This window comes from Parasteatoda tepidariorum, chromosome 3, assembly GCF_982258835.1.
Source record: "Parasteatoda tepidariorum strain Cologne lab strain chromosome 3, Ptep-v5.0, whole genome shotgun sequence".
Classification (NCBI taxonomy): Eukaryota; Metazoa; Arthropoda; class Arachnida; order Araneae; family Theridiidae; genus Parasteatoda; species Parasteatoda tepidariorum.
The window spans coordinates 76,980,553-77,124,731 of NC_141757.1; the positions used below are offsets into that span (position 1 = coordinate 76,980,553).

The window sequence follows — 144,179 nt, forward strand, 5'->3', positions numbered from 1 at the left end:
CACTTTTATAAAGATTGTTGTTTTATAAGACACAAAAAAATATGATGCTACATTTGTTTTACTATAAGTTTTCAAACATGAAGGCTTATTTCCGCAATTTTCGTTGTCGAGATGTGCCTTGTGCATTTAATAAAGATTTCTTAGCAGCCTTTTCTTCAATTCTCTTGGTTCTTTTTTTGTAGTTCAATATTCCTTTCCTTTTCTTCCATTTCTAATTCACTTTTATTTTTAATTCACTCCATTGATGTCGTAACAATCCAGAAATATTCTTTAATAATCAAGAATTTAAATTTTTCAGTTACAAAGGGAAGAATTCATTTTAGAATTGAATTAGATTGAATTGAGCAATCCAGAAAATTAAGAGGTTTATATATAAAAAAGCTCAAGTCTTCATCAGAGAAATACATCACAATTAGTTCTAAAGAAAGATGTGAAATCCTGGAGTCGAAAATAAAATGCTTAATAATGAACGTTAATAAACAAATTTTGCATTACTATATAAGGAGATTAAATTTTTCAAAAATATATATAGCTAATATAAATAAGCTGTTCAAAAAGCCTAGGCCTACATTAATATATGGCTATTTTAAAAGGTAATAATCCAACAAATAAATAGGTGGCTAAAACGGGACATAAAAAACTCTATCCCGTTTTATCCAACTCATAAGTGTCCCGTTTTGTCCGACTCCGACACTTTTTGAAACAAACATGGCTGCTGCCTAAATGTGCAAAGAAAATTAGATAGACTGCACATAAAAATATTGGTAAATAAATGGTTAATCAAATTTAATACACACCGGAATTTTATTCCCATATATAGAGGCAGTACAATGTAAAAAACAACGTACGTAAATGTAGAAAATGGTAAGAAAATAGAATAAAAAAGTTCTGAGACTTACAACTTTCTATCGAATAGTGATCTCGAGACGGGACGCACCGAGAATAATATAATCACGGTCGAATAACACGTTTCTGTCGTTGTCCACTAGGTAGCTGCAATAGTCTGGTCCCTAGCCGACGTAGCCCGTTTTGTCCGACTATCCCGTTTTATCCAACTCTCCTCTACTTGCTAACTGTGATAAAATGGGACAATTTTATCGTGAAACCTTAGAGCATGGCATAAAAGCTATTTATTCGGTTAAATTGACTTTTCAGTTTTTGTATTTTGGTACTAAATGTGAGGTAATAAGAACTATGATTTTGAAAAACTAGAATTTCCAGTAAACCGTTACCCTATGAACGGAAAAATTATTAAATGAATAGTTTAAGTACCGTATGCTTTGGTCTGATTGACCAGAATTGTGATTATTTTACAAGAAACGTCATTACCATACAGTCATTACCATTTTAATTCTTGTCATTAATACAAACTCAATTTTACTTCGGTATCAATAGATTTTCAGAGATGTAAATTCAAATATTTAAATAATGTTAACGGAATGGTGGATATATTGACATATTTGAAAGAGAACACAGATTTTTTTTGCAATTCTTACTATTCCATGTAAGGTAATAAAAGTACAAAAAGAAGAAAGTCGTTTTTTGGACGCAAAACAAAACATTGTTAGCCCTATACCTAAGGAAATACTATACCTATAAAGAAAACAAATATCTTCAGTCACATTCAAAAATTGCACCAATAAAAATATCTATATATACTCCAACAATAGTAAGGGAAAAAAATTAAGTTTGAAATACACAATCTGTTTGAAAACAAAACTAGTATGACGTGATTTACGTCACAAAAGGGAGTTTCTAACACAACGAATCGGATGCTTTGAGATCGTGACAACATTCGCGGTTTCTATAGTAACAACATCATCTTTTCCAAAATCATCGAAGAAGATGCGCGGGCTCTCAGTTTGCTCTGTAACTCTTATGAATTTCAAAGTGAAAGCTGTTTCCGTTTAGGACAGAAGTTCTTGATGCATCACCTATTTTATTTCTTTTAAAACCTTACGCTCCATTGTTTCTGAATAAGTTAAAATATAAACTAATTTTTTATTATTATTTCATATTCTATGTTAATATTTATTTTACATAGAATTTTATTAAAAATAAGCGTAAAAATATTAAAAAAAATATCCCATTATTCCAGATGTTGTGCATAGTTTAAAATCACCTTTTCAATAAAATTGCTGCTAAATATTTCTGCTATATATTTTGGAGTTGAAAGTAACAAAAAAAATAATTAAATTGACACTAATTAATAATCAGCTACTAACAAAAGTGATTATAGAGCAAGTTTTTTTTCTTCTTCTAGAACTGATCGTGATAGTTGATAATTTAATAAATAAGACAAAATAAACTGTCAAAATGAAATAAACTTTTTTTTTAAAATCAAAATGCATATTATTTATAAAATTACCAATTATCTTCGAAAGACAATTCGTTATAGAGTAAATAGATAATTTTTATAAATTATAAAATATTTCTTTTTAACTTTTAGAGAGAATAGTAATTAGAAATAAACATTTATAAATTAAATAAGAAAGATTATTTATAATTTTTACTGATTTATTTTATAAGTAAAGAATATGTCTTAGTTCATCATTAAGCAATTTTTTTTAAAATAAATTTTTCTTGAAATAAATTTTTTTCATAAGATATATGGTATATAGAAAGTGAGAATTTGATTGCCCTAGCATATATTGGAAGTATGGATAGCTTTTTTGACGAATCTTTCGAAAATATTTTGGAAAATTTGACCGGACTTTATAACTTTTCGTCATTCAATGATACGTTTTATGATGATGGAATTCAGTTCTATTATTTTTACCAGGTAAGAATATTTCCTTATTTAATTTATTATTACCACAATTAAACTTCAATATATTAAAAACTTTATAATGTTATTAAATTTTAAATAAATTTTATAATTTTATAAATTTTAATTTTTATGTGTCAATTACTGTATTTGTGTAATGCTTTCTATTTATTGCAATTATCTTTCACGTTATAAAGTCAGATAAAAGAGAACCGAAATTGGATTATTAAATTTATATATTTTTTAATACTTCTGATTGCTTCAGCAATCAAATTTATTTATCATTTGCTTCATTTGAAAACTTTTATTTACTATAAATAATTTTTTAAATAACCGATTTTTTATGTTTTAAGCTGCTGTACTTGTAATTTGAAGACTAAGCATAATTTATTCAAATTAGGAATTTCAATTATTATTAAAATTGCGCAAACAGACCCAGAAACGTACTTTCTGAAGGTTAAAAAAATTTATCTGAATTATTTTATCTGAAGGTTAAAAAAATTTTAATTTTTTAACCCTTCATGATTTTAATGATTTATTTTATTTGTTTTTTTGTTTTTCTTGTTTTCTGAAATGAAAACCTGTTAAAATGCTTATTCATAGATGATACTTGATCATGCAAAAATTCAATTCACTTCAAAAATTACTGAGGTGTAAAGAATGGGAAGCTTTTGAGTACTCAAATATAGGTGCCCATTCTCAAGACTGGCCAGACAGGAATGCTGGATGTATTCATGACACATCTGTAAAACTGAACTGCACAATTTAAAGCGACGGAACATTAAAATCAAGTTACAAAAATTTTTAAACTATTATTTCTCAAAAATAGTTCAATTGATATTATTTTTTTAAAATTTATTAAGTTTTAGCGTTAAAGGTTTCGTAATTACAATTAGCTTCCTACCTCATAAACTTTTTTTAAATTATTAATTATGCGATCAAATGTATAAAAAAAACTTATTTGCTGTTAGTAATCTTTTAGTTGTATAAGCAAAAATATTTTTGCTAGATCAAAATGTACTGCGAATCACAAAACAAAAAAAATTAAGAGTCAGAAGTCTGTTGTTATTCTTTTAATTGAACTGTGCTATTCAATACATATGTTTTATTTTAAGAAAGCATACACTATTGTTTATATTGCAGATTGTAACTTATCATTCCATATATTTCCAATAGCAATTGTTAAAATATATGAATGATGTTAAATTAAAAACAATATATTTTACTTATAAGATAATATTTTTAATTATTTGCTAAAATGCTCGTGACGTTGTTTCGTTTTCTACTTTTTGCCTAATTATTAATATTCAATATTTTATTTAAGTATAATTATAAGTAAATACATATAACTTATATTTTTTGAAATTTGTTTTTCACACCAATATAAATTGTTACTAAATATTTTGTGAAATTACTGTTTTTAATTAAATCTCTTTCGGTCAATTACGTTAAAAAGTTTGTCATTGAGAAAAAAAAATAACTTTTTGATTTCATTTAAGTTTTGTCATGTAATGCTTCAATTTTATCTGTATCTGTGCTCATATATTTCTTTTGATAAGAGAAGTATTTCAATTCAATTGATACTATGTTTCGCATCCCCCACCCCTATATACGAAGATTATCGTACCTAATAAAAAAAGGGTACTGGCTTTTGCTCAAGTGAATGTAATGAAGTGAATGATCCATTAAAGATGCTTGTTTCATTGATCTGTTGTTTAACGCTACCGTTGAAATGATGTTAAAAATCTATACAATACCTCTTCAGAAATAAACATTTAGAAAAGAGACTGTTCAATCTGAAATACTCTTATTTTGTCAAAATAATTTTAAATGTATTTTTATTGTAATATCTTTCACAATACCTCTAGACCCTGCATCCAGAAGACTCTGCGACTTTTAAATAAAACTTTATGCCATTTGAATTTAAATCTGCATAACCGGCTCTTAATAAAGACAACATATTAATCTTTATCAAAGGCCATATTCATCAAATAAAACACTTATAACTTTTTTCAAGCGAAAAACAGTTAACTTCTTCGAATAACATCCTCCCCCCCCCCCGTCTGTTCCTTAAATTCAAACTAAGGGATATATTGTTCACCGACAGCTAGTAGTCTTCATTGAGGCATCTTGAATTGTTAAAAGAAACACAATACACGTCTTCCGTCAAGGAAAAGAATTAACTCTGATTAGAATCCCCCTTCCATCCCATTAGTATACTTTGTTACTACCAAACTCGCGAACATATTATGCACCGACAGCTAGTAGTCTTCATTGAGGAATCTTGAATTGTTAAAAGAAGCACAAATCACGTCTTCTGTCAAGAAAAAGAATAAACTCTGATTAGAATCCTCCTTCCATTCCATTAGTATACTTTGTTGCTACCTAACTCGATTAGAAACTCGATCTGATTAGAATCATCCTTCCATTCCATTAGTATACTTTGTTGCTACCAAACTCGCGAACATATTATGCACCCACAGCTAGTAGTCTTCATTGAGGAATCTTAAATTGTTAAAAGAAACACAATGCACGTCTTCTGTCAAGGAAAGGAATAAACTCTGATTAGGATCCTCCTTCCATTCCATTAGTATACTTTGTTATAACCAAAATCGCGGACATATTATGCACCGACAGCTAGTAGTCTTCATTGAGGCATCTTGAATTGTTAAAAGAAACACAAAACACGTCTTCTGTCAAGGAAAAGAATAAACTCTGATTAGAATCCTTCTTCCATTCCATTAGTATACTTTGTTACAACCAAACTCGCGGACATATAATGTACCGACAGCTTGTAACCTTCATTGAGCCATGTTAAAGCACAATACACATCTTCCGCCAAGAAAAAAAAAAAACTCTGATTACAATCCTCCTTCCATTTTGTTTGTAAACTTTGTTATGATCAAACATGCGAACATATTATGCATCGACCGCGCCATCTTGAGTTGATATTAATGGGTTGATGTCTCGATAATGGTAATCATATCGAGGCTTATATCTTGCAATCTTTTTAAGTTATACATTAAAATACCGTTGAATTTGTTTTATGGAAGACATATAAGGGTTAGTTGAATATATAACTAGACAATGATTCAATTTATTCATTCTGGATTGATACTGTACGCCATAATTTGCCTTTAAGTACTTTATGTGGTGCGTGGATTTTTTAATTAGCATTTTGAATTTAGGAATCATGCTAATGATAATTATAAATATTTTACTACGTAAATAACTACTGACTCCTTTATAGAAGTTCTCTGGTTCAGTGAAAGCGACAAGTTTCTTATATTTAGGGAATTGCACATATTTTTAAATTTTCAATATTCATTTAACATTTCATAATTGTAACTATGTATGCGTGATACAGAAATTAATACATATATTTACAGATAGAAAACTATAAAATTGTCAAATTTTAATGTTTTTAAAAAATATTTTGAAGTGGCTCATTGTTAATAACTTTTTACCAAATAGTAATTAATTAAAAGAACTTAATTACTACATCTTGTATTACTTTATAAGGATAAGTAATCATTTAAAAATATAATATAACGTAATATTTTTGTACGACAGCACAGGTTTGAAATTCGAACTTTTGTATCCTTTATGGACTGGAACGGAATGATGCTTTTCTACGTTTCCTAAATTATAAGTTTTTCTTAGTATGCAAGGCATGTTATGTTTCTAACACACCTTCCATTACTGCGAAGAATTAATTTGAAGTATAATCAAAGTGAGAATCACCAAGAATTTTAAATTAACTTCTTAAGAGATTCCACTGATTGTTTCTATTACAATGCCAAAATATTTGATGATGCTGGTATTATGTTTGCTTTAGAAGATAGATCCCTAAAAAGATGGGGGAAAAATAATGAATTATATTTTTTTATGACATAATTTTTTAGTTTTGTATAATTTTTCTAAATTTAGTAGTTTTTCTGATATAACTAGTTTTATATTTAGAGTTTATTAACTTTTATACTATTATTGTAAGCAATCTCCAAATATAGTGTTATAAGACTACAAAAATTGAATAGACAAGAGAATTATTTTACAAAATTCCCTTATAAACTTTAAAAATAAATAAGCAAAAGAGTTTAGAAACCTGCTCTTAAATAAGCAGCAGTAAGCAAAACAATATTTATGTACTTAAATTTTAATTGATAATTGATTAAATTGATTAATTGATTTATTGATAATTGAATTTTTAATTGATTAAACATTTAATTGATATTTTCTAAGTCAATAAAATATAAATTCTTTCAAGTAAAGTTTTTTCTTTCAGTTTATTATATTAGCAGGAAAGTTCAATGCCCAAGAAAGATTTTAACAGCTCGAAAATTACGCAATTTGAAGATAAAGACCTCGTTCTAAACCCCAATTTAGTGGAATAAAAGCTTACGCTTTATTCTAATTGCCTACTCTTGCTAAATAAAGAAAAGTTTCTTATATAAAGCGTAATTAGTTCAAAATATGTTGGAGTTAAAACTCTTGAAGATGACTGAAACAGTGTAGCTCAACATAGTCTATTTAATTTGAAGCAAAGTTCTTCCAGATTCTATATGCATTATGAGAAACGATTTTTTGGAAGAAATTTAATCTAATAACGATATAAAAATCAAATAAAATCGCCAACTAAGATGTATATTACCTACATTAAACAAAAGGGAGTGTTTGTTCGTCTCTCTCTCTTACAATAACAGAACAAGGTCCTTAAATATGTACAAGTAAAAGGAGAATTTCAGCTATGTGAGAAATGGGAAAAAAATGAATTTTTCACACTGGTTCAGCATTATTCGTTGCTTTAAATTAAACTATAGACTAATCAGTTTTTGTTAAATATTTTAAAGATAACATGAATGATATTTGTTGGCTCTGTTTAATAAAAAAAGGAGTTTATTACACGTTCTCTAATATATAATTATTTTTTAATTCGTTATGTCAAATAAGCTCAATTATCAACGTAAACGTGATTCCATACATCGGACTCGTAGTTAAATTATTATTTTCTTAAAGTTATCTTAAATCATACTTACGGTAAGGCTGAACTTGATATTAACTGTCTGTATACAGGCTTGTTTATTACCACAGAGAAATATATAAAGAGTTTCCATTCTAATGTTAGCGCAAATAAAAAAGGTTTTCTTTCTCGAGTGGTTTTAGCACCACGCTATGGTAGAAAGCTTAATTACTAGTTCAGTTACGGTAGAAAGCTTAATTACTACAATTTCTTATTATTGTTAATTATTTTATTACTTCAATTCAAATTATTAATTTCTTTGTAATTGGTTAGTATTGCACATCAAGAATCGCATTTTATTACAACTGACAATTTAAGCCTTCTTAATTATTTTTGCTACTGACATGATTATGATTAGGGCAGCAAATCAATGGTGGTGTGCGATTTTAACTTCTAATTATTTACCATCTACTCAGTCTCCGTTATCAACGTCATTACAAGTCATCGTAATTCGAATTCAAACTAATGTTTTACTGACTGTATGTCCTATTTACTTACCTCCACCTATTTACTTTTATTTACCTTACTGTCCTATTTACTTTTGGGGCAGTCCAGTTTCCAATGATCGAGGGTGAAAAATTGAAAACCTCATTCAGGACAATAATTTCTACTTGCCTAATCATGATTAAGAAACGTTTCATACGCCTACACGAAGCTTTTACTCTATTATTTAGCATTATGCTCACCAGTTCTCTTACACTTCCTAAACTTCATTGTAAGTGATAATCTCTATAAGAGACAACATCCCATTTATAATTTCATATTCAGTTAATATTGCCATGAACCCAAGACCGTCAACATTCATATATCATCGCGCAAACTGGCATAAATGCATTCAATTAGCTCAGATCACTGATACAATAGTAGCACAAGACAAAATACTGCCGTTGATACTGTAACTTCCGTGATTATCCAATCAGCACAAGATAGAGTTTCAAAGACCTCGATTTCTCTCTTCCTCGTTATCGTAAGCTTTGGAGGAAATTTGAGAGTTCAACTGCTTACAAGAACCAGAAATGGTTTTGAAATATCTTACGTCGCTCCCCCTCAACTTCAAACATTTTGACTTTTAAGCGAATCAAAGCGTTTATTCGCAAAATCTGATGCATTAGTCAGAGATAGTTTTGAAAAAAGTGTCAGCAGTAACTTCGACGACATCTCTCAGACAAGTCTGGTCGACAGTCAAAAGAGCAATTAGTATGTACCGCAAAGGCCATTACCATGTATTTGTAAAGAACGGTACCACATACTCGAATCCTGTTGATATTTTCAATATACTTGGGGAGACATTGGCTGCAGTTTCAAGTCCTGATAGTTGCAGTCAAGTTTTCAAGCACGTTTTGCCTCCTGTCGTATTTGGTTCACTTTTTAAAGATAATCTAAATTTGTCATGTACAAGATCTGATATGCGCGTCATTGTGCTGCAATTTCAGATAACTTTCAATAAGATTTTAGAATGGTGTGATCGAAACGGTAATACCTTCTCACCCACTAAAAGGTCTTGTATCCACTTTTGTCGGTTGCGTAATATGTATCTTCATCTCGTAATCTCTATTAATAGCATTGTCATACCAGTTGTTTCAGATACAAAATTTCTAGGCGTCATTTTTGATGAAAAACTTAATTTCCTTACCTCATATCCTATATTTGAGAAAAGAATGTGAGAAAGCGTTGAAAATGTGAATACTTACAAATACCTTCTGGGATGCGGATTCGTATCGTTGCAAGCATTGCCTCCGTTTGCAAGCATTTTTACTTTCACGCTTTGATTACGCTGGCACAGTCTATGGTACGGTTACTGCATCTAATTTAAAACGCCTAGACACAGTTCATCATACGGCGTTACGTATAGGTAGTGGTGCATTTTGCGCTTCCTTGTTAAGAGTTATTGAAAGTATATCGTTTGTCATCAGCCCTTTCTCGATTTGGACGCATACAGCTCTGACATTTTACTTTCATGTCATGTCACCTTTCTCGCACCCTATTTGACGCAAGATTATTCCACTAAGTTTACGACGATTTTATGATACACAACCCTCATATATACCACCTTTTAACACTCGTATGCGAGAAAACATTAGGAAATTCGATTCTTGTGATTTACCATCGCAATCTGTAAATTATTTTCTCAGTCAACCATGGACTATTTCATGATGTCATCTCGATGGTTCATTTGTATCATACAGTAAATCTAACGTTCCACCTAGCATTTTTCATTAGCTATTCTCTTCCCATGGTTATTAGTATACACAATATATAGCTGTTTTATAGATGAATCTGGGTCCCCTGGACATGTTGAGTTTGGGATTGCAATAGATGATCTTACCTATAGCTACGGCATTCCTGCACTTTGCTTTTTTTTAACCACGGTAACATTTTCTAGCCTTTAGCTTTACAACTCATTTCTACGTATTCCGCGCGAAAATTTCACATTTATTCAGATAGTTTGAGCTTTGTACGACAGCTAGGCCATGTGAGAAATGAAGCTCATTCAATTTAAACTTTTAACTAACATATATTGACTTCTCTATACACGAAAATTTTATTCTGATTGATTCTCAATCTTGTTGGTATTAAAGGAAATGACAAGGCAGATTCAGCATGAGCTGCTTATACTCCACTAACCTTATCTGTACCATTTCTTGACTTTACAATAAAACGTACGCAAACTTGCTCGCTGTTTATGGCAACAACATTGTGACCTGTAAAGCAAAATTAAATTACATCTTGCTGGACCTACCTTGGAACCTTGGCGTGTTTTATGCTTACGCAGGGCAATTGTCAAGCTCCTCCGCTTGCGAGTAGGACATACTCGACTTACTTATTTTCATACGCTGTTTGGAGAAACTCAACAAGCCTTTCAAATGGAACAATTGCGATGCTTTACTCACGATACATCACACTTTAATAGTTTGCCTATGTTTTAACCATCTTTGATTCATCATTTTTAACAGCTCCATTTTATGCATGAAAGACTTGTTAGATGAAACCCATCATTGTAACAGCTTTGCGTTTCTAAACGTTATTGGTATTTTAAACTTCTTATAACTGATTTATTGTGCCAACTATTTTTTATCAAGTTGTATTCACATATGAATGCAATTGCATTTACTTTTGCAATGTTTTAGAGATTTCACCAATTTTACCTGATTTTATATACGTGCTTTACCGTATCTTTTAATCTGTTTTTAAGACCGTGTGTTTGGTGCAGCATGTCTTCTCTAGACCTTGTGCCATTACACCCTACATTCAATTTATTTATTTATTTAATTGTTTAGTTATTTGCTTCATTTTAGCTCTGTAAAATACTTAGATTTTAATTTTTTAAAGATGTCATTTGTTAATAAAAACATAAATATAAGTTAAGTAAATTACAATTAATTTTAATAACTTTAATTTCTCACCATTTCTCTCGTATTAAAACATTTTTCAGTTCGTAAAATGATTATTGATATGGAAGACATGCACCATTACTCCTTTTAAACTAACTATTGTATTCTAAATAGCGCTATAATTGTAAATTTCTTCTGCTCTCTGTCTGTAGTAGAATTTATTACGCGAAAGAATAAAATAAGCAAGAGTAAAGAAAAACAAGAAAGCACTTTTTACTCGTAATAAAACTAAAATCTAAGACAAAAGATTTGGAATTTTCATATTTCTACGTAAATGCACAATATGAAAAAAAGCTCGAAAGCAAGAAAAACGCAATTTGAAAACTAACCACTCAAATAAATCCTTTTTCTCATGCTATAAACATGATTGTTGTTCATGATATAATAGTACAGAAATAAACAAAAATATGGCAGTGACACTAAATTATAATAGTGCAGTGTCAACTATTTAAATCGATTGTATCAACTAACAATTTTCTTTAAGTGTTACTAAAGGGAGCGGGTGTCCGTTGGGTTAGGAGAAACTTTTAGAAACGAGTGATGATGAGGTCAGAGTGGATTGTCCTTAAGAATTGCTCATTAATTTTAATCTGATATAACATCTCAACTCCAAGGATCCAGGAATAGCACTACTAACAAAAAAATTATCTAATAGGGTAAATCAACCAGTGAAGGAACACTGCTCAGTGAAGGAACATTTCATATATATTGATTAAAAAAAGATTATTTGAACGTTTTTCTTTAGATTGATTGGTAAGAATAGCGTACTGCCAAACAATAGGAAGTCATCTAGAAATGTTTTGGATTACCTGGTCAAATAGACTTCTCTGGAAAAATGTTTGAATTTGTTATTATCTCTGTAACACCTTGTTTCTTTGAAAAAATTATAAGGTGAGTGTTTTGTATTTATATGTTTGAAGTGGAATTAATTGCATGCAATAGTTTTATTTTTCTCACTGTGAAAAAGAGAATTCAAAATATAGTTATTGAAGTTACGTTTTATTTTTTAAGCATCATAGCATAATAAAGTACTGAGATAAGGGGGTGTTTATTCACTGGATCACCAAACGATGAAAAACCAGTGAAGGAACAAGTGTTCCTTTACTGGTTTTTTTTCTAAGTTAATGAAAATAAATTATAAATTTTAATTTTCTTGTGCCTTTAGTGATGTTCCGCATCAAAAGTATGTTAAAAATACGAAAAACAACTTCTAACCAGTGAGGGAACAGGCACGTTCCTTTACTGGGCGTAGATTTCCCAGGGAATGAACAGTATGTGTTAATATGTTGACACTTTAATTTTCAATTCATGATTACAAAAAAAGTAACATTTTCCAAGTATTTATACGTTATGATTTCAAGAATAGGCTTGTTTTTAAATATTTGCATGGTTTATAAATTCATAAAGAGCATTAAAAAATAACCAAAATTAAGTGTTCCTTTACTGGGAGTTCATTCACTGGTAAGGGCTGTTCCTTCACTTGGTCTTCTTACTACTCGCTATTTGAACCTCCAAAACTTTAAAACAATATTATGTAAGTTCTCTACAATTTTGTTTTACATAATTTGCAATTAGTAACAAATATGTTGACACTGTCATTTAACTAAAATTACGAATTTTGAAATTAATATGATTTTTTAAAAGGCAAGCGAAGCTTAAGTGTTCATTCACTGGCTAGTTTACCCTAGTAACTAATCGTTCACGTTGCATAACGTATTAAATTTTGACATTGAAAAGCATGCTTCTGTTAAATTGGCCATAATACTGGAATTTCATATTTAGGAATTAAAGTTAATTAATATTTTAATGGGGTGAAAGGAACGTTGTTTTTACTGAATTATTGGGGTTTCTCTTTTGGAAGAAAAAAAATGATCCGTTATTTGTTTCGTGCTGACGAATATTAAAATTAGATATAAAAAAATATTACTGGCCTTTGAATGTCAAATTGACTTTTAATTTTGTAAACAACGGTGCAGTGTCTTTGAAATTAAAATACAATGATCTTAGTCTTTGAAATTAATATAATACAATAAATGAAATTAGTAGAATAACTATTTTCAAATACACTACAATTACTACTTTTACAAACTCTTTTCTTTACTTCAAATATTTTCTATTGAATTTATTATTATAAGCACGTAGTAAAGATTTATAAGTAATTACTAAGAACATAATTATTAGGAACCGTAACTATTAATATTTAAGTAAGATAGTGATCTTACAGAAATATCAATAGTTAAGGTTTTTAAATTTTTCTGGAAATTTCTTCAAGCTAAATACAAAGACTCTAATATTTTTTAAATATGATAAAACATATTCTGTTTTTTAAAGTAAGTATCTGTTTTCAGAAAATTGCCTCTTTCAGATATGAGAAGAAGTATTGACTAAGAGTAACAAAAGATTGATTCTGTAACATTATCTAATGTTTATATAGAGGGCGTTGTATTCTAACAAAAGCAACTTTGCTTTTCTAAACTGTACATTTTAAATAATGAGACAATCTGTTGTGCAATCTGTTTAAGTTAGTAATACAGTTCAGTCCAGGTTTATTATTACTCTTCTGAAACATGTTTCATAATTAAATTATGTACTTTAAAATTAAAGGTAATTTAATTAAATATAAAAAACAAGTCATATACTACAAAGAAACAAAATTAATGGAGAAAGCACTTATTCGTTTCGGGGAACCACGAAAAATAGCCAAACTATTATTGACGTCAATGGACCCAATTAATTTGGTAATAGATCCAAATAGTACTATGATAATGGGTTCTATTTTCATAGGTACCAAATGTATCTAAAGTTATTAAAATTTATAAAATTTGCCTATAAAGTTATTAAATTTTAGTAATTAGGGACCTAACATATGTACCGGAATCGGAAGTATTCGAGACACGTGTGATCCAAACCAAATGATATAGAAAATCTACGCACTAATGTTGCATCAAATAAACATTAAAAATAAAAAATAATATTAAATACTCTGTAAAAATTTTTATTCCAAAATTACACCGAAATAATCGGTATTGATTTGTCTATCCATTTAACCGTAAAGCTTAGGGTTAGGAACTGTTCGCTACTTTTACGGTTTTTAAACCATTTACATCTAATATGGTTAAAAAAACCGTGATTACAAAACTACAGGGTTTTGTAACCTTTTACAACTAGCATTGTTTTAAAATAACAAAAATAAAAATTTAACTGGACACTGGAGTCAGTTTATGTTTGGCTCCCTGTTAAATAACGGACATTGGAGTTGGGTTGTTGTTGAATTGTATTTTGCCAAATGAACAGTGGAAAGTTATTTATCAGGTAGTGCCATCTATTGTAAGAGATGGGGAATTCTAGATTTCTTTGTTTTAACCAATGCTGTAGTGCTGTCGTAGTATAGTGTGCATACGAGAATGAGAGTTTTGTATTCTAATGTTCTAAGATTGAGAAGTGCAGAACATTTGAAAATCTTAATGCGTTGAAGGAATTGAAGAAATATTCTAGTGTCTATGTTGGGATTCGAGATCTCGTTCAGCCGGTCAAGAGTGAGAAATTAGCTACCTCGGCTAAAGTATATACCAGGCTGAAAGGAGTTAAGTGATGACTTAATAAGGTTGGCTTAGTTTACACTGATAAAATTTTGGTTGCTTAAGAGCAAATAAAATTTTTCTCTCACAGTTAACAGTTTGAATACCTTCTTTTTCATGGTTATTTCAATTGCTTAGTTGAATATGGTGAAATTAGATTTAAATAATTAATTATTTATGGATTATATATTTAAATATTTTTCTGAATTTATTTGTTATATATTTAAATATTTTTTTCTGAATTTATTTGTCATATATTTGAATATTTTTTCTGAAACATTTTAAAACAGTGTAAACCATCCGTTACACAAATACATTAGAAATGAATAAATGTGTACACATAAATACAGTGCATTATTGGACAAAGAATAAGGAAATCAAACTAATACATAATGTCTTATTCTCAGAAATGTATATGAAGAAAATAAAAAAAAAATTGTATGAAAAAAGTATTGCTAAAATTTTATTTGGTAGAAAGTTGGAGAGAAAATTATAGGATTTTTCTTAACTTATTGAGGCTTCTACATGAAAAAAACCCGCCAATATTGTTCATGTTATTAATAAATATACATAAACCATGTGTAAAAGCTGAATATGTATTTTAACTCAGCAAATAAATGGGCAGAATTTAATCACACTCAATATTACACAAAAAATTTTACAAAGAAAATGCGTAATTTACTATAATTCATTTGGTCTTTTTTTTATGTTCACCGCTTCTAAATTAGTGTCAATTTTATTTAGATGTAAAAAAAGCCAAATACGAAAAAATGCATTGCAACGAAGAAACTGTAATTAAGCGAAAGGACATTATTTTTTATTTGGTACATGATGATTCTAGAATTTTTTCTGTCTTAAATTTAAATATTTGCCTCCAATTCCATTTTTTCATTCTTTTATTTAAAATTAAAATCTAAACAAAATTGCAATCATTTTGGGAATTATTTTTAATCTATGTAATAATTTCTTTCGCTATCAATAGATCATGTTGTGAATTTTGTTTTGAGCAAATTAAAATTTTTTATTTTTGACATCAAACCAATCATTTCGTTGACAATGTCTTGAATAAACTAATTAAGGAAATGAATGTTTTTCACATTTCAGTTGTTTAGTGTAAAAAATAAATTTTAATTTGAAACGAATGTATTAATTCTATTACTTCAATATATTTTTATAAATGGAAATGATTTGGAAATTTTATAAGTGTAATAGGTTGAAAAAAGGAAAACAAATAATTTAACTAAATAACTAAACAGATATCAATGATAAAACTAAGTTATAAATATTTAATTAAAAGTAGATATTTATGATTTTTTTATCAAAAAATATTGTCAATTACATTTTTTCACTATTGTCTTTGCATTATTTCTGACCATTACAAATGTGAAAGTAATCTAACGAGTATAAAGTTACAATAAATATCTTAATTATGCAGATATGATGAAACGCAATAAAAAATCAGTATTTTTAATTGGTAATTTAAGAAAATATTGTAAGAAAATGCTCAATGTTATTTTACTGGAATTGTGAGAGTAACGAATACCAGATAAAATGTATAGGTAAAATTCTAAATTAAAACATTGAGGCGAATTAAAATAATATATTGTTTGTTAAGGAACAAAATGGAAGAAAATGTTTCCTGATTTTATAGGATTTGTGAAATAAAAGAAAGAGAAAGAGGGGGAAAATTTAGGTAATGCATTAAATAAGTTAAAATTTAGATTTTTTTTTCTTTTTCGCTTTTCGATCTTTTTGAAAAACTTTATTTTGTTAATTTTGTTTACGCTATTTTTTTAAAATAGAATCTTGAAGAGTGTAGTTTTCTTTGGACTAGAATTCTGGGAATCTTTTCATGTTCTAAATAATGCTAATAAATTTAGTTTTTTTTTCTAACATTCATTACTTTTCAACTGTTAAGAAATCTTTTTTCTTAAATTTTTATTTCCAGTTTATTGCATCTTCATTTTCAAACTACTACTCTTCTTTTTCGTAACTCTCTATTAGGAATGACACTACTTGTTCACTTATCCTCATTGGTCAAATTTTATCCTAACAAATTCTTTTTGTGATTTAATTGGTTTTGAAGTATATTTAAATCCTTTTTTAGATACTATTAATGGTATTTTTAATAGCACCTAAATCATTCTTCAGCTTTTAAAAACTTTAGAGCAGGGGGGACACTGGTGTCCTTTACACAAATTTTTTCTGACACTCTAATTACTAATAAAAAGATCTATTTCTATTTTTTAATTATAAGAAATAGACTTATAGTTATATTAAACAAATCTGCTAGATTCTCATAAATTAATTTATTCTAAAATATAAAATCTAAAAAAAATATTAGTTGTAATTTTTTCAGTCATATTCAAAACTGCATCATTAATTGGTGTTGTAAATGAAAGGAATTTCAATGAAAAATTACTGTTTCGCTTGGATCTAAATAATTGCAAACAAGCGCAATTTTGAAAAATTATTTTTAGAAATGAGCCGTGTTTGGAAGATTTTGCAGTTAACGCTGAAAAAGACATCAGTTTTCATGCTGTATTTTATAACCTTAAAATATTAAAATGCTAAATATAATATTTTTAAACTTAATTTGACCTAAACTAATACAAAATAATGTTAAAAAAACATGAAAAATATGTTCAATGACAATTCTGCTTCAAATAGTTAAACTAAACTTTTTTTGTTTTTAGTTACCGCTTCCTATTTAAAGTAACTATAGCAGATGCTTGTTCTAGCTAAATTGGCATCCGTACACATTATTATATTTCTACACTATTAAAATTTTCATTCTAAAATTATGGTGAAATAAGCATCTGTCTGTCCATCCGTTTTAACCGTAAAGTTTACGGTAAAGAACATTTTTTTCCTTTATGGTATTGAAATCATTTACGAAAAGTATGGTTATTAAAACCATGAATACAAAACTAAATGGCTTTTTAACCATTTACAACAAGAATTTTTCGAAAGCGTAAAAAAAATAAATAATTATTTAACTAGACATAGGAACTCAGCTTTTCGTGAGGTAATGGACATTGGAGAGTGCGGACACTGAAAATTCTTCATGTTTTGAAGAGAATGGAGGAAATATTCTTGTGTCAACACTAGGACTCGAACTCCAGTTCTGCCGGTCATGAGAATGACAGATAAGCTTACTCAGCTATGGTATCTAAGCAGTTGGAAAGAACTAAGTAGCTTCATTAGGTGGTCTTAGTTGGTGCGATAAAATTCTGGTTGTTTAACCGTATTAGATGAAAGCAGTTAATAAACAGTTTTTCTCACACTTAACAGTTTGATTACCATTTTAATTATGGTTATTTGACTGTTTTGATTAAATTCGGTAAAATAATCATTCAATAAATTGTTATTTAACCATTTTTTCCGAGGAATTTCTAACTGTGTACCTTTAAACTTGTAAAAATCATTCACAGCTATTTTTGTCACTATATACTTTTAATTTTGGTTGCTCGCCTTTTTATTTTATGGATCAGAAAACTATTCGTAATAAAATCTTTATACTTGCTTTCTACTAAGCTCGAAGGATTTTTTATTTGATTAATATCCAATAAGACCAAAAATATTTCTTTAAAATTGTTCAGAAAAATACGTTATGCCCCCAGGCCCCATGAACTTACTCTATCTTATCTGGAAATCCATTTTTCACCACACCGTTTCCGAAAAGTAGCCACTTTGACTTAAACTCGGTTTTAGAAGAAATGGAGAAAAAATTTCTACTTACAATTGAGTATATAACATTCGTATAAAAAATGAAAAATGTGGTTGAATTGAACGTTATTTACTTATTTACTCTTTACAAAGTGAAGTTTTCACAGTGATTTTCTTAAAGGTAATGCTTCAAGAGTTTGAAATCATTCATTTAAAGATGACGTCAGTTATTTGCTACATTGGTTTTTTGAAAATAGTTACAGTTAAATTTAATTTTGTTATTTTTTCTCTTTCAAATATATATCGATAAACGTTTCTTGATATTGCAAAGTTTGAAATATCTAGACTTGTGATGTGTATAAATGTTTTATTAAATAAAATGTAATCAAATTATTTAGAAAGAAACCCATATATCGTAAACTATTTATTTATGCTTCGTTAAATAATTATTTGAGATATATACTATAATAATAAACTTTAATAATAAAAATCAAGGAACTCACTTGCTTAAACATAAAGACTCGTTTTGTATAAAATAAAAATAATGTATTTCTTAATACTTTGATTAATGTTTCTAAATGTTACATTTGATTAAACAAATTATGGTATTAGTATTAAATGTTTATTAAACATATTTCAATTTTTTTAAAACTTTTAATTGTATTCAATCAGTTTATATACTTATCAAGCAGTTTAAAACAGTGACAGAAAGAATATAATAGCTGCTATTTTGCTTCGTTTAGTGATTTCCATTACCTGTAATATACTACATTATCACTTTCAGCTTCTTCAAATTATTTTTAAAAAATTTGGACTCTAAGTATTTCTATTAGTTTCATAAAAACTAGTGTGGAACTTTCAGATGGGTATTTTCTAAAAAAAAAAAAAAAAAACAAGATTTTGTAGTATCTTCATCGCATCTTAAAAACTATAGGGTATATATTAAACAGATTAATCTCAATAGACTGAAGCGGAAAGATATTCTCAATAAGATTAAAGTTTCACCTGCCGCACATTTCAAAATTCTTCCCTGTCACATCAGTTCATTTTTAAGCCCTGGAATCTTGTTTCATTGATATGAATACCGATTCCCTTGTTAATGATAAGAGTTCCTCAACATCACTCCATAAAGCGTAGAATTGTACCATGCACTTATCTGCCTCGCTCGGCCACTGTGGTTTTTCTAACCTTATTTTTTTCCTATTTCGTGTTCTACTTCATGTTTTCTGCTTTTCTCTAGAATACCGTAATTTTTTTAGTTTCGAATTTCCCTTTTATTTATTTCCTATTTTTTATGCATTAATATAACCGGCTTTGAACATTTAACCCAATTTTGAATTTACGACTATCAATGTTCATTTCCACATTTTTGTTACTTTGAATCTAACCCAGAATACAAAGGAATTCTCCTGGATCAAGCATCGGGGCAAACTAGTCTTCGTGGAGAACTTATTGATAGAACAAACCCCCATTTGCGTGACATGGCAGGATAACCACGAAAACCTTTCTCGGTTAGCCGATAGGCAATATAATTCTAACCCATGCCATGATCCGTCAGCCATTGAGGATATTTTACGTCATCCCTGTGGTTAGTGAGAGCCGGAAGCAGAATTCATGTTTTTCAGCTACCGCTTGGATTCGAACTTGGGTACCTCATTGAGAGGCAAATGCTGTTCCATTGTGTCTTTGGCAACCTAATGTCTTTTATTTCAAATTCAGTATTTACGCTTTTATTTTTAACATATTTTAGCTCTTTTTTCCATTTTCATTGCACGCTTAAAAAACGACTGATTTTTTCTAGCATGGTATGCTCCTAAACAAGATAATTCTTCCGATTTCTATTTATCCCTATTAGCCAATTTATAAACTTATTTTTGAAATGCTGTAGTCCTAGAAAATGCAGTAATATGTCGAGAGTATATAGATTAGTAGCAAAATATATAAATAAAATAATATATTTAGTTTATATAAAATATGTCACGTAAATTGTGACTTCGGGTTCCTAGTGCAAAGTAAACTCTCAACTATTATTCAACTATCATTCTTTCTGTTGGATGAAACCTTTTTCTGGTAACTTAATGATCTCTCGCTTTTTGAATTTCTGGTTCTTTCAGCAAAAAAGTCAACCAGAAACAATTTGCGGTCATTAAATATTTGTAAACTTCGAAATAAATTATAATTCGATAGTTCAAGATCAGGGCTATATGAGAGATTGCAAATCCTGAAGACATCGTGTTCCACCTCGACAATGTGAGGCCTTACTCATCTATAAAAACTCGTACGAAATTATTGGAGTTAGGTTGAAAAATGATGTAGTATCCCCCGTGTAGCCAGAAATTAGCGTGTAGCTAGAAATTATCAGATTAACATTCATTTTAAAGTTAACAAAACATTTTAAGTGGCAAAACTTTCAATCATAATGATGTACTCAAATCGCACTTGGTTGAATGTTTTCGTAATATGGACCGTAAATTAAATAGATGTAGGATAATAAAGTTACCAGAAATATGACAAAACGGTCATCAAATAGAATGGAATATATTTGACTAATTAAAGTTCAATTTTCGTACAGAAAAAAAAATGTTTTATTTCCCACTTAAAAACCGAAATTTCTTATTTGCCAGAGCAATATTTATATTTTATCGATAAGTTGTAAAATACATATAATTATGTAGTAACATATCACTTTTAAAGTATTCGTAATTATGAATGCGTAAGCAGAAGAAATTCTTTGTTTTTGGCATTTTATGAAGAGAACGTTGAACACGTAGAAAATATTTAATTAACTGCATTGTAAATAGTTGAAATATATTAGAATATTGATAACTAAAGCGAAATTCTATTTTGAATGAAACTCCAGATTTACGTTATCTACAATCATTTTCTTGTCGCTTTGAAGTACAAGAATCTCTATAAAAAAAGTAATTGGAGAGTAGAAAACGAAAGTAAATAAAAGAAAAGACAGTTTCGGTTCCAGTTTCTTTTCATTCTATTCTTTCAGATGTATTTAACCACAGTGTGTCTGCGAAAATTATCTAGTTTCAGTTCTGGAACCTTTTAATGGTACTTTAAAACGTCGCAACCAGACACGTATCAGCATTTGTCTCGAAGAATGCAATTGATAGAGGGTCTTCTAAAGAGCAAGGATTTTTTTTTGTTCCAAGGAACTAACAGGAGTTTCGAATTCCTTCTAATTTTCGGAATTGAGATCAAGCTTTTTTTCCTAGCTAAGCGATAAAAAGCTAGAAGAGCTAGAGAACTAAAACATTTAGTGATTTTGCAGGTTTGTATTTTTGTACCAGTGCTGGTCTTTATTTATTATTTTTTTTGCATTGTTTTCTTTTTTCTTAATTTTTTAAATGTAATTTTTACTTATCCGAAAGAGTGCTGCTCGAGATGCTCATAGTTTTATTTTTACAACTAATTTTTCTTAAAATTTTCATTTACTTTTAAACTAAAATAATTAGATGTTTATAGCAATTTAAAGCAGAATATAGATGATTTCAATTAAATTAAAAGGTTGAGCACTAATTTAACATCACTTGATATACTATAAATATAATCACATTTTTAATTATAAACACGAATGTTTAAATGTTAACTTTTGTTGATAGAGTACTGAATACTTAATTGTTTATTGGATCACACTTAACCAACGTCCATTAAAAGAATTTTGCATTCCAAAAGAGGGCACATATTTGCCTTCTAGACAGAGCGCTAATGACAAAATATAAATTTTTTAACCAGTTGATTAACATAGGAAGTAAATGTTGCATAATCAGTGATTATAGCATAAAACAGCATTGTACGGATTAAAATATCAGCCTTTGTTGGAACACGGAAGTGGGGTAATTTTGCCATTGCTAAAACTGATACTGTTTAAACAAATAACGTTAATAATGTCATATTATTTCTCCAAAAACAAGTTTAGTGATTTTAAAAATCTTTGTATTGTTCATCGTTCCTCATTCTTTAAATCTTTGGTTTTCAGGCTTTTACAGCAATGATAATAGTTTTATTAAATATACTAACAAGTACGTCCTTTATCTATACGTCTAACTTCATTTTAAACCATTTCAATCTTCCTACATTCATCTAACTTTCTATAGACTTATTTCTAACTTTCTTCAAGCTTCTTGTCCATACTATACTGTTTGTAAATAAAATAGGCATCCCGATTTCCCCTTTCTCCCCTTACCCTGTTACCCTTTTTGAAGATACGCTGTTACCATGGTGTATTCAAATCTTACTTTTCTCACATTGTATTCTCACTTTTTACTGAAACATACTGCTGTAGGGAAATGCAAGATTTACGTATTCCATGGTTACAAAGAGACGGAAAGTGCAGAGAGTGGAGAAATCACGTAGCTCGTAACACTTATTCTATTTGCAAAAAATATATATTAGAGAGAAAAAAAGTATAAACGAACTTATATATATTATTGTTCTTTGTATACTGAGATTTAAAAAGAAACTGAATCCACGAGAAGGATGAATTGTAGTAGTCAGTATCATCCACTGATTGATTCTTCTATTCATTAATACGTTGATGCATTAATTTGTTTATGAATTAACTTGTTGTCTTTCTTCATGCCTCTATTTCATTTTTATCCTTATTCACTAATTCATCCATTTATTTACTAAATTTTTCCCTCACCATCTATGTCAAAAATATACTAAAATACCGAATAAAATATAAGCTAACATGGTTACAGTTGGTACTTAATGAAATGCTATTCCTTGTTTAAGAAATTCTAAATAATATTCGTTGAAGTCCATGCCTCCTTTTCTTAGACAGAAACAGGATTTTTAAACCTACAATAAAGTGAGTGGAAATCAAAAAGTCCGTTGATAATGCTTTTGTAACCGTAGATAAAAGTTAAAAGATGCAGTTTATTTTTAAAATTGGGCTATGTTATCGGATACCTGCTTCATTTTTTATTCTTTTATCAGAAGAACAACCATTACATATAAATATATATATATGCACAATTGGGAGTAATATATCTCCAATCTCTAAAAAAAAAGTTTAAAAAAATTCAATGGCGAAATTTGAGATTCTTTTTATCCAGTAAAGACTTCAAAGTAAGATGATAAGAAGCGTAAAATTGAGTAAAAATGAAATCGAGCAAGTTTGTTCTTTGTACTTTGATTCTTTTAAAACTGCGTAGTATCTGGAATATTTTATTACATTCTCAGTTAAAATTCAATACTCCTAAAATATATTGTTCTGAAATGCTTCAAAAGAAATAGACTTCTAGTAATCGTATTATAAGTGATATTGAAATAAACACCTAAATCGCAATTTTATAATATATTAAAATTTGAAGAGGACATTTTTTAAAGTAATTGAACAGAATTTTTCGTCTTTGCTAAAATGCATCGAAGGTTTCAAAATGCACTTTAAATGTATTTCAGAACATTACAACAGAATAAAACATTGAAGCATTTCTGAAGTAAAAGACGCATAAAATTCATATCATGGGTATTTAAATTCGTCGTGTAATAATTTTTTTTTTTGCTGTTTGCGTATTCAACAACTTACTTTTTATTAAAATCTATTAATACCCGTATGCTAAATCAGGAATGTGTTAAGAAATTAAAAGAACCTCGTAAAGAAAATACTATATAATACAACCGAAAGAAGTTTTAGTATGCCATGATTTTGAAAAAGCAATTTCCATGAAGCAGAAATGCTGGGATATTCTGTATCAAACATGATTTATTCTAAGATGTGTCTGGGTAAGTCGCTGGGAATGTAAGAATCATAGCACAATCATAAAATTTACAAATTTTTCAACTGTCAGCGGGAAACAGATCTTTTGACACATAAATTTTCGAAACTTTATAGCAAAATACTGTTCATTACAGTTTCACTACTGCGATATTTTCCAAATGCTACATCGAAAAATAAGTCTGGAATGGTCTAAGATGCAACAAGTTGTGATTAAAGGAAAACATTTTCAATCCCGATGAAATATTCAGATTATTTTGGTGGTCTCGTTGGCTATAAACCCTATCGTCAAGCTAAGGGGGCACCATTAAATAAGATATCACTCAAGAAATGGATTTTTTTTAAGTAATATGGTTTGAGGAACCTTTATTTATGATGAACTGTGACACCAGAAACAAATTATTTGGGGTCGTGTGAAAACATCTAATTGCACTGCTTCTTATGCCATTTCAGCTTTTATCAGGTGGTAATAGTTTAATATTGCAAAAATGTTAGTCTGAATAGTATCGAACAAAAATCACTCATTACATGATTAAAAGAACTGAAAGTTAATAAAAGGCTTTGATAAAATCAAATACTAAGATGAAAAACAAGGAACACAATTGAAAAAAAAATGGTTCAGACCAATTTTAGGCACAACGTGTATGATAGAAAAGGCCTGTTTACGACAATTATTAAACAAAAATAATCCACGCTAAAAGAAAATCCCAGCATTACTAAAATTGAGCCTAACCTGGATAGTTAAACCGTCGATCCTTTCAATGAGAAACAGAGTGTTTGAGTTTATCAAACAATATTGAGGATTTTCTAAATGATCATTCTATGTATAAATTATAATTTCTGTAGTATTGCTAACACTTTTTTTTCTGAGTATGGATTTAGGTTTTTCGTGATAGATGATATTTTATGATCAAAAGATCTGAAGATTATGCAAGCATGTGAATTATTTTACTGTTGAAGTTTAATAAAATCATATTACTTATAATTATAGATTTGGATAAAATAGTTTTGCGCAACTCTGCTTTAAATTAAATTTTAAAGATACTGTATATTTTCAGATATGTATAATAAATTTTAAAATACACGTTTAATCAATTTTTTTTAAAAAAAAATAATGCTTCTTCGTAATATATGTTACAATGATTGCATATTGAGTATAATTAATTTGCATTTCATGAATATTTTAAGATGAGAGCATAAAGAAAAATTTACTTGCCATAAATTAATGACTTCAAATTAACATTGTTTATTTTAAGAAAAACTACTTAAACAATCAAATTTTAAGCTCACATCTCGTATCTATAGTAAATGTTGAACAAAGTATTACTTTTAAAACATTTTTATAATTAATTTTAAAACAGCCACTAATTTAATGAGTGCCAAACATTCATTTATACTAATTTATTAACAAAGTTTAACTTCAAGATATTTTAGCTAAATAGATTTTTATTTTAGATTAAAGACTTTAAAATTGCTTTCTTCCACTTCTCAATGCATTCCTTTCTTTTTTCTATGATAATTATTTTGTTGACAAATTTACGATTGGTTGACGGCGTATCACATTATTCTTGGTGCTAAGAATTCACAACACAAATGCAAAATTAATACACAATTAAAACAAAAATATTTCTGAAAATTAACATCATGAAATATTTAACAATAACATTCCATGCTCATCAAGAGATATTTTTAATGATAATAATTTTCAGTAAACAATGGGATATCTAATTTACTGAAGATACTTTTTAATTTTGCTGTCATGGAAATACCAATTTAAAATACTTCTAAAAATATATTTGATCAGTAATTTTTTAAATTTTGTAGAATAAATTATTTAATGCTATAAAATGAATGTTTGCCTTTGCTTTTTACCATTGGAGATATTTAATAGGTGGTGTGAGACACTTCAATTACTCTAAAAATAACCAAAGAAATGAAGTAAAACTGGGTGCTTAACAATTGATACAGTCAAAGGCATATCTGACATTGTTTCTGACATGCAAAGGCATATCTGACATTGTATTTGACATCATTTTGGTGTATTGAAACTACATTACTTGAATTAGAAATATTTATGGGTGACCTCGGTACAGCATATCATCTTTGGGAATTCATTGTTTTTAATTTGTTCAGCAAATGATTTTTTATGATAAAAGTCCAACCACAAAGAGCGTCTTATTTTTGTCCTACAAGTTTATCCTTCAAGCTATAAAATCAAAGAGCAACACATTTATTAAATTTAATATTTATTTACGGAAATTTCATGTGTAGGAATGATAAAGTTGAGTAAAATAAGTATTATTACTTTCAAGGCCAATTAATAGAAATAGTTTGATAATAAAAGGAAATAAATAACTTGGCACCACAAAACTTTTTTTCAGACACAATATGATTCAAGTAAGTGTTCGTGACATATAAAGTAATTTACAACAACTGCCTGCTATAATGAAACACTATTGCAGAACAAGGTGTACCAGAATAGGTTTCCCTACTTTCTGTATTGCTTTATACTCATGCTTTTTTACACAAAAAAACTTTAAGTGCACTTCAGACTATAAAATTCCTTGTGACTCTATTTGGAGTTCTGTCATGTACTGTCGAAATGGATGCCGTTTGAAAGCTTACTCTAAATTCGCGTAAATAAGAGTTTGCCTGGACGATTTTTTTTTTTTTTTTTTTACTTTAAAAAGAATAAGAGGCAATGGTGAGTGTTCAATTCATCATTGAGGTGAAACCAAAAGAACGGTTAGGGCAGCGAAAATAATCAAAACCATTAGAGAACGGATTAAGCCCAGTCTATGCCAATCTGTCCGAGATATTTCAAAAAAATAAAATATCATCATCAATGTTGAACAGAATATTCGAAGAAGATTATCAAATTGTTCGAAATTTCTATGGTTATATAAAAATTTGTTTAATTGTTATTTTACTATACACAAACAAAGTACTTAAATATTCATAAATAGGATAGTATTCAGACTGTTAACGGTAAGAAAACCGTTTATTAACTGCTTTCACCCAAAACGGTAAAAAAAAAAGAAACAGAATTTTATCGCACCAACTAGACCACCCACCCAATGAAACCGTAAGTTCTTTATACATATTTTAGCCGAGTTCCTTATGTACATATTTAAGCCGAGAGGGCTAATCTGTCAATCTCATGACTGACAGAGTGGGGGTTTGAGTCGCAGCGTTGACTCCAGAATATTTTCTCCATTCCTTACAACACATGGAGAGTTTCCAGGGTCCCGCATTCTCCAATTTGTGACCCGGGGTTATTAGAATATGATTATCTCATTCACGCATAGATGACAGCTCCATAAAACTGTTAAACTATCTCCAGAGTCCTGATAAATTTCTTTTCGTATGGTTTTGAAACCATGGTGATTGTAAATGGTTAAAAAAATTGGTATAGTTTTGTATTCATGGGTTTTTAACCATACGAGTTGTAAACGGTTTCAAAACCCGTAAAGGTAAAAAACCATCTTTACCTTAAATTTTACGGTGAATTGGATGGACAGACTGATGCTGGTTATTTTATTATAATTTCAACATGGAAATTCTGACAGTTCAGCTAAAACCATGCAAAAAATATAAATAAATGAAAAAATAATTCGTCGTCTTACAAACACACAAAATCAAGCTGGAGTTAAGAGAAAGACGTCTGTACGCAATATGCAGTTCTTTTTTCTACTGAGAATTTTTTTATGATACAAGAGATTCTCAAAGAGCCAAGCAATTGTGAATATGCGGCAAGTCTTGTCAACATTCCCAAAGATAAGTTGGAAGTAGGATAATACCAAAATACTTCAAAGGGGAAATTATGGAATGTGATTTCCTAAAAAGAAAAGCTTCCATATGTATTTATCCAGGTGTTAAAAACAATACTGAGTACTCCTTGGAACAAGTCTTGAGAAGCATTTGATTGATTCTGCTTTTGATTTATTGGGAGGGCAATCTTATTGCTCTTAACGAGGTTCAGTGCTCGTCTCCAAATCTAAAATATTCCAGATTTGGTGCAGAAGCCAACTTATCCGGTTTCATCAGTATAGAATAGCGGCCTGCTTCTTCGTCAGATTTAATTCCTTTTGATTATTTTTTGTGCTGGTTCTCGGTTCTCTCAAAAGCTCTAAAAAATTGAGAATGCCAAAGAACTAGGACGCAAAAGGATTCAAAGAACGTTTGAAACGGATTTGGAATTAAATTCCAGAGGGAGCAGTTTGAGTCAGTTGTATTGAGTTTTCCAATCTTTTGATTTAGGTTATACATGACAGTGGGAAATGATTTCATTTTTTATTTAATGAATAAGTCTTCTATCGCGTAGAAATGTACAAAGTAATAAAAATATTTAGGAATATTTTTCTTTTTATTACTTAGACTTTGCTTCAGAGACACTGAAAGTTGCACACCCGGAAAATATCGGAACAAAATATCCTGTTTTTCTCATTGTTTGTCTTCTTACTTCTTTCTGATCCTGGTTAAAAAGATATTTAATCTTGTTTGAATTAATTTTAACGTTATTATGTATGTTTATAATAAAGTCAATCAAAATAACTATCTGTCAGACACAATATTGTAGTCTTATAACAAATTTACTCTTATCTCATCTTATCTCTTTTTCCACAACTTTCAAAATCTTATTTGATTTCACGTCTACATACATTTTAAACAAATCAATCAGGACAACTGTCTACTAGAAAGAAACACTATAACAGAAAAACACTATTACACTTGACACAAAATGTACCAGTTTACCCTTATCTTTATAATTTACGTATTCAACCTGATTAATTGTTTTCAACTGATTTAATTTTCTGTTTACTTATATAGCATTTAGAATGAAATCAATCGAAACAACTGCTCATTAGACAACAGAAATATCATAATTTTATAGAAGATTCAAGGCCATTCAAGGCAGTTCTATTGTTCTTCCTCTAAAGAGTCAATTTTTTAAACCTCCTTTTGCTTAACGTTTACGTAAATTACATTTGTAGAAAAATCAATTGAAACAAATGCTCCCTAGAGTGTAAATCATATCAAAGTAGATTAAAAACATTCCACATTTATTCCACAAATCATGGTAAAAATCTTTTTAAGCTTTATTCGAAGCATTATTTATTTACTTTAAAACAAAAACCTCGTATAATTTTACGTTCACAAAAATTACCTTTATTGAAAAGTCAAACCCACTGCAACTGCGATTACATTTCGAAATACCATTAACAAGAAATTTGAAGATCGCATTCATTCCCTCCCTTAAGGCTTTTAACCTTGGAGGCACGGCTTCTTTATTTTGTACACCCCAACATTTATATCTAAATGTTGTCCTACATCGTATGGAAATAAAACATTAATTTTTTTCCTGAGCTCTTTACTTATTTGATCTTAAAACTGTTTATTGTCGTCGAGTATTTTAAAAAACCTTTCGAAGCTTTGAAATGTCGTTTATTTGAAATTGCCCTATGTAGAATTAGGTGAGCGATTTACATTCACGTATTACACTCATGAGAATAACTATGAAAGGAAAAGGGAAAAAATACTCCCATGAGCCATCCGTTTCCATGTTCTTTTATTGTTTCGATAAACGTATATATGTCTTCCCTTTTAACCTATGGCCTTCTTTGAATCTGTCATGATGTCATTTTCGAAGATACCATTCTTCGATAAATGCTACACTGTAACATCTCAACGGACTTGGTTTTGTTAAGAATTCGTTTTATGTTGAATAAATGAATTTTGAGTGCAGCACTTAGGAAAATGCATCAAAAATGTCCAATTTTGATTTGAATTTCAAGAAATTTTATTTTAATTCTTTTATTTGAAGTCTTCGCGGCTATATTGGAAAAATTATTATTATTTGAAAAATTGCTATATTTTTTATATTTAGTGAATGTAGTAGTTTCATTCCAGACCATATTTTATCGTTTGACTATTATACTATAATAACATAGTACATTTTCAAACAAAACAAATTTTCAAGCAATGTTTTGGAATATAATAATGTTTCAAGCAATGCTTTGGAATGTAATAATACAACTGATATTTCTTGGCTAAAATATTCATAGTTAAGAGAAAATATAAATATTGGAAAAATCATTATAATTTTCCATGTCTATAGAGTAAAATTGTTTTATGAAATATTTTATTGTTTGACTTTAAATCTATTTTAAAATAAATAATAATACGGATTGTTTCGAACACAAACCTGCAAGTAAATTCTAAAGAAACGATTGATTGATCGAATAAGACAATCAAAAATGTTTCATTTCCGCAATTATAGTCTTTCAGTTAGAGAATATCCTGTATTAAAATGAATTAGATATTTATAAGCAATATCATATCCGACAAAGACTCAGAAATTCAGTTCCATTTAAGTACCATATGAAAAAAATGCCTATGAAAGAAACACTAATATATTATATATTATAATGCATTAATATAATAATAAATCATCAGTCTATTCCTTTGTTCGTATAATTTTTATTATAACTGACAAATAAATGCTATGATGAATGTTTTAAACTTACTTAAATAGACAAATACACAACATGGACAGTTTGTAACTCAAACATAAAGTGTCTATGTTTATGTTTATAAATTGTTTATGGGGACAAATGTTTAACAAATAAATGCAAAAGCTATTTAAAAATCTAATTTACACATTAAGAAAAGTCAAATGCTATTTATTTATCAGTATTAACTTTAGAGATTTCATTATTCTGTAATGTAATTGTACGAAAATTTCTAAAAATTAAACTCTACAACAAATGAGGCTTTCGGCTTTTATTCTTCTTTGTTTTAATGGGAATACCACATTATTTGCTGTAATTTAAAATTTATTATGTTACAATTTTGAGTTATTTATTTTTCTGACAAAATAATAAAATTTACATTGTTCCTATCGGCTTACTTTACATCAGAAGCTATAAATTATCGTCTCGACTTCCAAATTAGGCTACATTATTTATTATAATTAGAATTAAATATCTAATACTTATTTTCATTTTATATCTGATTCTTGAATTCATGTCATAGGTTTTAACCCGTATATGATATAAGTAAATTTATACTCTTATTTACAATTTAATTCATCCGTATTAAAATTTACATAATTAAATATATATTTGTATAATTCTATGTAAATATATAATAATTTCCAAATTTAATTGCATGTAATTCTTGAGTTTTTGACATAGGTTTCAAATGCAATAACTAAAACTAATCTGTTATGGGATAAAAGGATGATAAATAAATGATCTGAGTTCCACCTGTAGTTTTGAATCTTCTTACTTTTGAATCTTAGTTTAGTTCATTCATTTTTTGGACTATTTTCGTTAGTTTTAAATTTCGCCTAGTTTTGAGTTTCGTGTAGTTTTAATTTTTCTAGTATTTTGCGTCACTTTAATAAGTTAGAAACGCTGTTTAGTAAATAATTCTGAGCTTAATTATTAGTATATAATTCCGATTTTTTAACAAAGTATTTTAAATTATTATTATCTGTTTTATTATTATTACCTGTTATTTTTAATTATTTGTTTGGATTTTACCTTTAAAATTTTGTAAACCGTAATAATGTTAAAAATTACATAATAGAATATGCACTGATTAAAAAAAACATAATTTTAAGAGAAAATATTTAAATACTTTAAGAAACATTGACATTGGCTAACGTTCTTTTTTTCATTATATTATCTAGAACAGTTTACGCAAAATCCCTATTTAAAACAATTTGAAGACTAAAATGTATTTTTGTATAAGGAAACCTATTTGATTTTATCAACCTCAAACTTCTATCTTTCGAAACTTTGAAATTCGTAACTTTCTTTATTTATGTACCAATAATGTTTTATTGATATTATTATTACATGTGCAATGGAGCAATCGTAAAACGCAATGTTTTATTCCTTAAGATTTGGTGATCTGGAATAATTTTATAATTTCTATGAAAGGAAACGTCAAAAGTCATTGATATAAAAAAAGTCATACGTTCTGCTAAATAGAAGAAAATAACAGAAAAGGACACGAAGTATAAGTCTCATAGATAAGTTTAGATCCTAAAAACATTATGGTTACAGGAGATACATTTTTAGCGATAAAACTAATTATAGATAAACAAAATTTGAAGATAAGAATTGAATTCGCAATCAGAATCCTGTATCGGACTAAGTTTAGACAATTGTAGTAGCGAACACCTCTTCCGACTTAATTTCTTATTAACATAAAAAATTACAAAAAGCTCTCACATTTGCAGCAAATCTTATTACATATTTTAGTTATATTAACTTTTCCATAAGAAGAATAACACTTTTGTGGTAAATTATTTATGATATATCATATCAAACTTCAGAATGCTATATTACTGTACTTAATCCTACTACACAGTTAAATATCGAAAGATTTTGACATTTTTTTGTCAAATACTTTTATTAAAGACCTGTTATGAATAACGCATATTACAAAAGAAACAATTGTAAAAATAAAAAACAAAAATAGCCGTAAACATTACGGCAAACATATTTTTATTTTCGTTTTGCTTTCATAGGAAGGTTGACTAATTAATCCTTTTTTAAACTAAGAAAAAATATTAGTATTCCAAGCTGGTTTCCTGAAAAACTAAATTGTATTTTTTTAATATCGTATTTTTAGCTTTTTTGTAAACCTTGTTTTAGTTCCTTTCTCATTCTGGCTTTGTACAGACTCTCAAAAACAAAATTTTGTTTATGTCGAAAACATAATAACAGGCTAACCTTTACTTTTTAAGTGTTAAAGAAAGTATAAAAAAAACTGCGGAAATAATCCTAGTTTAAGTGATGGTCATAGAATCTAGAATAAACCAAACCAAGAGAAGGTGAATAATTTTTGGTTTGACATTCTCTACTCTTCTAATCTTGATTTGCGAATGATTATTCATACTCGATTTCGAAAGGTTTTTCTAACCATGTTTTGTAAAAATAAATTCAATCTCAATATAAAAGTAAGCTTAATGTGAACCTCATAGCGCATAAACTAACTTAGGTAAATTTAAAATTTTTTCAGGTGGTTATGGTTTACATGCTAATAATTTATAAACATTGTTTGGCTTTGTGCTAAAAGTTGTTGCTGACATTAAAATCAACCTTACCCTTCTATCTGGGAAGGATTTAAAATTTATTCACTTAAGATTTAACTGGTTTATTTAGATATAATTTCAGAAATTAAATTTTCATGGTTTGAGAATCCTTGAGCTTTGTTTGTTATTTTTTGCAGTCATTTTATCAAGAAATCACGCGATTTTTTCCTTTGATAAAAAGAAATTCTCAATAATTTTTCATGCATGTGCTACCATAGAGCATTCTGAAATTTCTGCAACTTTTTTTTATCCTATTTTTCTTCAACTATCACTGTATGACATTGTTGCACAGTGCTTGGAGCACTTTCTTGTCAAGTAGGCTCTCACAGTGGTAATTTCCAGCAATTATGTTATTGATTTGTATTCTTGATTTGACTTGAATTGATTTGTATTCCTCTTAGCATTTCTACTAGTTTCTTTATATTTTATCTCCTAGCATTTTATGTTAATCAATATGTCTTGTCAAATAAAATTCTCACTTTAGACGATTCAGCAATCTTTATAATTTTAAGAATCATTTCGCCACGAAATCATGTGATTTGTGACAAAGCGCGTTCTCACAAATCTGTAAAGAAAATATTTCCTCAACTCAAAACTTCATCGTAGTGCATTGTGGGACATTAATTAGAATAACGAAATTAGAATGAAGACTAGACGACTAAAAATAAAGTGAAGAAGCAAGCCGACTGGTCCGATCTTAGTCAAGGGCTTGACCTCGTACCGATCCCGCGATTGAATCGCGCGCATGGGGGAAATTTATCTCTCTGTTCTATTTTATTTCATTATGTAACCGCCGTTGAACAGTCAACCCAATTTTTGGGTTTGCGACTGCTAATAACTAGCTTAACCCCGCCCCCGTAAGGGGGCCTCCGGGGACACTCCGAAAGTTCGAAGTGCGCTCAACAGTTCAACCACATAAGCAAACATATTCAAATTAGAGTTTTAACAAATAAGTAGAATATTAAATATGAAATCCAGAAAACAGCGTTACTTAGAAATGAACTAAATACAAACAAACATTACAAAGAAAATAAACAGTAACAATCAGAAGAGATTTTAATGTCGCGTCTTCAGTAGGGGTGCAAAGTTAATAAAAGAAAACAATTTCACATGGTTAAATATAAGATATTTGTAACTCAGAATATAATTACAGCTGGCACAACAGTACTTAAGGTATTAAATTACTACTACTAATTTAATATATATACAGCGGCCTAGGCCAATAGGCCCATACGCCAAATACAATGAATCATTTAAAAGGTCAACAGACCCTTATATAAATAAAATACAAAAATTATATGTATATATACAATACAAAACTTATTAACCCTCATATAAATAGAATACAAAAATTATATATATATATAATACAAAAATTGTGAACCCTGAGACAACCAGTAAAAACTGAGTGAGCTGTGAGCCAGAGCTGGTGGAACCCTTAATACAAGACAAAAAATCTAACAATTCACCAAAAACCGCCGTAAATACAGCTCATAAATTCGCCAAAAGGTGAAAGGATAAAATGACATAAATGAATATAGTGCTAAAATTGAAAAGTTAAAACTAAGACAAAATCACAGATGTATACACTTGCCAATAGGGCATTGAAAGGATCCAGCCAATCAAGCCAGCTTGAATCCTGCTGGTGGAACCAAAATAGTGAGGGTGAAGTAGTAACAGGTAGTTAAAATGAAGAACAACAAGTAAAGCAGAGTAAATTCAATTAAAGTACAAAAAAACAGAGGACAAAATACCAATAGATACTAAAAGGTAAGAGTTAAAAGGGGTGTATAACAATCTAAAAACCATGTATAAAATACAATCGCAATGTAAAATACCAAATGTATTAAAATCCAAAGGTTGTAAACAAACCTAAAGCATGTATAAAATGCAAAGTCAAGTTAAAAGTCAAATTAAAACACTAAAATGGCAATGTGGTCCAAAAAAAAGTTTTGGCAAGGTGGTTAGATTAAGCAGGTTAAAATTTTAGTTATTGTCAATTTTGTTTATTAATTCCATTTGTTCCTCAAGAGTAGTTTTAATGATAATCTTGATAATTTCTCTACAAACCTTGTCTGCAAAAATTTGTTGGTCTGTTTTTTGGAAGAAATAATTTTTTCGGAGTGTTCGATACCGATCACAATAATATAAAAGATGCTCTATGGTTTGTCTTTGGTTACAGTTAGAGCAAGTATCTGATTTATTAAAAAATTTGTTTTGGTGTACTCCGAACACTCCGTGCCCCGTTAGAAATTGGTTAAAATAGAAATTAGTTTGCAACCTTGTAGTTGACGGGGTCTTAATGAATTTAAATGTATGCCTGCCTTTCTCAGAATTTTCCCAATTGGTTTTCCACCTTGCCATTAAATATTGTTTGATTTCGGTTTTAGCTTGTTTGGGGGTCTTCAGAACCTGGAGATCCACACTGTCAGAACCAATGGCTTCCTTTGCTGCCCTGTCTGCCTCCTCATTGCCCTGGATCCCCACATGTGCTTTTACCCAGTTCAAAATAGTGTTCTTATTCCAAATTTTTTTGATCTCTTCTATGAGTTTGGAACTGGGTTCTGGGTCAGCCAGGGCCTGGAGGGATGATAGTGAGTCTGAAAAAATCGTTGCATGTGTAATATCATGTTGACGTAGCCATATCAGGGCAGACTTGATTGCCAAAAGCTCTGCAATAAATATGTTGGTGTTATCAGTGACTCTGGTGGAGGCTTTGAAAATCGTGATACCGTTGTTCTTAACTATCATTGCGTGTGAAGTCCTGAATTTATTCGGATAATCTGCCTCCATCTGAGAGCCATCAGTGTAGATCTCCACTCCCTGATCTTTAGGGCTGCTATATCCCCAGGGCAAAGCAATGTAATCTGAAGGATGCCCTAGGGCTGGTTTCTCGAAATCTATGTTATGATCAAGATCAATTGGTAGAGTATAATTTATGTCCTCGAGTCTCCAGCCCCACTTCACCCTTTTGCAAAAGATGTCCTCCACGATTTTCAAACCAATTGGCAAAAACTCCGCAGCTTTGTAATTTTGAACCTAATCCAGAAGACAAGGGAACTCCTGGATCAAGTATTGGGAGAAATTTGCCTTCGTGAAGGATTTTTTGATGCAACTAACCAGCATTTGCGTTACTTGGATAGGAAGACCACGAAAACCTCCTACTCTTAGCCTGACGGCAAAGGGACTCAAACCCATGGTCCGTCTACCATTGACAACATTTCACGGCAGTACTGTGGTTGGTGCAAGCCGGATGCGGATTCATATCGACCAGCCCTCTCTGGGATTTGAACCCAATTCACCTCATTGGAAGGCGAATGCTCTATCCCCTGAATCTTCGTGGTTCTCTCAGTACTATTTGTCTTTCTTGTGCTGCTAGGGTGACATTGATTCACCTATATAGTGACAACGTTAAAGTGATCATTAGAAAAGTTAAATACTTTTGGCACAATAAGATTTTTTTTTTGGTAAAAAATTCTAATGATGAAATATTTCTTTAATTTTGATGAAATTCATTTCCTCGAAGAAGTGACGATAATAATTTCGTTACTTTGAAGCAAACTTTTCACGAGGCATATACCAGTAAACGAAGAAAGACGAAGAAGACTTCCTCAAAAATAAAGAAAGTTTCGTGATAATTGAGTATCTATTTTTTATAATGAAATAACGAAGAAAATGTTTGAATTCTCCGTATCCATTTCTGTAGAATAATAATTAAAAATAAAATAATCTAAATTTAAATTTTTCAGTAATTTTTTTTGTATAAAGAATCCCATACATTATTTTTTCTGATTGTTAAAGTTTTAAGATTAAAAGTAAGCACAATCGCCTGAATGTATTTCCCAAAGCCAAATTTTAGCTTCAAATTGAAATTTATTTAAGTGCTTATATTTTCAAACGAAATCTAGTTTCATTAAAAAAAAGTAACAATGTTTCCTCGTCATGTAGATATTACGCTTTTTACAGTATATTTCAATTTTGTCAAAAAAAGAAAGAAAAAACTGTTTTCCAGGCGTAAAAATTGAACCAACATAGACATTCATACGTCAAAATTTGCTGTTTAAAAAAACAATCTTTGAGGAACTTTGAAAAAATAAAATAAAAATAAATCGCAATCCATGTCAAAGAAGATTAGCTAGTCAAGTGACAATGAAAAGTCATGTGTGTTCGTGACATGAATTTGGGCAGTGACAAAGTCATGAACTGAGATGGGGGCATTCCTTCTGCGTTAGGAATGCAGTCGGGGGGCCTTCGTCTGTAAGTGACATTGCACTTGAAGTGGAAATGATGGAGAGACTTGGGAGAATATGAAATCTCATAAATCATGCACTTTTCTCCAACTCGGAAGAAATTTAAGTTCGAGGAAAAAAGCTTTTCGCGAATATTATTGGAAGGAATGAAGCTTTATTATGCAAAATAAGACTCTGTCTTGGTATGTACGTTTTGTAGTCGCTTCGAAATAAAATAACTTAATGCTTTAAAAAAAAAGCATAACTGTGTTTACATACAATTTTTGTTTGAAAATTTGTAACATTGCTTTATAAAGACCGTATATTTCAGTGCTCACAGAAAAAGCAATTTATGTTCAAAAATATTGTCGTAATATTTCTAAGAATTAAGTATGGAATTTAAAATTTATTTTGAAATTTTCCAAACATAAAATAACTTAGGAGTGCTCTAAGGAAGTTTTTCCTATGTATTTACAAAAATATATATATTCAACTGATTATAAATGCCGTAGAAAGAGAAAAGAGAAACGAAAATCCAAATTTTATACATTTGGATTTTCGTTTCTCTTTTTATGTTCTAGAATGGTTGCATGATCAGAACAATGATCTTTCTTTGTATTCTTGAAACATTTGATTGTACATGTATTTTCAAAAATATATAGATTCAACTGATTATAAATGTGTAGAATTTGGATTTTCGTTTCTCTTTTTATGTTCTAGAATGGTTGCATGATCAGAACAATGATCTTTCTTTGTATTCTTGAAACATTTGATTGTACATGTATTTTCAAAAATATATAGATTCAACTGATTATAAATGTGTAGAATTTGGATTTTCGTTTCTCTTTTTATGTTCTAGAATGGTTGCATGATCAGAGCAATGATCTTTCTTTATATTCTTGAAACATTTGATTGTACATGTATTTTCAAAAATATATAGATTCAAATGATTATAAATGTATAAAATTTGGATTTTAATTTCTCTTTTTATGTTCTAGAATGGTTGAATGATCAGAGCAATGATCTTTCTTTATATTCTTGAAACATTTGATTGCACATGCATCAATTTCGGGTTATTTTGTGTTTCACACTAGTTAATTCGTCAGAACAACGACCGCTTTCAGAAAGGTTCTTCTCATGTTCTTGAAAGTTTCCCCCATTGGCTGTAAACAATTTTGAATTGTTTTATTCTTTAGAAATGGTTAAATGGTCAGAATAAAAAGGTGCTTTCAGAATGATTTTCTTTATACACTCTTAGACTTATAACAATATGATAGTAAATATGCAAATTTTTGTTTTATGTTGCTTGAGAAATGAATTAATCATTTTTTAATAAATCTTGAGGGTTCCGAGATAGTATGGTTGGTAGGGCATGGGGCCCACGCCCAAGAGGCTATGAGTTCAATTCCCGCCGGTCGAAGACTCTCCATGTAGTAAATGGTGACTGGTGCACGTTAAATTTGTTGGGTCGCAAAATCTCCCATGTTTCCGTAACAAATTATACCTGTGGCGATATTACATTGGAGATTGATCGTTCTCCAGTTCAGGTTAAAATTATGATCTGTGAATGGATGCATGAAAGGGTCCGCCCTATAAACGGGTTGTGACGTATGTGTGTGATACAAGTCGAATTCCTGGTAATAGATGGCGCTACCTAAAAACAGGAAGAAAAGCATCCCCTTTACCTTAAGCACTTACGACAACAGCAATGAATCTTGATATGCCTGTTGCAATGTGAGGTCTTCCGCACCATTCGTAGCATTTTTATGGAAAATGGAAATTTTGAAAGAAAAAAATCATTTAAATCGGAGTTAGCATTCTGATAGAAATTATATTGTACGGAGTATTGTATAAAGATGTTCTAACAGATACATGAAATGAGCTTTGTTAAGTGGGACAAAAATAAATAATTACGTTATTTTGGTAAAATGCAATTATTCAATTATTACATTATTATTATCCTTTCTGTTAGAAAAAAAAATATTTTTAATAGATATAGATAATTAAAATAATTTCTTAAATCTATGGAAGAAAAATACTTTTATGCCATTAGCTTTAAGAACTTTTTATAATAATTTAGAATTTAATTTTTTGGAAGTCTTTACAAAATAAAAAGAACTTAATGATATAAAAGAACCTAAGCATTTTAGCATTTCTGGAAGCAAATAAAAAATTCTTGAAATTGCAAATACTTTTGTTTAGCAAAATATGACCAAAGATGTGTTTTTACTAAAATAACATAAGAAATACAAAGGACTCACTCGTTTCTCATTGTTGTTTTTGCATTATCATTGGTTGAAAGACAAAAAAAAAAACTTTACAATGCCTTAAAAAGATCTGAGGTTCTTTCTTTGATGGCATCAATTTGCAGTCAATACGAATTTACCAGTAAAATATTTTCCCCTTATTTTATGGTATTTACCCGTAACATTTATTTATCATTCCTGTTCAGTATTAGTCTCTAATATTATTACGTTTTTGATTTTGATTATTATTTAATGCTAAAACATTAAAATATAAAGAGATGTTCCTTAATATCACGATGGGCAGGAGTAAATCTATGACGTTACCATATTATGCAACAATTTATGATAAACTTATCTATTACTTTTTGTAGTTTATTAACTTTTTTACAATTATTAAACAGTAATTAAGCTATGCTTCTTTTCATAATCAACTTTATATAAAACTGCTCCTTCTCATCATATGCAATTAAAATAGGACCAAGAAATTTTAATGGCGTTGTTAGGAATTATCATTCGGATGATTTCTAAGTAATATATCTTAAACGAAAAGTAGTAAACTATTTTTTAATCACTGCCCTTCACACTTCAGAATATACTGTTTTCTGTGTCTATTTTTAACAAAGAAACACAGAAACAACAAATTTAGATCACAGTTCTTAATTGATAGCCGAATAGAATTTAAACAATAAAAAGCAAACTCAGTAGAAAAGTTCCATTTCAGACAGAAAAGTAAATCACAGTTTTGTGGGGAAAATTATCCTTGAGAAATTAAAGAAGTCGGTTCAAGACAGGAATCTGCAACCCCTTAACTGAATTGTATTGTTGGGTTTGATATTTTTTGTTGTAAATTAAGCTGTGGTAAGGAGTAAAGTTTAGATAATAGGGAATGAAGTCAATGCGTGGGTTAACACTTGTTCCAGCTTTTGCAATGACAGTGGATGACTTAAAAACTAGCTTGTTTGACAAGGGTGTCCCAAATGTACTCTATCACACAGTTTCCAAGCTCCTAACTTTGGTGTACCTTTTCTAAATTTTTCGCAATGCTGAGAACCACTAATAAAAAATGAATGTATTTTTTACTATAAAAATTTCCACAAAAGTTAAAAACCACAACTGGCTGTTGATACCACTAATTATTAAATGTTAATTTTGGAAAAAATAGCCAATGGAAAATTACGCAAACCTAAACTTTCATGGCTAGCTTTGTTTTTAAATAAAATTTTTTGAAATGTTTGTTTGTTGTAAGATATTTCAACGCGTATTCCCGTTAAACTGTTCCCGAAACCCTGGGGGTACGCGCACCACAATTTGGGAAACACTGCTCTATCAGATTCAGGTCTGAGGAACTGGATGGCCGATAAAACCAGCGATGTTCTTATTACAAAAAATCTTCAAAATTATATATATATATATATATATATATATATATATATATATATATATATATATATATATATATATATATATATATATATATATATATATATATATATATATATATATATATATATATATATATATATATATATATCATAACTGTTCATTAAAAGGAAATCAGAAATAAATAAATTCATTAAATAGCAAACATGAGACTTTTGACCTAGAAAAGAAACAGTGCCTCTTTTAAAGACTTGTGGGGGTATCATATGGCAATTAGACATGATACCTACTCACACCATTAAAATTTTGCTTCCATAACCGTCGATTTCTCTTGAACATAATCCAATAAAAATGAAACAGAAGACTGGATGTCTCGGAAGTATTCGTATGACATATGCACAAATGGTCATTTGTTATCTGTTTGAAGATAATCAGTGAGCACACATGGAGAGAGGTGCACTTGCATCCTACAATATGATGCTCTATACTTGTGCTCTTGAATAAAATTTTGATAATGTTTTAATAAAATAACATTTCAAACTTATGTACTTTTGAATTTAATGATTTTTTTCATACAATGGAAAACAGAATTTATTCTCTGAGAGTTAAATTACAAATAACTTGTCTTCCAGACATCCAAACTACTAATAGTACATAACAAATTGAATTTCTACCTAATAAAAAACATAATCTTAAGCCGCTTACCATTTATATTTAGTTTCAACTCATACATTAAATTTGACACAATTTTGTTACATCTGCTTAAGAGAAAACAACTAGACTTAAAATTGTTTTAAAAAGAGATTGTAAAGTAAATTTCTTGAAAGTAAATTAAGCTTTTGTTACCTTCGCTTTGAATTATATTTTCATATTTTTCACCTCGAATTCTTCAGAAAACCAGTTTAAAATTTCTCGAAACGCGAGTAACAAAATCCATTAAGTTCTTCGCACCTTTTCGATTTTGAGCATTAATGATTTTCTTGGTTGTTTTCAAATAGAAAATGCACATATTCTTTATTTCTTTATATGTTTGTTATTTTAAGAACATGAATTTCTATTTTATTTAAAAATTGCATTTCAGTTTCAAATAAGTCACGCTTTAGTGTTACATAAGACTGTAAAGTTCTTCTTCTACTTAATAAAGTAATTGGACATTTTATAATATGTGTTTTTAAAATATGTGTTTAGATAAAAATTAAATTTCGCTAACAAGATATATGACTTCCTTACAACATAAAATTTGTGGTGTAATATCTCTTCGAGTAAGATGCTGAACAATCCAAAAACATTGTTTGTGTGATTGAACACTTTATTTCAATTTAACACTAAATCGAACATTTTTTTCGCAATTTAAAGGGTTAGGATGAACTAACCAGTGAAGGAGCCTTTAAAAAAATCATAAAAATTTCAAAATTTGTAATTTTAGCTAAATGCAGTGATAACACATTTGTTATTAAATGCCGAATTATGTAAAAAAAAATTAGAGAACTTACATAATACTGTTTTAAGATTTTGGTGGTTCAAATAATAAGTTGTAAGATGACCAAGTGAAGGAGCAGTTCTTAGCAGTGAATGAACACTTATATTTGAGAATTTTTGATGCTCTTTAGGAATTCATAGATCATACAAATGTCTAAAAACAAGGATTTTTTCTTGGAATTATAACAGCTAACCACATTTAACGCAGAAAATTTCGCTTTTTTTAAGTCATGAAATGGAAAATAAAATGGGGTTGAATACAAAAAAAATTTTTTTTTTCATTTTCTTTCTCACACTTTAATAGTTGAGTCTAAATCATGAAAGTTTATCATTGTGCAATCCGATGATATTTTATTGCGTTTTGCTTAATCTTTTTCCCCATATTTTTGAAGCTTTTTTTTTTTATTTTTATAAGTATTTTTTTTTCCCTTCATCATACTTTTTTGTTTTAACTTTTTTTGCAGCTCTTTCATTCTCTTTAAATTTTTGTCCTTTTTCTGAAGTTAATGCAAAAGGTAATTTATTTCTTTTTATTTTGATTTGATCTTCCTCTTTTATCCTTATATTTGGCCAATATAAATGTAGATTCAAAATTTCTTCTAATTTTTCAGTACTATTTCAAAAATCTCACGTACGTACCATTTTCTGATTGATTACTAATGGAACGAATTGTTTTTGAAACTAACTATGCCTCAAGAGGACTTATCTCAAAATCAGTTTTCAAGATACATTCATTTTCAGAGTTAGTTGTTTAAGTTTCAGTGCATCAGGGTATCATCGGGGTTCAGGGTATCATCGTTCGTAGTTCTTTGAGTGACCATTTTCCAGGAAGATGGATTGGGTGGAGGAGGTCTAATTCCTTGGACACCCAGATCTCTTGATATAACGCTGCTGGACTTTTTTCCTTGGGGATTTATAAAGGACAATGTTTAAAGGTGGATCGTGTCGAACATTGACGACCTAATATCCAGAATTACAACCGCAATAGCCTCTGTGAATGCCGACATGCTTGCCGCTACCTGACGTGAAATTGACTATCGACTTGATATTCTCCGTGCGACGAAAGGGGCACACGTGGAAGTTCATTGACAAGGGTCATGAAACTTTTTGAGTTTTTCTAACCATTTATGTTATTAATTTTAATCTATCTTTATTATTTTATGAGTTATTAAGCATAAAAATGGGTCCGGGACTTTATTAACATCCGGTATACTATGATCAAAACTACCAGAATATGGTAAAACTTAGATGCTGGCACTATGGGATCACCAAAATTTCTACCCTGTATATGATTATAAGCTCTCTGACCTAAAACCATTTTTGTGTCTTACAAGCGAATGTACATCTGTTGTAAAAATTTCAATATTAGTTGTTATTAACTTAGATCACTTAATTACTATACATATATCTTTAAAATAAAACAAAATATCGTTTTCTGTATAGAAATATGCATTCGAGTAAAAATTATTGTATTAATCCTTTTTTTGTTGCAAACAGAGGGTAATTTTAACTATTGATTATTTTCTATAAATTAAGTAAACCTTCCTGGAAAGTATACAAGCTTCATTGTGATACGTTAATACTCAGAAAATACATTAATATTTATAAAATGACTGTGTGGTCGTATTACATACTAATGTCATATTATTTACATATGGCATAGCATAAAGCAACTATAGTTTCGTCATGAATTATATTTCATCACATAAATCTCGTACAGCATTTGTTAAATAGGCTTTTCGTATCATAATTTATTCGTTCGATTAGCCGAGCACCTTAATTATGCAAGTGCATCTATGGTATGCGAGCTACGTGTAACTTTGTGTTGAAATTCAAAACACGTGACTCTCCATGCACCGGATAAACAAGCATTTTATTTGTAAATTTTTTCGCTCTCGAATCATTTGCTATACATATAATTTTTATTGTTATACTTTAGAGTGTAATACGATTCATTCTAATACATGCAATTTATATGAAATTCATATTTATCTAAGCGAAGGCTTTTGACGAGAAGCTCACATTGTATTGAATTATTGCAAATTGTTAGAATTATTTACTTTAACAAAAAAAATATGTTTTGAAAAGAATGATTTTAAGTATGGACTTTAAATTAATGTATTCTGTTAAGTCTGCGCACATTCACAGCACTAATAGCAATAAGAGTAAAATATTAAATTTGATTTAAATTTAGCATATTGTTCCAATTCTATAATTTAACGAATGAAAATATTTCTTTGAATGAATGATTTATGTAAGATATTAGTAAGTATAATATATTAAATTTGAAATATTTGGAAAGTTATGTTCAGAACAATGAAATTTGAGGGTAAATACTCATAAAATAGTTAAAAACTAAAAAAGAGTGTAACTAATGTGAGAAAATATTGTAACAAAAGTATAAAACAACAAAAGAAAGAAGTTTTGCTTCAGGCTTTTACTGATAAAAATTTTAAATTTTGAAAATAGGATATTTTAATTTCCCGTGCTTAGTGAAATTTTTAATTTGTAGTATTAGTATTTTAAATATAACGAGCCTTCGTTTCAACATGAATTATTTCGAATTTTAAAACTCTTCTTCACCCTTTAAACATTCTATACAATATTTTATGTTTAAAAGATTTTCAAATAGTCATTTCTGCGATTTGTAATGAAGCGCATGGAATTTTAGCAATGATTTTCGATTTTTATTTTTGCTTTTATGAATCTTTCTGACATATATATATATATATATATATATATATATATATATATATATATATATATATATATATATATATATATATATATATATATATATATATATATATATATATATATATATATATATATATATATATATATATATATATATATATATATATATATATATATATATATATATATATATATATATATATATATATATATATGTATATATATATATATATGTAGAGAGAGAGATAGTTATAGATATTAACTTAGTCTTATTATGAATCGCATTTTTCATGAGAAAAAAATAATACGACTTAATGAGTATATAAATTCCTTTATTAAGCAAAAATTCTTAGAAAAATGTAATAATTTATTTATATCAACTCATGAAGAGACAAAATAGTCTCTTAATCTTTATTTTTTAACAATAGAAACAATAGAATTGTTATTTAAGTACTATGCAAATTGTAATATATTTTATATTATTTTGAAAAAAACACTTTTTATTTTTTTTGATTAAAAAAAAGGTTTTTTTATTTTAAAAAAAAACTTTAATTACAGATTTAAAACTTTTTCCTCACTTTTAAAATTCGCTAAATATAGAAAGCTTTAATCTGTAAAAATCACTATGTCAATAAAATTCTAAAATGTTTCTTTTCCTCAAATAAATAACTAAAAAAAGAGATAGACTAAACAAAAAATTTAAAATGCCATAAAATTTAAAACTGACATAAAAAGCAAACAATTTAAAAAGTATTGCATTTCTGAGAGCTCAAATAGCCTTTGGCAAAAAAAAAAGTTTGAAATTTGAAAAAGTCATTCTTCGAATTTTGTTATATTTAAAGGAGTGAAAATATCTCGTAAAAATATCGCGAGTAAAAATATCTCGTAAGGTACAGTTATTTTTGCGTAAAATTTAAATTTACACTTTATACAATAAAACAGTTTTATGATTCAGAAAAATGCATTCAAAAATAATATCGTGCACTTTACTTTTTATTTATTTTAACATTAAAATAAGTGAACGAGAGTAGCTTGAAACGTAGAAGGAAGTACAATAAAAAATAGAACTTTAGTGATTCTTAATATGTTTCATAGCGCGAATGTAAGCCTGTTGTTCGTCTAAAACACCTGTTAACTATTAATAATTCGATTATATGCCTACACTAATAAAAAATTATTGTCAAAACTACCAGAATATAGTAAAATTTACCGTGCTCCTGACTCTAAAGGAACAACAAAATGCTCGGTAATTTTTACCGATGGGCTTTAGGATTTTGGTAAAATTGACTATAAAATATTGTATTTTTTAAAAAATATGATAAAATTTTAGCAAATGTTGCAAAATTTGTTAAGTTCATTTCAATACCCTAGATCATGGCATGAAACTCATTTTTTCGGTTAAATTTATGTTTTAGTTTTGCATTTGTTACTGAATGTGTGGTTATAAGAACTATTTGATTTTGGAATTTCCTATAAGTAATTACCATATGAGCGAGAAAACTGTTACTTAACGATTAGCTTCAATACAGAATCTTTAGATTTACTACCAGAATAATGATATTTTAATGTCATTACTATACAGTACGTAATTTTACTAGAATTTCTTTCTCCGTGAAATGACATAGTGGGTGGCATTAGATATATTGTTCTAAACCAGAATACTGTTCAAATTCAAGAGTATAAATAAAGCATTCAATCTTTGACAAACACCAGACAAAATTCACTTTAGAATTTTGGCATTTTCTAATTTCAGTAGCAGATTTAAGTGTTGAAAAGTAGGTTAAGTAAAACAGAATACTTTTAGTTGGGATACATTCCATTTTTCCCCGATTTGATTAACTTACGTTTATGACAGTAGGAAACTATTAAACAATGTGTAATCTTATACACATTGTTTAATAGTTATAAATATATTCAGAATAGAAGCTCTGAGAAAACGGAATAGAAGTTCAGAATTATATTTAGAAAAAATATACAAAGTTTAGAGAATCACCTAACACGGAGAAAAAAATTCCAATAAAATTACCGTACTGTAGGGTAATACTGATTAAGAAAAACGCAATTGTAAAATACAAACAAACATAAAACCACAATTAATAACACTTTGTTTAAGCCATTCACTTGTTAATTTTTCCGTTCATATAGTCACGGTTTACCGAAAATTCTGATTTTAACTAAAAAGTAAATTTAACCGAATAAATTATTTGTATGCATGCTCTTTTATGTCAGTTTTAAATTTTATGACATGATAAAATTACCAAATTTGATCATATTTACCGAATTTAATCAAAAACAATATTTTATTGTTAATTTTATCAAAATCATTACCAAAGCTCTTCGGTATAAATTACCGAGCTTTTTTGGTGTTCCCATAGAGCCAGAAACGCGATACATACACACGCGAGTCATATAATTTTTTTTCTCAGTGCTTGAATTTATTCAGAATAAATATGAAAGGCTAAGAATTTCAACTTAGACACGCATTCATATTAAACACATAAAGCTATTGAGTTCTCTTTGAAGCATATTAATTACGCACCTTAAAATACCCAAGCATGCCATGAATATGTTTTAAATTTGATCTTACATCGACATGAATCAAACCATCGCCAAAAGTCAGTTGTTGGTCAGGGAGAACATTTTTCAATTTTGGACCCAAGTGCATTTATAATAGTCAGAAATGCGTGTTAGCTATCTATACTTTCTAACTAAATTGGTATACCTATTGGCATGAATCTGAAATATAAGAAAAACTAAATATTATTTTTTAAGAAAAAATGCTGCGATATATAACAATTATTATTAATAAATTTTAGATGTGTTGACATTAATATTCCGTTTCATCAATAAACTAATTTAAGAGTCTACATTAAGTACACTAATAAGTAAATACACCGTCAAAATGAGAGATTGTGATTTGAAATAATAATGATGGAACACATGTATAGTACTTTTGTCCTGAATCCATTTTCTTTTGTCAGAAGTGTGTTTTCTACAATAAAAAGCAATCACTGGTATCTGACAGGTACACAAATAATTTTCTCTTAGAGCTCTTTATTTACTTCCTGGAGGATAATATTTAACTCTCTGGGAAATGAACAAAGCGTGACAATGGAAATCTTAAGTAAGATATAATCTGTAGACATGGAAATATTTTCTGAAACAATGTTTACTTCTCTCGCTCTTCTCTTCTTTCTCTTATTTAATAAAGAGTTTGTAAGAGAAAAATTGTATTTTTTGTTTATGTTTTTGCATAGTTTTAGTTTTTTAGGTTACATTTGTTTTGATTAGACAGGAATCAAGTCAAACTAAACAAAGGACTAGCAAAAATGCTTGTTTTTATATCCTTATTGTGTACATGCAATCTAAAAACCCTCTATTCAATTTCCAGTATTTTATTTTCGTTATCAGTGTATTAATGGAGCAACGTTAAGTAATAATGGAACAATGTTTTTTTTGTTTTTGTTAAATACGTACGGACTTTTGGTGTGTTTTAGTAATGTATTTCTCTAGCAGTCATTATTGAAAATAACAAATACATGGTCATTTTTAAAATGAATGTTGGCCTTAGTCATAACTATATGGTTACAACAATTTATTACAGATTTTATACAGCACACAAAGATGACAGATATAAGTGATCAAGAATTCATATAATATTATTTTGTAAGAAAATATATGTTTTGTCTTTCTATGTTTGGAGTACTAAAATTTCTAAATTAGTACATTGAATGCCCCACTTACTTGGAAAGAAATTGTATTCATTTCAAGTTCAAAGGAATTCGTCATAAAAATATCATTGCATAGGAAAAAAATTAAAAGAAAATAAAACTGTAAAAACCAAAGATCACAATATCAGAAGAATCACTGCTAAATACACTACAGCAGTTACAGACCTTCTTTGCATTACATGTCGCCACTGTTTTTGAAATGAAATCTATTTCTGTTCATTTAAAAAATTTATTGTCTTGTGGAAAATAATTGTTAGATATTTACTATATATTATATACTATATATATTTTAAAACTATATATTATTCACTATACATTATTCAATATATATACTAATGCTATATATTTGTTACTATTCATGCATCATAAGGAGCTCAAAATAGTTAAAAATGATATTTATAAAACCAAAGATAAAATATAAAAAAAGTAAAACTATATTGAAAAAAAACCTCACTCATAATTCGTAGAAGTAAACAGCAGTGCTATACGCTTGGAATAAAATAAAAGTATTTAACGATGTGCACGGTTATTAATTTTGTTTGATTATTTAATGTAACAACTTTCATAGAGTTAGTAATACATGTTTTCTCGAATTCCAGTATACTTCATTTCTATATATTTCGTGCTTTATTTTTTCATAAAGGTATATATTTTTTAACGATTTGTTTTTTTTTCCTTCTCAATAGAGCATAAAAGTCGATAGTAAATTACATGAATTCAAACGGTTAATTATTTCCCTTAAAATCCTAAATACTTTCACAAAGAATGAAGCACTTATAAACATATTACGTATTGGCCATACATAAACGCATTTTGTGACGTATAGTTCGTAGCACACCAGATGGCGCTATCCCCTCTAGCCGCAACGGAAAAAACAATAACAATAAAGTTTCTGTACTGACTTGCATGTGTGAGGGTGTTACAGGGCTAAAGAGAATACAAGGGCTAGTTCACTCCGCTCTTAGAGTTGAAGCTACGATTTCCCTCCTCATGACGTCACTGTGTCTACAGATCTCGGAGATCGCAAGCAAAGATATGATAACTTTGCATCTTTCTCTTGTAAAAATAAGTTAGACTTTTTCTGGTTATTAGTCATCAAACTTTACGTAATTAACACATTATTTCCGTTCATAAACATAGTTCAAAAAAAAAACTTTCTTGGTTATTATATTAAAAAAATACCATTTTAAACTTATAAAAATGTTTTGCTAGTTGGTGAAAATGACACGATAAATACTTTATTTTAAAAAGTTCAGTTTTAACTTCAACTATTAAGAAAAATGAAGGCATATATCGACACTTTTTTTATCTACATATTCTTTTATAAGGATAAGTTAAGTTAAATTTAGAATCCCTGATTTTAAAATATGTCGTTCATAGCAATTTGTTCATACTTAATCATTAGGAAACATCAACCTTAAACGCTAATTACTGAAACAAAATAATAATTTAGGTTCATAATGACATCAGAAATTTTACAATTGCTTATGGACATTTAAATTTACGATGATATAATATATAGATATTTAAATTGAAGAGAATATAATTTTTAAAAAAAATCATAAATATTTAGAATAACTACATTAAAAAATATGTTATGAAATTAGGAGAATTTCAACTGTATACTATATATTTTATTTATACTTTTTACTTACATTTTAATTTTCTTTGAATTTATCTATTTTTTAATTCTTTTCACCTGCCTTTCTTTATGAAGTAGCGAGGCGGTTTCTATTTAGATAATGAATTTTTATAAAAGTTCTTTACGACAGAATAAACGTATTGCGGTTTTATATTAACTGTGTCATTTCGGAATCCATTCTTTACATAGTTGTTCATTTACTTTAGGGAACACGCGAAAAATTATACTTTTTCCTTTTGTTTTTATATCAGAATTTTTGCAAGTTGCAATCGCGCAAACTGACATTTCGATAATAGTTTTAAATTCTTGTAAATTCACTGCAAAAACTGAGGAAAGTCATTATAGAAAATAACAAATGTCTTAGAATATCTCGCAAAAAGAAATGCTCCAATATTAGTTAGAGCTAGTAAGGCCAAACGCTCCGTTCTTGAAGTAAAAGTGCGAGCTTTGCGCCAAAGTGACGTCACTAGAGTGACGTTGGAGGATCGGCGCGGCAAGAGATACTTCAAAGGAGTGAACCAGCCCTTCTATTCTCTTTAGCCCTGAGGGTGTTACCCTTCATCCTCTTGTATCCTTCAAAATGTTGTATAAAATTTAATGCCACGAAATATAAATATGATATGTGTAATATGTTTTACATGCTACATATAAATTGTTATGTTTTAATAATAAGTGTGATGATGGTTTCATCCCTTTGTGTCCTTACAATTTTACTAAACGAAACAGCGACTGTTTTCTTTAGTTGCAGAGAATCTACAGCCATAAAAAACATCATGATCTGGAGTTTGAAAGTAAAGATTAAGCAAAGTCCTTGCTTTTTTAGACTTTTGGAGTTGCTTTCTATTATGTCAAGAAAAATTGTTTTGTTTTTTACAAATTTTGACAGTCGTTTTAACAAATAATTGCACGCAAAATTTCCGGGGAAATTTTGTTTTTGCTTTTTAATAAAATGCAATATCATTTGCTTTTTAATAATTAGCAACGTCAATATTCCAAAGAAAATAAAAATATTTGAATACTTTTATTATTTATTATGCGTATACATGTTTAAATCAAAAGAAAAAAAAATGTGTAATTTGGTTAAAAGATTCTCCGAATTTAGGTCTTGGAGTTTTAGGTACTTAAGTTTGTTTACTCCAAAATAGTATTTTGCATGAACTAAGTATTGTGACTTTTAAATCAGTTAACATAACATATACTTTGTTCATCATGAATAATTGCTTCTACTTTATAGAATAAGCACTGCTTAAGTTTATTCTTTACAAAATGAACTTTCACGAAAACATTTACATCACAAAGAGCAGAAAAAGAAAACACGTAATATGTATTCATAATATGGTGCATAATTCCATTTTCATTTAAATAGAAGCAAATGCAAGTTTCTTTTTATCGTCTTAACTTTAAAAATATATGAATTAAAAAAATTCGGGTTTTTTAGTAAACAAGTAAGTTATATCAACTTTAATGCTTATAGAATGGTTTATTTGCCTTTCTGGTTCAGTTGGATTACGGATTTTGTATTTTAATTTCTTGAGAAGTTTTAAAGATGAAAAGTACGTAAGATGAATCAGAACAAAATAAAAATGTAAGTATTTTAGTTAATTTTCTAATTCTTAAGAAAAATTTAAATTGTATGCTTCAATTGCCAAATATTACTGGATTTTTAAAATATTTTGAATTTTGACACATTTTGTTGAATAATAAAAAGCACCATCTTGTATTATTTAAAAGATTAATTTTACACTTTGAAAAACTATCCAGAGCGAGTTCTAATACTCTGTTCATAAATAAATTGTTGCATAAAATGAGACACAAACAAAATGCTTTCACTTTAATTAGAGCAGAAACAAATGGGTTATTTTTAATTTTTATTAGAATAAATACAATTTAAAATATTGAGATAGAATTAACTATGAAAATAAAATAAATTTTTTTTTCACTTTAATTTTAACCCAGTTTTAATCTTGTAAATTTCTACTATCCCACACAATGCTTTGAATTTTTAATTATTTAGATTATTAATTTAAAATACTAATGTTCAAGTAACAAAAAAATTATTGATGAAAATTATTTTGACATGATTATGAGGTCATTTCTTAGAAACTTGGAAACACATTTTTTTGTGAATATTTCGCTTAAATTGTAATGAAGAGCAATACTTTGCAATATATATTTGCAAAGCTCTTTTTTCAATGGGGCAAGTGAACCTTTATTCAAAAAGATAATGTTAATTTATAAAAAAGTCACCACCTACGTTGGAGGATCTTTGGTATGTCTAATTTATTGCCTTAAAATAGATTGAAACACAAAGGCCGCAAGGAGTAAGCCTTTTCAATAACGAATACAAAAAATTTTTTTTTTTAAATTTTTAATATTTTTTTAAAAAATTATTTAGGAGGAAAATAATAAAAAATCAAGTAAAAGATTTAGACTAGTTTTTAGTTTTGAGTGCTTCTACTATTATTATTAATTCTACTATTATTGTTAATTTTGCTATTATTATTATTCGCTTCACCAGTATTATGAATTTTATTTTTACTGTTATTATTAGTATTAATAATTATATTGCCATTATTTTAAATGAAACTTTCAAATCAGTATCAAACAAATTGCTAGAAACTTTAATTGGAGGTTGGATCATATCTTATTTGACTTTTGTATTCAACAAAATCAGATAGTTCGATGATACTCAATAATTTATCCTCTCTTGGCTTTAGCATAGATTAGTATCTCTCTTCCCTCATTGATTTTTAGCTTACAGTTATCCTCCTCCTCCTAACATCCACCTAGCTTACAGTTATCTGAAATTCTGTACAGCAATATAGTACAACATTATGCATTACTTCTTCGTGATTTATCAACAGATTAGGCTGTTCTATTTATCTAAACCTCATCCTCTGGTATTGTGACATCCGAACAAACATTGTCTTCATCAGTTTGTCTACAGTCATGATTACTACCTTAATTGATTAGCATATTTAACTTAATTGATATCCAAGACATAGCACAAAGTCATGATCCAAAGTGCAATACAATTGTATTGTAGAGCAGAAACAAATACTACTAATAGGTATAAAGATTTTAATTCATAAGTAAAACACGTTCATTACTCTAGATTGATTATGAATGTTAAATTAGATTATCGATAGGAATCTGTAACTAACATAAAATGAGAATGATTATGAAATATGGTTTGGACGAAATTCATCGCTAATATTTAAAGAAAAAAAGGAAACGATATTTTTTTAGATCAGTAAGTTATCACAGATAATGCAACTGTTTAACAACCTAATACTGCCCTTGAGTGTGACAAGAAAACCTGAAAAAATTACATCTATTAATAGATATAGTTATTTTTACAGTGCAATAGCAAAAAAAATTTTGATATTGCACTGTGAAAAAAATAGGTATTCAAATTTTATGAAATTTTCTTTGTTTTTGACGAAATCGTTTCCTGGTATATGGTTCGATCAAAGATTCTGTCAAAGTGACGAAATAACTATTGTCACTGTTTCAAAGAAACGAAATTCATCAAAATTAAAAAAAAAATATTTCGCGATTCCATATTTTAAAAAAAAAATGAAAATGAAAATAAAATCTCTTAGCGCCTAAGTTTTTTTCTAATAATCATTTTAAATTTGGGCACAATATAGGTGAATGAAAGTTACCCAAACAACACAAGAAGAACAAATAGTAGCACGAACATAAGAAGGCCGGTCAGCTTGTTTCGTTTTTTTTTTTTTTCGATTGTCTACTCTTCATTCTAGTTTCGTCATTCTAGTTAACAATCTCCCACGGTGCACTATGTTTCGAATTGATAAAACATTTTCGTCGATATTTGAGAGTTCAAGTTTCGTCACAAATCAATCACGTGATTCAGTGATGAAATGGTTCCCAAAACCATCAAAATACATCTCAAGAATCACTGAATCGTCAATATTGAGAGTATTATTCCTGAGAGTGTGCTAAAAGTCATTTAACTTCAGAAATACTAGTGTCTCAGTGTATTATTACTTATCACAAGCTAACCCCAGTGTACGATAGCATTTTTGATCCTTTCTATAAGAAATAATTATCAGTTTTTTCCTTAAAAATACTTATTCATAAAAGATTGAATTTAAATAAACAATTCTACTGCTGTAGATTAATATAAAATATTTTCAATTAAAATATGTATTAAAATGTCAGGTAAACTTTTAACTAGATAAGATTAAAAATAACAATAAAGTAAAAGATCATTTTAAATTATTTAGTTATCAAAAGTTTACAGTAAAAAACTTCATCTATTTAAAGCTTTATCAAACATCAGAACATAAAATTGCCGCTATTTGTTTTGGATTGTTGTTCTTAACTTCTCATTTTATATTCCAGTTTAGTTGGACTCGTGTTATTGTCTAAATCATAAAGCAGAGATTTTATGATCTTCCAAAACGTGATTATGGTATAGTTTCGCTGTTTCTTTAATGACATTGAAATAAAGAAAAATAGAAAACTTATGTATCCCATTCTAAAAATTTTTTTGCTCGAGTGCAGAAACTTTTTATATTATGTGTAAGATAATGAAGTTAAATAGTTAGTGAGTCAAGTAAAAATGGAAGTATGTGAAATTATTGATGACAGATTGATAAAAATGGATTTTTATATGATTGATAAAGACATTGTATGATATTTATTAAGTAAAATTTAAGCATTTTCTTCAAAATATAGATTTATGAGTACTATTAATAATTTAATTCAATTGTATTAAAGAAAACTTAACTTTTTGCTAAATTTTGCATTATTTGTTGTTTTGATCAAAGATAAATTCCATAATTACAAATAATAATAACTTAATAACTAGAAGAAATCATTGCGAACTTTTTGCAACAAGTACTTAATAGTTTCATTTAACAGTTAACTAAACTAAACTCAGCGGCGTGACAGCCCATAGAGGGCCAAGGCCTCAGTTTTCTTGACCTTGGGCTCTGGGGTGCAGGAGCAGATGTTCTAGTCAGGTGGTCAGCCGAACGCGGAACCCCCAGTGTTTAGTTCCCAAGCATGCTTGTACTCATTTATCGACCCACTGAAGGGATGAAAGGCTGAGTCAACCTTGCCCGGTCCGAGGATCGAACAAGGGACCTGTGGCACGACAGCGAGAAGTGATTTTGCATACTACTGAGATATTTTGCAACTGCAGTAGGTCCTACTTAAAGCGAAATCGAATTTAACAAGATTTAGAATTTTGCGAGGAAAATTGACCATTTCGTTTGGCGCAATGCTATTAATGTATTAGAATGTGCCTTTTAAATGATGATTTTTTCTCCTTTTTCAAATCTAACGAGAATAAATATAATGAAAGTATGAAATGATAATCCAAATAATGAAAAACAAGACATGCAAATGAATACAGTCATTTTAAAGAGAAACTGTATTAAAAAAATCGTTGTGTTCTGGTGTGGAAATGGAACTAATGAAATTGTACGAAGTATAAATGATGAAAAATTTAGTGCATTAGGTGTTTAAAAAGTGTAATTAAAAGAAAGAAAATAAATAAAAGTTAAAGAATCAGCGTTAGAAAATATATTTTCACTTTCCAGTGAATATTTTTAAAAGTAATTCATTTGTAAAAGTTGTTTTTAATTTTTGGAATTAATTTTAAACTTGGATTTAATGAGGGAGCAGATTTAACGAGCTTTTAGCATGTTCCCGAGCTTGTTATTTGCCCGTCCTACTGCATTGCGTATTGAGACAAAAATAGAATATACCATGAATATACTGAATTGATCTTTATGAATTCAAAAATTATCGTACATACACCATTATCAACAACGATGAATATCACGTAGGATAATGTCATGATCATAATCTGTAACAGTAATGCCGCCATCTTGCTCAACAAGGTTAACATTACAAACCGAATTTAGAACGAAAATATCAAATCCGATAAATCCGTCAGTGTTAACTTTTTTGAGTGTAACGAAGATATTTAATAATGTAAAGGAAAATTTGATAAATATATACCCTTTGACGATGCATGCTGTTAGAACTTTCTCGGAAAAAAATAGTGAAGGAAAATTTATTTAGATGTTATTTAAGATATTCAATAAAAGCAGTCAAATAATCCTAAAAAAGAATCCATTTAAACTGTTAACTGTAATGTAACAAACTGTTAACCGCATTTTGATTTTTTTCATCAAATACGGTTAAACAACCAGAATTTTATTCGTACAAGCTAGGCCCACCTTATATTGCCACTTAGTCCCAGCATAACAGATTGCTTCAATACATGGATAGTTTCCGGTGTCCTTCAACTCACATTCACTCACAGGTGAAACTCACATTCAGATACAGGTAGCAGTACCAAAGAGCTGCTTAACGCAAAAAATAATGGTATTTTTATTTATCACGATAGATAGCTCCATCAAATAAAATAATTAAGTCACTATTTGGGGCCTCGTATCGCAGTCAGTTTTTGGTTGAACCACTGACTACAGAAAGGCCCTAGCATGTTAGCAGGGCGGTGTGTCCTCTGAAGAAGTACTATTTTTGGTGACATGCTTATTTTCGAAATTTCCTTTGATTTTATTTAAGTTATTTAAAGACAATTTTTGTTTCATGCTCCTCTTAGCACTTTTCTATTTTGACTTAATGCATTTAAATTTCGGTTTTGTTGAATTCCCTTTTTTATATTTTTATTTGCTAACGAAAAGCCTAACATAACCTAACTCCAATGTCCAATTAAATTTCATTTTTACGATTTCAAAACCATGAATAATAATATTTGTAAATATTTACAAAACCGTAAATTTCTGTATCCTTGGTTATTTAACAGTATCAGTTGTAACCGGGTAACAATTAACAACAATTAACCAATTTTAACAGGTGAACAATTTTCTTAACCGAAAACTTTATCGTTAATTATCTGTACGAACTGCTGCCGGTTACTTTTCCGTAATTTTAAAATGAAAATTATAGCAGTGAAGCGTTTTACTGAATTTCTGATTCCTCTAACATATGTAAAGTGTGTTTATGAAGCTTAAGATGCTTCAAAAGGCCGCCAAATCTGAAATTTATCACCAGAAAATGCAGTTTAGTTGGCCTATGGGGTCTCATGAGACTGGAGAAGCTCGCAATTTGCAATCTTTGATAGGTAAGTAGGTACTTTATTTACGTCACACTAGAGATGCACTATGAGCTTTTGGCGACGGTCTGGACAACATCCCTAAGGATGATCTGAAGACGTGCCATCACAATTATGATCCTCTGCAGAGGGGACGGCTCCCCTGCTTCGGTAGCTAGACGACCTGCACGCGAAGTCTAGCATTTTACGGTAGAGCAGTTTAACGCGAACCGATATCGTGCACCCTCAGTCCCTACGCAGGCTGATAAAAGTGGTTACTGACCGCGGCCAGTTATGCTTGACTTCGGTGTTCTACTGGGAACCACGTCCTTATGATCAGTCCACTGCGGCACTGCAAACTCGGAATCGGAGGAAACCTAAGGGACAATAAGTTTAGACACACTCATTCGCAAACACATTCTATTCGAATCTGATGCAAAAAAATATGAGATGAAAATATAATCAATACTTTTTTCAAACCAAAATACTTTTTAAGTGTACTTATGATATACTCCTTGGCCAATGGATACCGTGTTGTTTGTTCGCCAAGATATACTCTTTAGTTTTTAATTTTATAAAAATGCATCTTTAATTGTATTAAGAAAGATCTAATCTGTAACTTTGAGAAATGTATTTTCTGCTTTTGAGAAAGAACAAAGGAACAATATATCCATGAAAAAATATAGATATTTGTATAATTGTTCTGTTTCCGTGACATTAGTTTCATTGATTTTTATTTTCAAGTTAAATAATTTGTAACTCTTGCATGTCATTATTGCTCACATGAATATATGGATTAGACTTGTCAAACTTATCTTACATTCAAGTCTCGAACTCGATTTTCGATATAGTGGGGTAATATTTAATTGGACGCTGAAAGCATCGAGTTTAATATTGAATATCTATTATTCAAAGTTCTATTTATTGATTTTTTAGATACACCAGTTCGGTTTCCCAAACATCTAATTTTATCCATACGTCATAATTTTTTCAATTTTAAATTACAACTTGATTAATTTTTTCAATACCATCAAATGATGTATAAGTAAGACTGCTGAAATAAAAAAGAAACTAAAAAATAGAGAGTTTTAAAAATTTTATAAATTGATTACCCAATTTTTCTATTTTTATTACTGTCCTCATGACACTGTCGGAACGTGCAAATCCTCATCAAATATCAAAATTGAAATGTGAAAAATATTTCTTCATCCATTGATCTAGAACATTCTTTATTTAAAATAAAATGTTCAGTGCTTTTTTTTCTTGAAATGACATAGAAGGAAAGTTTTTTAAACTTATAAGACAAGGAGCTATGATTTCATAAACGATATAAAATGTAAATTGCCATTTTTTATTCCAAGAAGTTAACTGCTAAAAAAAGATGAAATCGGGATATTTTTCTCTTTTTTTGTTGAAAATAATAGGCAACACTTATGCAATCCACAAAAAATTCAAAAATGTTCACTTTTTTCCTATTTTCATAAAAAAAAATTATAAATAATTGATAAACATGAATTATGCAATTTTTTATGAGTCGATATAGTTCCCATACTAGCTATAATTTTCGAATAATGCCCATTTATTTTACTACGTTTTACATTAATATAATGTCCAAATGTATAACAATATAACTTAAATGTATAACAATATAATTCAGTAGCGATGAAGTAGCTTGGTAAACAAAAAATCTTCAGTAATTGAATCTAAGATACAATATAATTTCACAAAAGCTATTGCGCGTGGAATTTTTTAACACGGTGGACCGTAATTTCTGTCCTACAATTCATCTTCATAATGTTTACAGTTCAGCAGAAACAATAATAGACATTCAGAACATTCATAATTCAGACTTCAAAAATGAACGTTTCTCTTATAGGGGTCAAAAGGGCCCTTTTTGCTGTTTAAGGTATTTTTATAATTATTTATTTTACTAAGCAAGCGAAAGACATGAAATTTTGATACACAATATTTATAAAAATTTAGGGAAAAAAAAGAGTTTCTAAGATCACGTGTATCTTCGGAAATAACTTAAGGAATCGTAAAAAAAAACGATCAAAATGACCAGGGCGGTTCTTCTAGTGTTAATCTAATTTTGATTTTTGCACCCAAAGCTAATGAAGCTATTCAGAAAAATATTTGCCCATGACTAGTGCAAAAACATGATTTTAGGCAATATTTTCGAATTTAGTTTATTGTAATCTTAAAATACCTGTACTCTTAGCTTTCTAAAAATAGTTTACTTTTATTTGTACTCCAATTTTATTTTCGAAGTTGTAACAGTTTTTGTGATAGGTGATAATAGTGAATAGACTAATGATTTCAATTGCGTTTATTTCAAAATCAGATTTCTTTTTCACATTTTGCACAATCTTAAACATGATAACTCATTTTGTTTATAAAATAATTGTCTGCAATTTTTCATGAGCGTTTATGGTTATAGCACACATGTTTTGAGCTACAGACTAAGAGAAAAAGTAGAATTTCATTTTTATGTATTTGTCTTTGCATGTTTTATCGCAGAGGCAAATGCGGATATTTTTAAAAAACTTACTTTTTTAACTACGTTGATCCTTAACTAGGTAGTATATCCACTTGCTTTGAAGATAATAGTTCAAAACATAGTTGTTAGCCTTCTGAATAAAGCCCTCAAAGGATTTTTTCGCTTTAGGCGATAGAACTAATGCCTTATTTTTACCAAAAAATAACCATTTATAAAATAAAATAATAATTTTGTTCTAATATTATAAATTTTTACACATAATAAAAGAAATAAATTAGTTTTTTTTAAATTTTATATTAGTATTTTAAAAAAAATGTTGAAACTAGTCGGGAACCTTAAATAAATGTCATTTTATGTGCCAAAATTTTCTCACGGACAATTTAACTGATTCCCTTTAGTATTGCAAAGACTTTTTTGAAATAGCGGAAGACGCAAAATGGCAAATTAATTTTATTTAGGCAGAACTTGTGACCTGTCTTCTGCCAAAACTGTTCTCATATTTTCAAATATCGCAAAAATGCAAAACAACCGAGTGTAGACCAAGTGCTCGGCAAGTAAAGCTTTCTTCAGATGTTGCTCAAAAGGACAAAAACCAACTAACTAGAGAGAAGGAAATGAATCTGATTAAGAACGAATCTGCTGAGAATGAAACAGTTAAATTACACTTTTGGCCCTAAACTTGCAGCTTAAAATATCCTCAGCGAGAAATCATTAGTGTATTTAAGGTTAAATCTGAGAAGCATTAATGTTAAATTCTGTTGCGTTTTCTTGTATGATTTCGAAGCATAAAATATTGTCCTCATTTATTAATTAGATTATTTAAGGTCACTCCCTAGAAGATTGAGTTCTAGAACGTGAAGATCCGATCATTAGATCAAAATCATTCAGAGTGGTCCGTATTTTATTTTCGGTACATGAAAATTGAATCATTAAATCAAAAATAAACTAGTTTTCTTTTTGGAAATGCGAAGTGGATATAATATACAATGCAAAGCTTTTTATTCTCAACTACTACATAAAAAAAAGAAAGAAAAAAAAACGGAAAATCGAAATGACCATATGCAATTAAATTTTTAATCAACGCTAGTCATTATTCGTTTGAGTTTTTCACAATGTAAATTCTTATGTAACTATTTGCCTTATAAAAATGTTATTTTCATGCATTATTCTTAAAATAATAGATGCCCAACCATTCTTTTATCTGTAAAAATTGAAGAACAAAAGTAATTTTATTCTTTAAGAAAAGTATAAATGAGTCCCGTTTCTAAAATAGTTTTAACGGAATTGACGTTCATTCTTTATAACACATTCTTAAAACACTTTTTGAAGAAGATTATTCCAAAGGACGGATTCACTTTTATTTGTTTCCCATGAATAATTAAATTATGGCCAAGCCGATGACACTTAATCAGAAAGAAAAAGGTAACAAAAGAATATTTTTGGCTTGAAAATGACATTCTTTGTCATAATCTGGACAGATATGACAGCAAGAACTATTTCTTTTATACTTTCTCTGGCTAAAGGAAACGCCCATTGGGCTTAAACATTGTTTATCGTAGACAAGAAATTGAATTTTTTGGAATTATGATATGCCAATCAGGATTTAAAAATATCTGAAAAGTTTTGTTAAAGTATTCTTTTCAAAACAATAAATGAAACCATTGTTATTTTTTCTCATTAAATTTATACTATAATATTTTCGGTAAAATATTTTTTTCAAGCAAAAGTTATTTGATCAATGAAACATTCAATTTTCATCCGTTCATATTTATATCAACATAAAATTGACAATTATGTTTCGTTTAAATCAATATTAAAAATTTGGCAAGGAACTACAATATATTTGAACAGTTAAATACATATTAGAAAATTTATTCAAAGGAAAATAATTTATCAGCATGACTGACACTGTAAAAAAGTCCTGAAATATTACTGTAAATAGTACCGTTTTTCAGGATGCCAGTACTTTTTACTATAAAATCCATTTTTTCCATAAAGTTTTACTCTGTATTTTTCACATTAATGTTTACTGAATTACAGTGATTCAGTAAATATTACTATAAAAATGATAGCATATCAGACTTTGTTTCTTCCGTAAAACTCCATAACATTAATATTTGGATTGTTAATATTTCCGTAAAATTTTCGCAATATTTTTAATATTTCCGTAAACGTTAAAAATGGATATTACGGTAAAACGTACTGACACCCTGAATGCCGGTACTTCCGTCCCTAATTTTTCTGTAACTGTTTTCAGAAAAATAATTACAAAGAAAAATCTATAATTAGTTCTGTAATTAGTGTACATATTACAGTATACATTTTTAAGCAATTTATTTACGTAAGTTGAATATGAAAATAATTTTTAAAAGTTTTAAAAAGACTTAAAACAAATTATAAAAGTTAAAATAAATAGATAAATTAAACAAGCCATCTTTGTTTTCTTCTTCAGTTAAATTTTTAGAAAACGATTTAATAAACTTAAAAAAAACTATGAGAAATGTGAAATTAATAGTTAAGTATGTAACTATTAATAGTTAAGTATGTAACTATTTATAGTTAAGTATGTTATTTGAAATTATGCTTAAATAACTTAAAATTTTACTTATATAGTCTAGAAATACTTATATAGTTCGATAAAATCTTTAAGTTCTGATTTGAATTAAAATAATTTTTTTAAATCAATGCTTTATGACACCATACTATTTTTAAACTTACTAAGTGTTCTAAAAAGCAGTTATTTTTAATCTTTATTTTGAGGGTAAACTTTTTTCTTATATTATAAACTAGTAGACAAACACATTCAAAGATTTATTTTTATTGACCACCTAGTGCTAAAAATCATTTCTTTCAGTTTTTTTCACACATAAGAAAAAGGTCTTTGACCTCTTTCACTTGTGTAGTTGTATAACAATAGGAGGTAGTGGCCTATATTCCCTTTACTTTAACGTGAAAAATAATAAAACGAAAGAAAAGGGTTACGATAAATTTTGTTTTTCAACCATATTCTCACATCGGTTTCAAGATACATTTTTTACAGATCATAAATGTCCAAATCTATTCAAATACTTTATAAGCAGTTTAATATATTATAAAGCCTAACATATATCTTTACTTTTAAAGAAAAATAGGTTAACACACTTAACACACCCCAAGGTAATAAAGATTAAACTCAAATTAATTTGGAAGGAGTTAATTAAAAAAACTAATAATAACTGGCTATATCGTTACTAAAATCAATATATATTTTTTAAAATTAGTGTAAAATGGACTTTGATATTTTAGTATGTATATTATTTACTAAATTCAGAAATCTCATTTTATTTATATATATCCCATTTTAGTTTCATATATACGATGAGTTTGGATAGTTTATTAATTTCATTAGATATGACCTAATTTTGAATTGTTATTTAACGTAATTCATTTATTAAATGTTGAAAAGATTTTCAATTAATTTCCCTACCAAATTGTGTTGTAAACTGTTAAAAAAACATGCGTTATGCTTTCATATATTCAAGGATTGTAATTCAATAAATGTATATATCACAATATTTAAATAAGCACATAATTCATATTGATAATTATTTTAACTAGAAAAATAAAATAATATGCATATAACATGCCGCGAATTTACCATTGAACGTTCTTCTTTACTTAAATACATAAAGCAAAAGTAACGAGAAAACGCATGTTATCTTTTAAAAGTTGTAAAAGTTAAAAAAGTTCGTAACTATACGTATATGTATTTTTGCAGAGCAACCATATACAAAACTCTACAATATAAATATTTAGAATATACTACTTTAAACTCGCATGACCCAAATTCAATTTCATTTGACTGAAAACCCTCTTACGCCATCCTAAGATTTAGCCCCGCTAGATTCCTAGAGTTTATATAAAAGCAGTTGTGTAAATAAAATGTTTTCGATAGGAAGTTCTGCAAACATTGGCTATTTTTTTGTTTTCAAGTATATTTTTTCCTCATGTTTATTATTTGCAAAAACGCAAATTGATACTCTATGAATAAATAAGAACTTGCTAAACCTACTAAACTAAAATAAACATAAAAACAATGTTGATTATTTATTGATAGGGATTTTGTACTTCTTAAGCGAAAGTTAAATTTTTACAGAGAAAATAATATAACACTAGTCTAGTTTTCTGGTAATGAAATAATAATACGATTCTGATTGTATATCTATCGAAATTGAATTTTTTCAATCCAGAATCACAACTGAAAATAACACTAATTGAATGAAGACAAGGAGTTGTAGAAAAAGAATAATGATGTTTTGCACGTAAATGTGATTTTCATTTAGAATTTTTCTCGTTTTTGAAGAATCAATAGACTGGTCGATTCGAATATTTAAATTTTGATGTCTGACGTGGAAGAAGTGACGCAATAATGCATTTCTAAAGTGTGTGTGGAAAATGCTCAGTGTGAATAATTTCGATGTAATCATTTGCTGCGTACATACTGTAAAAATTCCGAATGAAATTACGATAAAAAGTTTCGACAATCAAAGTGCTGGTCATTTTTGCAGTAAAATCCCTTCATACCAGAACACGTTACGGAACAAAAAATCTAATATACTATAATTTTCAGAGTAATAATTACCACGAAATTGCTGCATTATTCTAATTATATAAAAATTACGGTAACTTATTTGTGGTAAAATGCATTTTGCAGCAAAATGGATTTTACGGCATAATGGATTTTACAGTTAAAAGACGGTACTTTACACCATAATTTGATCCGGAATTTTTTACAGTGCAAATAAGACCGAAATGTTGTTATTCTTGTTTTTAACTCTGAAAAGATAAAAAAAAGTATAATAATTATAAATTAATAAGGATTAAAAACTAATTAATGTGTATATTTTAGCATGTTTTGAAACCACCCTAGTGAAACTGCATGATTTAGACATAAATTGGAGGCGAAGTGTCTAAGAACATAATGCATGTTCCCACATCTCAAATGTCGTAATGCATTACTCACCATGGTGAGAGGCAATCAAACAACCTCTTTACAGTCCTGATCTTTCTCCATACGATTTTGGTGTTTTGTGTTTGTTTTTTTTAAAATATCCTTGTAAATTTGAAAAAAAGTATATAGCAGCCTTAATAAGTTAATGGACGATTTTAAGAACTTATGCATGCATATACAAATTCCTCTTCACGTCCGATTTACTCGGAATTGGAGAATAAGGCTTCGATCATACCTTTCTATATCACCCTATTTGTGGATAGATATTTTGAGTCTCTCCATGCTTTTCCTATTTTCATTTCAATTACATTCGTCCGATGCCAAGAGTTTTTAGGTCTTCCTCTTTTTCTATTGCCCTGAGGGTTCCGATCGAAAACTTGTTGTACTTTAAATTTTTTCAGGTTCATGTAGAACGTGACCAATTCCATTTACGTTTTTTTAATTTCCAGAACAATCAGCTGACATCCATTTTGTTTTGCTTTTCTAAGGATTTCTGCATCTTAAATTTTATAGAACCACTTGATACACAAAATGTTTCTTCAACAATTGTTAATAAACACTTGAAGTTCCTTCCTATTGTTTTTATTGCAATTATTTAAAACCTTATCTCTCCCATTTTATTTCTACGGTGCAAACTTTTTTTTGTATGGTATTGTAAATTTCCAAAAACATGGTTGCAACTATTTTACATGAAAGTTGAGTAGATTAACAGCACTTCACTACACCAAGAACCAATTTATAGTTCCTAGTGTAGTTTTAACACCGAGAATGTTTCATAACTCTTTTTGGTGTAAAGTAGCTGATATCATTTTTTAGTATTCAGTAGCATTGGAATTTATAATTACTTTAGACTAAGGTACACGTAAGAGTTAGCAAAGATATTTTTGCAATACAATAACAGGCAAGAATCACTTATTCACGACGCATGGCTACACTAGATTTGGAAATAAAATTAGTTTGTAAATCAAATATTTACTCTGCTCCGCGAAAATTTAAGGCGAATTCCTATTAGGATTGGAAGAACAAAAGCGGATTTGAATTTTAAAATTAACATTCAAAAAATTATACTATATAAAATTATACTTTACGGTTCCCAAGAGATTTAAAAATTGATCTATAAATAACCTTATTATGCAACTGAAATCATTAGTACGTATTAAATGCCGAACTTTTATTTTGTAGATGTATAGCTGCTTGGAGGACGATAACAAACTTAATCCAACTCCTCAACAATCAACTGACGATACCCAAAGTGTGCCAACATTAGGGATATCGGAAGCAAAAATAATTTACGTCTGGTGTGAATGCGCGTGAGCTTTGTGTAAGCTTTTCCTATCTACCTCAGTGGTAGATAGAAAATGTGCATTAAAACAGCTAGAAAGTTCCACACTTGGAGTAAAGTAACCGTCATCATGTTTTTTATTCAGTTTTGCTAAACTTTATAATTACAGTACGATATAATACACGTAATTCCAACTAATTATGAATGAACACTCGATTTGGAGTTAACTTGAAATACGCTTTACGCAATTTTTTGGGTTGGTCAATATAATTTTTAAAAAAAATATTATACCACATTTTTTACAGGATACTCTAAAAACTGCTTTAACTACTTCCTACCAACCACTTCACTTCTTTACATGTTATCAGGTAAACTTGAAAAAAAGGAATATATATATTGCACAACACTATTAATTTATGTTTTTTAAGCCATTTCACAGCCTAAGAATTCCTTTATTTTCATCAAACGTCCAATTGTTTGATAAAAAATAAAAGCATAATTAATTAACTATTATTTTTCTTTTCAGACAGAACAACTGACATTTCTGTGGGTTCTATTCATCATGATTGTTGCTGGAAATAGCGCGGTGTTAATAGCATTGTCACTGTCAAAGAACAGGAAATCAAGAATGAACTTTTTTATTATGCATTTGGCTATTGCAGGTAAACAAATTACCATTTTTAAATACGTAATGATATTTTGAGTTAAACTCATGGGTAACGTAAGTCTAAAAATTACAATAATTTTTGTCATAGTACCATTCTATGTTCACTGTAAAAAAAATTCAGTATACCTGAAAACCAAAAATGGCAGCAACTACTTAACACGAAAGTCTACTACATCAAACAACAAGGATAGTTCCTGGCGCAGTGAAACATTTAAAATATTCTTTTACACTACTCAGACTGAAGTAGTCGCCACTATGTTTGTTATTCTGCTATGTAAAAATTTGTAATTACAGTTTGATGATACACACCACACACGAATCAGTTAAGTTATTTTTATGAGACAGTATAAAGTAATACTCAATAATTTAACTTGAATACATACTCTAATTCGTAAAATAAAGTTACTTTGTTTATAAAGCTTAAGCATCGCACAGAGAGAATATTAAGACGAATTTGAATTAGGCTTAATAGAGCAAAAATATATAGAAAGAATACATTATAAAATTATTTAATACAATTTACAGAGACTTTCAGGTGTTTAGAGCTTTAATACACTACTTAAATTATATAAGCTAGATTGGGTGTTAAGTTGAAAAAAAATCTTTTTTCACAAAATTTTAAAATTGTTCAATACAAAATTGAGTTGGAAATTACATCACAGATTTCAATAAATTCTTACATATTCTATGCTTAAATTAAAAAATATCGATTAAAAATTTAAATTAAGAATTTTTAAGTTGAAAATATTCTATGCTTAAGTGTCATAGCATTATTATTTATGCCATGAAAATCTTTGGTTATTTTATTGGGCAAGCAAACGATGGCCGTCGGCATTGGATTGGTAGTCGTTATTCCAAATTTGATGTTGGTAGTAGTAAATCCAAAATTTGGTCGGCTGTTCAAAAATTATAAAATAAAGTAAAATTAATGTGGGACTCTTAAGATTATTTTATAATATAATAAAAATTTCTTTTTTTTCACCCTCATTTTTTAAAAATTTTCTTCGTATTTTTGAAATGAACTTTAAAATGTTATTTAAGGCTTATTCCTTAACAGCCCTTTAGGAAAACCAAACAACTTAAAGGAAATCTAAATCTTTTGAGAAATGTTTCAAGACAAAAAAGCATTGCATAATTAACGTCGTACATTATTTGATCACTTAGATTTGTTTTATTTTTGAAAAGTGGCCATAGTTTTTTTAAAAAAAAACTGTCAAAGTTAAAAATGCTGCAACTAGCCACTGGGCGGTAGTAAAATATCCTAATTTCACCCTAAAGGTTATAGGAATGGATCAATTTCTGCAAATTATAATAATTCAATTTCTGCAATTTATAAAAAAAATAAAAGCGCTGAAAAATTGAAAAACAGCTTCAAAGAAACTGAAATTTTAATTGCTTTTACATTATAGCTCATTTTCTTCTTGGCGGACTTTTTGGTGGAACTAACCCACATTTGCGTAACATGGACAGAAAAACCACGAGAACCTCCCACAGTTAGCCTGACGGTAAGGGAACTCTAACCCATGTTTCGTCTTCCCCTGAGGATATTTTACGTCAGCGCTGTGACGCTGATACGATACGATACAGCGCTGATACGAATTCCGAGTCGTGTTCGGAATTCGTATCAACCAGCCATCGCTGGGATTCTGCCCAGTTCACCCTTTGAGAATGCGAGCGCTCTATTCCCTGAGCCACCACGGTTCCAATGTATACTTTTCATTATTAGTGTTAATTAATTTATTCAGATAAATATAAGTGGAAAAGAAGTACCCCCATTAAAACAATATAGTTTTAACATCCTTACAAAAGAATAAGGTGATTTTAAGGTATATATGAGGTACAAATGAAGTTGAAATTGAGGTATACTGATGATGTTATTTTTGTTGCAAAATATGACCTCATTTTCAATCTCAGGTGTATTTTTTACACCTGTCAGACGTTTATAAATATCAACCTCTGGTCCATTTTTTTACAATCGAAAGCTGTAAATAAACAGTTTTATAGGTATAATGATGAAGTTATCTTTGGTGCAAAATAGGACCTCATTTTCAAATTCAGGCGCATTTTTCCTCCTGTCAGACGTTTATGAATTGTGTATTTTTTTACTGTGGTGTATTTTTTATTCTAGGGTGCATTTCTTTTCACAATAAAGCAACGTTTTTAAGTATGTGCTGTAACACTTCTGGTTATTAAAAAATAACTAGTTGCAGAAAACGTATGAGATCACTTAATTAGAATCTTAAGTGTGTTATAAAGCACTTCAAGTTATGGAAAAACAATACGTTTGCGAAGAAAAGATGCAAGGTTGTTAAATACCTCTTACAATATAATGTGGGGAAAGATATATGGAACCCACATAGATTTAATATCTGAGTTCGCAAAGTTATCGCAAATTGAACTAATTTGCAAGAATATTGATGAGTTCGCTTATCTAAACCTTAAAATTCCATCGTTGTTCTTGAAAATCCAATCATTAAAGTAAAATCAGTTAGATTTTTTCTGATTATCTGTACTAAAATGTTTTCAAGAACGAAATTCATTTTTTTTATTTTGCCTTAACCATTAACTTTATTGTTTTTTTTTTATTTATAGTTTAAAATCTCTTTTTAAAATATTGCAATTTCAATATTTTTGGGAGGTATAGTATTTTATAAATAATATTAAATATGAATTGAAACATAAATATATATTTCAATTCATGTGAATTGAAATCTCAAGTTATTTCTCCCGTTCGATAAGACTTGAAAAATATGATTTAAAATACAGCAGACTCCCAGTAGAGAACGCGTGCTTTGTACTGAACAGAAACAGAAATAAGTGTGTATTTTCTTTAATCTGAGGCAGTTTTTGAAAGGTCTTAAAAAGAATTGAGCTTAAAGAAAGTTTTCATTTAAGTAAAGCTTTTACATTTTTCTTTCTTATGCTTTTTAAGTTATTTTAGTTGTGGAAATGATTCAAAGTTTGTTCGAAGTTATTTTCAAATACTCATTTTCTTCATCGCTCCATTCTAAACCTTGCATTAAAGTATCGGATTTGATTTTTGATCAGAATATTGCTACAGTAGTTCATGTTTCCTTGCGAAAGACAAGAAAAATGTATAAATTTAAAAACTTATTTTTAAATATTTTAGAGAGCAGAGTAAATCTGATAAAATATTTCTGATTTAAAATCAATACAATTAAAATTGAAAATAACACGAAATTTATTCAAGTAATTTGGAAATATCTGCATAGTCACTTAAGTCAGTCATGGCATTGTTTGTACAGATCCATCATTCATAATTTTATTAATAATAAAAGCACAAACAATTATATGAATTATTATCTTAAATATATATTCTTAAATAAGTGTTCCTTAAATTTTAAAATGCGTAGATAACTTGTAATTTTATGAACATTACTACATATGATATACATTTTTATACAAAAGGAACTTATTATACAATTTTTTAGTCATAAAAGTAAATACAAATATTTTGAAAAATTATATTTAATTTTATTACTATATCTTTAAAAAATTATTTATGCCAGTTCTTTGAATCACAAATCGTCTCTTAGAATTAGCAACGAACGGTAAAATGCAATGAATGTCTTTTGCTAGTTAGCATTAGCAGTGGACTTCATAAATTAGTTCATTGGATTTCCATACTTTTTAATGTGCTTTTTTCCGCCTAATTTTGATGTATATATCCCAATTTGTAAGCATTTCATAGTACAAAATAAAAAGTTTTTTTTAAAATTTAAGTTTCATAAACATGTCACGCTTATATAATTTATTTCATCTCAATTTACACGTATGAGCAAATTTTCCCTAATTTACACGTTTAGTAAAAATGTAGTGGGCAATAAACGGGACTGATATCAGAAATAAGTACAGGGTGACATAAGATGTGTATTCCTTGTTTGTCATAAAATGTATAGATATATAATGAATTAATCCGACAATTTATTTAAATGATTAAGATAAACTATTAATTAAAATTGCGAATTTATGAACATATTTAATTTCGTTATTATCCGTCAAAATTGCGAGCTCTTATCTTATTAAAAAAGCATATTATTTCAGGATTAGCAAAACCATTTCTACGATTAAGCAAAATATTTCGTTCGGAATTAAAGTATATTTTTTTCTTGTAATCCCTTAGTATTAGTTGTACTTTGACAAATGACGGCACAAGTATTTATTATAAAGATAAAACCAGTTAATTTATATTTTTGAGTTATTAAATTTTTAATTTTATTTCTACTTATTCCCTCGTGATATTTTTGTACAGAAAATGTATCCTATTAAATAAGCTGTTTTAAGCTTTCTGAAAGCTAGGGATTAATTCTGTAATTTATCTTTCTAATTTTTTGTTATTTTTGAAATGATTATTTGATTATTATCCCGGAAAGGATGATGAATTTAATATTAAACGGAAAATTAAAAAAAAAAAACATTTTGCATTAAAAATTAACTCATTCTTATTCTACTTTATAAAAATGAGTACATTTTACTCGTTTTTAATTACGAACGTTAACAATGTTCTTTTATCTGTAAAATTATTCCTCTCATTTGTTCACCATGATTAGAAAATGTTTCAATTGAGTGCAACTAATTTATCAGTGATGAATTTTCCATTTTTGAAATTTATTAATGAAAAACAATTTAAATGTAAAAACCGAGTAAATTAAAGAAAGTAATTAAAATGAAGTAAATTGAATATTGATTGAAATGTATTAGACTGAAAATAAATATAAGTTTAATGAAAAATATTAGAAGCAAAAAAAGGATGTGTAATGAAAAAAAGAATAACTCATAAAGCAATGAAGTGTATTTATTCTAAAAAATACTAAAAGTGGAATTTCGCTTATTTTCACTTATAAAAGGCTACAACTATTACTTTTTCTCTAAAATTTTCGTTGAATAATGTCAAAGTTTTAAATAAAATTAGTGAAAATTCATTTGATACATTTTTGTTTATTTGGAATTAAATGATTTTCTGTTATTCAAGTTCCTATGATACTTTATTCGATTAAAAAATATAATTTTTAGCACTAAAAATAGAAGAATAAAATAATAGTTTTTTCGTTTCAATAACAGGTAGGTAGGTACTTTATTTAAGTCGCACTAGAGTTGCTCAATGGACTATCTTTTTATAATTTTTATTTTATGACCGCCGTTGAACAGCCGATCCAAATTTGGGTATACGACTACAAATGTTCAACTCCATAGCGTTGTAATTTTTAACCCAATCCAGAAGACAAGGGAACCCCTGGATCAAGTTTAGGGAGAAATTTGCCTTCGTGGAGGACTTTTTGAGGGAACTCACCCACATTTGCGTTACATGGCGAGAAAGACCACGCGAACTTCCCGTGGTTAGCCTAACAGCAAGCGGACTCTAAATCATGATTCGTCAACCACTGAGTATATTTTATGTCAGAGCTGTGGTCGGTGCGAGCTGGATGTGGAATTCATATCAACCAGCCATCGCTGGGATTCGTACCCGGTTCACCCCATGGGAAAGTGAAAGCTCTATCCTCTGAGCCACTCCGGCTCTCATGGACTATCCGTGAGGCTCTGGAAAACATCTCTGAGGATGAACCGACTGCATGCCATCACAATTTTGATCCTCTGCAGAGGATCAATAATCCTTCTCTTTGGCAGCCTGACGACCTGCTCACAAAGTCAAGCAATATACGGTAAATCAATATAATGAGGGCTGATCAAAGTGGTCACCCACCCGCTTACTAACAGAAGGCCAGTGATGCTGGATCAGTCCACTGCGGGACTCATTTCAAAGATAGATTTTTATTTTTTTCAATGTAACCGTAATTTACATTTACCATGCAAATGTTGAGTATTCTGTGAAGTTTATCAAGATATATTTTAACAATATCATATATTCGAACTTTTTTTCTTATATCAGATGGAATTTAAATTTTGAATACGATAAAATCTAAGAAAAATATTTTTAACTCTGCAATGACCTAATTCTCAAATAAGGAATTCTTCTGAAGAACAGAATGAAAAATTTAGGTTAGAGAAGAACGTTCTCTCTAATTATTTTAAATAAGTATCTAATATGGTACGATACAAAAGCCAACGTAAGATAAAAAAACTACATTATCAATAGTTTTCTTTTCTGATTTGATCTAATCTAATTTAAAAAGCTAGCATATTTGATATTTTAAATCTACTGAAAATTCTTGTATTATATGAATTGTTTAAAACAAGCAAAATTAATCAACCCGTAAAAAGTAATCTGATGAAATCATCTTAGTTAACAGCTTTAAATGGTTAGTTCTGTATTTAAAAAAATATATTTATATTTGATAAGAAAAATTTAAAGTCCACTGATTTTTATTTACTTTACAGATTTAACAGTTGGTGTCATTAACGTTTTGACAGATATTATTTGGAGGACAACTGTAGCGTTTTATGCTAATAATGTTGCGTGCAAAGTCATTAAATATTTACAGGTTTGTAAACTTTTTATTTTATTTTACGAGAGAAATGTTCTTCTTGTTCAATATCCTATGATAGATTCTAAGAAGAAAAAAAGCAATTATATGTTTTATTTTTAAATATATTTTTTTTAAAAATTATTTTCATTATATTTAATTGTAAAAAAGGGTATATATATATATATATATATATATATATATATATATATATATATATATATATATATATATATATATATATATATATATATATATATATATATATATATATATATATATATATATATATATATATATATATATATATATAAGTTCAAAATGAAGAATAAAACAAAGAAAAATAAAAGACATATAAAAAAAAGGGGGGGAAAATAAGTAAAAAAAATAACAAACAACAGTTTAAAGAGAAAAAGAAAAAAAGAAAGGATGAAATTTTATTTAAAAAACCGGAAAAGGAAAGATATAATCATTTCTTCAGCTCACACGATTATATCCGCAAAACAGAGTGCTTTCTGATATTGTATCAATAAAGCCAAAGCAAAATATATTAATACAATAGTGTGAGGAGCACTCAAATTTTTTTTTTATATAAAAATAACAACAAATAAAATAGATCACAAAAAGTAAAAATAAGTAAAAATAACATGCAAAAAAAGAAAATAAAATAAAAGAAAAAGAAAAAACATTAAAAAGGGGCTATAAAGCGAGTAGCAAAACCAGATCAACTTACATGGACAGAAAATGTTTCAAGAATGATTTAAAAATGTTTTCGCAGAATCACAAATCACTTCAGCAGTACAGTAAGAACGACACTTTAAAACCCTCTTGTTGCACTCAATTTGCTCTTTTGCTTTCATCATTTGTTTCCATATTTTGTAATCTGGCAATTTTCTGCGAAAACACTTTTAAATAATTCTTGAAAACTTTTCTGTCCATGTAAGTTGATCTGATTTTGCTACTCGCTTTATAGTCCCTTTTTAATGGTTTTTCTTTTTCTTTTATTTTATTTTCTGCTTTTACATGTTATTTTTACTTATTTTTACTTTTTGTGATCTATTTTATTTGTTGTTATTTTTATATAAAAAACATTTTTGAGTGCTCCTCACACTATTGTATTAATATATTTTGCTTTTGCTTTATTGATACAATATCAGAAAGCACTCTGTTTTGCGGATATAATCGTGTGGGCTGAAGAAAAGATTATATCTTTCTTTTTCCGGTTTTTTAAATAAAATTTCATCCTTTTTTTTTCTTTTTTTTTTTTAAACTGTTGTTTTTTTTTCTTACTTATTTCCCCCCCCCTTTTTTTTCATATGTCTTTTATTTTTCTTTGTTTTATTCTTCATTTTGAACTTATCTAATGAGTTCTGTTTACTAGCAGCTTAAGAGCAATAAATGAAACTTATTGTTTTTCTTAACTTACTTCGTGTTTTCTTGTTTATATATATATATATGTCATGTTACGTCTTTAAGGGCCAGATAATTGAAGAGACTTTTTATGGCTCTTTGTGAGAGACCGACTTCTACATCTTAAACTTGATAAGAAACATATGTTTTAAGCTTACCAGTTATTATAGAAAGACTCGCATGAGAAATTCTATATTACATATATATATATATATATATATATATATATATATATATATATATATATATATATATATATATATATATATATATATATATATATATATATATATATATATATACACTACCGGTCAAAAGTTTGCGAAAATTTTTAAATCTACAAAAAAAACATCTAAGTTCAAATGTTCATAGAACTGCGAAAAATCATTCAAATTGCATGACAATTTGGTATGTTCTAAAGTGAACCCTCTACAGTTAGTTACATATGATCAAATTGCAATACTTTGTTTTTTGCGAACTGAATCCAGCTTTTCATCATGGGTTGTTTTTATGGTGAAAAAAGTTGTTAAGTTTAAACACTTGCCAAACTTGCAAAAAGAAATTTTTGTACTTTCTGTTAATAGAAAATAGTTATTTGAACCGTTCTATGTAAGCCCTCAAAATTTCAGATCGATTTGATTTTTTTTGACGAAGTTATAGAATTTTGAAAATCATGTGTACTTTTCTCGATTTTTGAGCATTCCACATATGCGGTCTTTTGATCTATACATCTTCTACCAAAGATTTTTTTAATTTTAATGCTTTCTATATTTTCAAATAATTAATATTGATTATAAAACAAATATTCTTATTCATTATTGTAATTATTGTTATTACAAAGAATTTATTATGAATATAATTAAAACAATATCTCATGGATGTCACATTTCATCGAAAATTTGTTTGTTCTTGCAAGCGATGCTCTGATATTTCGAATCGAAATCAGTTATGGAACATTTTACAACAGAAATGGAACTCTATATCACTTGAAGTGATTAATGGTTTGTTAGAACGAAAGCTACGCATATGTAAGGCTATAATAAAAGCAAAAGGTGGATGGTTCGAGGAATCTAAGATTTAAATGTTAATTTATTTAATTACAAGATACGAATAAGAATATGTTAAATATTTGACCTGTTGTAAATAAAATAGTTTAGTAAAAATGAAAATTTTTTATACTATTGCTATTATTTTTTTAGAATTATTTATGTAATTATTTTTATAACTTTTTATTTTAATTTAATGTATAGTAAAAATATCACAACAAAACTAATATATAAAAGCAATAAATATAAACAATAAATATAAACAATAATAATTACAAAACTGAATAAGAGTATTTGTTTTATAATAAATATTAATTATTTGAAAATATAGAAAACATTAAAATTAAAAAGATCTTTGGTAGAAGATGTATAGACCAAAAGACCGCATATGTGGAATGCTCAAAAATCGAGAAAAGTACACATGTTTTTCAAACTTCTATAACTTCGTCAAAAAGAATCGAATCGATCTGAAATTTTGAGGGCTTACATATAACGGTTCAAATAACTATTTCCTATTAGCAGAAAGTTCGGAAATTTTTTTTTGCAAGTTTGGCAAGTGTTCAAACTTTACAAGTTTTTTCACGATAAAAACAATTCGTGATGAAAAGCTGGATTCAGTTCGCAAAAAACAAAGTATTGCAATTTGATCATATGTAACTAACTGTAGAGGGTTCACTTTAGAACATATCAAATTTTCATGCAATTTGAATGATTTTTCGCAGTTCTATGAACATTTGAATTTGGATCTTTTTTTCGTTGATTTCAAAATTTTCGCAAACTTTTGACCGGTAGTGTATATATATATATATATATTAATAAATAAAATATTTTTTAGAATACAAATCCATATTTTAATTACTGTGATTCATTTTTATATAGAAATTTCTCGCATGTTCGATGATCTGAGATTTAAATAGTCTAATTATATCAAAAAAATTTTATCGATTATTTAATTCTAATTTATATTGTAAAATATAAACCAACTAATTTATTTTATCATAATAAAATTAAGTTAATTTAATTTAAATCAATTCAAAATTCGCAATTTCAAGATTTATTATATTCAAAGTTTAGTACTGATGTGTAGTTTTTTACATACATCATTTGAAATTTAAAATTATGTGAAACAAAATTGTAGATTCAACATTTTTACTGAACTAGCATTATCTAGCGTTATGTTTGACGTTACGTTACTATACAATAGCATAAGTATTATCTAGCGTTCTTATTTACGATTTGAAAGTCAACTAAAAGATTTGTCTTCAATCATAATGATGAAGCACTAAACATGGATTTTTAAGATGTTTGTATGTAGATGTGTATTAAAAGGATCGTGATGTAGGTATGAATGGACCCATTAAGTGCATTATTTCGATGCAGTCGCCTGCTGCAGAAAGTTTAGAAATGTGCCTTATGCACTGTATTACCAAATGGTCAAATGGTTTTATCGCATGAAAATCAAAAAAAATTTGTTGATAAAAGAAAAATCAGAGTCTCACCCTTGGAAAATAAAAATTATTTTTGATTCGTGTGTTATATAATATAAAAACACTTTTTTTTCCCTTTATACCTTATACCTTTAATTTATACCTTATACCTTTAATTTAAGTTGAAAACATTTAAAGCTGAAATAAATTTTAATATTTTTAGGCTTTTGTAACGTACTCGTCGACTTATGTCCTGGTAGCTCTAAGTGTAGATCGTTATGATGCCATTGCTCATCCAATGAACTTCTCCAACAGCTGTAAGTATGTCATAAATAAATGCATTTTGATATTATACACTAATTGGCCAATCACTTTAGTATCGCTCAATACCGTTTGGTCACATTTTTCTGGTAATGCAACTTTGATAATTCTTGGCATGACCTCTACGAGATGTCAATGTACATGGGCATGTAAAACAGCAAATTCTTAGCTTTAGTAATAATCCGAGACTGTTTCATATGAATTTAGATGACGGGTAGTTCTTACAATTTTATCAGAGAAATGCTAGAGAAATGCATATATTGGAATTACGAGCAACAAAATGAAATTTCCATTATCTTTCCCAAAACGCAAACATCATATTTTAAAAATACATGTAGTATGGCAGGACGCATTATCCACTTGAAAATACGTCTTGTCACAATATAAACCATCAGTATTGCAGAATGCCTTTGGTTAGAAACAGCGATGTTTGGGTTTAATATCACAAGACAACTATCTTATTATTGTCTTATATACTGGGTAATATCATTAGATATTATAGCCATTATATAAGGCAGTTACACATCATGTACATGGCAATTTATATGAAATAACGTCCATTGCATGAAATAAAGATCCTAACGCATGACAGATACAGGTGGTGATACGTTTGGTGATACAGTGACGCAATATTTTATTTCCTTAAAACTATGAGGTTTTCACTGGTCATTAAAAATGTTGATGATCAGTGAATGAATAACATGAAAATGTAGATTAAAAAATACATTTGATTTTACACAAATCTGAAGAATTAAAAACACTGTAATTGAAAAATATTAAAGAATAAATGACGCATTTCTGACACACTCTGCATTCTCACATTGCCCAAATAATAGCTTTAAGTTGTCAGATAGAAAAAAGAAACCTCTGGCAACTTACGGCCAATTTTATTTACGTGTAACATAGAGGGCTATAAAAAATTCCCGCATACTTTTGTTTTGTGATCTTGATATTTCTAGTTTTGTATTTTTTCTGTTTGCCTTTAGGGAGGAAAGCAAGATTATTAGTTGCTTCGGCGTGGGGTCTATCAGCCATCTTCTCCATCCCATCTATTTTCCTGAGCTCCAAAGAAGAAGTGAAGGGTATGCCACAATGCTGGATAGATCTCCAGCAATGGCAATGGCAATTATACATCAGTCTTGTAGCTATCAGTCTCTTTTTTATACCAGCACTGATAATAGCTGCGTGTTATACTGTCATTGTACACACCATTTGGACAAAAAGTAGATTGATGAGTTATCCTAAGCTGTCAAAATCTTCATCCATTGTAGCTGATAGCAAGAAAAGTACGTATGACATTGAATATCCCTTTCTACTGATGGAATTAACTTTCTTTTGTTTAGGTATTAGCTTAATTTACAATGGTATAATTGAAAAATTAATTGTATCAAATGAAAAGTTGCAGCATGGTAGCAGTATAGCTATTTGAAACCCTTACAGGAAAGGAAATAACGTGTAATGGTGGTTGTTTAAAGTTTTATAGACGTAAAAAAATACACTTGAAGTAGAAAATGAGGTTATGTTTCGTACCAAAAATAACTTCATTTATGAACCTCAATTTAAGCCTCATTTTCACCTCACAAAACCAACCTCATAAATAAATCAGCAATACTTTTAGTTGAAAATCGGGTAAAATTATTCGCACCTCAGATATAATTTGCTTGGAGGCTAGATAAAATAACCCACACCTCTAAAACAACTTCTCTAAGCTGGTTGCTCTGAAGTAGATTTCAATCAACCTCAAATGCGAATAATTGTAAGGTCTGTAAGGTGTTATTAAAATATGCACCTTGATTTAGCATCTTGTTAGGTTGATCTTTTGAGTTTCGTTTTGAATTCAACTTCAAATAAACCTCAAATGAACCTTGACACAGTGAAATAACCTCAAATAAATCTCAAAACAACTTAAGTATTTGAAAGGGAATTAAAAAATGAATGAATATTGTTTGTAAAAAAAACATTATAACTTTTAAAATGTAGATTACAGATTAAAATTACTTAGAACTACTATTTGATCGATTTTCTTACTTTGGCGGGACTCTGCGAGTTAGTGTGTTCAATATACACTTATTCTGCAATTTATAAATGCTTAAAAAATGCTGGTTACTCGATAAAAACTTTAGATTTTATAAAAAGTATCAACTTCCCTTATAGCTATCAATAAAATATGTGCTTAATTATACTTATCTAACTGTGCTCTTGGAATTAATTTTAATTTTCCTTATTTAAAAGCTAAATTTGCAAAAGTGTACTTAAATAAATTAATGGAAATATCGTATACATGATACAATGATTGGAATACTGAATTTTGGTACCAATAATGCATAATGCAAAATAATCTCTAGAACTTTTGAAATAATAATATTTTTTAAAATGTTTTAACTGTATATCATAATAAAAATGTACTGCGAAATACTATTACAATTATTTTTCTTTATTAAAGAACATGTATTCCTGCAAAATGTCGGTCGTTGTAGTGCAGCAATCATTTCACGTATTAACTGCAATAATTTTTGTTTTTAAGTTCAATTAAGTTCATAGCATATACACTATCCTACAATATGCACTTTCAGGTTTCGATATTTCTTTTTCAAATTTCTCAACAAATACTGAAATGATAAAATAATTCTGTAACTTTGGAGATGTTTAGTTCATGCGATTTTTCATCAAAGATTTCAAAGGTTTGATCAATAGAAAATAAATTGCGAAAGAGAACAAGTAATTTTGAACACCCTATGCCAGAACATTCAGCAGTAAACTTAAATATTTACTTAAATATTTCTGGAAATATGGACATAAATAATTAATTTGTATGAATCGTAAATTTGTTGTGAATCGCATTTGACAACTAATGGAAAGAGTTTAAAGTTACATTATCTTATAATAACTGGATAGCAAAAAAAATTTTATTGTGGAAAGCCCCTGTGGCGTAACTACCACAACAAATATTAAATACCAAATCACTAGTATATAAGACATGTTAACTCAATTCTATCTTGAGGTACCTATTGATAGATGGTTGATTGATGATATAGGTTGAGATAGCCTATAAATAAATTCCCACACCCCTTATCATTTTAAGATTTCTTTTAAAAGTACAAAAACTACTTAGGAAAGGAATTGGAATTTTTTAAATTTTTAAGGTATTTAAACCAGATTTTTTCATTAGTTGCCAATACTATTCACTACAAAATTAAGAAAAAAAATTACTATATTTCACGCATGCGCAGTTTGAAAGAACCACTTTAAATACTTATATCTTGCGCAGTTTTAAATTTTTTTTTTTCAAATTTCAAAATAATAATGTTGTAATTAATTTTAAATTGCTCAAAAAATTATTTAATTTGAGTAATTTTAAAGTTATATAACATAAGAAAAGAAAATTTGTTTGTTTTTTTAATAAGAAAGTTCATATCTCCGTAAATATTTAAATGAAGTTTACAAAATTTAATGCAGTTATTGAAGATAAAAATGAAAGTAATCGATGTAAGTTACAAGCTTATTGCTTGATTTTATAGCATAGGCTGTTGAAAAGTACTTTTTCTAATTCGTCATTTATTGTCGTTTTCTTAAACCTTTGAAAGCTTAGAACCTTACAGCTAAATATGAGAAATCTCTAAGCTAAAGACCTTTAAAGTTACAAAATAACATTCAAGGTATTTTTTGAGATATTCAGAAAAACATCAAAAACTGAAAGTTCCTCTTTCATTATTGTATTGTATTCCATATTATTGCATAACTTTTCAATTTGGAAAAGGAAAAAAAAATAGTTCACAATCATTTTAGTATTTTTTCAATTAATAAAATTCAATTTAATATTATGTTTCTCTGATAAAAAAAATCTCATTGCTTCCAGTGATTTTTAAATCAAAATAATCTAATTTTCTTGCGTATGCAATTTTTGGAAATAATATCTTAAAAACGCGAAACGAAACTCTTAATTATATTATTAATTCTCAAACTAGTTCTCAATAGTTGAATAAATAAATTTAATTTCGTGTGTTCATCATTCCCGAGGCAACAATAAATTTATATCGAAAGAATCGAAAACTTATAATTACATGTTTAAAATACATATTTGAAAGCGAAGCCATTGATTTTTCTCTTTTATTAGATTCACTTGTTATGAATTTGAAGACTTTATTGCCTTATTATTGAGCAATTTAAAGTAAAGAATGGGGAGATTCAAGCCATTAATATTTATCTCCAGCAAATTTGCATGTAAATATAAACATCAGGAATTTTTATGATTGCTTTCAACAAAATGCAGACGCTATTCTTATCACAAAAGGGGCGAACTCTAGTCTTGCTAATTTCGCATGACTACCTATTTAAACGAGAAATATTTGAAATTTTCAAAATTGTAAAAGAGATTATTTATGAAAATTGTTTTATTTGAACATAATTAAACGAATTAAAAGCAATGATTAAAATGAACTGTATTTTTTTTCATAATAATCTGATATTTTAATAGGTATAAGTTGGGATAGTAAAATATTCTTTGCATAGTTTTAGCCACTTTTTAATATAATATGTTATTGTCTTCATACTATAAAACACAGTCTCTAAAATTGTGTTCTTTTCTGTTTATTCCTTCTGTTTATATGCAGTTGCTATAAAATGACATAACTTACTATAACAACGTTTATGCCTGCTCTTTATACCCTTTCAAATATTTTCGTGAACTGATGCAAACATATTTTATTATAATATATATATATTCACTTGCATAACAAACATTGAACTTTTACTGTGATCATTCTCTTAAGTGCAGCGACGATAGCGAAGTTTTTTAAATTTATTTTACATGTTGCTACTGTAAAATAACAAATATATTACGAAGAACTATTTACACTAGAATTTACCTTTCTATAATATTTTTCAAACATTGATAAAAGGCACGCAGTATGTACTCATTCAATTTAAACTTATCATTTATTACAATGCTGTTTTCAGCACTTATAAGCTTACTTCAAATACCAAAACTCTGCTTAGTAATATGATCATTCAAGAGAATTTAAAAGACACATTAAAATACTATTCCAGAAGTACACTGTAAACAAATTTGGTGCATATTTGACAAATTTTTTTTGTGTCGAGGTAAACTAAATACTTTTTTAAGGGTATCTAGTGCAATAACATGATTTTGGATAAAATTTTCGAAATTGGGGTTCTTATAAATTTAGTATCCCTGCAGTTGTAGCGTTCTAAAAATATTTTATTTTTGCTTGCACTTTAATTCTTTACTAAGTTATAGCAGTTTTTGCACAAAGTGGCATCAGTGGATGGACTAGTGATTTTAAATCTTTAAATACGTTCGCTTCAAAATTAATTTTTCTTTTGCATTTTACACTACCTTAAACACGATATCTAAGTATAGTTTCATTTTTATGCATGTTTTTTTGTTATAGACTTTTTACACAGTGTTCAGTGTGTATGCAAAACAATGCCTAATTCTTACCTAAAAATGGGTATTAAGAAATAAATTGAAAAATAATAATTTCTTGCTAGTCTTATAGGTGTTTAAACATAATAAAACATATAAACTACTTTTTTAATTTTGTATTAGTATTTTAAAAAAAGTTGTCGAAACTAGTCGGATACCTTAATTCTAGAACTGCAGATATCGTGCATAAAAGATACTCAAAATTAGCAAAATAGCAATTGTTTGAAATAATTTGTGCGAATATTCTAATAAAATTGTGCTTGTTTCTTAACCGAAAAGTTTTCGAAATGAAGCTATTCAATTGATTTTAATGCTCGCGAAAATATGTGTTGTCAGGAAACAAAAAGTGAATAGATAAATAAATAAAGTTAAAGCAGTGAAAAATTGATTTTAATTGATTTTAATGCTCGTGAAAATATGTGTTGTCAGGAAACAAAAAATGAATACATAAATAAACAAAGTTATAGCAGTGAAAAAAATAATAAAAATGCCACTACATGCACTGTAAAAAAATTAGTTTACCTCAGCAACAAAAATGATAACAACTATTCACCAAATTTTTTCACAGTGCATGAAACATAAACATTTGCACTTAACATCTAACATTGGAGAAATGTGAGATGTATTCATTAAAAAATATCACGTTTCCAGTAATCCGCTGATTTACTTGTTAACTGCAAAATACAAAGGGAAAAAGGGATCGTGTTATCTCTTGTAAAAGGGTTTCTACACGTTAAAGGTTATTCAATAATATATTAAACAATGCAAATGTATTAAGTACTCAAAATGTATTTTTTGTCAACAAAATGTATTACTCAGTATACCAAGACCTCTTATAGAATTTCTAAAGATATCCGGAAAAGTATGAACATTTCAATATTTCGCACATTGTTTAGTTACTCTATAGAAGACTTAATAACAAACCAACAGAAAACATTTAGACAATACGATATTTCTTAAAATCTTCGCATTTAATATACTGCTGGTAATATAGATAACAAATCTTCTTTATGGGAGAGTATTCATTACTTTTCCAGAATGTTATTTACATTTACGGGGGAATCAAGGCCTTCAACTAATAGCCATACCGTGACCTTTTTTTATATCATTCTTAAAAATCACCTGTAATTAAACAAAATGCAATACCTAAAGAGCATAATTAGTGTCCTAATTAATAACTTGTCTAAAAATGCCCATCGTTCTATTAGACGCTTAGGTATTTTATTAAACATAAGTGTTTAAGAAACTGTTGGTAACACGTAAAATTTCTTATACTTGATTCATAAATTGTGTTATATTTTCAAGGAATGATGCTTCTATGTAAATGCAATTTATTCTAATATAAAATATAAATATGTGATTGTCGAATTTTGCTTTAACCTTTTGCTTACGGCGCTTAGCATGATGAAATCATTCTGGTCCACTTACTGTACCAGCCGTACGCAAAGGGTTAACAAGCTTGACATTTTTTTCTCCTCTATATTATGTAGGTTGTGTGAGTAAAAGTAAGAGTACTTGCAGCACGGATAATGAAGCAGACAGGAAGAGATCCAGCTCAAGGGGAATAATACCCAGGGCAAAGATCAAAACAGTGAAAATGACTTTGGTTATTGTTTTTGGTATGATACGTTAAGAATTTTTTTTATTTGTTTGTGCGTTAAGTTTGAGCAGAACACCTTGTTATTCTCAACAAACTTATTGCTTGCAAATTATTTATTTAGACTAACGAATGCATTAAGAGTAGTGAAAGAAGCTCGAATTATAATTTGAATCTCTGTTATTTAATTAAAATAATTAGTTATTATTTGTTCGAAATTCTAGCTAAAAGTTATTCTTTTAAATTTTTTAAAATCTTTTCTAAAACGCTCAATACTGCTGTTGACTGAACAGCGTTTGATTTTTGAACTAGGAAAGTAATGATGTAATCTGTTTATGTATTTGTGGAATGTATAAAAGTTACATTGGACAGATTATTTAAGTCATTATTCTGAAATTAAAGGACAATATAACATTGTACTTTATAATCAGAATATTGGCTCAAGTAAGATAATATAAAATGAGATAATGCAAGATGAGATAATGTAAAGTAAACAATCTTCAATAAAGATAATGTAACATTGCATTCTACTAAATGTTTTACAGCATCATATTCCAGTTTGTCACTAAGGTAGGTAGGGTAATCTGTCCTTAAAACTAGTGTAAAATTACAGTGATTATGCAAGTGTCAAATCAGTAAGTTGAACTCTTATTATAAATTATAGCTTTAAAATTTGAAACTAAAAATAAAATAAAATATTAAGTCTGAAATTGTATTTTTTTACCGGAAAAAACTGAAAAAAAATATGGTGAAGCATTTGGATTTATATTATATTAATATATATATATATATATATATATTTTAAAGCACTTAATAATTGAAGATCAAAGGGAAGAACAATGTATGTCCATTTTTCCAAATATGAAGATTGGATTGCCATTTGTAGCATTTTGTGGATCTCTAAGTTTTGATGCATAAATAACGTGGAAAATTCGTTATCCCTGACAGTTATTATAAAGTAAAGACACTGTAAAAGCAAACAGCTGTCCACGCGTAGACAAGAGAAGATAAGATTACAGTGAAGAAGACTGTGGGATTACTGATGCGGAAGCATGGATTGAGGAGGAGTTTCTATAGAAAAAAGGTTCTCGCTAATCCCAATTTCCAAATTTTATGTTTTTTCCTAACATTAACAATCATAAATTTTGTTTTTATATGTTTGGGTGAATAAATACTATGTGCAAAAATTTAATAACTACTTGTAGCATTCTTGACATTTTTACGTTTACGCTTTCATTCGAATCTGAAACATTATAAACTCCGCAATTCGTATTTCCTCAGAATCAATTTTCATGGACGCAAACCATTTTTACACCTTGATTTTCATTCAATGAATCCCTAATAGCCACTAAATATATATATATATATATATATATATATATATATATATATATATATATATATATATATATATATATATATATATATATATATATATATATATATATATATATATATATATATATATATATATATATATATATATATATATATATATATAAAGTAATCTGTGTAAAATTGTCTTACATACCTATTTTACCTATTTTATTCACAATCGGTATCTCTTGTAAATTTTATATTTTATAAGAATTAATGAACTATACAGATAACATTTGAATTAGTAAGTTTCCAATATATGAGCTTAAAGTTTCATTTCAACTGTTTTATTTTTAGTGTTTATTTTATGTTGGAGTCCATACTTTGTGTATGATCTCCTTCAAGTCTATGGGCAGATTTCCGATAGTCAGACATCAATAGCTGTATCTACATTCATACAGAGCTTGGCCCCTTTAAACAGTGCAGCCAATCCGATGATCTACTGTCTCTTTTCCACCCATATCTGCAGAAATTTCAGGCAAGTATCGATAACTATCAACAATTTCATTCATATACGATATTATTTTTAAATTTTAAACCAGGGGTAGTACACTTGGTCCGTATCGTTTACTTGTGAGCATTCCAGTTTTTTTCAGTATCTAATATCTTTTTTAAGAAATTAATTGGAAATTTAAAAAGCATTGTTCACAATATTTTCTTGCCATTATTAAAAACATTGCTTTACAATTTTGGAGGTATATATCCATCATCATGAAGCTGCTCTGCATGAAGGAATCGCTACTAAGCAGCTGGGGGATTACCAGTCAACTAACCATTTATCAATCAAAGAGGTCAGACAGCTGTCAGATCTCAAACTGATCAGACCAACCTTGGTCAACGCGAGACCAAAAGATAAGGACCTAAGGAATGATGGATTGGTAGTGTGTATCGGAGACTTCGTAAAATTACAGAAATGTTTCATATGTTTAAAAGTTATCTATAGTTTTTTTAAAGCTGAAATTAATATCCTAAATTACACGACAGTTAAAGTTTCTGAAAATACTCGGATTTAAACTCAACCAATATTATTCAGTTCCCGAGTGTCAATTAACATAGTTTAAATTGAATTTATCAGAGAACGCAAGGCATTAATTAATGGTAAGGGGATTTTACTATTAACAAAAATACAAGAGCAGTGGTGATCCAAGGGAGGAAACTTTCGTCTTCCAATAAGGACACCCAGGTTCGAATCTCAGCTGTTGCTGGTTGATACGAGTTCTGCTCCCGGATCACAGTAACCACTATACTGAGGTAAAATATTCTAAATGGCTGATGTATCAAGGTTGATGATCCCCTTGGCTATGGAAATGGTTACAAGACTATGGAAATGAGCGATTGACGGAATGAATGATTGATGGTAGTAAACTCAGAATTAGATCGGCTGTTCAACGATATCATATAAATTTATATAAATTCAATTATATCATATTATATAAATTCATCTATAAATTTATAGATAAGAGTTTTAATAAGCCGATATAGAATACATTTTACCAATTAAGTAATAGTTTATTGGAATAATAATGTGCTAGTTAGTACCATGTATAATTATTTCTTCAACTATATATTTTTTATTATTTAATTCACACAACAGTTTCAATACATCTGAAAACTTAACATGATGCATGCGGGTACCATTATACGTATGTTCGTATGTGCTAATAATTTTATTTATAGTTCGTGATTCAAAAAAGTCATTTATTTGTACTTTCTACATGTCTAAGTAAATAACACCTTCAATAGTCACGTCACAAATGTACTTTTTTTTGCTCTCAGAAAATCAAATTTTAATTACTTTATTTCATAGCTTTTCCAGACATAAAGAGCTTCAACATTAAGATGATAGGCAAATCTTACAAATTATCAGAGGAATGTTTTTTGTGAAAAATTGAAAGTTTTTTCATGTAAGAGAAAAGATTTTTCCGTGTATTGATTACTATTAGAAGTCTATTATCTTTCTGAAAACATCACAAAGAAGCAGTTAGGTGTAAATTTGCTAATTTTGGAAAATACTTTGTTTTATCATTATATTTCTATAACCTCTTCTATATTCAATTTTCATTCACCATTCTATTTAAGAAGATTTCATCGTGAACCTTTACATTTGTGAACGTTACGAAACATTTGCGAACGTTCGCGCAATATTAATGATATGATTTACATAAATTTGCCAGAGTAGAGCATTTCAAACCATGAAACTGCACCATAAAACGTGGTCTTTATGTAAAACAACACCGATATGTAAAAAGGGGAGATACATATGTGTTTATACTAAGTGGATAATTCTGTAAGCTATCACTTTAGCTTTAAAAAAGCACTACACTTTGACTTTAGACTAAAACACAAAAATGTATGTTTTTTTTTGTAGATAAAACTAACTTGTTGCCACGAAATACGTCTTAATAATGAAACAATTGCGCTATAATTTCTACTTCGTTTAGGAAAAAAAGAGCTTTCATTTTAAAAAGACGATAGGTACAAATGGATAAGACGCAATAATTCGACTAATTTTTATTGAATTGTTACATGGGCTTGATTTATATTAGATTTATTTCGAGTTTTAGGTACATTAATCTCAGCGAAAGTAATAAAAAATTTGCGAGATAATCAATGAATTTAAAGACGTGTCTTATGTAGGAAAAATCTTTTTAAATGTAAAAGTGCAAGTCACAAAATGTTTTTAGAAACCGAAATAAATTGTCTTTAAATCTCTCTTAGCATGTAAAAAAGCATTTGAATAACTTAAAATAAGGTCTTTTTTTTCAAATTATCCTACTTTTTGGTGACTGGTGTGCATAAATGCATTAGGTACAACTTTTTGCTAAATTAATATTTAATGGGCCTTGAGTTACATTAGGTTTGTTGCGAGTTCTAGTCACAAGATTTTCACTGCAGCTAATAGTACTTTAATGGAGGAAGCCATTTTGTTAGAGTTGAGGTCGAAAAATCAAGTTATTATACCTTTTTTTTTATTTTTTATTTAAGCGACTTAAAACTCCTCATGCACCACAAAGTATAGCATGAGGCTTACAGTTGTAAGTAGGAAACAAGAGGAGAAAAATTTACAAATTTTCATTAAAAACAAATTTCCGCAAGGCCGCAAGACTTTCAATACTTTTGACCAGTTCTGATAAGACAGGTGGCCAACAAATTGAAAGACGTCTCAAATCAGTCTTTAAATTCATTCGGGCACTCGTATACAGACTACAGTGATGAAGAATATGTTCAGCATCTTCATCAGCATCACCGCAAGCACAAATTCCACTGGTCTGCAGATGGAAACGAAATAATTATCTCTTAAAATTCCCATGGTTTGTTAAAATTTGGGTCAATTTAAAATCAGTTGCAAAGAATTTACATTGCAAACGGTGAAAAATGGATGGAAAGAACCTTTTCGTCTAGAGCGACCGAGGCGAAGCAAGAAATTCAGCATTCCAGTCCGCAATGATTTTATCTCTAGCTATGCGCTTCCAGTGAGAAGCTGGAACAGACACCCTTAAGTCTATTTCACCACACGTAGCTTCCCTAGCCAATTGGTCTGCTCTTTCATTGCCCAAAATACCGCTATGGCCACGAACGTAAGAAAAATGAATAGTTACGTTTTCAAGAGCGTTCAAAATCGAGTGAATTTCCACCACAAGCTTCTCAGTAGAAGTTGTGTCACGCAAAAGAAAAAGTGAAGAAAGAGAATCTGTACAAATGAGATATTTAAAAATTTGGTTTTCACTAAAAGAATTTTGTATCCACTTAACAACCAGGTTTATACGCAAAAGTTCAGCCTGGAAAACAGTACATTCATTATGTAGTCGGTGCTTGGCAGTAACCTTCTCTGTTCCATTTTCATAAATTACAAAAGCAAGACCAACCCTTCCATCAAGCTTACTACCATCCTTAAAGCAGATAGTTTTATATTCCTGAAAAACATCAATTGTTTACATAAGGAATAATTATAACAGGTTTCCTGCATGCTCGGTGGGGCAAACATGAAATAGGAAGCTTCCCGTCCAGGGTTAGACAATCGTTGTCTTTTATCTTCTCCTTTAATTCAAGATTATTTAAGATAATTAAATCAATAGGCAGAAGACCAGCGATAACAAAGACCACATCATAACTAACAGTTCTATATCCCCGAATAATACGTAGAAGAATTCTTCTTTGAGTTCTTCTAAGGATTCTAATATTTATCTTCTTTCTCAAAGAGTTTCCCCAAGGTCCTGAAGCATATGAAATAAGTGGTACAATACCTTGATTATATATTAATTTAAGAACATCTGTTTTAACCCCATAAGTATTTTTTGAAATTCGCAATAAAGCAATAAGAAGTTTTTCACTTTTACTGGATACATAAGATATGTGCTGCTTAAACTGCAGTTTATTATCAACAATAACTCCCAAATACTTTATCTGCTTTACTTCTTCAATAGGTTCATTCCCAAGAGTCAACTGAATAACCCCATCCGGTATCGACTTTTTATGTATCATCATAACTTTAGATTTCAAAGGATTGAATTCCAGCTTATAAAGTTTCGACCATTCAAAAACGTAATCCAAGATATTCTGAGAAAGAAGTTCTTGCACTGAACAATAATAAGTAGATCATCAGCAAATGCAATTTTATAACTATTTTGAAATTCTGATAAACCACAGAGCAAGTCATTCATAATAAGGTTCCAAATAAAAGGTCCCTTATTATACCTTTGACGCAGAATTTTCCGTGAACATATTTCCCATACTTTTTTTAAAAAAATCATTTTGCTCTAATTTAGGTTTAAAATATTATATTTAGTTTTTTAATATTTATGGATATGAAATACGATATGAAACACGGGAGTCCTCTTTTGCGTTAAAAGTAAAATCTTCCAAACTGGGCTCACTTCCAAACAATAATTTTACAAATTACAACTTATTTGCAGTTTTTTAGATCTAAAAAAACAGTTATTCATCACTGAAATTTCTTTCCACAATTTTTAATACATTTTTGAATATGAATGAAAAAAAATTAGATCACTTTTTTTACTATATATATTACTACAAATAGAATTCCAATAATCTAACAATTTTTTTAAGAAAACATTAGTCTGTTTTTTAAGAAAAAAAATACCAAAATATATTTTTACTTGTATTTAGAGTATCAGGAAAAATCTGTAAGACACTGGTGCCCATATGGGTAAAAGGATAAACCTATCTCTGCGTACAAAAATATTTAATTAAATTATTATAATTTATTTAATTATTATTAAGTTTGGTTACCGAATTAAACACATTAATATTTCGACTTATTATTAGATGAACTTGTTACATGAGCTTGATTGGCTTTTAGTTAGATCTACAAGATAATCAGTGAAAATAATAATTAGTCTTTAGTCATGAAAGTCATTTCTTTCAATGGTCAAGATATGAAGTCCAAATACTGTTAGATTTCAAAATAATCAAGTTTCATAATTTCTTGTCCTATACAAAAGTATTTAAAAGAATTAAATCTTTTTTGATAGTTTTTTTTTAAAGTTTGGTGACTACTTAAGAATTTAAGATGGTAATCCACATTTAAAAGGGGAGTTTTTTTTCATCTTTAGTTGCTTTTTATACTTCCCTTCCTCATATCTTAGTTTTATTAGTTACTTATCATATTAAACAATGCAAAAACAGCTCGCCCTGCTTTAATAACTTAGAAATCAATAATTTTTCCGCAAAAGAATCTTGATTTTGTGTATGAAAATACAATAAGTTGTGTAAAAAATAATTTTACGGAAAAAAATTTTATATCACAGTGATGCACAATCTTTCGGGAGAAGTTTTTTTTTAAATTAAAATTTTAACAAAAAATTGCAGCTTTTATAAAGGTTTACCATTACCACGACTTTTTTTAGGAATTATTAAAATGGAAGTTTTGAAAATAATTTTCTTAATCAAGCTTGGCTGAATTTTAACAAGATATAAATATTACTTGAAGAAGTTGTTTGAATAAATAAATTTTTCTTTAAGTTCTTTTAATTAATTAAATCTTGCATAATGAAAGAATTATTTTGTTTCTAAATAACAACAGTTTAGAAAATTATTTTTTAATATACTTTCTAATTTTAAGAAGCAGTTTTTCATTTTTAATCCTAATCTCAAAAAATTGCGAAACAAGGAAAAAAAGATTAAAATATAGAAGACGAGTTAAAATTGCAAACAAAAAATAACAAATTTAATCTTATTTAATTATGTTCTGTTAATTTTTTTAAGCATTTTAAGTTTTTATTTCAATTTAAAAAAATTAAATTAGAAAAAAAACAGTTAGCTGAATTAAAAAAATATATATAAATAAACGAGAAAGGAAAATGAAAGGTTCGAAATTCATTAATTTCGAATAGCTATCTTTTTACCCTTTGATGCAGAATTTCTAATAAACAGATTTTTTATACTCTTTTCATTATTTAGTAATTATTCAGATCAAAGGTCAGCATGAAAAACAGATGCTTTTTTCTATGTTAAAGGTAATCTTTCAAACACGGCTCACTTACAAACAATAGTTTTCTCACATTTGCACTTATTTGCAGTTATTTAGATCTACGAAGAACAGTTATTCATCATTAAGGTTTCTTAAATTTGCAAAATCAATTGTTGACTATATTTTGAATGGGAATAAAAAAGTTTATTTTTCAAACTACTGTTTTTGGAATTTATATTTCAGTACAAATATAATTCCCATAATTTAACAGATCTTTTACAGTAACTAATAGATTTCTTTTTATAGATTAAAAAAATACCAAAATATTTTTTTGTTTGTATTTAGAGCACCAGGAAAAAATATATACCAGGTTAAGAGAAATCTTTTTAATTGACAGAAGAAGTATGGAGATAATCAGAAATAAAATTTTTCTGTTAAACATCTAAATATCTCTTTTGAATCTTTGCAAATAATGTTGCAAGAAAATTCTTATGGATTGAACTTTAGTGTTACAATAATCAAACAAAAGAATTTTTAATTTAAATTGTCTCATGATTTAGAAGACTTTCTACTTACCTTTAAAGTGGATAAAAATGTGTATTAAAATGAATGCCGTACTGTGTAATATTATATAATAACAACTTCAAAAGTTTATCAGATTTACAATTTTAAAAATCACCTAAGTTTAAATTAATAGTTATGAAGATTAGACGAATAGTTTAAAAATGAAAATGACAAAGGAGATTTAATTCAGTTAGTTTATAAAATTTGATTTTTAGTTTATAAAATTTTTAAAGATAATATATTATTCTTTAAATAATGTCCTTAGTTTCATATTTTTAATATTTTTAGTGAAGGTAGTACTAATATTTTTAGCAGCTATCAATTTATAACAATCAGTATTTGGCACAAATCTTCTAAGTGACTAATGAATATATTCGTGGGAATTTTCTCAAAGAAAAAAAAGAGACAAAAGTTGAATTTGAATTATTACTGTGATTGTTTAATTTTTTAATTTTATGATGCCTAGCTATGATTCCTTTAAATAACATGCCTTTTTTTTACAATAATATGCAATGTATTAGTGAGGTGAATAATATTTCTAGTACTATATTTGTTTTTTACAAGTTAGGGATCATGGATTGGTATTAAAAAAGTGCTGTTCCTTGCTATTTAAAATTTCTGATCCTCTAATTTTCTGATGTTCTTCTGATTCGTTCTTCACATCATGCCTTTGTATATCAAGAACTGTTTATTTTAAATATTTTGACTAAAAGTTTGATAAGCTCAGTTGAACTTGTGAATGACATTACAAGCACTTTATACTAAATTATTAGCAAATTCAAAACGTGTCTGATTTTGTGAAATATCGCTAGGTATTCCGAAATTTAAAATTTCCTTTCTTCATAACTTCCTCAAAAACAGGCCAGAAAAAAAGGCTAAAATTGATTGTTTCATAAAAAATCTGCATAATAAAATTTATGGTAATATTCCTTACTTCTTGGTGGTTTTTCAAAGCTGCTAGAGTCTCAGTTTTAATATTTACTATAGAGTTATGACAATATAAAGAAAAGTATCTTTATAGTAGCTCGAGGATGTTGATTTTATTTTAGTTTGCATTTGTTATGAGTTTTTAACTTTCCACAAAACATAATAACTTCATTTCTTTTCCTTTTGCAATCAATTTAAACTTTGATCGGCTTATTTGTGTTTGTAAGGCACAAAAGATTGGAACTAGGATTGTGTTAAAATACATAATAGAGACAAATCCTTGGTCCCTTATCTTGATCTTTCGTAAAGTCTGTTTTACAGCAATTTATGAATATCAAAAGAATCATAGAGTTATAGTTTTAATTGTAAACCCACTTTTATGTTGTTTAATAGTATTTCCTTAGATTAAGTAAAATTCTGTGTTATTTTCTGACAGCCTTGCTTTGCATGAATATTGTTTTTCGGTCAAATCTCATTTTGTTTTACTCCTAATTTTTCTTGCTCTAAGGTAGTTTTTCAATTCATAATCAATAATAAAATCAACGTAAAGAATTATGTATTAAGAATTTTCTGAAAAACACTATGAAAAACCAAATGGTCACCATTAAGTTTAGATTAGATTTAGATTTTTTAAATATATTTAAGCTTGATTCTGAATTTAAAACAACTCTATTATTGCACATTGTTTTTAGCAATAGTATGCAAATACCTTTACAATTGTAAGAGAGTTTAAATTCCACAATTTTTTTGTGCAATCATCTCATTATAAAGACTCAGGACGTAAACTTGCACTATAAAAAATTTTCATTACACAATTACGGTAAAATAACCGACCGCAGTCTGTCAGTCCAATGACCAAACAGATTGCTGTTGGAAAAGCTTTTTTTTTTACCTTTAAGGCTGTGAAACTGTATGGTTAAAAATTTGTGAGATCGAAATATACGGTTTTGCAACCGTTTACAATAATCATTGTTTCTACACCGTAAAAAGGAAAAGTAACTGAGCATTGGAGTTAGGTTATGTTTGGTTTTTAATTAGATACAGGGCATTGTGATTAGGCTATGGTTGAGATGTGTTTTGTCAAATAAACCATAGAATTAGTTTATCTAGTAGCGTCATCTATCATTAGAAATTGGAAATACCAGAATTTTGTGTTAATCAGGTCAGTGGTACTGCCATCTACATGTGAATGAGAGTTTCATATTTCGAAAGTCAGGGGTTGCCACATGTAGAATGCAGGACACAGGAAACTATTTGTGTGTTGAAGGAATTTAAAAGACATTGTTATGGTAATCCAGGGATTCGATCTCTAGTTCAGCCGGACATGAGACAGACAGCTAAATAAGCCCTTCCTGCTACAGCATGTACACAGCTGCAAGGAATTAAGTGGCTTTATAAGGTAGGCCTAGTTGACGCGGATAAAAATCTGGTTGTTTAATCGTTTTAGGTGTAAACAGACAATAAGCGATTTTTCTCAGAGTAAACAGTTTGAATATCACTTTTTTATGATTATTTGACTGTTTTGGCTTGAATATGATAAAATAACAATTAAATTAATTGCTATTTAACCGTATTTTTTGAGAAATTTCTAACAGTGTAGGCCTGTACGTAATCGTTTCGTTCAATGGAAATTTCATAAATGTTTGTTAAGTCTCTAACTTGTTAAAGACATAGCGTTTAAATTTATATCGCAAAGGAATTAACAAAATGTTTTATTATAGAATGATCCCTTAAATCGAGTTCATTCTCTCGAGTTACCTGGTGATTGCTTTGATGACATATGTTTTGATCTTTCTTCCCAGAAGGCTGCCTATCTGTAACTGGCTCGCCGAAAAGTTGTGCATCTGTTTCCCTTCCTTCAAGAGTGGTGGACATTCTAGAACAACAGAATATACCCTGTCCGAGACTTTAACGACTCATCACAGAAATTCCACTTTCCACCCAATGACCAATATAAGACAACCCTTTTTCAAACAATCATCGGCTAACTCTGAAGAACATCGGAGGGCAGTAATGTTTGATGATGTCCCAGAAAGTTACACTACCAAAAACTCAAAACTGTAAATCTGCCGTTTTTGGAATATTTCAACTTCTGGCATGGCATTTATTTGTTATAAATTTTCATAATTTTATTCAAAGACGGGAACAAAACAACAATTTTACATTTTCCAAACAGTTTATTTAATAATTTTTTTAATCGTTGTCAGCCTGAAATAATAAAAGAAAATAACAACCAGGCAGAAAAAAAATTCTTCGAAAATTATCATTCTGTATGGAAGTGAAATTTATGTTAAAGAAAACCGTAATTCTGGTTAATAAGTTCGAAACCCATTTATTTGGCTTTATTATTTATTTATCGTCTTTAAACCATTCTTTTTGGTTATAATTCCGTTCATATGGAAGCGTTTTACCGGAAATTCTGGATTTCAAAATTGCAGTTCTTATTACACACTTTTAGTTAAAAATACAAAACTGAAAAGTAAACTTAACCAAATAAATTTTTTTCATGTCATGGTCTAAGATATATTGATAAAATTATGAAAATATTACAAAACTTATTAAATTTTTTCCCTTATAACAAAACAATATTTTATTGTCAATTACACCAAAATCATTAGTAACACAGTTCGGTAAAAATTACTGAGCTTTTTCACATTCCCATGGAGCTAAGAACTTGCAAAATTTGACCATATTCTGATAATTGTGTCCATACTTTTTTCTCAGAGCATAAATATGTACTTGTACAATACGAATGCTTCTTGTGCCATATTTGTCAGTTCAATTGAGAAATAATCTTCAATTATTCTAATTAAGAGCTGTAATTGTAAGAAAAAATTAATTGGTTGAAAATTTTCAAGATAAATTTAAAACTTAAATAGAGTAATCACACTAAGTAAGAATTAACTTTGTAAGGAAGAAATGAGTTATAATTTGACATTCTTAAGCACAATTAGATTTTGTTTTACTGTTTTTGAACATATCAGTAGGTGCTAACTGTTAATTGTATACAATCGTATGTTCCAGTTAGTTGTCACATCCCCAAGATATTGTAAAATTTAAAAATGTTTTATTCTACTAAAAAATAATTTATTATTATAGTGACTGTTTTATTATTGATATTTGCAAGAACCATGGGCGTCGTTGGTGGGTATATGTCCCCCTCAATAATTAGAAATCTCTAAAAGTCCTCAAGATTTCAATCTTCAATCTTTCTCAATATCCAGTAACCTTTTCGTAGTTTTTCAATAGATGTAAAGCATTTTTCTTATGTGTAACAAATAGAGAATTATTGTGACTAAGCATTATGCTTCCATTCTCTTCAAAAATTAAAATCCTAGGACGCCCATGGCAAAAACCCTGAATCTTTTTTTTCTTAACGTAGTTTTGGATAAGCTGAATATGATTAGATTTCAATCAATTAAAAGCAATAGGTAAATTTGTTTGAGCCGCTTTTAAAAATAAAAAATACAAAATATTTACAATGATTAATAATTAATAATAACTTCTCTTAAAAAATTCTATACAAAATCTAGATCAGTTTTTAAATCTTAATCATTGGCTTTTAAAATATAAATTGTTATATTGTAATGAAAACATAAAGCATGTACAACAGTAACATAACAATTTAAGCTAAATTTAAAAGATATATTTTTTAGTTTTGTGCTTCTTCAACAGATCATTAAATGTTTCTTTAAAAATTAAATTCACCTTAAATACAATTTTTCCTTCAAGAAAAATTAAATACAAACAGGGTAATGTTTATTTGAAAAATATATGTTGTTATTTTTTGCTTTTTTATTTAAGTAAACTTATTGTGGTTTGAGATAGATAGCCATTTCATTGTATGTATGTAATATGTGTAATCTATGTCAATTGTAAATGTTTCAATACTTGTTATTCCATATATATTATTTATCAACTCTATGTAATATGTATTTTCTATTTGCTATTAAGACGTATTGCTATTAACTATATTTGTTAACACGTAACATTACTGCTTTTTTAAGTTTTTGCTTATATTGTGTTTATTTTTCATCAACTGAAGTATTTATATGTCCCTTAAAAAACTTTATAAATATCGATTATCTTTTATCATTAGATTAATATGTACTATACGTATTTAAATTAAAGCATATTTCATATGGTTCACGAGACCAAATAATTTAATTTAATTGTGAAACAAAACAATTCTTGCATCTTGAAATAACTAGTATTTCTAGATTTTTTAGCAAATTTTGTTTCTCCTTGTTGATAACAGATAATATCGTTTGCATCACAAAGAATGGATGAGAATTATCTAGTAATGTAACTAAAATTTGAAGCATTTTTAAAAGAACGCTGCAAATATGCTGACAAATAAATATACATAATAATGTTAAACACTATGTAAAATATATTACACCCAAATTATTTAACGTTTTAAGTAAACATTTATGTGCTTCAAAGGTCTCTTTTAATGCATACAAATTAATTAGTGCAGGTGAAAACTCAAGTTTAGAAAGAAACAAAAATATATTGTCTCCGAATAAACTGCTTGGTAATGGATTTGGAGTTATGGTACTCCTAGATGAATAAGACACTTCTTTGTGAATAAAAATGGCGTTTATTTGAAGCGCTTACAATGATTAAATTCTTGAAGGGTTGGCGTGCAATATAATAAGCCACATTTTCATATTTGTTCAAGCGAACTTTTTTGATAAAAGACATGACTTTTCTGTAAACATGATGTCCATGTTTACAATGAGATCTTTTCAGGCATTGTGCTTCCATCTAGGAGAGTCGAAGAAAAATTGTTAAGAACTTATCTGGAAACAATAATAAGACACAGTTTGATGTTAGAATGCTTTCATTGGTCAAAATGGGGCTTATCACTTTATTGATTTAAGCTCGTTATTTGAAAAACTCGCTTACCATTAAAAGACTTCATGCGATCTTCATACAATTTTGGATTGTGTGTGAAATCAGTTTGTTTATTTCGAAATATGAAAATTAACTAAATGCTTGCCGCGCAAATGAGTCATTTATCATCTAAAATTATTTAACTTACATTCATAAATTAGATAATTTTAGAATGTTATCATTACGATGCAATACGTTACTAAATATCTAATTATTATTAATTATCACTAATTAATTGATGCAATGATTTTTCAATTCTATTCTTTTGATAGCGTGAAACTTTTAATTCCAACTAACTACATGGTTTAGTAATTTAGTAATGTAGGGCGTTTTTCTAGATTGATTGTATTAATTTCTTTGAAAGCTCGGATGTGTCGACATTGCATGAAAAATTGATACTTTTTTTTAATATTTTTTATTTGTTATTGTACGTTCATGCTGAACTGATAATTCTCATTGAGTTTTCTTTAATCTATTGCATAGCTTATTTTAAATGGATATACTTTTTGCAATTCCTATTAAAAAAAACTATTTGTTATGTGATTAACATTATTTTTGTATCTCTTTTGGATCATATGTTTTAATGAAGAGAAAAAAATTATCTTTATCCTGCTTGTAAATATTATGCAAATTTTTGTATCTTTATTCATTGTCACTCGTCCAGTTTGAACCATATCTCAATAAATATGAATTTTTCTTAAAAGTTGTTTATTTTATGACGCACATTATATATAATCAAATATAAATGCAATGAAAATGAAAAAAAAATTACCTCGCGAAAAAAAAGTGTATACGTTATTTAACTCAATTTAATGCTTATTTCATAAAGCTATTCTACGAGCTTTTATTTCAAATAAAAATGAAACTTGTTTGAACATTGGAAAACTTCAATATGAATTTGTTTATAATATGATAATATAAGATATATAAACTAATATAGGAAATATAAACATTGCGCTTGCTCATGTAAAAGTTTAAATAAACTTTTACGAAAATTAGAAATTTTCTTAAAGAAAAACTTTTTAAATATTTTCCTTACGAATTATATGATTCTAATTAAGTCAGATATTGCGTAAAATAAATTAAAGAAATGTATTATTAAATTGCATATGAGATTTAATTAGAATGAGAAACACTTAATCAGATTTCTTTTAATTTAAAATAAACTTAAGCTTTTAAATAATGTTAATAAAATATTCAGATATATTATTTAAGCAAACATCGCTTCAGTAATAATGAATAAAAATATTTTTATTTTATTATTGTTCGAATATTTTAATCAGAACATAAATTTATGATATATTACGACGCTGTTTTAAGTTTGAATTTTTTTAACAAATCTTTTAAAGTATTATAACGAACACGACAATATAATTTTAAAAAGAATATTTCATTGTTTTTTATTATAGCATAATAGCCAGTTAAACAAGTAGATTTGTAAATCTGAAATTAAGAAATATAAATTGAGCGGCACAATAACAAGGTAAGCACACGGAGAAAAATATCTTGGTTAAATTATCGTAATGCGTAGCAATAGCATCGCTGGAAAGAAAAAGTTAAATAAAAACAATAAGAAAAAATTGTGATTCGCTTTATTACGATCACTGGTTACCCATTGGTCAAACGCTTTTTTTTTCTGGATTGACTCCGATAAACGTCACAATATTTCAACTCATGGGTTGCAAAAACTGTCTCAATTGATGTTTATCCTCTTGCCGTCGGATTGGTTTCCAAATCCTGCCTATATACGTGTTTCAAGTCGTTTTGAAATACTTTTCCGTCTTCTTCCTCTTCTTCTTCTTGGGCACTACAGCCTATGACAGGCCAAGGCCGACCCAATAAGTTTTTGCCATCTTGATGTATTCTGTGCCATGGCCTTCCAGTTAGTTATTCCAATTATCGTTAGGTCCCTCTCAACTGCGTCCAGCCATCTAGTCGGTGGACGACCCCTGTTTCTTGTACCTTCTGGTTTAAAAAAAGTTACTTTTTTTGCGGGTTTTGGTCATCAGATCTATAAAGGTGTCTCAGCCATCAAATTTTCAATCTTCAGTATTCATATTTATATTAAAATCACCGTCGAGACAGTTATTATAGGATAATGATGAATGATGAAAAGAATATAAAAATGCTTTAAATTATTATTATGTAGAACATTAAAGATGTCAGCTGGTGAAAAAAAAAACTTGTCAGAAAAAAATGAACTAAAGAAGTCTCAAAGTTATCGTCTGCTTTTTTTAATTTGATCTAGTTGTGCTGCTTTTTTTATTATTACTTATGTTAGCCTGATTTTTGACGATTACAAATATTAAAATCACCGTCAAGACAGTAATTATAAGTTAATAATAAAAAGAATTTAAAAAAAAATTATTAAACAGCAGCGGACGCCATCGCAACGCATGCAATGGCGACTCATTCGCACTGTTTACTATTACTCTTGAACACAGTTGAAAAGTGTGATGACGTCCAAAGAAGGTGCGCAAGCCATTAAACCCAAAACAACGCCCATTTTGCCAAAGGGTGAAAACATAATTTTGCTTAATAAAACCGGTCGATAAAAATTACAAAGATTTTTGGTGAGAGCCGGGATACCCTGGTTGGTAGGGCACTGAGTTCATGTCCAATAGGTCGTAGGTTCGATCTCCACCAGCCGAAGACTCCCCGAGTAGTAAATGGTGACTGATGCATCTTAAAACTGTCGAGTCACAAAGTTCTTCATGTTCCCGTAACAAATCATACCTCTGGGGGTACTGATTCAGGGGTTTCCTTGTCTTCTGGATTGGTTCAAAATTACAAGGCTATGTAGTTGAACATTAGAAGTCGTAAACCCAAAATTGGGTCGTCTGTTGAGCGACCGTAATAATAAGAAAAAAAGTATTTTGGTATTCCCATAGAGCTAAAAACACGGTATTCTTGTAGTTTTGACCATAATTTTTTTCAGTGTACAAATATTTTTTATATTGCATTTTTGATTGTTTGTAGTATATCGGTTTCGGCTTAGTGCAGAAAACAAACACGAATGTAATCCCTCTTCTGTGTGATAAATATTTAAAAAAAAATGTATTGTCTTTTTTCCTTTTACTTAGGTCTCGCTAACAAATGGAGAATATTGCACCGAACCTTGCAATTCATATTGATTTCATGTTTAAAATCTTTATTTTGTAGTATTTTAATAAAAGTTTTCCAATATTTATGATTAGTTAAAGCACCGTGTACATAAACATTTACGGGTTGCATTAACGTATGTTTGGCTTTTGTGCTTATATCTTTATATCGGGATTCGTGAATCAAAAATGTCATGGTAACATCTGAGGCTCTTTATTATTTTCATGTATTAAGACTTTCTCTGAATATTTTAAACAGAATTTCAAAAAGGGAATACCGTCTCTCTCACAATTACAAATGTAAATAATTTCATCAATTTTTATGGTATACTATTAAAGAAACTGTTGAAAAATACTTTGGCTGCGATTACCAATACGTATATGAATGTCAAAAATTAAAAATTAATACCATAAATTTTTTTTAAAGTAAAATAAACGCCTGTTTAAATATTTTTTAGTGTTTCACTGTTGATAATAAATTTGCAATCCGACTTGCTGTCGATTGCAAATATAGTCTACTCTCTTTAGTACGACCTTCCAATAGTGCGATCTTTCCATTATAATGACCGTTACATTAAGTCCCGTTAGCTGTTTCATAGATGCAATGTTTTTGTAACGCCCATTAGAAAGCCCGAATTGAAATGTTCCTTCCACAACAGCGATCGAAGCTTTGTAGTATAATATTTTTTAATTCCTTGAAAATAACTCCAAAAACAGGTATTAGACCTTTTAGCCCTTTTAAAACTAACAATTTTCCATTGACAATGTTTCAATCGATAACACAAATCCCTAAAACATTATTTAAACCACTATTTCTTTCGAGGTTGCCACTCAATAAATATGATACATTTGGTACATACATACATTTAATACATAAATACATACATGCATAAATGCATACATTGATAACTCTCAATGAGTGGTAGGACGACCTATTCTCAATCCAGGAGGTCCTGGGAGTAATCTTCGAAATGAATTGTGAAATGGGAATTACTTACCATTATTGAGAATTTGAAGTGTATATTGCACCTTCATTAAGAAATCCAAACTTTCTGTATTATCATAAACTTTCAAAATTTCTTTTCAAACAATTCAAAATATTCTTCAAGCATATTTTAGTTATTTGAAAACTGTATTTACTTTTTTTGTAAAGTGTGGTAAGCGGTTTTTTGTTTTGGAATTAAAGCACTCGGTATTATACGCATTCTTTTGGAATTTAGTTTTGATCTGATCTCTCGAAGCGATCTCACTATTTAGCGAAAATGACTCCTCTTAACCAGTGTAACACGAAATGCTTAGAGTGGAAATTAAGAATTTTAAGAGAAGTGGATAGAATAACATCAAAATCACTAACTTCTGAATTATTTAACATTCTCAAGATCCCGAAAATCACTTTGTTGAATGAGCAAAAATTGTAATGTAATTCTGAAGGTAGCAGAACAAAGTGTTCTAGTTACTCACGTGAAGCGAAACTTCAAAATCTAGAAATAGCACTAAATGACTGGCGAAATATTCTGTGCAATATTAACGATGTTACTTGAAAAAAAAATTAACCTTCAAGGTATCATATTAAATAATACTTATACTGAATTGAAATAACAAGAGCAGCGTATTTATCAGTTTTATAATTCTATTTAAAATTTTGCATGTTTTTGCAAAAATTATCCCAGTATTTATGAAATACAAGAAAATATTTGCAGTAATTTTATGCTGTCACGGCTTCACGTTATAACGTCCGTTTTCATTTTGACCACAGGGATCGTTATATCGAGCGTTGACAGTAGGTATATTTGAAAGACTAAATACCAAATAAGTATACGTACTGTTTAAATGCCATACAGTTTAGACCTATATAAGAGCATATTACACAAATGGAAATACTAGACTACTCTGTATTAGGTTCAAGAAAAAGAAATCGAAAGGAGCTGCGAAATATGTTCCGGAGAATTATTGGTAAATGTCAGCAAGCAGGGGTAAGAACAGGAAAGTAGAAGCAGAAGTAAGCCCCTAGTATCAATTCACATTTTTTTTTTATTTCTAAAATTTTTTAACTTTTTTAGTTTTTCGATACTCGAATTTTATAAAATATTTTTTCTTTTAAAGAAACTAAAACGGTTAAATTGCTAAAAAAAGCAATAATTATATAATAAACTATATTAAAGCACTTATTCGGATTAAAGTCACTTTTAGCCCATAAAGTGAGAACTTAACTTAAAAATAGGTCAAATAAATTCGTTTTAAAACTTTTCTCATCTCGTCCTAGTTCGTCCATCCGACAATTTTTTTTAAAAACTTAAAGTGTAAAAATTACTTGCGATATTTGCTGCAAGTTTTTTAAGAACTTTAACGTAGATGTGCTCATCTTAATTTTACACATTTTTAGTTTTAGATTAGATTAATTTTTTCTTAAAACTTGTATACCTTTTAAAAATCATTTAGTTAAATGCACATAATATGACAAAAAATATAAGGATTTCGAAACGTAATAAACAATTAAAAAATTTTTCTTTAACAATACATCAATATCAGAATTTAATATAAAAAAATACCTTTATAAACCACAATTCTGTAAAAAAGAGATCATAAAAAGAAGGTGGCAAATTAAATTGAATTGTGAAAAAAACGGATAGAGAATCTCACTTTTTACGATATGAAATGCTAAGGAGCAAAGTGTCTTTAGATTGTGTTTTTCACCATAAGCGCTAAGAAATGAGATTTTCAATTGCAGGCAACTGAAAAAGAAATTGTAAGAATTCAGAACGCACTTCAAAGAAAAATATCTTATGTGAAAGGATATTTTCTACCTTTCAATAGTCAATTTCTGAGTCACATCTCTTCAGAAAAGAATTTATTATTATATTTTTAATTGTTAGTCAGGTTAAAAATATACTACTTAATTTATGAATGCTATTTTCTAATTTTAATTAGAGGGAACGCAAAAATGGTAGTATGTTTAACCAGCTTGGTATTTTTTCATGAGCGGTTTATAATCATAGCAGTTGCTGTTTTATGATTTTATTTTAGTCAAATCTAATTAGATAAAAATTCGTTTTTCTACAAATTTTTATTAGATTATATATTTTTAACTTGGTACAAATTGACAGCTTAGAATAAAAACTGCTTGGCGTAAGTTGATATCCTACAATTTAATTTCTGAAAACATTATTCCAGGTTTATTATTGTGTTTGCTCTATACGAAGGTTGTAAATAACTTAAGTGGTCGCAGTACTTTGCGCATGCGTGAACAGGATATTGGAGCGATTAGGTGGCCGTGCAGTTGATAAATTTGATAAATAAAATACATAAAACCCTCCATTTAGTAAAATGTGTTAAAAATCTAAAAGCAGTTGTTGAGTGTGGCGTTGAAGTAGACAATGTCATTTCTATCGCTATAAATCATGCATTAAAATCGATAAAAATCATTAAATGTTTCCCGTGGCAAAAATGTATCGCAATGTTGGCAAGGTTCATTACGATACTATGACGAGCGATTAAATTTCAATGTGGCCGGATCACGCTACTGGTCACTATTTGACGGAATGGTATGCATTTACTGGCGTTGACGCGATTTTGGAAACTCGCTGAAAATTTAGCCTCTAAACAAGCAATCTTTTGATTTTCTTTATTTCTATTCATAACCTTATTATTGATTTCATTAAAGACTCAAGATGCATAACTACATTAATTTTCAAATGCGTTTTTTAGCCAATTGCTTTTTTATTATTTAAAAAAATTATTTTAAAAGAAATGACTGTTTTATAGAAAACAGTAATGCTATTTACTGTATTCTAAAAAGGCACTAATAGAAAGACAAATAGTAACTACTGAGGTTAAGTTTTTATAAAACCAGATAGGTTGTTACTATGACTCTAGACAGTATTCATTTTTGTTACAAATGCTTAGAATGTATAAGGCATGTGACAAAATAAATATTTCTTTCAATTATTATAATTGAGCAAAAGAAATACTAGTTACATTTTGTACAATTTTATAATAATTTTTCTTTCAGTCAAGAGTTAGGGAAATAAGACTTAACACTGATTTTGTATATACAACAGTGAAATTAGTCTAGAGCAAATGTGAAAAGGAAATCTGTAGCCGAAGTTATAAACGCCAGCCAAAATATACCTTCCTCCTTCCCACACGTAGTCATGTCATTTTCGACCAATAGCGTAATCCGACTACTTTGAAATTGAATAGTTCGTGGTTAATTTGAAGCTCGTTAAGTGAATGCATCACAGTATAAGGCGATTTCAAGATGGGTCAAAGTGTTTAGTTCTTGGTGGACTGAAACTGCAGATTTGCAATACGCAGGTCGGTAATTCTTTTATCCATCATGTTGACATCTTGGATGGTCTTCATCTCATTGACCGTTGATGGACTATCCGAGAATTTACTGTTGAAGTCCCGAGAATTTACTGAAGGAAAGTATTAATGGAATGTGATACCAGCCTGAAAAATAGCTTTTTGTAAAGTTACATTTCGACAAAAATGTCTTCGTCTAGTTCTGGCTAGTTACAAATCCACCTCCGCAGAAGCCGCATTGACGATCTTTTTACTATTGTGTATGGAAAAATCAGATTCCTAGAAAGGGATTCTTTCAGATTATGAAATGAAGATGGAAAAATTCCGTTCGAGGAATCAGATATTTTCTTACACAATAATTCACCGCTCATAATATTAAAAAAAAAAAAAAAAAGAAAAGAAAAAGGAATTCGCGTCATCACAAGCTAAAAATGAAAAGAAACTTTAACCAATCATTTTTGTAGCTTGAAAACTGCCGCAAGTTTGTTAAAAACCATATCAATTTTCATTTTTTTGTTTCAAAATTGAGATCACCAGTATCAAACTCAAAACATAAAAACATATTTTTCTTTATTTATTAACTAAAGAATTAATAAATACTTGTACTTCGAGAAGAAGAAGATCACTGATACCCACACATATGACCTATGACACCAGTGCTAGTTATAAACAAAATGGCGTGTTAGAGTTGAGCCTAGTTTCTTCACACAAATTAGAATGTTTGTCAATGAAAAGTGAATTAAGTACAGTGGCATATCACACATCGAATTTGTTGAAATATAATTCTTTCTCGTCTGCGTCTTTTACTTAACTTAGAATTAGAATTTGTTTCTGTATTTTATTTTAACCATGATTTATTTTTGTTTTGTGTGCCTGGCAACTTCGATACATTAGTTCCTTTATATTCTACATGGCTTTGTGCCTGTCTTTGTGCTAAGTTTGAAATACATAGTGAAGGAATTGAAATCCTTGTGAAAGAATCTTTGTGAAAGTATACAGAATGTGCCATTTAAAGGAATAAATACTTGACGGGCTTGGCTTACTCGAAATAGAATGTATGGTAAAGTTGCTAAAGTAAACAAATGCCATGTTTCAACAACCAATCAGGATAGAGATACTCCCGCTACGTCACTTGCAGGCATCCCATTGTAAAGGTAATCGGGTTTAGAATTTTAGTAAATAGTTAAATTTCTTTGAGTTGTAAAATAACATTTTGAAAGATTTTATGGCGTGATCTTTTTTAGTTTTTAAAATGAAATAGTAATTTTGTGTTTTTAAGCATTATCTTCTCAAAATTAGTTACAGCATCTAATTATTTAAAAACAGAAAAAAATGTGCATTTTTTCAAATAATTTTGTACATTACAAGATTGATTTATAATGGCATAATAAAAAAAAGTAAGGCCATAATTATTTTCGAAAATAGTCTACAAAATAACAACTAAGAATCATTTGTTTCATTGACTCATTATGCACTCTCTTTTTTTGAATGAAAGTCTTTTTTTTTAAAGAAAATTAAACCTTAATAAAATTTTTGAAATTAGTTATAATTTTATAACTTTCGTTCGAGTCCCAATAGATTGCTCATAATTAAAGCATTAATAGCAATTCAATGATAGAAAAAGTTAACATTATTGTACAAGCTAAAATTTTGAATAGCATCGATTCAGTTAAAACTACTTTCATTATCTTTGCATTCTATAGATTTGTTTGCAGCAAATTCTGATACACAACAGTGCTACGTATTTTTTGTTGTTTTGAGATTCAGTATGTATTGTATGAGATCGAATGAAGCAATTTAACCGTTAAAATTTGATTGTGAATAAACGAAACGTACTGATTACTGTAAAATGCCGTCGATTTATTTCTTAAAAAGGAACAAAATTACATTGAGTGTGAAGCTGTTAACGCAACAAAGCTCTTAGTGAGATAATTGGAAATTCTTTCCACTCCTTTTCTTTCGAAATATTTCAAGAACAAAAGTTGGTTGTTAGCTTACAGCTACGCCTCAATTACTTCTGGAAAAATTGGAGATTTATTTTACCTTTAAATGTTCTTTCTCGTCATCTTGTTGTTTAAGTCCACAATTCAAATTTTCATTCAAATTTAGTCTGTTACAAATGGGAATAAATGAAATCGAATGTGGTTGAGTATACAAAGTCAAAATTATAAATATTTACAAACTAGTTCGCTTGTTTTCAAAGCAGAGTTTTTTAGGTTTCTTCAACTATTTTTTAGAAAAGCTGGAGAATCTAATTCGGTTGGTTATTTTTGTAAAGAAGGAGTCCGAATAAATGGTTTTTATGCCATGCTCTAAGTTTATCATTATAAATTTACAAAAATTTTACCACATTTAGAAAATTTTATCACATTTTATAAAGCCATATTTTATTGTTAATTTTGCCAAAATTATTACCAACGCACTTCGGTAAAAATTACCAAACTCTTTCATGTTCCTATAGAGCATGAAGTACGGTAAATTGTATCATGCGTTTTTCCTCAATGTTGTAATGAGGACTCTATTTCTTCAGAGCGCTGAAAAATCTATTATATGTCGAACATTATAATAATGTTCGATATGTTAGGTTCGAATGTATGTTCAAATGTTATAATATGTCGAACATTTTAATAAGGAATCAAAATTAAATGACTGTGATCAAATCAACACATAATAATATCTGTACAAATCTACATCAATTTTTCTTTGCAGAAAAGAAGGTTACAAGTTTCCAGGATTCTAACACATTTGTTTCCTTTGAGACCGTATACAAATATATATCGATCGAACTTGATGATGTTTCCACCGATAAAAATAAATATTTGTTGAAGTTTCAAAGAAAAAACTAGGTCCTTTATAAAGTAATATACATGTTTCCCAAACACCAAAGGAGAAGTATTCGATAAATTCTAAAAATAACACCCAAATACCCAGAAATGGGATATGATGTTTTGCGTACTCAGAAAAAAGAATTTTTAGCTCAAAGCATTTTTCAAAAGTCGTATTGGCATAAAATTCAATGTATAAAACCGTTATAAATTCATAATTTTGTGACCTTGTTTTTCAAAGTATAGGTTAAGAAAATGTTTCCTTATATGAGAATAAATTATAAGATTGTAAATTTCGAAAACAGAAATTTTCAATAACGTGAAAATGAATTATCTGGTCAGCTTTTTTAAATGCTTCCTTATTGAAAAAATTATTTTAATATACTTTCAAATCTGAAAATTTTTAGTAGGATAATTAAGAAAAAAATCATGTTCTTAAACCATTTTTTTTACATATATCATGATAAAAGCAAGTAATCAACCTTCCTTAACAGGAATAAAAACAAAAGTACATTTATTTCAGATGGCACACAAACGAATTTAACTAATGGATTAAAAAAAAACTAACCATATAAAAGAACTTTTGACATTCAGCAATGTGCCCATCTTCACTGTATGGGGAAAATATGTATGATGTGTTAGTTGTAAATTATTTGTCTACCATTCATGGAAGAAAGTCAAATTCATGCTTTTTTAAATAGATATAATGTTTCAATTCAAATTAGTCATAATTCTTGTAGTCAAAATAATAACGTTACAGAAGAGAAAATATAATTATTTTTAATAGTATTTTAATTTCTATAACATATGCTCATTAAAATGACTGAAGGTAGAATGCACTCTGTGCATCCTACTTTCATTCTTAAGTGCATCCTGCCTTCATCCTACCACATTTTTACCTCTGTATGTATATGCACAGAGTACATATACATACAGAGTTTAGAGAGGTACAATACAGAGTACGAAGAGATATATTCGAACAAAGCAAAAACATCATGTACAAAGCATAAATAAAGGCACAAAAATAAAAGTACTTTCCATAGCTTTTGTTCGAAAAACAAAATCTTCCTCAGTTTCAAAACATAAATTAGACTGCAGCAATTTGAATAAACATAATTGGTTTCAGACTACAAATTATACATACAACTGACAAACAAAAACTGCAAAAAAACAACGAATATTTTCTCGATTTTGTTTATGTGATATAGTATAGTGAATTTCTTTATTATCGTGTTGTTATTTCTTCTAAGAAACGATTTCTTATAATGAGAAAATATAAATTTAAAAAAAATGGGCGACCTATTTCATATTTTTCTATTTAATTTTCTTCATAATAAATGTGAACGGAACTTCGATTAAATATATAAAATGGAATAACAGTGAAGAAAAATTCGATCACTATCTATGATATTTTATAGACTAGCTTAACAGTTATATCTTCGCTTAAGACTACTTTTTCCGAAAGAAAAAGAGTGAATAGCATACAATTTTGTAAAACTTGATAAACCTTATACCCATTGCTAGATTTCTGAATTCTAGAGCAGATAATTTTTTGCTGATTAAATTTAAGCTATTTCTTTTAGAGGAAAAATATATTTTAGCACGATTCTGCAGTTAAGTTATATTTTATAAGAAGTTTTCCTTCTCATCTGATTCTTATTTTAAAACGAAAGTTCTCTTACTGCTGAAAATAATCATCCTGTGAATTCTATATTTATGATTGTTTGTTGTTATAGAACATTAAGATATAACTTTGGTAAATATATTTGCATTTTAAAAATTGGTAATTACATTTGTATTTATAAAATTGGATCCGTTGAAGATAAAATGAAGCACACTAAATAATGGAAATAGTTTAAAACACGTTAAAATTGCTAATTTTTAAAATAATAAAATGGAGTATGTTCTAATTTCGTAAGAAAATTGAACTATACTATTGAATTGTTCGGAAAAAAATTTCGTTTTTTTCCGAACAGAAGACTTGACAGCTTATAAGGCTTGCTTGTAAAAAAGTTTGATTGATTTTACGCAATAGTTTTTGATTAATTTCCTTTTAATTATGGATAGTGAAAAGCAGTATTTCCTGGATATTTTAATTTCTTATAATCAAAAAGGTAAAATTTCTGCTCAAGCAAGAAAAAAAATCAGATGTGTTTGGAGATGATGTATTGACAGTACGCCGAACTTGTGTGCAAAATTTCCATGAGCAAAGACACAATAAAGGCATTAATTGATACAAACTCTTGAGATCGCTGAAACATTAAATTTACAGAAGTCTATCGTTCATGATAATTTAAAAAGCCTAAGGTTTAACCTCAAAACCTGATATATGGGTTCATATTGTTACGGAAATAAATTTGTGCTGACGTATGTGATTAACAAATCTTAAATAAATTATCATTTTTGAAATGTTTCATCACTGTGAATAAGAAATGGGTTTTCGACAACAAAGTTCCGGTCTCCCCAAAAATTTTTAGATGGTGAAACCTTCACTTCAAATTAAGAGTTTAAATTTCACCTGGATCAGTTTTTTTCCAGCAAAGAATAGACATTTAATACGCGTGGAATCATGCTAGTGTAAGAAAAATGGCAAGAAGTATTGGGACAGACAATATATGATTTAGTAAAATATGTTTATTCACAGTAAGAAAAACCTTGATATCTGTAAAACAATATCTTCTGTTCGCAAAACCCAGGTTTTAATTAATAGACTGCGCATCGGTCATTTCCAGTTTACCCATAAAAATTTACTGAAAGCCGAACCTGCACCCAGTTGTTCTTTGTGTCGTATCGACTATACTATTAAACATATTTCAACTGACTGTAAACGATTCAATAATTTGAGGAACAAACTTTTTGGGTGCTTTTATACTTACTTGGTGACCCTATACATCACAATTTTATCCAGTTTATTAAAATAATAAGACTATATCAGTTACTTTAAAAAAATCATAAATAAAACAATAACCCTTAAACCTAGTATCTGGCGTAGCATAGCCATTTCTGGCTCTTGTGTCAATAAACTCCAACCAACCAATCACAATAAGAAAATCGCTTTTTATCTTCGTAAAAAAACGAAATTACTTTCTTAGCAACCCAATATTAATACCTTTCATAAGTCTTCGTAATTTTGAACTTTCTAGGGTGATGCAATAAAAAAATGTCTCGTTTGCTTCAAACAATCCAAATCCCTAAAATGATTATAGTTACACCTCTTAAACAAGATGGTTTTTGATAAATCACTTAAAATTTAAAAGAACAAAAAACATGTCAAGATCATGCTGCCCAGCAAGGAGTAGAAATATAAAAAGTTAACATTAAATGGCCTTAGTTTTTTATTGAATTGTTTTTGTTTCATTTTTAAGTATTTTTCTTGCAACACTTAGAGCCCTTTTCTCTCACTATCTAGTATTTTAAGTTAAATTTTTTCTTTACATTTTCTTGACGCTTTTTGTTCTTAGCAAACTTTAATGATAGATTTTTTTTCAAAGCTACTTTTTCCCAATTTTTCGGGAAGTTGTTTGTTTTGTTTTGTTTCGTCTGTGACCCAATACTTTCTACGTGAGGAAACAAATTTGGTAAAATTATCGTACTGTAGCGTAATGAAATTTCTGGTAAACGAACAACATAGTTCTGAGTAGTAAAAAAATACGTTATTTAAACCATTCATTTGATAATTTTTCTCTTGTATGTTAACCGTTTACTGGAAATACTGGTTTTTAAAATTATAGCTCTTATTACCGCACAACTTAAAACAAATAAAAAGCTGAAAAGTAAATTTAATTGAATAAATGTTTTTTATATCATGCTCCAAAATCGTACTCTAACATTACAAAGTTTTACCACATTTACCAAATTTTATCACATGTTATAAAACCATATTTTATTGTTAATTTTATCAAAATCATTACCAAAGCTCTTTTTCAGTGTTCCCATTGAGTGAGAAATTCTGTTATTTTTTACTATACTGTTATTTTTTACATATATTTAGATATATTATCTAATATATATATTATATATATATTATCTAATTATATATTTAGATATTAGATATATTAGATGTTTTTTATATTATTTTTTACTGTTTCTGTTATTTTTTACTATGCTTTCTTTCTCAGTGTACATCATATCTGTTAAATATTGTCACGCATGCAAAACTATGTTTATGCAACATATAATTTTTTAAATATTTCTGATTTTTTTTTGTTTGCCATATAAATATTTATTTACAAAAAAAATAGGGCAACTATTTATCATCTTAAGTTTAAATAATGCTTTGCAGAGAAGAGTGTAAAGTAATTAGTTAATGACATTTACTTAGAAATCATTATGATTATCGTAAACTTTAGCAATGAAAAAGTGATCTCCTTATAACTTTTTGTTGTCAATTATAAATGCGATGTAAAACAAGAGGCAAATGCTGATTTTTACAATTTTATATACATTTATAATAAGGTCAAAACAAGTTTTTCTGTAATTATTAAATTTTTTTTAGATCCAATAGCCGATAATAAAATTATTAATTTTTATTATTATCATTACTTTTTACATCAATAAAACTATTGTTTTTATTGTATTGAACAATTAATTTTTATTGCAATCAACCTAAACAAAAAATTAAATTTTTTTTCACCTCTTTTTTAAGACTGTTTCACTCATATTTTTTCTTCTAAATTGTTTATTTGATTTATATTATAGAGCCACACGAAATAAATATATGATTTTTGATATTGTCTAACACTTTTCGAGAATACGAAATCTATTTAAGCCAAAAAAATCTATTAGAAAATAGTAATAGCAATGTGAATTTAACAGAAATACTTTATTAAAAAATACAACTCTTTTCAACAGAATACTAACACTTGAGTGATTCTTTTTTAAGTGATAGTTGCATTATTTTTATCGTCTTTTTCCCTTTACTAAATCCAAAATCAATTGAATAAGTTACGAACTTTCTCAAAGAGATGGTATTGATTGATTGTTATAAAAGTAACTTAAATTATGGAGAGGAAACATAATCAGGAATTTGAAAAATAAATTACTTTTTTGCTATGTTTTTTTATAGTAATGGGAATTTAATATTTAGGCATGCTCTTAAATCCAATAACTTATTTTTTAACATTCCTTAGCGTTTAAAATGAACAATTCTCTACATTTTATTAGAACTGTAACGAGGTATTGTTCATTGTCTATAATGTACGTGTTTTTTGAGTTACAGCATATGTAATGATATAATCGTTATTATTTATAATTTATATCGTTAATAGTATATATATATATATATATATATATATATATATATATATATATATATATATATATATATATATATATATATATATATATATATATATATATATATATATATATATATATATATATATATATATATATATATATATATATATATATATATATATATATATATATATATATATATTAATTTATACAATTTTCCATGTGCAAATCCATTTCGGGCAAATCCGTGGTTAAAATTATCTGCTAAAATTTTTTCTTTGTTAATTTTTCCATGTGCAAATCCGTGTTAAAATTATCTATTAAAATTTTTCTTTGATAATTTAAATAATTTTTCTGTGTGCTAATCCATATCGTGCAAATCCGCGGCTAAAATTGTTTGCAAAGCAGGCAATTTATGTTTCTCTTTTCTATTTTATATTTTTTCTTAAATAAATATCTATCTTCTAAAACTATTTATGATCAATTTTTAAAATTATCCAGTATAATATTACCTTGCGCAAATCCATTTCGGGCCCATCCTTGGTAACTAACAAATCAAAACACAGAATAACAAATCACTTCAGCAGTGCAGTAAGAACGACACTTTAAAACCCTCTTGTTACACTCAATTTGCGCTTTTGTTTTCATCTTTTGTTTTCATATTTTGTAATCTGGCAATCTTTCTGCAAAAACATTTTTAAATCATTCTTGAAAAATATCCGTCCATGTAAGTTGTTATGATTTTGCTACTCGCTTTATAGTCCCCCCTTTTTAATGTTTTTTCTTTTTCTTTTATTTTATTATCTGTTTTTACATGTTATTTTTACTTTTTATGATCTATTTTTTTGTAGTTATTTTATAAAAAAAATTTTTGAGTGCTCCTCACACTATTGTATTAATATATTTTGCTTTGGCTTTAATGATACAATATCAGAAAGCACTCTGTTTCGCGGATATAATCGTGTGGGCTGAAGAAAAGATTATATCTTTTTTTTCCGGCTTTTTTTCCGGTAACATTTTTTTTTTTTTTTAATAAAATGTTGTTTGTTATTTTCTTTACTTATTATTTCCCACCCCCTTTTTTTCATATGTCTATAATTTTTCTTTGTTTTATTCTTCATTTTGAACTTATAGAATATATATATATATATATATATATATATATATATATATATATATATATATATATATATATATATATATATATATATATATATATATATATATATATATATATATATATATATATATATATATATATATATATATATATATATATATATATATATATATATATATATATATATATATGTAATAACAGGGCTCCAACCCTGTTATTAGTGTTGTATTTAGCTTGAAATAATTGCAGTCATAAGCCATCAGACGTTCTAAACAGGTTTATTAAAGGTAGGCTGGTATTGCTAGCAGTTGACGTCCACGCTCCCTACGTGAGGGGGAGTGGACAAGACTCCGGACAATTCCGGCACAGCTTATTTGGATCACATCATTATGAAAAGGACACGCAAAACTATGCGCTCTTACGTTTTATACCAACATAGATTTGAAGTAAAAAGGCACATTCGTACATTCCTTGTAACCTTACGCATTAAGGAAAATCATTTCTGCTTCCTTATATGGTATTGAAAAAGGGAACGATTCTAAAAATAACTCTTCCCTTGAAATATAAATCTATTTATATTTCAATGGTATGTTTTCAGCCTTGATTTCCCAAAATAGAATCTCTCTACGCTTATTCTTTAACAAAGACATTTTATGAAACCGAAAGAGTTTTAATTCTTTTATTAATATAAAAGTATTTACTTTTTGTATTACATATATATATATATATATATATATATATATATATATATATATATATATATATATATATATATATATATATACATATATATATTATAGCCTGTATATAATAACTTTAAATTTTAGTTGTCCAGTGTAATAAACATTTTTTCTCATAAGTCTGAATGGGGCTTTGAATGGGGATTTTCCATTATTGACTTCGTACGAGATGATAATCTTTCAAAGATCTTGAATCACATGCCATCTAATAAGAATTCCAAGAACTGCTTGGAACCTCCAAATGAGAACTAAAAACAAATTACAGCACATATGTAAATGTGAATAACATTACAAAACAAAAAATACATGTCCTCATGTTACGCCCATATGCGTGACAATGTTAAAATTTTCTATTTAAGTAAAATCCAATTTTTCTTATAAATAATACTCAATACTCCTCTGATTTATCCTTACGAGAAAACTTTCGATGTAAATATAATGTTAAATATAATTTTTTTGTTCATTCATGTCTCAATTGAAAAACCTGCTTGTTTTTGTACAAGTTTCATTCGGTATAGACTAACATGCCTGACATAGGATGAATAATTTTGAGGATATAAATCATTATTCAAATAAAAAATCTTTTTGGCATATCATAGCTCAAATATGCTCATCCCTTTACCTGTATAGGATGCGAAACAATCAAATTTGAAACGTCACGCCAATTGTAATTGAAAAACAGGGATTTAGCTGAAGTTTAAAGTTAAAATTGGGCTTTGTTTATCTATATTTAAAGAAAATAATTAGAACAGATTTCGATTAATATTTACAATCTTATTACTCAAACTTTTGCCTAATGTATTTTGAATAATAAGTACAGTTCTATTAAAAAACTAAATACAGTTTTTCGTTTAGAGTCAAGAGCATTTCTGTAACAATAAGCTGAAATTTATTCAAAACTAAAAGTATTAACTTTTATTATTATGGCTTACAAAAACGAAATTTAAACAAGCATTATAATATATGTCTATTCCTAAAAGAAAAAAAATCTATTTTATTTCTTTATTATTCACTGAAGCTTCTGCGTTATCTAAATATATAGTTTATAAACTTATTGTATTATGTTTGTGAATCACATTACAGTCCAAATGAATCATAACTTGATACTTAACGGGCCTTAATTCCGATCTATTATTTGGAATTATCAGCTGCTCGCAGAAACTAACTTTGTAGCTTACAATAAAGTGTAATTACTATTTTCGGTGTAACTTTATATTCAAAATACATATTCAATACGAAACTCACTGTCATTCCAAAGTAAGATAAAGTGTTTTGAATACCCACCATGTATTTCATATTATATCTAACATTTAAAGGAAACATTAAAATTGTTCAAAGCGTAATGTTTTAATTATTGATTAATTTACTGGTTTCATTTTTGATAACAGTATTAATATTATTTTAAATTAAGGAAAATTTTTATTGAAGAAAATCCTTATTACCTGACTATAAATGCAAACTTCTAAATTTGCTAATCAACTAAATTGAAATTTGCAATTATTATGCAAAACTATTTTATTTTTATCTAAATGTGTAATTTCCTTCTTCTTAATTTTTCAGGTATATTTCGAGCAAAGTACAAATTTTATTAAATTGTTTAATTAAAAAAAGGAACTTACTTAAGCTAATAGTTATCTTGTTTTTTCTTAGACTTTAGTAATGAATGAAGTATCGGTTTAGAGATTACTTCAGATAGATAAATATTTCATCATTTTATTTCACAGTTATTAAAAAATTAGATTTGTTTGTAAAGCTTACAACAATAAAAATCAAACATTCAAGCATACAATATTTTATATAAACGTTGAAGATTAATGTTCATTATGATCGAAACTAACAAGAAAAAAATAATTTCAGAGTTAGTTAATTTATAGTGAATAAAATATTTGTCTAAAAACACGTAGAACATACTTAGTTAATCTATAAATGTCTATCTTCTTCAATGAACGACTAATTTGAGCAGAATTCTCAATGGATCTCAAGAAGACAGATTAGATTACGACTTTGTGCGTGAAAGAAGTACATATTAGAAAGGAACACTTAAGTTTACCGTGTTGTCAATAGAAAGAAAGTTCCATACTATCTTACACTATTAGAAATTTCTCTGAAAAATGGTTAACCAACAATTTATTTAATTATTATTTTACCATATTAAAGCAAAACAGTCAAATAATCATAAGTAAAATGTTATTCAAACTGTTAACTATGTGGAAAAATCATTTATTAATTGCTTTCACTTAATACGGTCAAACTACCAGAATTTTATAGCAATAACTAAGCCCACCAAATAAAGCCACTTAGTTTCTTGCAGATGCGTTGGGGAAGCCCGGGCAAGATGGACCGCTTATGGAAACTTGATTTAAAAAATAGTAAACTAGTGTAATTTTATATCGTTTATATTGTAAACATATAGTGGGAACATTGCTCTTGCATATCTCATACAGAAAATGAATAAATAATAAAGTTCAATAATAATAACTTAACATATACAAAAGTAGATCATTGAACCATCTTGCCCGGGCAAGATGGGACACATAATTATATTTCAAAAATCACAGAAATTAATGTCAGAATTAAAGAATAATCGACAAAAAAACGTTTCTAAACATCACAGTTACTGCACAAAGAAATGGCCAAAACCAATCTTTTCTGTTGTCACGCTTCATGAGCGCATTCTAAGCAATCTGAACATTGAATCCAGTCTTCAGTAACAGTAAATTATATTTGCTAGTTTTTATATTTTTTTTGTTAATATTACCTTATTTTTTATGCTTCTTGCCAAATCCGGAGAGTTAAATTTTTATTTTATACTTTTATTCTTCTTTGGCTGTCCCATCTTGCCCGGATTGTGCATTTTTTAAAAAAAAATATCTGCAAATTTGTTAAAACAAATGAATTTTAATTTTCACTTCTCATTATGCTTGTACAATAATAACACTACAAAGTCAAAAATTAGAAAAAATTATTGCAACGTATTCAGCAAATAATAACAGCATATGAACCTGGAAAAATATTTTAACACATTATAAGAAAAACAAAACAATGCTTGCATTTCGGTAACACCTTGTGAACTGACGAAAAAACTCGCGCGTATTGAGGACAACAATATTTTCTTTCCGAAAACGCACTTTAGATGTCACTACCGTGATACGCATAGATAAAAAAGCGATGTCCCGTCTTGCCCTCGTGTCCCGCTTTGTCCGGGCTTCCACTACATGTTATAGCTGAGAGGGCTAATCTACCAATCTCACGATAGACAGAACGAGGTTTCGAGTCCCAAAGGTGATACCATAAAATTCCCTTTATTCCTTTCAGCTCATGAAGAGTTTCCAGTGTCATGCACTCCCCAATTTGTGACCCTGGGCTGCTTGAATGTGATATTCTCATTTACATATAGATGGCAACGTGAAAAAGCAGCTAAACTATGTTCAGCTGTTTTTTTTTTTTTAAATTTTCTTTTTTACGATTTTAAATCTCATGACCGACAGAACGGACACTGCGCGGACACCAAATTAATTCCTCCACTCCCTTAAACACAGGAAGAGTTTTCAGTCTCCTGTAATCTTCAGTTTGGGCTGCACTGTCCAGTGTCCTGCACTCCCAGTTAAATTTCGTTTTTACGAATTTGAAACCATCCTATTTGCAAATGGTTAAAAAAAACCGCGTAGTTTTGCAGTTATAATTTTTTAAGCATACTGGTTGAAAAACGGTATCGTAAACGAATTCGTAAAGGTAAAAAATGTTCAGCACCGTAAACTTTACTGTTAATTGGATGGACTGACTGCTGCCGGTTATTTTACTGTAATTTTAAAATGAAAATTCTAACAGTGTACCTGATGTTTAATGACTGAGTCATAAACACCTCTAAAAGGTTTATTTATTGAGAAATAAATCTTTACGCTTTCCCAAAACATTGATATTTCACTAATTTTTTAAACTTTTATGAGAATTTGAATTTTGGGAACATTTTTTAATGAAATTTAGATAGTTACCTCACTGGAATTGAAATGTTCTACGCATGATGCATGTCGAGAAAGTAACTTATAATAGAAAAAAATTGTTTTAAGACGCACAAAATATTTTCGGTTTTCTAAGACTTCTTTCTATTTCAGATTTTGCTCGATAAATTGAATAAACTTTAAATTAAGCCAATCATCCTAAGCTCATTCGTTTTTTAGTTTTTTTTTATCCTAGAACTGGACCGAAATGATTAGATAAGACAATCTATCGATACATATTAGAAAGGAACATAACATTTACAAATAAAATAAATGTTTTATCAAGAATAACCCTTAAAAATGCCTAAAATCAATAAAATGCTTGTTAAAGTATTTATTTACAGAAAAATGATGTAATCTCTTTCTTTGATATTATTATTTCATGATATAAAATATCTATATATATATATTTCTCTTACACGGCGACACAAAAGAGCCTCATGACAACTCCCCGAATGCAGCGCTGGAAAATCGACCAATGATTGCCGCTAAAAATGCCACATGCCAAATGTAGCTGAGGTGGCTCAACATACAGCGCTTTTAAAAACGGAAAGTAAAATAACCAGAGAGAGCATGAGCATTCTCACCAAATGTGACCTCTTCCGAAATTCACCCTATCAGTTGCGGCAATCTCATACTATTAAGCTAGGCAGAAGTGAGTAGTCTTTGTCGATAGATCTTTATTTTAGTATTTTATCGAAAGCGCTTTTTTTCACGAATTTATATATTACGAATTTATTTGACAATTTTTGATTTATATCACGAATTTATTTGTTTTATTATTGTTATTAGTTATTCATTGAAAAATGAGTCTCAGTCATGCTGTTACGCTTTAAGATTTTATACTATAGCACATTTCTAATAGGTTTAACGAATTACATGTCATTTACTTGAATTCAAATTTATTTTAATGACTTAATATTTACTAAAAAGATGTAATTTTTTTAAAAAAAAGAAGTTGTTATATGGATTTTAATGATTGTTTTGAATTCTTAGAATTTTGTGCATTTGCAATGTTAGTAGCGAGCGAATAAGATTGCGTAGCAATTTTCGGGGTTTGGCGAGCGTTAGCGAGCAGGGGGCGTATGTAGTTTTGTCACAATGTTATTGCATTTATTAACAAAAACTTGGAAAATTATAACACAAAATTTATAACAAGCTTATAACACAATGCTTTGTTAAAAATTACGAAAATTAAAAATTTTTAATGAACATTTAATTTGGTGGTTGGAAGGATAAATAGTAATCTTTGTTTGTAAAAAGTTCTAACACGTGCAATTAACAATCATAAAAAACAAATGCCAGTTTCAAAGAAACTTTTGGAATTGGTTCTTTAATAAATTAGCTGAGATAATTGAACCAAAATTTATATTTAATACAATTAATTTTACTACTAGTTCAAAAACATGAAAAATTTCGAAAAACTATAAGACATGTATCCTTTAATCATGTTGTTTCTACAATGTATATTTTGCAATTGGTGCAAACATATACAATGTATATGTTTGCACCAATTGTATCAAGGGTAAATTTCGGGATTTATTAAAATAATTAGAAAAAAAAAAGAGACTTCTAAAGGTGTTTTTCATACGGCAGACTAGGATCACTTGTTTCTGTTGACAGCTTGATGACCAGCAATCAGTATAAGAAGGAAGCAATAGAAAGAGCAAGTAGGATAAGTAGACAGATAATAATAATAAATAAATAAATAATAGGTAGTAAAAATAGGATGACTAGTGGTTTCCAATTAATGAAGAAATTTTTTAACACCATTGCGAAAAATAGACACTCAAATTAACAAAACTTTCTTCGTTTTTTACGAAACCGTTTTCTGGTATATGCTCTGAGCAAATATTTTGTCAAAGTGTCGAAATAACTATCGTCAGTTCTTCATGGAACTGAATTTCATTGAAAGGAAAGAAATGTTCTTCATTTTATTTTCTGCCAAAAGAAAAACATCATGTAGCACTCATAGTGCCCTATTGTATCTAAAGGGTTGATCATTTTTCCGAGAGCACCATACAGATGAATACAACACATAGAGACATGGAATAGAGAGAAAAATTTTATCCATGTCCGAAGTGGAATTTAAGCCCAAGATCCTCCTGGTATTAGCCCGACTATTCGGGGAGTTTATCTCACCATTCTAGATTCGATCGTCTAGTCTTCATTCTAGTTAACAATCTCCCACAATGCACTGCAATGAGGTTCCGAGTTGAGGAAACATTTTCGTCACATATTTGGGATCAGTTGATTTTGTAACGAAATGATACTCTAAATTAACAAAATACAGAGCAAGGATGGCTGAATCTTCAAAATGAGAGTTTTATATCTAAGAGTGAAATTTTGCTCCATGCTATGTAAAAATAAAAATAGATAACGAAATCAAAATTACAAAAATAAAATAAATAAACCAAATGAAGGAACATTTTAGATATGCTTAGTCAAAGAAAAAATAGTTGTTTAAGAATGATTGGGAAACTCTTCGGATAACTTAATAGATACTTTTTGGTGTTTCTGTAAGGGAAGTGTCGCGTAAATGGATTGCAAAGCAAAATATGACCCTATTTGGTCACTGATTTTTGGTATTCACTGATTTTGGTCACTGATAACTATAATATGTGTATGAAAAAATTGTGGAAAACAATAAAATTCTTGTAATATGTTAAAATGTGACAAAACGACAGAAACTGATTCTGAAAACGAAAAGGAAGATGACATATTAAAGTGATATCAATTATTCTCTGCTATAAATTTGTTGTTTTCAGAATATATGTTTAATTCAACCAATGAGCTCGTTAGTGTAAATATTTTTCTAAAAACAAAAAATAAATGAATAGAACAGTTATTTCCTAAGAAGAAAATAAATTACTGCAACAAAATCACCAATATTTACCACAATTGAATATTTTTCCTAATTTGACATATTTGTAACTTTAATCTGATATTTTTTATAAGAAATTAAAAATTACATTTTTTAAATCATTATTACTATAGTATTATTTAAGACTGATTAAGACATCAGAATATGGCATTTTGTTTATAAAAAAAAGAGATTAAATTTTGCAATTAAATTAAGTTTTGTTAAAAGATAATTATTTACTATATGTTTTATTTGTGTTAAAACTATTAATTATTTAAATATCAGTTCATCAACATAAATAATTAAATATAAAGTAAATTGACATATTGTTTTTTTTTCATAAAAAATAACGTATAATTTTTAATTTTATTTTATACAGATTTGATACATTTAAACGAAGTAAACAGAAAACATTATAATGAAAGATCTTCTAAAAGATCATTTTTATATTTGAATTCTTACTTGCAAATTTAAACTACTTCTCTTACTCAAATAAAAGAATAATACAGTTGTTTAAAAATATATCATTTAAGCTTTCAATATGCATCTACTTAAAAAGAAACTCGATATTTGTTCCGGATATTAAAATCTCACTTTTCTTCTCCTACAAGTTTGAGCATGTTCAAATAAAAAATTAATTTGTGCAGTATTGATTTTTTTTCAAGTGTGATATTAAAGATGTATTTAATTGTCAGACTCCTCACGAGGGAGATTAATTGTGACAGATAGCAGCTTTATTCTATACAATATTTACTAAATTGGAATATTAATTTTAGTTTCATGCACGAAGAAAAAAATATGGTCAAAACTGCCAGAATATGGTTGAATTTATCACCTCCGGCTCTATTGTAACACGAAAAACATTGGTAATTTTTACCAAAGCTATTTGGCAAGGATTTTAGTAAAGTTGATAGAAAAATAGGGCTTTATAATGTGATGCAATTTGGTAAATAGAGTAAAATTCGGTAAATTGATACCTCGGAACATTAATTTGGCTAAATTTATTTTTCAGTTTAATATTTTTTACTAAATAAGAGGTAAAAAAATTTTAATTTTAAAAACCGAAATTTCTGGCTATTTTTTATCATATGAACAGAAAAATTACCAAATGAATTATTTAAAGGCCTCATATTTTGGCTTTGCTAACAAGAATTACGTCTTTTTTACCAGAAATGTCATACCCTTTCACAGTCGAGTAATTTTACCAAAATAGTTTCTTCTCTGTGTGGTAAAGTTACAACAAAAATGTATTTTTAAATGCTATAAGATGTTAGTAATAAAGTGAGTTTTTTTATGTTTTTTTTAATTTTTTTTTAACGTATGTATATATATATATATATATATATATATATATATATATATATATATTGCTATTATTATAACTAAGAGATATAAATGATAAAAATATAATAAAAAGTGTTGTAACTCAACAGCAGCCAACAACAATAATGAACGAAAAAAGAAACAAAATCTGGTTTCGTTATAGCAACGTGATGAGCAGTTAAAAGCAGTAGGCCATATTGCTACTGGTTGGACCTTACACAATAATAACATGACAACGAAAAGATTTTTTAAATATAAAATAATTTTTTTTATTCGAAGTCAATGCAAAGACAAATTCTATTTTAGTCCATGTTTACATATACCACCATAGCAACAACCATCCTTCCAAATTATAGGATAGAAGATTGTGCGTCATAATTTAATATAAGTGATGGTTACGGATTAGACATTTGCTGACAGTGTAAATCCCAAAAAGCAAATTTAAATTTTAAATTGGGCCAAAAGGTGATTGACAAAATTAATTGTAAAGTTATTGCAAAAAAGATTAGCTTTGAAATTTTTCGTTTCCTGCTTAAAGTTGGTTTTGTTTGTTCTTTGTAAACCTGGTAATTTGTGAATTAATAATACTTTGAGCATCTTGTGACTAATGCAATTGAAATAGTTCTGTAGACTGAGTACTTCAAATTTGAAGTCTTTGCGTTTATCGTAGACAGAGGTAGTGGGTTCGTGGCCCAACTCTATATGTAAATCTAAAACGTTTACTGCAGTATAATCATCAATAGTTTTAACAAGACTTAAACAATTTGGATGAATTGAATAATGAAAACTTTGAAACTCAAGAAAGTTAATGCAGGAAATTTCACCAATATATTTGCAACATAAAAAAATTGTGTTTTATCTCATTATATCGTTTTTTTTCTTCAAATTAAATTAGAAATTGGTAGGTCATAGTTGAACTGAAACTGGCTCCAATGGAAATACCATTAATTTGTAGGACTAAATAACAACCTAGTAATTTATCAAGGTAAAATTTAATTTGTCCAGAGGCAAATTGACCTAAATTAGAAACTGTTGATTATCAAAATTTGAGAGGCAAAGTATTAAAATGATTAGCTAGATTAAATGTGCTTATAGGAGTGACACCATTGCATGTTTTAAGTTCTTAAATCACCTCACCACTCTTTTGTACTTTCCAAAACCATGGATAATATCGTGATTTCAGAACATTAAATAGTCAGATAATAGTAGCATTAATAGTAAAAATCATTAACTTTAAATCAGGACTTTAAATGTGAGGTACTCAGTCTGAGTACAGTAACTTTCCTAAATTTCAAAGTTTACATCATTCAATTTATCCAAATTGCTTAAATCTTGTCAAAACTAATGTTGATGATATTGCAGTAAACCTTTTAGTTTGGCATATAGTATTAGGTCACGAACCCACTATCTCTGTATAGGATAAATGCGAAGACTTGAAATTTGAAGTACTTAGTCTACAGAACTATTTTGGTTGCACTAATGTCTAGGTCATCAGAGGTATTATTATTTCTCAAATTATCAGGTTTAACATAATCTATAACAACAAAACCAACTTTATGTTGGAAGTGTGAAAAATTTCAAAGCTTAACTTTTTTGTAATAACTTGCCAATTAATTTTGTCAATCACCTTTTGATCCCCTTTAAAATTTAGGTTTAAATTTACTTTTAGGGATCTACACTAGATATAAATGCCCCCAAGATGCAAAGAATGCAAGAATGCAAAAGATGCTCCCAATAAAATCTTTTCTAAATGAGCCCTTTCTCTCTCTCTCTCTCTCTGTATATATATATATATATATATATATATATATATATATATATATATATATATATATATATATATATATATATATATATATATATATATATATATATATATATATATATATATATATATATATATATATACAGAGAGAGAGAGAGAAAGGGCTCATTTAGAAAAGATTTTATTGGGAAGTCTTCAAAAAGCTATTGCATTTCTAACAGTAAATTTTACGATTAACATAAATAGAAATCAATATTCGGATCTTTTCTATAACTATTTAGGACAACTATTTTTCAGCTGATAAAACTAAAATGCACATTTAAATATTGCTTTATTGGGCAAAACGTATAGTTGCTGCAGAGTATAGAAATGAAAGTCACTATTTTTTGTAATGAAATGAGGAAAAAAATAATAATAAAGCAGCATTTTTCCTCTTTATCTTTGAAAACAACAAAAAATAGCCCGAAGAAAAGTTCCATCGTATTTCTAAACTGCCATGTTTAATTTCGTTTTAAATGAACCGTTTTGTAACAACTTATCGAACTATTAAGATAAAATAAATGATAGTTTTCACTCAAAAAACATATTTAGAGTTGAATGCGATAACTTTTATGTTTTGGTTTGTTTATTAAATTCGATACGTTCACTGATCTAGGAAAAAGATAAGGTTATTTTTTATTCCACATCTCCATTATATGTTTTTGTTATTCTTCAAACAGCAACTTAAATTGTTTACAAAACAAAGATATTTTTTTAAAATAATGTTATATAGAATATTGTTATATAGAATAATGTTACATAGAATAATGTTATATAGAATTATGTTATATAGAATAATGTTATATGGAATAATGTTATATAAAAAATATTTATAATCCACATTCGAAAGTGACATTATTAGATTAAACTGGTGACAGAGATTTTCAAGTTTCCTGAAGTTTCAAAAGACTACACCAGGAAATATTTTATTGCCTACGTAAGGAATATGAATAAATAAATATTTTATTGATCTTTTGATCAATTTGAAAATACGACTTATCATTATAAATATCACATCTATTATTATACTTTTAAACACGTCATATGAAACAAAAAACAATGTCTAGACATTGAAATATTTTTCGCTTCATCATTGATTTGCGATCAACAACAGAAAAAAAAAAAACAATAATACTTTTTTCCCCTTAATTTTTGATCAACCTATAAATAACAACAAACAAATTATATCAACAAAAAAATAAATTGTATCAGCAGACAAGAGTGATAGATATTTTATTTTAATTATATCATCTAAAAATTTATTTTATACCCTCTCCTACTTAATGCACCTAAATTATGGCCTTTTAAAAGGGTTGGTTCAATGTTGAACCATGATGTCATAATGTAGTGTACACTCTGAGAAATAGAGCTCTCCCTTTTCATGATTTAGCTATCCATGAGCTATATTTCGTTAATTTTGAGAATAATTTCGTCACGATATCACGTGATTTGTGACGAAACGCGAGCTCTTAAATATAAAGGTTTTCTCAACTCGAAACCTTATCTTAGTGCATTGTGGAGGAGTGTTAAGTAGAATGACGAAACTAGAATGAAGACGATCGAAAATAAAGTGACAACGTTAGCCGACTATTGTGTATGGTGGGCAAGGAGTACGAGGAAGATCGCGCGATTGAATCCTGCTTCGGGCGTGGGTGTAATTTTTCTCTCTGTTTCATACGTCCCTCTTGTGTTGTTAGAGTGACATTGATCCGTCTATATGGCGCATACGATAAAGTTTTAGAAAGATAAGATATTTCAGGTTCTACAAGTTTTTCTATTCTTTTGGCGGGGGGAGAATTAAAAATAGAATGGCTAAATTCGTATTTTAGCTCAAGTAAAGACAGCCATCTCGTCTCCTTGTTGAAAAATTCGGTTAGAGCATATACCAGGAAATGATTTGATCAAAAATTAAGAAAGTTTCGTGGTATTTGAGTATTTATTTTTTGCAGTGCATTGAACCATACTAGTGCTAAGTAACTGTTATTGTTGCCTTATGATATTTGTTAATACTGACTTGCTAATTTTAAGGCAGAGGGGTGTGCTTCTTTTTGTTTCCCAGTGATCCCATCTATGAACAAAAGTTCGACTTCTGCTACACACATGCGTCACAGCCCGTTTTATAGGGAGGGCACGCCATCGATTCGCAAACCGCAACTTGGACCTGAACCAGATCATGATCAATCTCTGAACCAGTACCGTCAGAGGTATTGATTTGTTATAGGAACTTGGAGGACTTTGTTAACAAATTTAGCATGCACCAATCGCCAGTTTGTATACGGAAAGATTTTGGCCGGTGGGGATCGAAGTCATGATCTCTTGGACACAAGCCCAACACCTTACCAATCAGGCTATCCCGACACAGTTGAACAATTGCGCTAAAATTTTTTAAAAATGTTAAATTGAACCATATTTTTTCACTTAAATTAATACCTTATGATAAAGTTTAAGAAGTACAATAATATAGTTCATCTTAGCACCATATTATGATTGCAGTAAATTTGACAAATATTATGACTCTGTTCTCTCCTAAAGAGCTTTATTGTGTACAATGCGAAGAAACAGCGGAACACTCTGAATAACGTTTGATCTAATGATCGGATTTTCACTTTCTAGGACTCAATTATTTGATAATGTGTCCTCAAAAATGCAATATAATAAGTGTAAACGATATTTTAAGTTACGAAATCATTCACAAAAACATAACTTCTTTGAAAAACATAAATTTTTTTCGACGCTTTCGGATTTCTGATTCTCACAATATGGGGAGTAGCCTTAATGTTAATTTTACGTTTTACGTATTTTTCCATATCTAGAAAACTTTTTTAAACGAAGTGAAAAATGTTTGCGCCCAATTGCATAATTCGTTTATCCAAAGAAAATTAAATTAAAAGAATGAATTTAATAAATACATTATTTTCTACAATAATAGTAAAAACTTTATGAATTGTAAGGTGTATAATTTTTCATATGATTTAAAAGAACGTAATTTTATATGGACAAATACAAAATTAGAGACAAATCGGTTGAATAACTTCTGAGAAATCAAACTTTTAAAACATTCATTTATTTATATAAGCTGTGGTAAAATAATTAAAAAGGAAAATTAACATAAAGGGGTTCAAACTTCGGATCACTCTCCAAGCAATAGAGACCATCTTAGTCAGGTTGTGGTTACCCTTTATATATTGGTGTGCAGAAATCCGTCGTGAAAAAAAAGGTATATTTATTTAGAGAAAGTACGTCTTTACGTCTGATTTTGCAACTTAAAATATAGTTTGCACTAATTAATTAGCATATTTGAAGTCACCCCTTTGAGCCGTAAAGATTGAGTCCTAAAACATGAAGATCCGATCATTAAATCAAAAGTTATTAAGGTTGGTGCGTTTTCTATTTTGTGTACTGTACATTGAAATTTCAGTTTGAAAAAAAGCTTTATCTGTATTTTAAATGTGGCTTTTAGAGTTTTAGCAAAACTATTTACATTCTGCCTCGGTTAAATAATATATTTAAGGCAGTCAGTATATATTATTAAGTAACTTTTAATTAGTTTAATTGTGATTCTTTTTTATCAGCATTATTTCTAGGAAAGAATTTTATTCAAAAGCAAACCGATCTGTTATTTGATTTCCAGTAGTATTTTTTTTTCCATGAAGCCAATATCTGTTATTGAAAGATGCTATTAAAAGAGTAAACAGTTGTCTTGTATTTTAATATCGGAAAAAAACTCTCTCTTTGATTAATTGCACCAGAAATGTATTATTAAATAAAGCAGAAGTTATTTATTAGTTTGTTAAATATATACTTTTTTCAGTTTTACAGTATAATTTTATTTGCATTTAATATGTCAAGTACATCATTACAAATAAGGAGCTGTTATTGACAAAGAATGCAATATCATTGTCTGCATTTTTTTATTTATTTATCATTTATCATTTTACAATCAATGTTTCAGCTATTTATAATTTAATTGATCATATGCATTTAAAAAATGAAAGAAATTTCGGATTGCCACAATGATTTATCTGAAAGACTGATTACAAAAAAGTTTTTAATTTTTTTTTAACCTGGGAGCCTTTTAATTGTTTATACATTCAATATTTCTGAGTTAAGTTTCTGAATAATATACGCTCAAGTTCAAGTACATTCAAATTTTCTTTTTAAACAAAATTACTTTTCAGTTTTGTATTTTTTAACTACATATATGTGGGTCAATAAAAAATATAATTTTAAAAACCAGAATTTCCAGTTAGCCATTACCGGTAGTTCTACCAGAATTATTTTCTGAGTAGTTTTGTACCATCTTGTATTAGTAAATTATTTTCCTTTTAATTCATGTATATTATTAAAAATTTTATTTACTAAGTTAAAAAGTGACAAAATATAATAGTATATTATAATTTTAACAATAAGAATTACTATTTTTTTTTTTTAATTAAAAATATGTATTAAAAATTTTAAGAATCCCAATTTTTATTTTAAAAATTCATTTCTAAGTGAGGAATGTGTTTCATTTTAATGTAAAATACTTTTAAATTAAATATATATTATGTATTCTTACTTGAATAGAAATAGTTTAGTGATCACGTTTCACAAAGTAATAAAAACGATATTCGCTCATTGGGGAAAAGTATTTGTTGGCTTATTTTAGAGCGGCAACCTGAAACTCAGTATTCAGATAAGACAGCTTTATGTTTCCGTTGTTAAAAATTTAGAATTTTTCATGTGACCTTATATTTATTCTAAAAATATTCAGATAGATATAATAGAACTTATTTTTAATGTATTAGACGAAAACAAATATTTATAATCATGATGAACAGTTTAAAGTGGTGAATACATTAAATATGTATATTAACAAATACATCGTTACATGATTGAAGAATTATTAAGTGCGCCGAAAAAGGAAGATAAACAACTGATTAACTTTTGATTTTATGAGTGTAATAAAATCCATTTTTAATGGTTTCATATACGAACTTAAAATATACAAATTAATTTGCGCTGACGATAATTTTCGTTTCAAAATCAGACACAAAGTAGTACATTTTCTTAAAAACCAGTCAATTCGACATTAAACATTAATGTACTAATATCCAATTTTACTGGTTTCGGGTTTTAACTTAAAACATACGCTGGTGATAATTTACGTTACAAAATCAGACACAGAAACTTAAATTTTCTAACAAGCAAGCCATTTTTGGATTAGATATTAATGCACTAATATCCAATATTTGTGGTTTCGGGTACAAGCTTAAACTATAAAAATTTAGTTAGGCAGACGATAGTTTACGTTACGAAATCAGACAAAAATAAATTTTTCATACAAGCAAGCCATTTTGGGATAAGATATAAAAGTTCTAAAAATCACTATTAGTTGTTACGGTGGCTAACTTAAACTATACGAATTAATTTGCGCTGATGATAATTTAAGTTGCGAAATAAGAACCAAGAAATACATTTTACTTAAAGTATACAAATTTACGCTGACGATAATTTACGTTAAAAAAATCAGTGCATATTCTAGCGAACTTTTTTTCGACAAATTTATATTTTTGATCTTCAAAATATTGGAGGTTGAGCTTGATTTGGTAATTTCATTTCCATGAAAGTAGCGATTTAATGCTCAGTTCAAATTATCTTCAGAACAGTTTAAATGAAGCAAAGTATAAAATTGAAAAATTCTAATTCAGAGGTAATTCAATCTGAAAATTATATTTTGTTCATTTGTTACTTTTAATTACATTTAATAATGGTTGAAAAATTTTTGAACTGGAAAGGCTACGTTGTTCTCTTTAGTTTAAATTATGTAACTTCAAAAGACAAAACCTGAAACTTTAATGAAATCAGCAAAATTGTTAATAAATCATAAAATTTTCTAAAAGTTTTTTATTATTATTGTTTTTATTCTCAAGAAATCTTCTACGAATGTTGTTCAAATTTTGATATTTTTAATCAAAAATTACTTAGTTTAAAATCATGTAGAATATTTTATTCGTTAATGTTCAACATTGTGTTTGACCAACATTAAATTAAATCATAAACTAAAACTAAACTCAGTGGCGCAGCAACCCATAGAGGGCCAAGGCCTACTGTGACCATCTCAGTTTTCTTGACCTTGGGCTCTGGGGTGCAGGAGCGGATGTTCCGGGTAGGTGGTCAGCCGAACGCGGAACGCCCAGTGTTTAGTTCCCAAGCATGCTTGGTACTCATTTATCGACCCACTGATAAATTAAATAATAAGTTTTATAAATAATTTTAAAAATATTCTTTGCATAATCGAGTTTTATAATTTTGGTCGAAAATTTTTTGAAGCGCTTAAAGGATTCTAAAGATATGCCAAAATGCACAAAAAGGTAAATTAACGATTCAGTGCTCGATTAGTATTTTATTTTCCATGTGGTGGCTATGGTAATTATAGAGAGTCAATAATTGGAATCACTCAAAATATATGTTCATTCGATTAAAAAGAAGGTTTTCATGTCTCGCAACTAAAATATCGTATGCTCAACATGATTAGCATATTTAAAATTAACTACTTTTGAGCTAATTAAATTGCATCTAAGAGTGCGTAAATCTAATAAATAGTTCAGGCGTTTTTGAGGTGTTCTGCTTTAGATTTTATGCACTGTAAATACATATACCTAGAATTTTATTTTACGCCAAGTGGAGACCAAATGTACGCTAAGTGTACTTTGCTCTGAAGTAAGAGTAGCGTAGTTATTTTAATGTAGTCTAGTCTTATAGAAAAATGTCAAGCAAACTAAAAAAAAGCGAATATTTATGTAAATTAACAAAACAATTTATTTTCTAAAAATTGTTTTCTGTAACAGAGGAAATCTATATAAGTTACTTTCCAATTGGAACCTTTCATGCCAATAACAGACAACAAAAATAAAGTTTTTACGTTAATAAAACTATATAATTTTATTTTTACAACCAGCATATTTTTGTTTGTTGGTATGAGTATGGGCTTTTAACTAAAGTTGAAAAAAAAATGATCAACTTTTATTTCTTTTTATTATAAGCAACTTTTAAGTTTCAGCATCTCGTTTTAATCGATATTTGCGTTAGTTAATAGTTAAATCTTAACTTGAGCTTAAAACTGTTTATTTTTCATGTGTTTAGATACTTCTCATACTGCTAACTTAAAGATGCAAGTGAAATTGGAGTCAGTATTTATTTTTAGCAAATTTGACGAAAATAATTGAAATGAAATATTTAATAAAAACTTCTATTAAGAGATAAAAAAGAAACTTTATACAGCAGGCATTTTAATTTAGCTGTTTTGCATAAAACAATCTCAAACTATAGTTTCACTTTTATAGATTTTGTGTACAACATCACAACTCTTTAAAAAAATATTTCGTTAAATAGAGAATGCAGTTTATTTATAGCAAATATTTCTATAAAAAAAAGAATATGAGAATGTAGTTTTTCCAATACATAAGCAAAAAAAGTGTTTAGTTGAAGAGATAGTCAAATATCAGTTGCAATAAGTTTTTCATTTTTGAAGCAAAAAACATCAAATTAATTTTTTTCAATTCTGAACAAAATTTTAACTTCACTGAATATTTCCATCATTTCAAACAGTTTTAAATTCTTGTTCTTCTTTATATTTTATTCATTACATAACTTTCGCATCGAAATACTATGCAATTAAAATTAAAATAGGTTTTATATTTAATAAGCACTAGATCTATTGAATTATTCTCAATTTTTGTAAAAAAGTTTTTGAATGCAGTTAATAATTTTAAATTGTTATTGCATTTTTTATGAATATTTCGTCTCGTTTATTAGTGCATTAATTAAATGATGCAAATACACTTTTTCGTAAAAGTGTACTTTCTGTTACTTTCAAAAATTAATTTTTTTATCATTTAAAAAAAGGGAATTCTAGTGTTAAATTGTGATAAATATTAAATAGAACAGCCACTTTGCGAGGCCCAGAGCAAAACATATTGTGTCGCATTTTAAACATTGTTTTTTGCCGTTTTGCCATGCTTTAAGAATATTAAACTCGTAGAATCCTAATTTGTTTGCACTATGGGAATTAATTGAAACTTGGAGATGCAATTTTATGCTCGCTACACTTTCCAACCTATGAAACTGCGTTCGTAGTTCTTTTCGGATTACTACGCTTACTTATAAGATACTTATGTATTTTGGTCTAGCTCTATGATTGAGCTCTGTTTAAAGATATTCGAAAATTGTTGATAGGTCTAAATAAAGCGCATATAAGACAGTTTTAAATATTATCGATTAAGCAAAAACCACTATTAACGTCTCACTGATATCCATGATGTGTTGACTTTTAAAAAAGTACAAAATTTGTGCCTTTTTGTGAGAGAACTTTGTTTAAACGTAAATAAACTAAAGATTAGTTAGGCGATGTTAAAAAAGAATATTAAACAGCCATAAGTATACTTCATGAAGTATACTTAATAATCAAAAGGTAGTGCCTACCATCAACAACTACAAAATAATGGAAGGAAGCTCAAGGCAGGAGCCGGACCAATGATACCTACCTTCTCCTCTGGTTTCACTGTCGCATTTACAATTTTTTAAAGGCTAATTTGTCATGTTCTGGAAAGAATTTTTTTTGTTTTAATTTTTCGCACTGCGTGATTCATTTGAAACGGTTTCCTAATTACAGGAAAGACGTTGCATTTCCCGAAATTACCACCTAATGTTCAGAAATATGTTTTTGTTGTATGCCTGCTTTGGCAGTGGGGGTGCAATTGTTCCTGCTTTTCAGTGGCGCCATCTATGGCCAAGAATTCGACTTCCGCCATGCCATTCACAAAACCACAACTCGTTTATAGGGCGAGTCACATTCACACACAAAGGAGAAGGAACATAGAACACACACAGAGAGAGAAAGAATACATCCATGCCTTGACCGGGATTCAAACCCAGGACCTTTCTGGTGCAAGGACAGTTCCCTGCCCCCTACACAGAATGGTCGGCGTTCAGAAATATGATACCCATATTAGGTTTTATTCTTGTTAAAATTTAGACAAAGAAACACAAACACGCAAAACATGCATAATGCAATCGCAGCGAATTATAATATTATGTTTGAGTCGAATTAAAAATTGAGGCTAATAAGTTTTGAACTGAGTCGAATTGAAAATCGTTAAAAACTATACATACATTTTAAATTTAAAAAATAAGAATAATAATTAAGAAAAAAAAATTTTTTCTAGACTTCAGGATAATAATTTTGATTCTGTACTTCTGAGCTGTAAATGATATTTTTTAAAGTATTAATATTTTTGATTCTTCTATGCATTTTATGATTTCCTTTTAATTCGTCAACGTCAAAGGATATTTTTAAACATGGATTATTCATCTTCATATTTTTAAAAAATACCCACACACGCATAAAAACAGTCATAAACTCGAACAAAATTGTTGTGAGAAAAAAACTGGGGAATGAGTAGTATCGGTGCTATATATTTGCCAATTGAATGTATTTATTTAAAATTTATTATGAAATCATTTTCAAATAAATAAAGCCTACACTTTACACTGTATGTATCTTTATAATTCTATCAAATCTTGGTTATCTTACTGAATATTATTATCAGTTAAATCATGGGTTTAACAGTTATACGAACATCTTTTAATATTTTTATTTAAAAGCTTATCATTTTACAGAATACATATCTTCATTCATGTCTTTCGAAATTTAAAGTTCAATGATTTGCGTTAATTTTGTTGAAAGTTGAAATAAATGCGCCATCATTTTGTAGTATATTCGAATTAATTATCTACCAAGCACAGTAACTGTCTAATAAAAATAGTAAATGAAGAGATTGACATTTTGATGGATTATTTTTGTTTCTTTTTGAACTGTTGAAACTAGTTGAGACCCATGGGACACTTTAAAAGCTCCTGTAGGAAAAAAAAAGAAAAACTTGGTAAAATTTATTAGTTTCCGATAAAATGACCGTTAGAAAAGTTTAAGTTAAGAGACCGAACTTCTACTGTGAGGAGAAAAAACTGGACATGGTTGATAAATTTGATTTATAAAGTTGGCCAAGAGTGAAATGACTTTAGCACTAGCAAAAACTAAAGTTATACTTTATTTAAGAGAAGACCTTAGAAAGTAATCTCCAAGAATATAAGTTAAGAGTGTGTTGCGTTAATTTATAGATATTAAAAAAATTTTAACAAATAACATGCACATTCAAAAACTTTTCAATTTAAATGTCTTCTAAAATATGAATATTTTTATAAGTACTAAGATGCTGCCTTTCTGATTCTAGTGAGCAGATAAGATGAAATGCATCCAGTATCCAGTACAAAAATAAGTTTTGTACTGTGTTTAAAATAAAAGGAAGTTCTTTAACATTTTCAGAAATAATTACCAGATTATCACGTGTTACAATGCAAACTGATCTTTCTAATGAAACTTGGTCAAGTTAAGCTCGCCAGCTATTCACTCTTTGTGAATTATGCCTTTCACATGGCAAGAGAGCACCACAAGAGTGAAAGTAAAGAGTGAAGAGTTAGCTCAAAACTCAACGAATAGATGGCAGCACAATAAATTCGTGAATCAACTTCCTCAATTATTGCTAAGTCGAAAAAATAGCTTGAGCTAAACACCTCTAAAGTTGCAAAATGATTTTTTATGTATTTCATGAGAAATTAAAAAAAAAGTGGTAAAAACTGATAATGTCTCTTTTATTATTGTAGAGTAGTGTATTTACGTCAATTATTATATAATGTTAGAGGTTTTGCAAAATTGGGGTTGAAAAAGTATGCGTGTTAGGGGTATCAAATTGATATTTAAGTTAGGAAAGACTCTAATAAAATCTAAATTAACTAGTCAATACTGAGGACTGAATCCCTCATAAATCTTGTAAAGACCGGAGTTAATAGTGAGGAGTTTAATGGCCATCATTACAAATACTTCCAAGTTTTACCTTGAAATCAAACATATTTTGTTCTTTTTCATGACGCTTTCTTCACTTTTGATTTGAAAATTTTCAAAGGCATTTTTGTTATTTTCCACTCTTGGATACAAAATTTCGAAACCTAATGTCTAATGTAATAACCTAATTTATCGTGTCTTTGTTTCCATGGGAACACCAAAAAGTTCGGTTACATTTACCGAAGTGCTTTGGTAATGATTTTGATGAAATTAACAATAAAATATGTTGTTGTGATTAGTGATTAAGTTTGGTAAGTGTTGTAAAGTTTTGTAATTTATTTACGGAAAATTTTTCCAAATTAATGGTTTGATACCGTATAGTTTGGTCTTATTAACTACAATTATTGTTTATTTATCAGAAATATCATTTGCATCCAGTATGGTAATTTTATCAGAATTTTTCAGGTTTTGTAACGTTGTTTGAGATTGAAATTAAAAGTGTTGTGGTTTTGCACTATTTTGGGTTAATAGATGATTGTTGTAATACTTCAAAGAGTACATTAAAATTCCATTCTTTAATAATATTTACTATATGACAAAAATATCATAACATATAATATTTTTAACAATAAGAATCCCTAACTATATTTTGTAAGTTATTATGCATTTGAGTTTACTCTGCTCTTAAACCATATATTTATAGCTTTATTTTAAGCAAGTATTTAACATTTTAAGGATCCCTAAGAGCATAATGTGTTCCATTTTAAAGCCAAATGCTTTTAAATGAAATATAGATTTTGTATTGTTTCTTGAACAGAAATGTTTCATTGATCACGTTTCAGAAAGTAATAAAAACGATATTCGTTCATTGGGATGAGTATTTGCTAGTGCGGCAACCTGAAACTCAGTACTCAGAAAAAAGTAGTTTTATTGCTTTGGTAAAGGTTTTATTAATATTAACAATAAAATGAGGTTTTTTAATCCGTGATAAAATTTGGTTATTTTATCATGATACCTTCCAATAAATTGTTACCATTGGAAGGCAAAGTTACTAAATGAATTTTTTAAATACTGTATAATTTGACTTTTACACTAGAATTTTTTTTTGTACCAAAACTTTTATTACTATACAGTACGGTAACATTACAAGAGTTTTTTCCTCCGTGCTAAGATACCACGTTCCCCTATAATCCCCATTAATATGCATTAATAAAATTTATACCAAAGAATATTTTTATTTTAAAAATAAAATGATGTAAAGATTTATGGAAAATTTTGAAAGCATGTTTTATTCTGTATCTTTATGCAATAAATGAATGCCACGCACATACTTGAATTAAATATTTAGAAAGTTCAAAGAAATCATTACAACTGAGTGAGAGTTTTAAATAAATTGCATTTAAATTCAAAGCTGCTTAAATATAGCGAAATCAAATAACATTTAATGAGACACTTGCTTTGATTCATTACAAATTTTTCCCGAAATTTTAGTCAAAAGTATAAAATAAATGTGCAGCGGATTTAACCAACGGAACTGACGAATTAGAATTTTTTGAAAAGTATAAAATGAAATTAAATTTGTTTTTAATAGAATGATCAAGTTAGAAAAAATGAAAAGTCAATTTAATTTGAGTAAAAATAAAGTAATAACTAATTAAAGTGAAAATTAAATAAAGTAATATTTATCTCGTATCATTTCTGAGCAGTCGTAGATTTCTTTTCATTTCATTATTTTAAAATTTTATTATTGTACTTTTAGTTGTGCACAATTAGGGGAATAATTAATATGTTACTATTAAAAACAACATACAGAAGATAGTTTTTCTATCATTTAAGAACAGGGTGATACATAGCTTTTAAAATACTCAGCCTATATTAGAGTATTTAAAAAATTTATACAAGATGCGATCTTGTATATCATCTGTACTAATTGTGTCCAGACGAACAGCGTTTCACTGGAAAAAAAACAGTAGTATTACTAGAAAATTTCTAGGAAACTGGGATTCCAAGAGCATTTCTAGTAATCCACGCAGTTTCTCTTCTAGTAGTATTGCAGGATTAAACTTAATAAAGAACACTTAGACTTTCTTAATAATTATACCTAGAAATTGTATGCTATATTATAACGCTATCCTTGCACGATTACCAAGAAACATTTAGTATATTCATGAAGGAAACGTCAGAAAATATACAAGGAAAACACCTGTAGGAAACCCTTAGTAAATCCCAAAAGTCCTTCTTCCAGAAACAGAATAATAGGTTTATTGGTACAACATACATTTGCTCTTCTGTGTGTTCAATTAAGGCTTATAAACCTTTGTCAAGTAGAAGAACAGATAGAACAAAAGGAAAGCACTAAGATACATCTAGAGTAACAGTGGGATTTAAACCCACTACCTTCATGCTACACACAGTGTTTGGCGGGCAATAACGCTCTTCCAGGGAGGCCTCAGAATTTTTTTTATATATCCAATGGCAAGGCAAATTACATTTATAAAAACAAGCCAATGTGAAACAATGATCAAGCAATTACAAATATTGACAGAAGTCATTGAAGCCTCAAGCGTTCTCATGCCTCATTTTGGCATGAGGCCTCAGAATAATACTATTTAAATTTATTTTATTTATCGGTATAGACATATATATGCAAGCTTTTGTTCTCAGTTACATAATTACGGCTTAAAGAGCTGTGGTGGCTCAGAAAATAGAGCGTCGCCTTCCAATGAGGCCAAACTGGTTCGAATCCTAGCGATGGCTGATTGATATGAATTCAACATCCGGCTCGTACCGATCACAGTTGTGCTGATGTAAAATATCCTCAGTGGTAGATGGATCAAAGTTTTCCTGGTTTTTATCGTCATGTAACGCATATGTGGGTTATTCCCATCAAAAAGTCCTCCACGAAGGCACATTTTCTCCAATACTTGATCCAGGAGTTCCTTTGTATTCTGAATAGGATTCAAAATTATAAGGTTATGGAGTAGAACTCTGGTAGTCGTAAACCCAAAATTGGGTCGGCTGTTCAACGACGGTTATAAAAATTATAAAATATTAAAAATAATGACTTGTAAGCGCTTGTCAAGTAGAAGAACAGATAGCATAATTTAGAGAAAGACGCCACTAAGATAAATCTAGGGTTATGGCGGGATTGAACCCGCTATTTCCACGCTAAAGTGAGATTGGCTGGCGATACCGCTTGGAAAGGTAAACACCTTCTATACAAAGTCCTGCAAGCACGATTGAAAACATCCTTGTGTCTTCCGAAAACTAAAGATGAAGTTGAAAGGAGATGAAGTTGAAGTTTAGATGGCGCTGTAAGCGTTTCAGCAATTTATGCTGTAGTAATACAAGCAAGAACTGGCTGTAGATCGGGTAACAAGTGATTTTCTAAAATCTGATGAGTCTGCTGCTTTTTGACTGATTCGACTTACTAAGCAATTTCCAGTCAATGTAAGCAAATATTTACTGTGTCACTTTTATTTATCAGTTTTGGTAATCAAAATTAGCCTTCCAGATTACAGTTTTTCTCGAAGTCTAAGTTTCAAGCTCAAAATACCAGTCTTAGAGTTGACCAACTTTGAGTTGACCCAACCTGCCTGACCAACTTTGAGTATCAACGATTTTCAATCACATTTATGCTAAACTATTATTCAGAGTGGGAAAAGTTTTGCTTACTACAGTTGCATTAAACAAAGGAGTCTACTCTGCAAAGTAAAGAAGTTTGCTAAGAATCAGGGCGGTCATGAAATTTAAGCTGCAAAGTTTCTTGACCAACGGTATTATGTTGGAAATTTGGTCAGCATTGAGCAATGCTTACTTTTACTTCCAAGTCAAATTAATATCCATCGAGATGGCGCTGAGTGGGCGCTATCGGGTATCGAAATGTAGTCCTTCACAATGATTGTTAACCTCAACCACTGAGCAATCACAGCTGCATATTTTTTTTCAAATCAATAAAAAAATAAAGTTTTATTAAAACTCGGTGTTTTCTATCACGATCATTACTTGAGTAAATTTCGGGACAGTCTGTAAAAGAAAGCTTATTGTTTTCAAAACACAGAATATATTGTTAATTAGTTAATTTCTTTTGAAATGATAATTTTGTTTACATTAAGATTTTTTTTCAATTCAATGCCTCTTTTTTATTCAAATTCTCTGAGAAGATTCTGATTAATGAGCAATACGGTACCCTATTGAGTTATAATTAAAACTTTCCTTCTTTTTTAGAAAAATTTTAAATTCTAAAGGCAAAAAGCGATTTCAGCTTTATATTTAAATCCTAGATTACCCTATACAGTTTTTTATAGTACTTCTTTTTGTTAAATTTTTATTTGAGATGGTAATAAAACATTTCATAATAAAAACTTAAAAAAAAACGTCTCTATTTTAATAAGCTTTTCATTCTAAATACGTAAAAGAGATTGCGATTTCTTAAGCCTTTTCTCAATGTAAATAAAGACTTTAGATTTTAAAGGCGGGGAGAGAATATCTTTAAATCGTTTTTATGATAATGTATTCCAATTGTTCTTCTCTCGTATTTATTCTTAACTTTTATATTAGTTTCCATTTATTTGAAGAAAATAAAAGAAGTGAGTAAATGAAATGGAGGTGTTTTGTTTAAATAAATATTGAGATAAGGAAATTTTTTTAACATTAATTCTAACGTTGCTTGAAACAGGAAAAAAAATTCAGTTTCTTCAATTAAGCTACTTAAAATCACGTTTTAAAATAAATTTATTCACAAATTTTATATAAGACCTTAATTACACGATTTCCAATTTTCTTTCCAAAATTAAATATATTTCTTTTATTTCTGCGAGGAAAAAGCAAAAACTCCACCGAAATTTGTCAAACAACTTAAAACAAAATTGGAATAAAAAAACACTACTTTTTCAGCTTTCTTTTTCATCCAGCAAACAAACATGCTTCGGTGTTTTCGATTGCGGTTTGCTAGAGTTTTGAATTTTCGTGATTTATAATATTAATTAGCCATCCTAAATGTGCATATTTTTTTAACTTCATTTTTAACTGAAGTAAAGGTAGAAAAATTTGTCTAATAATATTTATGCAGGATTATTGTCATTACATTGCACTCCAAAAAATTATTTTTATAAAAAATACATCTTTTTACTTGCATTAACTAAAAAGAAATAATCATATTTTTTTGCTACAGAAAAATGATGAACATTCGAGCAGTCGAGGATATGTTCAGCTGAGGCCTGCTGGGCTTCACATTTAGAGCAGACTGCATAAGTCTTTCTTCCTTTAAAGTACGAGAGACTATTCGTGTGTCCACTTGCCAGTCTGGAAATAGCTGTTTGAGATGCTCTATCACCTATATGAACAAGTGAAGAGCCCGGTTCCTTGGCCACATACCAATGATGAGAGGGGGGGATCCTCCGCTTTTTTGATAGATGGCTTTTGATTTCGGACTGATACTCTGAAAAGGTAAGGGCTGAGGACGAAGATGTTAAATGACTACAGCCCTCCTTGGCCAAGCGATCTCTGCGCGACGGGCGATCAAAATTCTGGGTCAACAAAGTCATGGAAGAGGTAGAAAGCAGCTTCTGTTTGGTTGAGCACCATAAAGGTAGAAGTCTGTCTTGGCTCTTGTTGGTGTTCTTTTTAGTCTGGCACCTACCCTTCGGCCTGTCCGGCTTGGGAGACCCTACCAGTAGAAAGCTACCGCCGGCATAGCCCTTCAGGTCAATGGTGCGCACAAGCCTCGCCGCCCCGTCAAGGCAGGAACACCATCGAGAGGAATAAGGGAGTTGAATACATTATTAAAGTAAGTATTAAATTTCAAAAATGTTTTAAGTACCTTCTTAATTGACATTTTTCAATGTCACAACCAAAATAAACCAAATGCTACAGACAAATTTCTTCGAAAAAATACTGAAAAAAGTGCATTTTTTTTCTCTCTTGTAACTTTACCATGCTAAAGGCAGCCGCATAGACATTACTGTTAAATTTAAATTACCTTCCCCTCTAAATTGTACATGTTTTGCATCTTAATGTTTAGTGACCACTGTCTTTAATAGTTTTTAAGTATTATATAGTAAGTGTGCAAATAGTGAACTTTGTCTCGTTAACTCTCAGTAGTTGCACCCGTTTAATTTTATAAAAAGACACATTACTTTAGCTTGTTATAATTGAATTTATAATAAAAGAAATTAAAATATTAAAAAAAAATTTCACATCATATTAATCAATTTTATATATCTATTCATACACATATTAAATAAATGGATATTTATTTTAAAGTAAATAAAATTTGAGTTAAGGACTTAAATGATTGCTTTTACATTTCAAAAATCGATTATGCTGCATCAAAAATAAAAATTATTGCATAAAATGCAAAATTTTAAATTTTCGTATAAATTTTAATGATTAATTTTATTTGCAATGTACCTACCCTCGAAATCTTATATGTAATCACAATTTAGGCTTAAATATATTCTGATTTAAATTTAAATAAAAAATAAAATGATTACGAACATAGCTTGAAAGGAATTTATCTACGCTATTGCAATTTTATTTAATTCCATGGGAGCGAAATCTTATGCAAAAGTAAAATTTATCATCTTTGAACTCCTTCTTTTCAAGTAAGAACTGCATTTTACTCATTTAATTTCGTGAATATAAATTTAGGTGTTTCTACTGCAATGACAAAAAATAAAATTTCCCAAGATAGAATATATCGTTAAAATAAAAATAGTTACTGAATAAATTGAGATCTTAAAGTAATTGCTCGATTTTTATTCATAAAAATTCAAAAAGAACAAAAATTACAATTTTAATTATGTATTACAATTATGTATGTTACAATTTTAAATATACTAAATATTACAGCTCGTGGAATATCTGAAGTTAAAAGTGTACAAA

The 144,179-nt window shown here is 28.5% G+C and overlaps 1 protein-coding gene across 1 annotated transcript; it reads left to right on the top strand.

Annotated features, from left to right (window-relative positions):
• The first annotated feature begins 1,842 nt into the window (after window positions 1-1,842).
• LOC107450078 (cardioacceleratory peptide receptor-like) lies at window positions 1,843-99,801 on the top strand. The gene is made up of 8 exons (XM_071181697.2): window positions 1,843-2,782; window positions 67,071-67,206; window positions 73,569-73,672; window positions 77,761-77,854; window positions 78,845-79,144; window positions 84,795-84,923; window positions 86,576-86,756; window positions 96,005-99,801. The coding sequence occupies exons 1-8, from the start codon at window positions 2,660-2,662 to the stop codon at window positions 96,261-96,263; spliced, it is 1,326 nt and encodes a 441-aa protein (XP_071037798.2). The 5' UTR covers window positions 1,843-2,659; the 3' UTR covers window positions 96,264-99,801.
• The last annotated feature ends 44,378 nt before the right edge of the window (window positions 99,802-144,179 follow it).

Excerpts from the sequence above, each read along its gene's own strand:
- LOC107450078 (XM_071181697.2), top strand. The coding sequence starts at position 2,660 with ATGGATAGCTTTTTTGACGAATCTTTCGAAAATATTTTGGAAAATTTG. Across the intron at positions 2,783-67,070 it reads AGTTCTATTATTTTTACCAG|ACAGAACAACTGACATTTCT; the intron begins GTAAGAATATTT and ends TTTTCTTTTCAG. Across the intron at positions 77,855-78,844 it reads AATGAACTTCTCCAACAGCT|GGAGGAAAGCAAGATTATTA; the intron begins GTAAGTATGTCA and ends GTTTGCCTTTAG.